The sequence below is a fragment of the Pygocentrus nattereri genome, chromosome 28, assembly GCF_015220715.1.
Source record: "Pygocentrus nattereri isolate fPygNat1 chromosome 28, fPygNat1.pri, whole genome shotgun sequence".
Lineage (NCBI taxonomy): Eukaryota > Metazoa > Chordata > Actinopteri > Characiformes > Serrasalmidae > Pygocentrus > Pygocentrus nattereri.
In genome coordinates, this window is record NC_051238.1 from 18,940,555 (window position 1) to 19,084,733 (window position 144,179).

At 38.0% G+C, this 144,179-nt stretch overlaps 7 protein-coding genes across 11 annotated transcripts in view; 5 read left to right on the plus strand and 2 right to left on the minus strand.

Moving 5' to 3' along the window:
• The first annotated feature begins 12,973 nt into the window (after positions 1-12,973).
• Positions 12,974-23,477, plus strand: alx3 (ALX homeobox 3). Its single transcript, XM_017722036.1, has 4 exons — positions 12,974-13,297; positions 20,286-20,560; positions 21,428-21,553; positions 22,632-23,477. Exons 1-4 carry the CDS (start codon positions 13,009-13,011, stop codon positions 22,992-22,994), a joined length of 1,053 nt encoding a protein of 350 aa, XP_017577525.1. The 5' UTR covers positions 12,974-13,008; the 3' UTR covers positions 22,995-23,477.
• A 4,109-nt stretch (positions 23,478-27,586) lies between these two features.
• Positions 27,587-32,750, plus strand: rbm15 (RNA binding motif protein 15). The gene has a single exon (XM_017722028.2). The coding sequence runs from the start codon at positions 27,732-27,734 to the stop codon at positions 30,306-30,308; it is 2,577 nt and encodes an 858-aa protein (XP_017577517.2). The 5' UTR covers positions 27,587-27,731; the 3' UTR covers positions 30,309-32,750.
• A 4,026-nt stretch (positions 32,751-36,776) lies between these two features.
• slc16a4 (solute carrier family 16 member 4) lies at positions 36,777-64,175 on the minus strand. 3 transcript variants are annotated; one of them, XM_017722030.2, is made up of 11 exons: positions 63,884-64,175; positions 63,022-63,096; positions 60,141-60,266; positions 54,008-54,140; positions 52,788-52,920; positions 52,475-52,618; positions 52,090-52,251; positions 51,136-51,720; positions 44,758-44,969; positions 40,893-40,986; positions 36,777-38,915 (listed from the first exon to the last, which is right to left on the minus strand). In XM_017722030.2, the coding sequence occupies exons 3-11, from the start codon at positions 60,161-60,163 to the stop codon at positions 38,710-38,712; spliced, it is 1,692 nt and encodes a 563-aa protein (XP_017577519.1). In that variant the 5' UTR covers positions 60,164-60,266; positions 63,022-63,096; positions 63,884-64,175; the 3' UTR covers positions 36,777-38,709. The 3 variants fall into 3 exon arrangements, with proteins under 3 accessions (XP_017577519.1, XP_017577518.1, XP_017577520.1); XM_017722029.2 differs by having other exon boundaries at positions 63,879-64,175; XM_017722031.1 differs by lacking the exons at positions 63,022-63,096; positions 63,884-64,175 and adding an exon at positions 60,732-61,022.
• Positions 64,176-69,611: 5,436 nt separating this feature from the next.
• Positions 69,612-72,120, minus strand: lamtor5 (late endosomal/lysosomal adaptor, MAPK and MTOR activator 5). The gene is made up of 4 exons (XM_017722037.2): positions 71,968-72,120; positions 71,578-71,639; positions 70,198-70,315; positions 69,612-69,898 (listed from the first exon to the last, which is right to left on the minus strand). The coding sequence occupies exons 1-4, from the start codon at positions 72,000-72,002 to the stop codon at positions 69,838-69,840; spliced, it is 276 nt and encodes a 91-aa protein (XP_017577526.1). The 5' UTR covers positions 72,003-72,120; the 3' UTR covers positions 69,612-69,837.
• A 7,820-nt stretch (positions 72,121-79,940) lies between these two features.
• prok1 (prokineticin 1) lies at positions 79,941-83,549 on the plus strand. The gene is made up of 3 exons (XM_017722038.2): positions 79,941-80,245; positions 81,319-81,444; positions 83,111-83,549. The coding sequence occupies exons 1-3, from the start codon at positions 80,174-80,176 to the stop codon at positions 83,228-83,230; spliced, it is 318 nt and encodes a 105-aa protein (XP_017577527.1). The 5' UTR covers positions 79,941-80,173; the 3' UTR covers positions 83,231-83,549.
• A 3,062-nt stretch (positions 83,550-86,611) lies between these two features.
• On the plus strand, positions 86,612-92,319 carry LOC108442134 (pepsin A-like). The gene is made up of 9 exons (XM_017722033.2): positions 86,612-86,732; positions 87,164-87,305; positions 88,448-88,565; positions 88,814-88,932; positions 90,445-90,644; positions 90,989-91,102; positions 91,616-91,760; positions 91,898-91,996; positions 92,129-92,319. The coding sequence occupies exons 1-9, from the start codon at positions 86,680-86,682 to the stop codon at positions 92,261-92,263; spliced, it is 1,125 nt and encodes a 374-aa protein (XP_017577522.1). The 5' UTR covers positions 86,612-86,679; the 3' UTR covers positions 92,264-92,319.
• A 45,351-nt stretch (positions 92,320-137,670) lies between these two features.
• The window catches only part of lrrtm4l2 (leucine rich repeat transmembrane neuronal 4 like 2), a 22,976-nt gene continuing 16,467 nt past the window's right edge, over positions 137,671-144,179 (plus strand). The window contains exons 1-2 of one of the 3 annotated variants that reach the window (XM_037535907.1): positions 137,671-138,133; positions 142,198-143,819. In XM_037535907.1, the coding sequence (XP_037391804.1) occupies positions 138,109-138,133; positions 142,198-143,819 (1,647 nt within the window). In that variant the 5' untranslated portion in view covers positions 137,671-138,108. Of the gene's footprint in view, positions 138,134-142,194; positions 143,869-144,179 lie in introns of all 3 variants that reach the window. The other 2 variants (XM_037535906.1, XM_017719085.2) reach the window with 2 other exon arrangements.

Below are 144,179 nucleotides of genomic sequence, written 5' to 3' on the forward strand. Positions count from 1 at the left end.
ACATTCTCTGAGTTGACACAGAGATAAACATATATTTAAGTTAAGTACAATTCCACTGGAAACTCTACACTTCCAGAGTGTGGCTTGGATCCGACACGAGTTGTTTTCTTTTTCTGTGAATGTGTAGTTAATGTCTGCTGTGTCTCACACCATAAAACTTTTAACTTTGCTTTCAGCAGCAATGGAGACCACAATGGAGCCCAAATTCCCAGCTCTTAGTTTTGTATTGTTGTTCTCAATCTACCCGGTTTTGCCAGGAGAATGAGCTGAACCATCAGAAGATCCGTTTATGATAAAAACACACCCTGTGTTGGTTTTATAAGAACAAAAAAACGCTGCATAACTCTTTTGTAGCCAAATAGCCACATGTTTTTTTCAACCACTGTACCAAAAAAGTGGCCTGTGTCCTGTTACCCAAGACCATTGTAGATTCCTAAGCACCACTTATTCTTATTAGATTTCTATTTGTAGGCCATCATTGTGTTATCCAAAACGTATGGTAAGTGAAAGCAGGCTGTTCTGCACGATTCTCAATCGTGTTCCTTTAATATCCCTCAGACGCGAAAGAAACTCAAATTTGTAGAATATAAAAACTAACCCCTGTTCTCTCCCTCTGATACGGATAATTCTTTACAATAGTCCCCTGCTGTCTGGAGGTTTACTCGGCTATTCTTTAACAGCTCATATATCAGACTACTAGACTACATTATGCCCATTTAGTGCTGAACAATTTAATGCAACCCTCAAAAGATTGCATCCAGGGCTAAAACAGGAAACATTGATTTCTTTAAAAAAATCCAATCATCCACTCTGGAGTTGTTTGAAATATGCTTGGGTGTTAGGCCTATTAAGGAAATAAGAGTTAAATAGGTAATTCGTTCAAATTTTCAGCAATTGCTAAATACCATGAATGACCAGAACATGTAGTGCAGATCATGTGCATGTTGTTGGGTTTCCTACATTGATGTCAGAATGAATGCAATTTGTTCTGTATAGACTATTTGGGTTCCTTTGTAGTGTTATAAATGAGTAAAAAAGCCTGTTGAATTATTTTAACAAGACTTTGGACTACTGTGGAGAACACGGCCATTGAGAGTTTCATTTTGTGAGAATAAAAAAGACATAGTGTACATCATACTTAATAAACCTATACTAAAGTTTGCGTTTTTAATGTTGCATCTTTTTTGAATATCACATCACAAACTATGCAGGATTCTGACCGAATGTTCCCACCATCAGGCTGCTGCCCAAACGAGTCTATGTGTGAACAAACATGATTTCCAGTGCAGGCTATTATTAGACTATGAGGCAGATGAATCAATGATGACTCTGCAGGGTCCACAACAACTGGCCTCTTTTCCACAGAGGCACAAAGCTGGCACGGACTTAACGATGTGCTTTGAAGAGTTTTAGAGACAGTAAAAGAGTCTCTGTAGACTCCACATGACGTACAGTACAAGCCACTGAAAAGGCTTTATAACAGTAACAGAGGCTATTTTGCTCAGTTTGGGAAATGTATATAGAGCACAATGATGTATGTCTAATACAGTTATGTCTAATATACTTTATTTGTGTACAGTACTGTGAAAAAGTCGGCCTTAAGTGATTTAATTTCCAGTCAAAACAACCATTAAGTACAAGTTATTTCTGTTTCAGTGTCAAACCAGAAAACATATTTGTCTGTATTTAATGTGTCACAATACAGCTGCTATATATGGTTGGAGGAAGGGAAAGATATATATCGCTGTTGTCTGAAGAAAATTTCCAAAACGGTAACTTTACAGCAGAAGGAAAAAACCTACTTTACTTTTAATGAAAGTCAGTGGAACCAGACTTTCTTCCGAGTCATTTTGGCCTGTTTCTTTTGGTCCATTCTTCATGAAATTGACGCACAATGTCAAAGGGCAACAGGTATTTTCAAATTATGTCAACATCTGAAAAAATGACCAATATGGAGATATGAAGTTTTCTTCCGACAGCGGCAGTGTACAGAATATAGCTGAATTTTAGCTTAAATCATTTCAGGCTTTCTTATTTTTAAGGTGCATTAATGTACTGAATGTTAGTTAGACATCTATTGGTCCAGCCATCATGAAGTGATGAAATGTGCACACATAAAGGAAATCTGGTGTTTAAAATGATGCAAAAAAAGCTAAAATGAGGAACTATGACATTTGATTTGACAGGGGTGGGCACAGCTGCTATCTACTGGTACAATAAACCAAACATAAATAAATAAATGCTAGTATGAAATAAGTAGAGTAATAAATATAAAATAAGCTCTAATTTAAAATGTTTATATTTACTTTGTAAGCATCCCTCTTTTGTTTTTTTTTTTCTCCATTTTTTCTTTCATGATTTATGGCAACCAGGGCTTCTGGTACTGCGTAAGCGGTTAGTAGCGGGATGTGTGGAGTTTTTCTAGCAAGAGGATGCTAATAGTGTAGGTGTTTGGGAAGCTGCTGGCTCCTCAGAGTGGAAGTCCCAAATGGGAAAAGATGTAAACTGGGGGTCTGAGCCAGCTCTCCAGAGGTTTAGCTCTGTCTGTGGAGAGGTTCCCAGCCTCAGGCACCAGCTAATGAAAATCCCATGGCTGAGCATCCGTGCTCCAGAAACCTCTTCATGGTCATTGTGCGACCACCTCTAATTTAATCAGAGCCATAGGTCAGAGGGACGCTTCGCCACTGGTTCCCCATCCACTATAAACACATTTAGGGATTATTTATTTTTAGCAATGGCGTGCGTCCACAGCAGCCAGGTCAACTGATACCCAGATGGTTTTGCTGAGGCGCCTGTTTACGGATTCCTGCAGATTGGGAGGAGGTAAGTGAGGGTCCTTCGGTCTGTCACTGATTAGAGTGAGTCAGTTTTGCATATAAGAATACACGATAGCTATATGCTTAGCTGTGGTAGCCTTTAGTTTACATTTGCATTGCCAAGTATGTGGCAATTGCCTTTATTCCATGTTGAAGGATGGGCGGTTGGAGGAATCATTAGACAGAAGGATGGTTGGATGGATAGTGGGTTGAATGGAAGGATGAATATAAAAAAGGATGGATGGATGGATGCATGGATACCAATTGCCATTATTCCATGCTAATGGTTGACAGAGCCTTCTCTCCACGCTGATGAACTATGTGAACCAATGGAGTTCCATTTGTATTGCCATTGTTCCATGCTGATGGGTGATGGGTGGTTATATACATGGATGTTTGAATGGATACATGGAAATATGTATGTATGTAGGTAGGGATAGATAGATAGATAGATAGATAGATAGATAGATAGATAGATAGATAGATAGATAGATAGATAGATAGATAGATAGATAGATAGATAGATAGATAGATAGAAACAAATATTTTTACACAAGCCATATAGGCCTAGGAATGAATCTGCTAAACTTTGCAGACAACTTCCAAAAGATTTACTTATGTTCTGTTAGATCATATCATATTATGTGACTACATCTCGCTGCCTTTTGTGGCCGAGTGTGGGGTCACAGAGAGGGCAGTCACCCTTGCTTTCACCCAACACCCCCCCTACATAGGCACAGAAACACACACACATACACACTGCTTCCTACGGTTCTCAGAAACAAACTTGGGATAAAGCTGATTCCCAGACTGCTTCTGTCCTGTCTTATGACCCAGGGGTGGTCAGCTGTCAGTCAAAGCCTCAGCTGGTCATCATGCCGGACAGAGAGAAAGAGAAAGAGAAAAGCCTTCAGAGGAAGAGCAGTCCCCTTTTGCCTGGGATCATGTCTCTACATTCAGGGCATGTAATCTAATTACTGCCCTTCCCTTTCCTCCTGCACAGTTTAATGCAAACCTCAGGTTGACTGTAGCGTTTGGATGTACTGATGGAACAAAGACCTCCACATATGTTCAGAGTGTGCACTAACCAGTTTGTTGAAAGCACACAGTGCTTTCACTGTTCACACAAAACTGGTTAAAACTGTGTGTGTTTTTAAGCAGCTGAGACTCCAGGCCACTGAACATCTCAGCAAAGCAGTTTAGGTTGTTTATCATGATTACATCTGTCTTTATGTCTTACCAAGCAGCAGGCAAAAGATTATGGATTGGAATGACACGATACAACTGGGCTATCCATCCAAAATTGATATATATATAGCAACAAAAAAGGTTTATCTTTGGTTGCAAGCTTGACATTGTAACAATAAAAGGACCTTTTAGTGCTACATACAACTATTTTCAAAAAGATTCAATATGGAACCATATATAATACATTTCCAGCCATCTGGAGAACAATTACACCATTCAAAGAACCATTTAGGCATGAAATGGTCCCATACTCATACACACTCACACTTCTAAAGAGAACCATTGCCTTTACTAAAGAACCCTCTATTTCAAGTGTGTGGCAATTAGAAGTGCTGAGCAATTAGATTGGCTGAGAAACAAACCGTAGCGCACAAATGTAGTACGCACATGTTTAAATGAGTCATACATACTGTTAGTTTAAATGGGATTAGTGTCACTGTTAAATAACACATTTGCGGGTGGAGCATCCCCAGTAAAATGCCATTATTAAATAAGCTTTATACTGTAGACCTGAATAGAAATAATACATTTAAAAATTAATAAACATAATATAACACATATCAAAAACCCTTATGAAGACTTTACTCAGTGCTTCTCTCTCTACCTCACACTACCTGTTTTTTATTTGTTTCCATTTTAGAAAAAGGCCTCAGATGAAAAACCTTTTATTTACTTATTTTTCTGCCTGTCACTGACTGAGCAGAATGATTATATGCATAACTGCAGCGGTGTATGGAGCCTCAGGCCTTGTTTGAAATGAGCCTTTAAGACATTCTGTACCAATTAACGCTAATAAAAGAGACACAGCTTTTGCACAAGTCATGGTGCTTTAATAACCAGCTGGTTTTGGCCACAGCTAAGCAGAGTTTTCTCTGTTTGCTCTAAGTCTAGGCTATGCATACAGCCGTCTGCTCTTGACTGACTCTCAGTCCTTACTTCCATTACGGCGTCAATAAACTACCCATTAAATTATCAGCCTTCCACAGACAAGCTTTGTTAAGCTGTTTATTCATTTACAAACCTAATTTTTCAACTTATCACTCTTTACTTTGGAGCTACAAGTACATTATCTGCAAGGGAAGATCACTGTTCTCTCATTTGCAGTTTAATACTAACAATCTGTTGATTCACCTGTTACTTGATGATAATCATCATGTTATTATCTACTCCAAGTTTTGCAACAAATTTGGGATTGCTTATTTGAATATTCACTCTTTATTTAAAGGTCGTTATAAGGTTAAAGGTTTTTCTTTACAAAGCTGTATGATTTCTGTTAATGGGCGTAATATAGTAGATATGGAATTATTGCAATATTGCAGGTACTATCCCATAAATCCATTCCATCAGTGAGCTTTCAGTAGTCAGCTCAACAAAGGCAAAACAGCCGTTCATTGTGGATTACTACATATTACATAAGTATATACTAATGCCCACTATAAGGATGTTACTTATAATAAAATGGAAAGGCTGCTTTATAAAATATTGCATAGACGCTACCCTGTTAATCATGCTTTGCGCAAATTATTTGATATGAGTGATGCTTGTGTTTTCTGTAAAGAGGCTGCAGAATCTGCTGAACACTCATTTTTCTATTGTGTATTTTTGTAATCTTTTTGGGTTGATCTCTTTTTAGATGTCAAAAGAATCATTGTTTTATTGCTTTTTGATGAACTTTTATTTAACCTTGATAAGCATTTTATAACTAACTTGATCACAATAATAGCTCCACCAAATGACTGCTGGGATAGGCCCCAGCTGTCCCCATGACCCAAAAGAATAAGTGGTTCAGGAAATGTGTGTGAGTGTGTGTGTGTGTGTGTGTGTGTGTGTCTATATATATATATATATATATATATATATATATATATATGGATCAATGACAATAATGGCTACATTTTCAGTATGTAAGATGAAATGTTCCAGAAAAAATGTGTTCACATATGAACTTTGAACGCACAGATCTGAGTCCTTATTTCTACATCAATGAATTTGTCCCTGCAGCAAAACAAGGAATTTTGTAAGTCCATTACTGCGTTAAAGCTTTCAGTTTTATCTGAATCCCCTTCAGAGCCCTGCTGATGACACCCTGCATAATATAAAATAATGTGTGGCTGCAATTTAGTAACGCATTGGAACAAGATCATTATGACTTGACCACAGCTTAATAAGCCATGGTCTTGTTGCCACATATTACTAATACTATATCACTAATACATATAATTAAGTCGTGGCCACAACTTAATTATCTTGTTTGCATGCTTTACTTAGCTGGGGCCATGCATTAGGATCTCGTTTCCATGCGTTAATACTTTGTGGCCACGCATTACTTTTATTTATACCAGATGATACCAGCAGGGCTCCCAGTGGTTTCTGTTTTTGTTTCTTCTTTTGCTTTGTTTGTCGTTTTGCTTTTCATCTCTTGATATTTCACAAATAAATTCAGTTTGATTTGTGAATGTTGAGCTTCTATATGTCCTTGTCCTTCTATATGTCCTTCTTGTGCAAACAACAGAAAACACAATTCTCTCTGAGCCCCGCCTTCACAATACAAGTCCTCATAAGAAAACAAACCCTAAATAAATGCTGATGCACCAATCACCTAACATTTCAAAAACCTTAAACACGTTACAATGGAGAGGAGAGGGAAGTGAAAGGATGCAGAAGGACTGACCCGGGGTTACAAAGTGAGAGTTAAAGGGTTTAAGGGGGCTGACCTTTAACTCTGATTTTGTACTCTGAATCATGCTGGACTGTCAGGCCTTGTCTGGAGAGAGAGAGAGAGAGAGAGAGACTCTGAGCCTGTGGACCACAGACTGGACTGATTTCCTGCACAGGGTCATGCCAGGGACAGGTTCAGCAGCCTCGGGATCAGGAAACAAGAGCAGCGCAGGAGAGCGAGGGTCAGCCGTTTGATCACTTACTGGAAATCTAAAGCTGCTGGAAGTTTATGGCTCAAGAGAAAGTGTTCTCTCTTTTAATTCTCGGTCTGCAGTCTTTCGTTTTCAGGTGATTGAGTTATGACTTACGGTATTCATGTGAATCACAGAAATTTGCACTTCTCTGATCAACATTATGATGCTGGAAAGAATGAATTTTATAGAACATTTTGGTGCACAAAAAAGTGTTGCATTGAATTTTCTGCATTTCATTTTGTACATCTTTTACACAGAAATTAAAATATATAATGCTGTACTGAAGACCACCCTTCATCAGTTTAATTTCCAGTCACAAAGGTTATTCAGCATCAAGGGAAAAAATAGACGAAACAGGGCGTTATATCAAATCTTCAACAGGCAAATAATGTGACTGTTCCGTATTTTACTATGTCCACGCTTTGCCTGTATTACGGCTTCTATTTGTTTCAGGAGACTCACTTTCAGTTTTTCAAAGAAATCTGCAGGGATATTCGTTCAGACCTCCAAAGTTCAGTCTTAGGAGTTGCTCGCATTTTCTGCTTCTCACAATCAATAATCCCAAACACATTCAGTGATGCTGAGGTCTGGACTCTGGGCTGGACACTTCGTTGCTCTGAGAACACCAGCAGCTCTTTATTCAGGTTTTTTTTTTCTGAAATCCTGCTCACTTACTTTCCATTGACTTTCCCTTTGAATACAAGTGGATTATGTTCTAATCCTCAGAAAAATGAATTTACTGAATAACTTAATATATACACACACGTATCATTTACATATACATCGGAAAATATATTCATGCTTGCACTTTTTTTACATGTTCCATAACTGACTGGGGATCAGTCATATGAGGAGCCGCAGCTCTTCTGGAGATGCTGAAATGTTGAACGCATCCCTCGCTGGGAAGTAAAGGCCTTGCTCTCCTCCACTCGTTCCTCTAGCCGCTCGGCAGCGGTGAAGCCTGCAGACAAATGGCAGCTGCTCAGCTCTCTTCCCTCCACCTTTGATGTCAATGATATGGCTGTTTTATATACAGTTGTGTGCCGGCCAGTTCTGTCAGTGTGGAGCTGAAACGCTGCTCTGCGGGCTTCCCGCGGAACTCGGTGACATTTGTTCGCCGTCCTCTGGAGCGCATTCTCTCCACTGGGGTTTAGATTTCAAGAGCGCTCCATCACCTCAGGCTACAGTGGAAACGCGCTTTATGTGATCTGAGTCACTGCGAGCCCGGCCAAGATCGCGCAGATGCTTCTGCGTCTTGGGAGAACGCGGCGCCTGTTCCTCTTTTCTTTTATTTTAATGCCTGCCATCCCGTCGTTTTCCTCCCGACTATCATTTTTACACGGCTTTATAAATAACTCAAGCTCTTTAAAACTGCAGGCTTGTCCGCGTGCTGCCGCTGCTCTGTCCCTTAGCTGAACGTAGTCGAATTAAGCTGTGCTCACGTATTTCAGATAACAGTTTACACTGTTAGATTCTGTTAGATTTCATTTGAGCGCCTGGGCTGCTCTGCTGCTGCTCACTCCTCTCGCTGTCCAGCTTTAGCTGTGTCTCAGCCCAAACACGTCACACAAACAGAGGAATCGCGCTATCAACCTTCAGCACTGCAGTTCTTCAGGTAACTCGGTGCTGATTTGGGGTTTTTGATCCTTTTGAACTGTCTGGCTGACCTAAAACTGCTGTTTTAGAATGGCTTTAGGAGAAACTCTTTCAGTGGCACACTCCTAAAAAAGATGGCTCTTCATGGGTTCTTCGGTTATGACGATGGTTCTATCTAGAATCAAGAACACCCAAATGGTTTCGTGCATCGTGAAACGGTTCTTCAGTCTGATGGAGAATGTGTTTTACATGGTTCTATGTAAAAAACCTTTTTGACGATGGTTCTATAGCACCAAAAGGTGCTCTGCTGTTGTTTGTACCAATAGAAGAACCATATTCAGTGCTGTATACAACCGTTTTCAAAAATATATAAAACGATATAAGACACATTCTCCATCAAACTGAAGATCCAAAGAACCAGGCATGGAACGGTTCCGTACAGCACTCATGGTTCTAGTTCTGAAGAGTGGGGAAAATGTACAATATGTGGAGTTTCTCTAAACATTTAAACATCTCTGAACCAAAACAATGTTCCATAGGTGCCTTTATTTTTACCAGTGAAGATGAGGCACAGACCCACAGCCTCGCTCATGCTGTCATTAAGGAGTCAGTAAAGAGCACTAAAGAGGAGGAGGAGGAGGAGGAGGAGGAGGAGGTAAGCAGGTCAGTTTGGAGGTAAACAGGTCAGTTTGTGTGGTGTGCTGAGCTGACAGTGGTACAGAGATCTGTGTGTTCACCTCTACTGTTACGTCCTAATGGAAGTCATGTTACTCATTAATTGGGTTCTCTGGTCCGCAGAGCTGCTGCTTCTTTCTGGGTCACTCTAATGAACGACAGCGCTCAGAAAATCTGCTCCGGCCCTTTTACGCGTCTGTAAGCGAGTTGCTGTGTTTTTTCCTTTTCTCTTGTGTTCTTGCTTCTATGACATCCTGATTTCCAGCATTTTCCACACGTACACACACATATATATGCAGCTCAAAGTGGGAGGCAAACTCCATATGTACCGCTGTGGAAAGTTGACAAGAACTTTGAATAGAGTATATATATATATATATATATATATATATATATATATATATATATATATATATATATATACATATGTGTGTGTGTGTGTGTGTGTGTGTGTGTGTGTGTGTGGGTGGGTGGGTGTGTGAGTGTGTGTGTAAACGTTTTATAGATGTTTCGTTTAAAAACTAATAAATGATTTACATTACATTATTTATTAATATAGTTTACAGTGAGCAACCATATTCATGCTCTTTATACGCATCTAATAGTGTCAAATTTTCTTATTTTATTTAAATATAATACATATAATAAGAATTTATTCTTTGTGTTTTCACATTTTTGGAATTAAGCATTATTTTCTGTTGTAAATAAAAATGTATATTGCTTTGTTAATTATAGAAGCGTTTTTATTTATTTATCTATTGATGTTCAGATATTAGTATGAAGTGTATTTATTCACTTGCTTGCTTTATTTATTGCAGTGAACTCGTGGCTGACTGCGGTGTGAAGGCTCGCGCTCAGAGCTCTGTAGGCGTCTCTGATCATTTCCAGCTTTTTCTCATTTTTCATTTGAATATTTTTGCGTTTCAATTTCTTTTAAAACCTCGAATCCAAAATGTAAAAGCTGCAGATCAGCGCTAACAGGTCTGTCCGCTGCAGCGGGCTGTATGAGCTGGTCTCAGAGCGAGGGTCTGCTCGAGGGCCGCTGCTGCGCTGATGCTGTGCTGGTGCGGTCAGTCTCGCTCCATCAGTGAAGCAGTGACTGAGCGGAGCCGCAGAGCGGTGGGCTGTCAGGGGGTGACGCGCCGTTCTGGAGCGGTTTTAGGGCTCAGTTCTGTATGAAATGGCTCTTATGTGTGCTGAGTGTACCAAATGGACCTGCTGTTTACACACTTGTCCATCAGCCCGGCTCCGTGTGGCCTTACGGGCATCCAGAGAGATTCTGAGAGAGTCTTCAAACCCAGTGAAAGCTCCGTAAGTGCCCCGTGTTTACAGATCGCTCGCGCAGATTGGCGCAGCCACGTCAGGATCAACAGTTTTGAGTTTCCTAGGAACAGAAGGAGCTGTGAGCTCGCGCGCGCGCGCGTGCGGGAGTGTGTGTATGTGTGAAGTTAGGGAAGGTGAGTGTGTGAGCGGCGCTGAGCGGGTTCTTCATCCTGCAGGCAGATGAAAAGAGAAAAGCAGACGGTTTGTTTGTTTCTTCGGTGAATTTCAGTCTCATTTACAGTGTTAATGAAGCTGAAGTTGGCCGCTGATTCTCCAGCTTCTTATTCTAAATTTTCCGCCCCACCTTAAATGAGGCAGCGGTTACAGTCTGGCTCAGTATGACTGCTGCCCCATTTAAGGTGGAACGGAAAATCAGAACAAGATTTAGGTGAATCAGTTTAAGTGTTCCGAGCGTGTTGTGTGTTTGGTTCATACCGAGCAGTCAGAGCTGGTGGAGCTGCTCCATGGCTCATATTTATGTGACCAACAATATTGAACTCGCTGACAGATTGTTATTAGCCTCCTCCTGAGAACTTTACGGTGTAAGTAAGGAAACAGTCAAGCCTGTACATCTGAGAGTTAAACTCTTTATTCTGTATTATTCCTTTGTGCTGTGTTTAATATGACAGCTCAGGGGTGCTGGGTGATGGACCTGTGCAGACCGGATTGATGAGCTGGTCTTCGGTTCTCTACAGTGAGACACACCCGTTCTGTGCTCTTCTACACTGGAGACTTTCCATTTGTTTGGACAGATTAAGGAGCTCAGAGATCAGAACAGAACTCAGTTATTGGTCACCATTATTTTATTGATCCATAATCTTGTACTTATCGCTTACTTTGGCAATTAAAATGATTGTGGCGAACTTCACCGCGCACAAGTTTACTTATTGCAGAACAAACTCGTACAAATTCATATTTCACTCAAACAACAGAAGATTTCAGAGGTTTTTACACTTGAAATTTATTTATTAACTTAGTAAAAGTAAGATGCCCTTTTAAAGTAACCACAGCGTGCAGCTTACAGTAACTTATATTACATTTATTTTTATCAAACTAAATTATATATATATATATATACACACACACACAAGTACATATGCGTGTGTGTATTATTTACATGTATTAGAGGATTGTTATTACTTATTATTAGTATTAGAGAAGTACTACTACTACTACTAATAATAATAATAATAATATTTGGATTATTCTTATTGTAACATCATATTACTAATAGCAACTATTAGTAATAACACAATTACTAATAATCTTTATTAGTACTAAGAGAGGAATACTTATTGTTGCAATATTTATATTATTGTAACAACAACAAAAACAAAACAACAATAATAATCTTAATAATAATAACAACAATAATAATAATACATATTATTATTATTATTATTACTATTCTTCTTCTTTTTATTATTATTATTATCATTATTGTTATTATTATTATTATTATTATTATTACCACATCGAAAACGTACTCGCCCGTCACTACCAATAATGTGCCCAACTGTCCCTTTAATACGTCTACTTTAAGATGATGCCGGTGAACAGTGGTGTAAGGACACAGATGTAATGGAGTGTAACAGCGCTGTGAGAGATTGTGGTGGTGCCAGTAAAGGTTACTGAATTAATAATGACTGTACCGCTGGATCCCCTGCAGTCCCGCCACTCGGGAGCTTCCTTCAGATCTTCACTGATGAACGTATTTTACCTTTTCGCCTCGGACAGTCGTTTCATTTTGTTTGAATTCGTCTGAAAGCTGAGCTCTGCTGTTCTGCACTGCAGCATAAACCCCTTCAGCAGCTTTCAGTGCTTTAGGTTTAATTGCACTCCACTGTGTTTAATAGAGCTCAGATGAATGATAATGAACTGCAGTCTGTCATGTTTCACCTTCAATATCTACAGCATAATAACACTAATACGCAGTAGGAGCAGCGGTGATGCAGCGCGCTGACGAGGTTTCTCTGCTGGTGATTCAGTAGCAGTTCGGTCACTGTTTTACATAAGCTTTTCAGATTAGAAGTGAAGTGAGGGGCTCTTTAAAAGCTCGCCCGTGTTCAAGGTCTTCAGCGCAGGTTCGCTCTGAAATAACTGGCAGCTCTTTCCGCGCAGTTAACCCCCCGGTTCAGCCTCCTGGTACCCCGTGTCTGCTTGAATATGGTGGAGAAATTAAACAGCTAACGGACAGACAGGATCTACACGTGATTGGATTCTTGGCGGATTTGATCAGGACCCGCTCTATCCCCCCCCCTGTTTCACGGCTCTTTGTTTCTGATCTCCTAAATCCCACCCACTCGAAATGGAGAAGTGGAGAGAGAGCGAAAAAAAGCAAATGATCTTCTTTCTCTCTCTCTCCCCCTCTCTCTCTCTCTCTCTCTCTGCGCGCTCCCTCCATCTATCTCCCCGCGCGCTGCTCCTCCGTCTGCGCCATGGACTCGGACACTAGCTGTCTGCCTTTCTCTTCTCCTCATCACCGCAGCACTCCAGAGCCCGCCTCGGCCGTGGAGCCTTCCTCCTCTTCCTCTTCTTCCTCCTCGGGCTCGGGCTCCTTCTTCCCCTGTGAGGGTCTCCCTCAGCGGTCTGGATTCATGCCGGACTTCCCCCTGAGCCGCTCCTCTCCAGCCAAACACAGCAAGTACGCGCCGAGCGCTCAGGAGGAGCGAATAAGGAGCTTAACAGCCAACAGCAAGAGCCCCTTTTACCACGACAGCTCGGAGGGTGAGTGGAGAAAAAGCAAACTAGACAGACGACAAGACGAGAAGAACTGCCAAAAACCAACCAGGCACTGCACATAACAACTATAACGCTAAACAGACTTATTTAAGTACACAATACAAAACTAGGCTACCAGCATCATCATAATCATCATCATCATCATTAGAAGCAGCAGCCACAATAACTACAATAACAGTAATTACTATAAAAATAAAAGTATTATTACTATTACTAGTATTATTACTAATATATCTACATAATAAACAATAAATGTAATGATAATAATAAGTAGTAATAATATACCCATATAATAATATTAAGCAGTAACATTCTGATATTACCTCTTACTACTACTACTACTGCTAATAATAATAATAATAATAATAATAATAATAATAATAATAATAATAACAATAAAGATTGACATTAAACCTACAGTTTCATTTCGTCTAAATTTGAACTGTCACTGGGGCAGGACACTGGGAAAACTTATTTAAGGTTCACAAATGGACCTGTTGTACCGCTGACGGTACGTTTCCATCCTTGATGAACGAGAAACGCGCAGTTCCTTTAATTCACCGTCGGCTTTTTATACGAGGTGTAACAGCTTCACAATGCAATGCAATCAGAGCCAAAGGCTTTCTTCATGCTTCACCCTCTCTAATGTTATTGCAGTTTTTACGAGCGCGCTATAAAGTACGAACGAAACACGCTGTAAAACATACAGTAAAACTGATTCGTTTATTTTCCTCCAAGAACAAAGAAGCCTATAACGTCTTATCATGTTAACTTCACTGACACTCCAACATTAAACACGCTGTAAATTCCAGATGTGCATCGTCTCAGCAGCTTAACGTCGTCACTCTAAAAGGACTAGACCAAAGAAAAACCTTCCTGACGAGGAAGAGTCTTTTTTACAGTGTACCGCGCGAAACGAGGCTCCACTCCGCAGCACTGAAGATTAAATCCCTATAAAAACGCCTGTGAACTGGGTTTAGATTTGACGGAGCGCGTCCATTCATTTGCACGAAGTTCCTGTCAGTGTTGCTGTGTGAACCTGCTAGGAGGCTGAAGTTGTGACGGTGCTCGTGCTAATCTGAGAGTTTCGCTCTTTTAGACCTCCCACTGCCCGTTTATACTTTATAATGTAATAATCCATTAATAACTTTAATAACAGCTCAGCGACCAAATCCCCTTTAACACCGGAGGCCGTTTAATCTTAAATCATCTTCCCCATGATGCTCATTGCCGTCAGCTGGTCAACAAAGTTTAAACGCCTGCTAGAAAGCCATTTTGAGGCGACCCCGCCAACAAACGGAGGCTTTGAAAATGAACTAAACGTGAATTTATTGAGCTTTTGTCGGTGTGGAAATGTGGTTAAAGGCCTGCTGTGAGTTTACGAGACCTGAATTTGCTTCCTGGGTGATGAGCCCCTTTCTGAGGTGAATTAGCTACAAACATTAGCTAGCGGCGTTAAAAACGTCAAATAAAACAAAATATCGACGTTTTTGGAATTACTAATGAATAATTTTTGGTAAATACCTCATCAGTATGAGGTAGGTCTGCTTTTATTATGCAGGGAGATATATCATTCATAGCGTGCATAGATATTTCTAATCTTTAACAATTTCTCAAATATATATGTTGACTTTTTTACTTTTGCTCATGTTTACAAGTAAACCGCGTCACGGTTAAAAAAAATACCCCGTTTAGTTAAACTGAAAAATACCCCGTTTAGTTAAACTGAAAAATAACCCCGTTCAGTTAAACTGAAGAGCTTTACAGCTGCGAGCTATAGCGCTAGCTCAGTTTAGTGCCGCTGTAATACATGGGCCATGTGCTTAAGCCATTGTTTTAACAGGCTGTGCTCCCTGCATCAGGAGGTCGTTGAATGAAAACAGGCCCATCATGATATGAAATGTCATGGAATTTAATTTTGTCCTCAAAACACTCCATATGCTTCAGGGACCTTAAATGGAGCAGTTACAGACCAATCTGAACCATTTGAACTGAGACTGAGTGAAAGTCAGGCTAAAATGGGTCACTCCGTAGGCCTCAAATGGTCTGATTTATTTTCATTTTCTCTCTTTTTTTCTCCCTTTTTCTAGATGGCAAATTAAAAGTCTTATCAGATTCTAAGCTGGATCGAAGCCTTTATCATTTGGAACAATATTGTTCTTTTTTTCTTCCGTGTCTTTGCCAATAACAGCCGCAGTATTTGGCGGATGACCCTCAGCTCTTCAGGCCTGAAAGTGTCACCCTGTGTGGACTGCACTGTGACAGGCTCCTAACACAAACAGTCACTTCCTCTGGTTTTAAATTACAATCTCTAGGAATCTGTCAAAGGAAGGTCGCTCAGCTCTAATAGCAGAGGTTTAGTTTATCTGAAGTAAACCATTGAGGAAAAAACAAATGAATAAATCTGGCTGCCTAGATCGTTGGTTCTCAGATCTGGTCCTGGAGTACCACCGTCCTGCACATTTCACCGTTTTCCCTCCTTTAACCTGGCCGATTCAGCTCATCATATGATTTACAAATACTTTCCGTGTTCAGTTGGGCAAGTTATAGCAAACTGTTCATTTCCCTAAAGAACTTGTAAATGAGATGTGCGAGTGTGAGTTTAAATAACCTGCACATAGTAGAAAGGTTCTGTCCCAAATTTTGAGTTGCTAAAACTTCACCTCCAAGCAAAGTACCCATAAAGAAGTGTAAGCCTACTAAGTGACATTGTACCTAAATTTCAAGTTGCAAAAACTATTTAACAATATGCTATTCATAAATATGTTATTCATATAATCTAAATTTAATTCAGATTTATTCAATTTATAGAAAATAACTGCATTTAATCACAGATGCAGTACTAGTTGAAAAATGAGATATTTTTCCCCAAATCGTTCAGGCCTAACTGTACCACACACTAGTCTAAAGACTGTAGCACATTTGCTCAGTGTGGTCCATCTGAGGGAGTAAGAGTCCAGTCATTTCGGGGCGTGTCTTACAGTATGGCCTAATTTTTCTGTTTTTTATTGGGCAATAGAGTGAAAAGGCCAAGATGAACATGACACTGGCTTTGTAAAAAACTGAGAGGCCTCCACAGGCTCTCTGGCTTTAGGAGGACTCTTGTTCTTCCTGTTTTGTCTTTTGGCTAAAGTTTCTGGAGGTTGGGGTCGAAAAGCTGCAAAGCAATTGAGCTTTTCTGACTAATCAGTGAACTTCAGCTGAAAAAATATGACCATAATTCATTAACTACAAATTATGACCATAATTCTCAAGCTTATTTAATAAAGCTAACAGCCACAGCTGGAAAAAAAAGAAACAATCTGGACAGATTATCGCGCAATCTGTAGTGCGCTGCATGCAGCTTTCGTTTTCCCCCAAAACTGTATTCAGTATTTTTAGCTCGTGAGAAGTGAAAAGCTCTTTCAGCCTGAACTCTCTCAGAGGGTCAAGTCTAAATGGTCTTGACAGATAACTCAGTGTAGTGAATGCATCCCTCTGTTTACCAGAAGATTGACTTAAAAAGATATTCATTCATCCATTTCTGCTACTTGTCTGTTCTATGGAGGCCATGGGACTTGAAAGCGCACAGCCCAGTGACAAGTCAGCCTTCAAGGTCATATGTTACTAATATCAACAGAAACATCCTAATTTCACTCTAATTCATATGAATTACAAGCAGATGATGCTGGCACATGGACTCTACATCATACGGCTGTCGATTACAGTGTAGCTGTTCTCAGAGTTTAAGGTACATAGAGGCCTGGCGTGAGTAGTAACTAGTCACATTCACTCAGTTTCATTTATCATGCCTGGTTACATATTACAGTATTTTTAAAATGTTAGTTTTACTTTTGTTAAAGTATATTTTTGAAGAAAAATATCTTGTACATGTACATTTTAGTCATTGACCTATAGTTCATTATTCATTTTTTTGTATCTAATTTTATTCAGATTTGTTGGTTCAGCACCTGGACTGTTTGGTAATTGTCTTTTAAATGATATTTCATTTTAAACTAAAAGGATGCCAAAAACGAGAAGAACTAAACCTAACAAACCTCAGTCGGGGAGTTTTGACCTGATAGACTCTTAGAAAGAAAAGGTTCCTAAACTGTTGCTGGGGCAGTACACTTAAGAGTGCGTCTTCAGTAACTTTACTTATGGAACATAATTGTTCCATGTTCCACTGCAGTTCAATTATTTTTTTAAGTTTCACTGACATTTTCACTTCATTTCATTTTTCTCTTTTAAAACATTATGTTCTTTAATGATCCAAACATGGTTCCTCAAAAGCATCACAAAAGGAAAATTTTGGCACCCTTATTTTTAAGTGTGCAATTCTTTGCTTCTGTTAAAGCTGGATTTTAGTAGACGATTCCTGCATCTAGTCATTATTTCCCTGATGTAACGGCATACTACTACTAAAAGGGCCCTACGTAGGACCAAACAAGTTTCTCCATCTTCGAGAAAAAAAAAAAAAATCTAAATTGGCAAATAACCTTTCAAACATTTGAATGGTTCTTTGAGTTGTCGTTGTTCTGTAAATAACGAAGCCTTGAAGAATCTCTTTTTTTGTTTTAAGAGTGAACATTTGGTTTAGGCTGTGCTCTTAAAAGGTGAGCCATGATTAAATACAGAATCCTGACAACAGCTGTTTGAATCCCTAAATGATTCCTTACACAGTTAAATAGATCTTCTGTATGATGGAGAAGCTGTAAATTATTCTTCAAAGAACCTTTCAAAATAGTTCTATCTTACACAAAAAAGGCTTCTACTATTGTTCCAAGTCATAGAATCTATTTTGGTACAATTTATAGAACCCTTTTTGCTGTACTACGCTAACAATAACTTGTAAATGAATTCAAGTTAATGAACCTTCACATACCGCACATCACTTTAAATCCTCCATGTAGTGTTTCATGACTTATATATTGTGAAATCGTAGGACATTCAGAGTAGTAGAAACCATTAAATGTTAGCCACTGTTCTTGTGTAAATTGCAATACAGTGGTGTTGGCCTGTATATACCAAAGATCTAGGTGGGGGGATTTTCTCCACAGACCACTAAATGTTGGCTCGGTGCAAAAAAGTGTTGTGTGTTAGACAAACATGTTCTTTTTTTCTGAAGCGAGATTTTTGGTCTAAGGCCTGTGCATGTGGATAGGAGGTTTTGTGCCAAAATGCATTATAGAATGCTTTCAAGAGTTTTCTTTTTTCCATGATATATTTAGTTGGGAGTGAGCTTTAAATATGCACTAACTATCTTTGCTACATTATAATTAATGCCATTTTTATTTGAGAAGTAAAAATGAGAAATAATCCTTTATTCATCAGCTGTTATGTTCAAAAGCTCATATCTAAAACTGTAGCAAATGGATATGTAGTATTTTGGAACGAAGCTCTTCATGTTGTGTTCGGCATTATGAGGCAGTTTCCCTCGCAAAAATTTGTAGTAAATATCTAGTATAGACTTAATATATATCTAAATGCGTTCATTTTCTAATTTCAATGTATGCAAAGACATCTTTGCTTTGATAAAATGCATCATATTAGAAGTGTTTGTTTTAATGTGAGCCAAGAACCAAAAGTTACTTGGTTCATTATTGAAAGTCACTTGGTCTCAATTCTTCTAATTCTTCAAATCTGCTAAGTGCTTGGGCCAAAGGAGAATAAAGGAAAGTCTGCTGCATCTCAAGGCTGCTTCCTCTCTAGCATCTCCTGACTAAAGTCTATTGGCATCCTGTTTATAACTCGCCATGTTAAACTGTTTTTAACAATAAGGAAAACACTGTCTGCAGCTATCCACACTTCTAACAACATCTTCTTTTCCCTTTCCCTCATTTCTCTCTTTCTATAGTGTAGTGCATTGAGTTATTCACTTTTCTGTAAAGTTAAAGATAATATTACTTTTCTATCAAATCTGATACACGCTATCTGTCCAAAGTTTATATTTACCTGTCATAATTATAATTGTTGTTATTTTATTTATGTACAAATTGTAGATTTAATAGGATTTTTTATAAGCTAAGCACCAGAAGATGTTTTAATGTTTTATTAAAAACTTTAAGAATTTACATAAATAATGTACTGTTATGATTTAGTATTAATCATTATTTTTACAGTAATTCCTTGATAAGTTATCCACCTTGCGATATGATTAACATTTTTCAAATTGGTGTTCTTGATGTTCATTTTAGTATAACTTCAGTCTCAATGTTAAACAGCATTTTTAGGTGTTATAGAATCATCTATAGCGCTGTTCGTCATTCTAGAGACTGGACACATCTAAAATGTCCTACCAATTAGCTGAAACGTTACAAATTGCAAAGTATTATCATCATTATAGAAACATTTTATGCATGCATCTCCAGAAGTTCGTTTAATGTTATAGACAGTATGTATAACAATTATATATAACAGTGACACGCTTTAAATAACAATAGCACTAAGTCACTTAAGTCACTTTAAAATGTATATATGTTCTTCACAGATTATCTCTTGTGTAATATAAATATATTTGGATATAGCAGAGAGGTCTTTTCCCCCCTTACATAGGTCCCTTCTATATTTTGTGTACATTTAATATATTTCAGTTTCAGTATTGAATTTTTATTTTTATTTTTACTTTGTTTATTTTCTGTAGCGTGATAACCTGAGCCTCACCACAAGCATTTCAATGCATGAATATCCTGACATGTTGTGTAAATGACAAATAAACTTGAAACTTGAAACTTGATGCCATACTATTCTGATGTTGCCTTCACACAAGAGCTGACATTCAAGTGATGTCAACTGTTGCTTGGGGTCAGTTTACCTTAGTAGTTGTTTTAAGTGTGTTAACTTAGTAAATAGCAGCCTTATCACTAGGCAACCATCTCAAGACTTATTGTTCAATACCTATTAGACTCATGGACCCACATTTAGGCACTTTCAATTTAAGAACCAAGTCTTATACAGATCAGTATGATGAGTCCGTATTGTTTATTGTCTGTAGGGGAGAAGTCTTTGTCCAAGCCTTTGGGTTATCCAGTCCTGGATACAGAATGCTGTGGCAAACTGAAAGAGCCATCAAGCGGGTTAAACCAGGGAGACTCCATCGTGGACTCGATCGACCTTTCAGGCAAAAACAAGAAGCGAAGGAACCGCACCACATTCAGCACCTTTCAGCTGGAGGAGCTTGAGAAAGTCTTTCAGAAGACGCATTATCCAGATGTCTATGCGCGTGAGCAGCTGGCCCTGAGGACTGAGCTTACTGAAGCACGTGTGCAGGTATTATGCTATCTATTACAACAGTTCTTCTCTAACCTGGTCCTGGAGTATCCCTGCTCATTGTAGGGTTTTTCCTGCTCTAACACAACCACTTCAGCTCACAAAGGGCTTGACTAGGTGTGCTCCAGCAAGAAAAACACCCAAATGATACTTTAGAAAACATTAAAAGAAAAAAAATCTAGGCTAAGTGCTGTATTAAATTAGATGTTTATGGCTTTTCGTAAGAGTGAAATTGCCTTATACAGCTGGATAGAATGTCCTCTTATGAATACACACAGGGACCTTAGCCCAAAAAGCTTTCTTCATAAAAGGAGAATAAACATCTCCGTATTTGTCTAACACGAAGCACTTTTACATATGTCCAGCTTTTAGTGGTCTGTTGAGAAAATTCCCGGATCCTTGGTGTGTACAGGCCAACACCACTGTAATGGATTTTTAGCATGAATAGTGACAACAGTGTTTTTGTTTTTTCGCTGTTCTTACTGTTACACTGTAATTGCTATATTTCACAAACAATAATTCTCCAGGACCAAGATTGGGAACCAGTGTATTTAAGTTACTGCAGTATACCACAATATTTAGTTTAGCAGGCTCACAGAAGATGGAAAAGGATCATTTCTCTTTGTTGCTGTTCTCTGAACAATGTCAGAAAAAATGTACTGTACAGGTATTTTTTCAAGTCCTGTAGTGTATAAACAGTGTAAATCTGCTCTCAAATGCAGAGCATTGCCTTCAACTCTGTGCCGTAAGTAAGTTTTAAAATGCACTCCTTTCACTTTCCCAGGGGAACGGTGAATATTTGTCCATTTTTATAGCCATAGTCATATGAAAGTATCTGCATGATCCTCTGCCTTTTGACTCTGACAGGTTTGGTTCCAGAACAGACGGGCAAAATGGAGGAAGCGGGAACGCTATGGAAAGATGCAGGAAGTGCGAAACCATTTTGCTGCTACATATGATATCTCCCTCCTCCCTCGCACCGATACATACCAGGTACAACATGCACACAATATTGTATATGCATCGCAGAGTTTAGAATGGCTTTACATGCAGTACAATTGTTTTATATGATGTATCATAAAAGAAGACCTTGAAAGTTAGGTGAGCTTAAAACTAAACTTCTAAAACTAAATAAGAATATAGTTAAATATATAGTTAAAAAGTTAGTTATATAGTTAAAAATGACCAACAAAGCGTATTCATGTGTACGGTCTTATGTGTGGTCACCAGCAGGCACATCTATATATGTTAGCTGGCACTTTTTAAAGATTGAATTAAATATATTTGTTGTTTTGTTATTAAAAATAACAACAACAATAATAATACATTTTTACTTATATAGCACAAGACACATAGCACTATGCTGTAAATGAAAATAACAGTACAAATACAAAATACCTATCAAGTTTGCTTCCTTCATATTCTCTGAATGCCGTTTGTGTTTAGGAGATGAATAAGAACATGAACTTGCACTATCTGAGCTGATCTTAGGAGGAAGCAGTAACCCTGCATCAGCTGAGCAAAGGGTCTAGACAGGCAATAATGCCTAAAATGAGGTGCACCACAGCTTCATGTGCGGAATCATTATCTCATATTATGATGTAAATGTTGAAATAATTTTCCTTTTCGTCAAATGTAACTAATCAATCAAGACATGTTTGGTATCTGACGTTTGCTTCACAACTCAGGGACATGGTTGATAAATAAAGTCAATTAGACTTGCTTGTGTGGTTTCTGGCACTGTATGACATAATATTATCTATATGATTGGGAACAGTTATGAACACAAGGCTTGAAAATGACTGCTAGTACTGTTACAACTACTCCACATATTTTTTACATATGACAGTATGTCAAACATTGTTAGAAAATACATAAGGAAGTCTGAGGTTGCTTGAGGCAGGTGAAATAGGCATGCAGTTTGCACGCTGATAAAAGAGTATAAAGTTGCTTTACATTTTAAAATTAAGAAGCATGTTTCAAACACCAAACACATCTTGGCTGATTGACTACATTTGGGTAAAAATCTTATACATTTTTCTTTTAAACATCTCTTTCTGTTACTTCACAGATGCAGAGTAACCTGTGGTCAGCAGGATCAGGAGGTGGAGGCACTGCCAGTGGAGGTTGCGTCCTGGGCACAGAAAGCATGTCCTCCTCGTGCATGTCCCCTTACCCCCACCATCCCCACTCCCACCCCCACGGCAACCTTCCTGGCCTAATGAGCATGTCCACATCCCCTACTCATCCTCCTCACCATCCTCACCCACACCACCCCGGCATCAACGGCCTCTACTCCCTGCACAGTTTTCAGGGGGGCCTGGGGGCCCACTCCTTCGAGCCAGGCCCCGAGTCTGACTACAAGCCTTCAGGTCTAGTGGCCCTACGCATGAAGACCAAAGACCCTGGCAGCCTCTTATCCTGGCCAACGTGACCATGTGGCTGGGCCTTCAGCTAGGAAATGACTGAGCCAACAAGTGATCGTTGGATACACACTGGCGTGTTTGTGCGTCATAGAAATTCAAACATTGGAGACCCAGAGCTCACCGTCCATCCTGTGTGAGGAACAGATTTGCTTATACCTTTTTTCCTACGTTTGCAGTTGTTATATGAATGAAAAGTGCCTCATGCTCTGTATATGCTGTTTTAATAGTATGTTTCCATACGGAAGCATGTAATTGGTTGCTGTTAGTGTTTTATAAATATGTGCTCCAGAAATCCTGCCTTAATGTCAAAGACTGTTTAGGAATGTATTCTTTGATATTGAGCATAATTGTATAAACATTATAAGAACTGATGAAAAAGATGACTAATCTCATGTGTTCAGTGTATGCTGAATTTTTACAGTAGTAAGACAATTAATGAATGGCTTTTATATCTTTTTTATACTTCATTAATTTGTTAATTTGGAGGAAGAGGAAACAGTGTACTTTCATTAAAGTGCGTTTGTCAGCGCAAAAATCTGTTTATTTGCTTCCCTCTATCTATTACCCACAGATACACATAATACACCATAACCATGTTTTGGTATTTTTCCAGTAGACTACCAGTTGCCAAATCGTCAACATTCAGCATATGGTATTCCTGCACGCACCACATAATTTGTACAATTTCTGGATATTTTTAGTGGTTTTAGCCTTTACTGTACTTTACTGTATGCGACAGGTGTACTCCATAGCGATATTGTGACTGTATTATTTTACAGTGGTTCAGCAGTGTAAAACGCAGAAGTGTGCACCTGCTGTAATTTAAGTAGCCTTTAGAAATCTGCTAATGTATCATCAGTAAGTGACAGCACTGCTAATGCAAACTCAACTGAACAAGCACAACCCCTCACACTTAATACTGATGATGCATTCTAGGGTCACTTTCCACACATCCCATTAACCACAAAACAAAGCCTATCACAATTATTGATCAACAACCTGATCTCAGTTATTTTTCACATTTGATCCCCCTCTCAACCATATGTTTACATCATAGCAAAGACATTTCAGCAGTTGGGTTGAGACAAATGCATGCAGATAAAAAAAGCAGAAATTGAGACATTAGATGGCAGCGTTTCTGCACTAGTTGGGAGCTACTAAGTATGGACAGCTAAGAATTAAGAATGATACTTAGCCAATCTGGTCACTTTGGGCTTTTACCTTATCAGTTATATACAATAAACAGTTATTTACATGGTAATCAGTCATCAGCTAAAATGTCATGATCGTGGCAGGCCAACACAAGACTGCTTTCTCTTAGCAGGGAGGAACTGTAGGCCTGATGGATGCTGACATGTCCTACTCTACAATAAGAATGGATTCATGGGTGCTTTATTGGAAGGTGCAAAGTACAACCCATACTGAAGGAAATATGCATGATGCTATCACATCCAAATTTGGAAAATATGAGCAACATTTTATATTTAGTGCATCCTGGCTTACATAAGAATTATTGCTTGATTCCATACTGCTGTTTTTGTAAATAATACCTAAAAAGGGATATGCACAGAAGAAAAGTAAAGCATTAAAATGTGTATATTTCCAGATTCATTAAATATATTACATGCACACATTTTTGTATTTCAGCATATTGGCTTTTGGCAATGTTTGGGTTGATGTAATAAAGGACTGTGCAAAAGTCAGAGACCACCCTTCATTTATTTAATATCCATTAAAATTAAGTTATACATTTTTTGAGAATGTTTTTTGAGGAGATTAGATATGCTAATCCACTTGTCCAAAAAATGCAAGATATGGAGAAAATTAACAGCACTCAAAGCTTTCATCGTTGAGAAAGAGGAGAAAATCAAGCACCACTCTTGCTTCAGATCTGAAAAAAATGTTTCTGTCCATCCTTCCACTGTGAGAAGACAACTCAATGCTTGAAGTCTGAAGGGATGTATAGCTGTCAAAAAGCTGTTACTAAGAAAAGGACAGATGAAAAGGGACAAAGAAGCTCCTGGTGTTCTCAGAACAATGGACTGCCCACCCCAGAGTCCAGATCTCAACATCACTGAATGTACTGGGGACTACTTGGACTGTGAGAGGGAGAAAATGCAACCAACTTCTAAAACTGAACTTTGGAGGTGTGAAAAAAATGGCCTCCCGAAAAGAAAGCAAGCTATAATAAATGTAGGGCTGGACACACTAATGAAAAATGTGATATTATATTTTGCTTTTGAGACTTCTGTATAGTTTTCTTTTAGATCAATTCTTGTTTTTTACTCTCAAAAATTAATAACTTTTTACTTAATGGCTGTTTTGGAAATAAATGAAAGGTGGTCTCTGACTTTTGCACTGTACTGTATATCACTGTTGTCAGAAGAAAACCTTGTATCTCCAAAATGGTAACTTTACAGGAGAAGGAAAAAACATACTTTACTTTTAATGTAAGTCAATCAGACATCTTTCCCATTCATTTTGGGTTGGTTCTTTTGGTCCATTCACTATGAAATTTACACAGTATTTAAAGGACAACAGGCATTTTCAGATTACATCAAAAACTGAAAAACGAACAAAAATGGAGATACAAAGTTTTCTTCCGACAGCAGCGATATTTTGTTAATCTAAAAATAGCATACATACTTGAATCAAGGCAATCCAATTATCACTTTTTCAGTGTAGAAAATAACTATGTTAACAGTCATGGCAGCCTCATCCAGACCAGCTAATAGTTGCAGAGGTAGCACGCAGCAGATGTGACAAGGCCTAATATGTGGTGCTGCATGGGACAGCTCCATCTGGATCTAATGACTGCATGCCAGCCCTGTCAGCCACTTTTTCAGGACAGTCAGCCTAATTCAGATAATGCCTGAGATGTAGCTCTCGCCTCAATGAAAAAAACTAAACAGCTGCAGTTATAACCTGTTCAAAGCCATTTTCGTTTCACCCGACTCTCCAAGTGAGGAGCGATGGAGGATTGCTTTGGGGCAAGCATTTGTTACTGCTTCTTTCCATTGTATGTTCAGCATGACAGCAGCACTGGACTACATTAAGTGCCAGTCTAGCATACCATGTTGTGTTTTTGTGAGAGCTGACATGTGTTTCCAATAGAGCAGAGAGAGCGAGGCTGTCAGAAACACTCTCCACACCCACAGCTTAGAATTCCAGCCTGGTCCGTCGAGACAGTGAGGCCTGCTCCAGCCACACAGGCAAACTGATTCGGTCTCAGATTAAGTGAGTGAGATAAGCAGATAAAGTAGGGAAGAAAAAAAAAACCCATAAGAATCACTAAACAGACAAGCCAAGCAAAGGAAGTATAGGACAAGCTGGAGCTAACAGGATGCATGCAGCCCCATACAAACATGACCTAGGCTGAGAATATATTCAAATATGTTCTGTTTATATTCGGGAATATATTGACATCGTATTCCATTTCCCTACTGGGAGAAAGTTCACTAAGTGAAGGCTGTAGTGTAGACATACACTTTCTGGACTGTAGCTGATCAGAATAGACAAGAAGTATCAATATGTGATGCTTTTTGTTGGAAATCCTTCAAGGTTAGGACCAGATTAGGACCTTGGCCAAGCTGGTTTCTATGAATCTATAGGTCAGTGTGGTTTAATGGCCTTCATTTTTGCTTGACAGTTAAGGAACACTACTGTAAAAAAAATCCTACATACTAAACAAAACTCTCGGGTATGCCTAACTCCAAATGACCAATTTACAGGCTATCTGAAATATAAAAAAATATATACAGGCATATCAGTAGACCTTGGATAAGCCGGTTTCTATGAATCTATTAATATAGGTCAAAATGGCCTTCAATTTTGCTTGAGAAATAAAGAACACTGCACTGTAAAAATACTGCCTACTGAATACGATGGTCAAGCATGTTTAATTTGAAAAAGCCAGTTTACAGGCTATCTGAAATAATACATCCAGGCATTTACCTCTTGCACTGTGCTAGATATACAAATACTACAAGCCAAAACACAGAGAAGGTATTTCTTAAGCAGTTTAACCTGTAAAAATAGGCCAACATATATAACCTCTTGCTGACTATGGAAGCATTGCTAATCGTAATTCGTTAGAGGTTAACTAAATTTACAAATGAAGGTGAGTTTAGTATGGGGTTATGATCTATCATTTTAAAGATTTTTGTATTATTAAAAACGTCTCTTTACGCCTCTGGACCTGTACGAAATACAGACAGCGACATCTATTGAACACGACGTGAACTACACCCACTTTCATGAACGCTGCATCGCCTCTTGCAAAGGTCAAATGGTTTGCATGTGAAATACAGCCACGCTTATATGTTTTATGAAGCCTATGTGAGATTTATATGGAAAATAATCGATTTTAATCGCTAGGCGTTTCTATAGTTGCGCAGAGGAAATAAACAACGTGGTTAAAGGAGCAAATGCCCTTTCTCGGTGCTTATTTCCGCATGCCACGAGGGCTGGTCTTGTGAATACGAGCCGAAGGCAGCTGGGCGTTGTACTGTGTCCTTGACTGACATATGCAACAGCCAATAGAAACGGAGGCTTTCAGAAATTCAGACCAATCAAATTCTTCGGGCGAGGTACGCCCGAGTCTAGACAAGATGGCGTATGCGGTTGTTTTGCTGCAATGTTAGTTTACGAAATACAGTGTTTTTTCGTCTGAATTTACTTGATTTCAGTAGCGCGTTAGCTTTGTAAGTGTTTGTTAGACGACGCGAAGTCACAGAGTGTCCGACATGAAAGGAAAAGAGCGGTCGCCCGTGAAAAAGCGTCCAAGGGCCTTGGATGATATACGAGACAGAGGAGGAAGCCACCCGACCAGCAAGAAAATGGGGGTCATTTCCATTTCTGGTGGAAGCAACAATGGCAACAGTTCCTCCAAAAGTGAAGGAGGCTCGGCAAGAAGGAGCTTGCTTGGCGACAAAAGAGACAGTCGGGACTTTGACGGACACGTTTCTAGTCGCACTGGAAACAGCCACAGCTACGCCAGCCCCGTTGCTAGCAGCGCTAGCAGCAAGAACCACAACTCGAGTCTGTCCCTCGAAGCCGCCGCCAGGAGCAATTCTCGCGCCGAGCAAAGAACACAGCTTCCTGCGAACGAAAGTGAGTACAAAACGCTGAAAATAAGTGAACTGGGCTCGCAGTTGAGCGACGAGGAAATTGAAGACGGTCTCTTCCATGAGTTCAAAAAATTCGGTGACGTGAGTGTTAAAATTAGCCGTGTGAACGACGAGAGAATCGCTTTTGTGAACTTCAGGAGGCCTGACGATGCCAGAGCCGCGAAACATGCTCGAGGCCGGCTGGTGCTGTATGACCGGCCTTTGAAAATAGAGGCAGTGTACATGAACAGGAGGAGAAGTCGCTCTCCCGTGGAGAAAGACCACTTTTCTGCCGTGGCTGGCCACAGACATTTGCACACCCAGAGGCCCCTGTCCCCGACTGGACTGGGTTATAGAGACTACAGGTTACAGCAGTTAGCCCTCGGTCGACTCCCTCCACCCCCTCCTCCTCCTTTACCCAGAGAGCTGGAAAGAGAAAGAGAGTTTGCTTTTTACGAAGCAAGAGCAAGGCCTGCTTACATTGCCGAGCGGGCCGCCGCGTTCCGTGAGGAGGATTTTATCTCTCCAGAAGACGACCAAAGAGCCAACCGAACTTTGTTTTTGGGTAACTTGGACATCACGGTCACAGAGAGCGATCTGAGGAGGGCTTTTGACAGGTTCGGGACCATCACAGAGGTGGACATCAAGAGGCCCACCCGCGGTCAGAACAGTACATATGGCTTTCTTAAGTTTGAAAACTTGGACATGGCTCACAGAGCAAAGATCAGCATGTCTGGAAAAGTAGTTGGCCGAAATGCTATTAAAATTGGCTATGGAAAAGCAACTCCAACAACACGACTCTGGGTTGGGGGCCTCGGACCTTGGGTTCCTCTTGCTGCATTAGCAAGGGAATTTGACCGCTTTGGCACTATTAGGACTATAGACTACAGGAAAGGGGACACGTGGGCTTACATTCAGTATGAAAGCTTGGATGCAGCTCAGGCAGCGTGCACCCACATGCGCGGCTTTCCTCTGGGTGGACCAGACAGACGGCTGAGGGTGGACTTCGCTGACACAGAGCATCGCTACCAGCAGCAGTTCTTACAGCCACTGCCACTGCCACACTATGATCTTGTGACTGAGTCCTTCGTCCACCGTGCCACTCCTGAAGCGATCAGGGTCAGAGAAAGGACTCCCCCGCCTCTGCACTTTAGAGAGAGAGAGCTCTATGCTGGAGCTGAGTGGCCAGCTCCTGCCATTCGTGAACGAGTAAGGACTCCTGCATTTGAACCCCTGGAGCACTTAGAACGTGAGCGGCGGCCAAGAGAGCCCTGGTCCCTGGAGCGTGAGCTGCCTAGCAGGGATGCTGCACGCAAACGACGCCTCCTGGAGGATGGGCGCCACCTGGAGTGTTCACCTGACAGCAGCAGTGAGTGGGCAGCCCGGCGCCGCAAACCCCCTTCTCTGGAGGGAAGCCCTGGAGGCAGCAGCCGTGATGGCCGTTTAAGTGACTCGGAGCGTCCGCTTAGGACAGAGCGGCCTTCCCCGGCACGAGAGAGCCGCAGCAGCTTGGACAGAGGGCCTGGGGAAAAGCGCCTCAAAAGCAGCAGCAGCTTGTCAGAGTCCAGCATCGGAACAAGCCCATCTGAGAGAAAGCGCAAAGCAGGGGAAGCAAATAAAGGCCCCTCAAAGAGAGAGCGAGCTGAGGGGGGTTCCAAGAGCAGCCAATCGTCCAAGCAAGACTCTGGCGGAAAGCTGAGCATGGCCTGGAATGGCATGCTGCTGCTCAAGAACAGTAACTTCCCAGCCAGCATGCACATCCTGGAGGGCGACCTGAATGTAGCCAGCAGCCTCCTTGTCGATGGCACCACTGGAGGCAAGGTCACCCAGCTCCGCATCACGCAGCGCCTCCGACTTGACCAGCCCAAGATGGATGAAGTGTCTCGTCGCATCAAAGTCGCAGGCCCGGGCGGGTATGCGATCCTTCTAGCGGTTCCTGGCAGCTCCGAGGACACATCATCCTCATCTTCAGCAGATCCAGCAGCATCAACACAGCGGCCCCTGCGCAACCTAGTGTCATACCTGAAGCAAAAGCAGGCAGCTGGGGTCATCAGCCTGCCTGTCGGGGGCAGTCGCGATAAAGACAACACGGGGGTGCTTCACGCCTTTCCGCCCTGTGATTTCTCTCAGCAGTTCTTAGATTCCTCTGCAAAAGCTCTTGCCAAAACAGAAGAGGACTACCTGGTCATGATCATCGTCCGCGGAGCATCTTAACAACCAGAACACACCAAAAAAAGCATTGTTTAAAAAAAAAAAAAATGTCTCATTTGCATGCTCTGTTAAGCCTGGTGCAGCAAACTATAATTTAAAGGGTTAAAGGGGTGTGTGTCATCTGTTCTGCAAATGCAGTGCCTGGAAAAGAAAAATGTCTGACAGCAGAATTGGGTTTCATATTGATATTACAATAATTGAGTACTATTACAACTTGAGTGTTTTGTCCAAACCAATTCATATTTGTGCAAAGCTGTATGAAACAGTGGATGATAAAAGGCAGACATAGAATTAGAAAATTTAATATTTGCCAGAATCCACTGTTCTGTTCAGAATCCTATAATTTTTTGCTTCACTGTTAGATTGCAAGCAGTTGCCAACACGTGTTGATCGATTCATGTAGGTATATTAATTTTTCTGATTTAAAAGGGTAATTGAGTTGTTGTGACTTAATGCTTGGAACAATCAGTTTAATGATAGCCAGTGATAGTGTAACATAGGCCTAGGTGTGTAGTGTAGGCACCTGCAGCAGTCAAGATATTTCTCACATAGAACTGCATGTTGACTCCAGTGTCCTGTTTTGAAACTGTTGTACAGATATTTCACATTCAAATTTTTGCGTAATACAGGCTAATGTATACAATGACAGACACAAACTGTACCTTAGTATTGAAGTGTTCATCAGTGTGGAACGGGGCAAGCAGTTAGTGAGGCTGCAAATTATTGTTTTGTGTAAAGATTTTATTATATCCAAGACCTCTTATAACATGAATCACTGATTATTTTTGGCTTAATTCTTTTAGTTTTAAAATGTTTAAAAGTCAGACCAATGCACAGAGCTCATAATGTGCTTCAAAAGGTAAAATATACAATTCCTGTTGTGCTCTTTGTACCGTAATGTCATAGTAACAGTGAAGCATTCGGTCATGTGAAATTTGGTTTACTTTCTTATCTTCAGGTTACATGTTTTTTCAAGGTCATTTAAATTCTAAAAGTAGCAATGTGGCGATATTGGCAGTTTTCTCATTTGCTTTTTCCTTTTCATACCCGGAGTACCTAATAACTTCTGATAAAGATTGGTAATTTGGTCAGCCACTAGGTTCTATTTTTCACTGCTTTTATCATTATTGTTATCTTTGTTTAAGTAATCACAGCCTTGGGACACTTACAAAAAAAAGGAAAAAATGTGAACATTTGACAGGAAAAGCAATATTTCATGCATGTGGCCTTCATTTTCTTTGTCAACATTGGCCACAGTTTTATTATTCATGCCACATTATTGGCATTGAGGAAACTGATACTGTTAAATTGACATGTAGGTACATGTGAGTTGAAACAGTTCATTGAATTATGATGTAATTAATGCTGTAATCTAACCATAATATACCTTACATATATTAACTTGGATGTAAGTGTAGATCATACTTAAAGCAGGGCTGCACAATTTAAAGAGAGATTAAAGTGATTAGCATCTTCCAGTAATCTAAATTAAAAGTGCTGTGCAGAAACAGTTATGCTTAGTTATTTTTCAAAAAAGATTGGGAAGCTCTGTAATGGGTCAGTGTTGTAGCATGTGCTTGGGAGTAACTGGTAAATATAGTACCACTAAATGGCATAAGTGAGTTCCATTAATTGTAAACCTGAAAATTAGGATTTTGCATTTGCTTCATCTCTTACTTGTGCAGCCCTACATTTAAGTGTGTTTCAGGTTGAATGATTGGGTATTTTAGGAAGTCACCATCTTATGATGCTCAGTGTGTTTCATATTTCATAATGGTAGCGTATAGCATTTTTTTCCTAAACCCCAGAACATACATTTTCCATCTTCCTTTTCTTTAAATGTTAAACTGATTTGAAGTGTAAGGGGTCTGATCTGATTATTAACCAATGTCTAGGTGTCTTCTGTATTATACTTCTATCATTTTAAGATCACACTAAATTTCATTTTTTTAATTGATTGGTTTGTGAATTAAGAATTTCAAAACTATATGTATGGATGATGTACTGTACCCTCAGTAGATATCTCACAGGATGAGATAAGGACCATTACGCCAGAGGACTTCCCATGGCTGGAATCATAAAAGATTGTTTTGAATTGATGCAGGAGCCCTTTGGATGCAGAGCAAGAGCTTTCCGTTTAGTGTTTGTGTATTCTCGCTGAGAGAGCAGCTTCACACTTGTGTAATTGTTTTTGTGCTTACAGTTCCCATATTTAAACGGAAAAATGACCCACATGCTTTGTGCTGTGTTTACCTGATTTCTTGAAGGAGAGAGAAAAAAAGAGGAATCGGTCATTCACACCTTGCACAGCTATGAAGTAGCTGTCCATATACACACAAAGTGCAGTGGCACTTATTTGATTTTGTCTTGCTGTCAATAAATTGTTTCATTTGAGGGAGAAATATTAATTCATTGGAAATGAATTGAAGAACATCTCCCACTGCATTCGGTTGTGTTTCGAAGGAATTGTTGCTGATTGATTGTTTTCTGCTCAGCAAAGAGAAATTACCCATGTTTGCACCACGGGATCAGGCATGACAGTAGGAGCCGATGGCAAAAGCACTTTTGTTGCTCTGGGTTGTTGATGATCAGTGTTTTCCAACCTTGTGGCCTGGAGTTGCCCGGCTTGCTAATTAACAGCCCTATTTGTGCAAGCTCCTGCTCCAACCGCCCCCAACCCCAAGGGAAAAGCGAGAGCTGAGACGTTGCCACCGTGTGTTGTACAAGTAGCAGGTTCTTCTCTGCTGGCGACCAAAGTCAGAGGGGAAGTGTTGATTTTGCAGACCTTCAACTAAGCAGAGATTTTTCATTTCAGTGCTGTCACTCGTGCCCTGAAACTCCAAGGCGCGGCCTACCACCAGCCACCCACACACATACATCAGCCGGAAGCATCCAGGCCTGCAGTAACCTGGCTGGCCGCGCTGCTGCTGCCTGCTTTGCATTGCCAGCGCTGCCACCTGCAAGTTAAAGGCCGAATTTGAATGATTTCCAATTCAGAGGAGCAGGCGTTTGTTTGTCCCAACCTTTTATACCTACAGAATTGATTTTATTTTTCACCACATTGAGAAAGCAGTGAAGGAAGAGGATTTCCATGATCAGAAAAAAGGAGAGCGAAATAGAAAGTAAAAGCACTTGTAGGCCTTCAGTGTTGTATTCACCTTGAAGGGAGTCTGATAGTTTTGTCCTACACTATTTGTGAAAAAATGTAAACGTTCAGTTTTAAATTGACCATCCATCAGTGAAGAAACCAGGAAAGAAATTCAAGTGTTGCTAACTAGACTGCCAGTTTCCTCAAACTGCACCAAAGTTAACATGTGGAGGAGTTTGCTTGCATGGAGCCTCAGCTGGAAAGAGAAAGACACCCCTCCTTCCCTCATTAGTCAGGGGTCTGTTCACCTTCAGCAGCTCACCAGCAGATGATCCAGAAAAAAGGACCTTGGTCTCACCTTGGGGTAGAGTGAGTGACAGCCAGGTGGTGGTGAGTAGGGATAGTTTGTTTCATGCCAGGGCCTTTTCTCAAAGTCTGCCTGGTAAAGGTAAGTATCAACTTAGGGAAGCATCACTGTGACCAATGAAGGATTGATTAATGTTCAGTTTTGTCTCTAAGTAACAGCAAGTTCCAACATAACAGCGCTTCATTCTATTTTGAGGGAATGCCGTGCCACGAATTAGGCATAGGTGTTTTGTCTAAGATGCCCCAGGTTTGGGTTATTGTTTGGTTAATTTTATGTCCCAGATTGTCCCAGGCTTAGTCAGTGTCTGGGAACAAACTTTCTAATGTTAGCATCTTAGAGTCTCTCAAAGAGCCCCTGAAAGCATCCTCTGCACAGTGTTTAGTTTTTTCTGAGTTTCAATAAGTTGTAACTAATAAAAAAGGCATCAGTGAGGTCACATTAAAAAAAAGCTTATTAGGAGTGAGTTCACATGAATAGAACTGAAAGTGCTGTTTTTGTGATGAAATGTGATTTGGTCATGATTCTTTAAGTACTAACAGTCTGCAGTATGCTCAAAAAACCCATATTCTGGTATAATTTGATTTAATTAATCACAATCATAAATGTTGTCCAACCCAGTAGAAACAGGCGATCCTGATATGTATATGTTCTTTTTAATGTGAATATAGAGTTAATTGAGTTGAGTATCACCAAGGTATAAAGAGGAAAAAGTAACTAAACATTAACATGGCTCATTGTGTAGTCTGGCCTGGAAGAGCTACGCTTCACTAATAACTAATATCCCAATTAAGATGCAGCAACAATCAGTCCATAAAATCTCATCAGGCAGCCGAGGTCTATATGTTTGTGTCACAGTAGCATCAGTAATTAAGCAAGTGAAAATGAGAAATTGTTGCATGGAACACAAACTATTTAATGTGAAATATATTTTAAAAATCATAGATATAAGGACACCAAGTTAAGTCAATAGGAAGCCCAAATACAGTAACGTACTTCTGTGATGTTGCTCATATGAATGACGCACTGTTGTTACTTAGTTACACAATTATGTGTGACCCTAATCTCTGCTGCATCAACCACAGAAGTATTTATTCATAGAAATGGGTCACTTCTTTGGTGTATTATTTCTAGACCAGTTATTTCTCTAAACTAGACAAACTCCTGATGAGCACTTTTGCAGTTATCAGGATTTATTCTTGTATGTTGAGTGAAAATTGTAGCGTTTACTGGAAACTTTACCTATATGGTGTACTGAATAAAATCAATTTAGTGTCAAAGCTGACAGGTTGCTTGTGAGTGTTAGGGAGAACAAAGTTATAGATCAGTGTTTGCTTGATATTTAGGACTAAATTGTGAGACTGTGCTGGCATCTTTGTTCATCTCCAGAATGCTTAGTTTGTTTCCAATCTCATTGATCTTTGAAACTAATAAATGCAGCTAATATATAGTTGTAATATCATAGAGAATGTTTCTATGCATTAGGTAATTTTATTTGCCGTATTGCATATGAAAGTCTTATTTCCAGAATTAATACGCTAGTTAGAAATGATATAATCCAATAATTAATGGTGTAAATGAACAGTACACATACTTTTTCACTTAAACTGTGGATAGAAAGGGGAAAATCTTTAAGTCCTAGTTGATACAGTTAAGTCTGGGCCAAATTAAGGCTTTGGAGTGTCAAAAAAGGCACAGAGTCTGCAAATTCCTGAGTATATAATTTAACATGGTGTATCGTTCTATTTACAGTTCCTAGAACATGTAGATTAATTAGAATATTAATTGAATGGAAAATAACAGTCCACTTGGTACTGCTATATTGGGTAGGACAGAAAGAAAAGACAGGACAGTTAACTTCTGGACATTTACAAACTAAAAATGAAAGCTGTCATTATTAATTGGGAATCAAATAGTCGAACAGTGAAGTGATCCGTTTTGAAAGTGGCTTTAACTGAACAGTAACAAGCAGTGCATAGCCTTTCATAGATATAAAAAAACTTTATTAGAAAAAAGTTAACTAGACAGCCTTTTAAAAAAGTAAATTAACTTTTGTCATTTTGGACCATTTCTGTTGGTGCATTCATCATTAAATGTTCACACAAAGCAAAGGGCACTGGCATCTTCAAATGATGGAGAAACAAAGTATAGATACAATTTTTTTCCCCAGCAGTAGCAACATAGTGCGTTCATCAGACACTTTCAGTTGTAGCGACAGCAAGAACGCTTTAAGAATAGAGGAGAATAAATCTTACCTTAAATGACCTCATGCATTAATCGCATTATTAAATTTCCTCCCTAGAGCGCCACACTGAATCCACTCCAGGATGATGGAGGAGCTTCACCATGGCTGGAAGGATGCAGTGGTGACCAGTTTTCTGTCTGTGTGCACACTATATGATCCTTATTGTAAATCTCCTTCAAACTTTGTTGCCTATTAGTATTTTCCCCCCAATCAGATGTTGGATCATGAACATCACATCGTCCACATTTACAGTACAGTTATCTGTACTGTAAAGTACCACAGACTGTCATCATTGCCTCAGAATCGTAAGTACTGGACCTTTTTATGTCGATTTTAAAACAAATGTAAACTATAAAACTTCTATATTATCACTGTCAGAACAAAACCTTATCTTCAAAATGGAAAAGGTACTTACTGTAAAAAGATGTTTTCCCCAAGTTATTTTGGACCAAGTCTCTTGGTCCTTTCGTCATAAAATTGAACACAATGCAACTGGATTTTTCAAATTATGCAAAAAGGAAAAAACAACAGAAATTGAGAAGGTTTTGCAATAACAGCGATGATATTCTTTCTAGGAAGGCATTTCCTATTATTATAGTAAAACTTGTCTAAGGGAGGGTAAAATGTTTACTGTGGGGGAAAATGACTACCTCTGTGATGTCTGTACATTTATCATAAACGTGAATAAACAATGTTTTTCGTATTGGTTTGTGTATTTCTTGAACACTGCATGCAACAAGTAATAAGACTACATGCAATATCGACAGAGAATACTTTAGGGAAAACCTGGTTTAATTTTTGAACAGCAAGAGCCGTATCAAGTTACATGGAATTTAGACTGTGTTGCCACATTCACCATTGGCTTTTATTTCAGTTAAGAAACTTGACAAAAATGAGATTGACATCAACTTTTTTTAACCAGTTCCAGAATTTACACTGTAACATTTATCAATATAAAAAATCGGACCATATGTCCTCACAGATAGTTGGTGGCGAATTACCACTGAGATGGCAAATCTGCCACTGTGCTTTGTAATTATTTTATCCATAAACTACATCATGTGGCCCCTGGATGCTACATGATTGTGGCCCCTTAAGACGAAGTCTTTGGAGGCTTTCTTTTTATACAGTTTACTCCTTCTGAATGATGATATTTAAGCATTATGTTACCTGTCCAAGGTCGCTGAAAGCCCTGCCTTCAAAGATAATAAAAGTGATACAAAAATGCTTTAAAGCATCAAAAGTATGTTACATTTAACTGAAGTAAAAAGACATTCAGAGAACACAAAGCCAGCCTTTCAACAGGAGTGTTTTTAAGGGTGAGCTCAGTAAGAATTTGTCCCATTGGCCCTTTGCCAAGCTGAAACATATGCAATTATTTAGGCCTGATAAAAAATAGTTTGGTAAAAAAAAATATGGGGCCTAAACAATGAATCTTGCTAAGCACTTAAGCAAGAGGAGGATTTAAGAAGGATTATACACAAAATGAATGCTCCCCTTCAGTGGGACTATGTTGTGCCACTAGAGGGCACTACCTGATAGAGGATGCCATATGAGGTACTTGACCATCTGTCAAGTAAACTTTTGCTAACATAAAGTGAAATTCTATACATGTCTGAGGGTAATATGCATAGGTTCTAATCTCAGTTGCATCTTTGGCTCATATTACAGAACAGTTAGTACAGTTAGGCGGTACATAAAAGACAAATATTGGTGATAAACAACACTACAGGTAATTCAGTACCATTACAGTTTGTGGAAAAAGAAGGCAATATGAACTTATATCTCAGACTAGGTAAATCTACACACAGTGCCCCAAATCTCTTAGACTCAGCCCTTAGCTAATTAGTGTCACAGGGATTCTTACTCATAGCATGAATAAAGCAGCTTGTTTTGGACATTCTCTGGAATATTATCAGTGGTCAATGGCATGACCATAATTTGACACCACCAGCTGAAAAAAAAATGCATGTCTAAAATGTAGAAACAGGGCTGCGACCCAATAGGAACAACCTATCTTTGAAACAATGAATCTAAACGACTCGTAGATGAGCTCATTTTAGAGTAAGAATGTGGCTGATTGACACTACTGGATCTTGTGTTTGTGGGTATCAACAGCAAAAATAAACTGATGTGGATTGCTGGCTGCTTATTACCTCAAACCAGCAGACAAGTTGCATAGAGAATAATCAGCATTTAGTAAAGTGCATGGTTTTGTATGCAAAACTTTAAAGGGGTTTTTATTTATTTACTTACTCATTCATTGAATATAGTGTAACCCTCATACCCTCTAATGCACTGATGCCCATGGAAGCACCAGTGAAAGCACAGTTTTCCGGTGATATTGAACTAAACGTTGGCAATACACATAAAGTGAAGATGTAGACATTAAAGTAAAACAATAAAAAAAATAATAATAATTTTTTGTTTCTCCCACCAGGCAAAAAAAACTAGAAATGCCAGTTTTTCACAGGGAAGGTTATTACTTTACTGTAACATGAAATCAATTTGGCTTTATTGGAAGTTACAGAACGGACCTGACCTTCTGCTCTCTGGAACTAAAAGCAGTACCCAGTATGGTGTCTTCAAGCATTTTAAGACTGTGTTGGTCATAATATCTGTGCCATTCAAATGAACGTCCTTCCCTCAAAAAGGCTAGTATTGTAGTCCACCACAAAGCTGGCCATGGTGTGCTGCTCTACTTCATCTACACCACCCCATTCCTCTGAGGCACTGGACAGAAGCAGCCGTTGCTCCATATCAGCTCTTTATTGAGCAGCTCCTGTCGTTTCTTTCTTGCCTGCCAGCACCGGGCCAGCGGCTCCAGGAAGAGAGAGACTGATGACAGCAGGTAACACACACCAGCCAGGTAGAAGGAGCAGTCGTACGTTTGAGTGTAGTCGTACAGAAAACCTGGAGGATACAGATGAGGAGACAGACCTTTAATCTGATTGAAATGGAGCCCACCTCAAATCAACTGGCTTCTGTTCACTGTTATCTATAAAAGCTTGACAAAATGATGCTGCATAGCTAAGAACTATGAAGCGCTATGTCACACAATTGTGATTAAAAAAAATGTTTTTTTACCAATTCCTTTATGAAAAATTTACTTCTTTTTAAAGTCCCTGTATCAAGAAATGCCATTAAAGAACATATATTCAAAAACATTGGAATAATTAAATGGTTAAACGTGTCATTCAGGATGGTTTGATGTGAAATAGCTAGAATTATTCTCAGTGATGTTGGTAGGAGGTAGACGTCCAAATCATTTCTGCCTGACAGCTAAAAGCACAATACATACAGTAAAGTTTTCTGTGTCGGTACATTTTTTGTTCATAAAGGTACAAACAATGTTAATGTGCCCTCAAAGATACAACAGTGGTTTTAAGATCCAATTGTGTACCTTAAATAAGTTTTACCCATGTGAAAAGTTGTACCTTTTCATAACGTTCTTCATGTTTTAAAACAGAACAAATGGGCTGTGTGGAATCAGTACAACTTAGAAAATATGATTTCAGTGGATTATGGTACAATTATGTTCCCTGGCTACCCTTGAGGGAATCACCCAAGTGACAAGAGGGGTAACTGCCCCAGTGACAGTTTCATACCTTTATTTCTGAGAGGAAATATAATATAATGTGTATAAGGCAAAATAGTCCCCAAGGGTTTTTCTATCATTTGGATCTTAAATAACATGGCTGCATTTAAGACATTGCATCCCTTTGTTATTATCACCACTGTAAAAAATGAGTCGGTAAGTTTATAATGAACCACATGTCACATCAAACTTTGTTTACATCTCACTGATTAATCAATTCAGAAATTTAGAAATATTGGTGGAACTCCCCTTCAAGAACAGAACAGTTTTCCATTATGGAAAACTGCAGAACTATTAGATCTCGTGGAACAATAGCGAAAAGTGCTTTACAGATTCTACGCTTGTTTGGCTAATTGCCCTTACTATAGAACACACAGCCGAAGCTGAGGAAGGCTGAACCATGTTTCTGGTTTCTATGTAGCAGAGGTCAGTATGCATTGTGGTGCGCTCCAGCCGTGACCAGCAGGGCCAGTCAACAGCAGAAGGTTGTGTCCGGAAAAGCCCACGTGGGGGTTAACTAATCACATTTTGCTTCCCCAGCTGGGGCTCAAGTTTGGGGGGTTCCTGACAAAATGTTTTGGGTTAGAGTGACTATGTGGGGCTAAGTTCAAGGTCTACACACCCTTCTTCCCAAGGGGAGCGTACAAAGCCCCCCACCCAAAGAGGGTCTACATACCCTCCGTCCAAATAGGGCCTACACAGCCCCCTCCCACACAGAGCCCCTCTAAGTGAGAGAGAGAGCCTCTTGCTTTTCCAAGAATTGCAGCTCTGTCAGCAGATTGCTTGTACAGACATCTACCAGTGCTTTACTGTGTAATGCACCCATATTTTTCATGTGAACAGAATGGCAACTGGATCAAAGTGCTGAATCTTAAGTTACTTCTGTTGGTGCAGCTAATGTTAACATTTCTGCTAAATTTAGAGACATTGTCTATTCACTTAGGCTAAGTTCTATAGAAATAAAAGGTCAATGGTAAAAACATCCATGATCTAACCAAAGACATTAACCTGCTGCTAAATAAAGAGAGGTGATATGATCCTAACAGTGTCAAAAGCAGACAGATCTGTTCTTGGAAGATTTCCTCCCTTAAGAAAGTTGACACTGTTCACACATGTGTCCTCACACATACACACAGTAGGTCAACAAGTACACCGGCTTACCACCCCTGCAGGCACCTCAGGAATTGGCTTTTTAGAAATACTCTCAATTCCATGATGTCACATGTGGCATTTAGCTAATATTTATTACTGACGACATTCAGCATGGATTTCACAAAGAAAAAAACACCTACCTGCTAAAGGAGGACCTGTTAGACATCCAAGTCCCACAAAGAACATCGAAAATCCCATGGAGTTGTTCAGCTTATCAGGTCCTACCAAGTCAACCTGGGAAAAAAACAAACAGTTGGCATAGTGGTATATGTTACTTCGTCAGCTTGTGCATCAGTGTTGTGTAACAATGGATTAAAATGATGCAGACGGTGCATGATGTAACATTGTGAAGCCTTTGCTCAATTGTAAAGTAAAAAAATCCTTTAAAACCAAGTAAAAACATAAAAATAATCAAGTCATTTTCAATGGGCTTCTAACAACAACTATGAAGTGAGCATAAAATATTACAGTTTGATTACCTTAATAACCAAAACTACAAAAATCCTTTACAATAAAAATGGAAATGGAAAAAACTAAACTGTAACTGCATTGTTTGTAAAGAGGCCACACAAATGAACTTTGCTACTGGCTACACGCATTACACTGTCGCACAATTTAGCTTGTAGGCGACATATATGGACCATTCTATTGTTCTGCATACCTGTCCTGCATGGCCACAAGTTAAGCAGTTAAACCCCATTGTTTTGACATATATGTGTCCCAAACCCAGGATATTTGTGTATAACCTGAAGTCTAGTAAACTTAGAAAAAGTAAACATAATTAAGGTGTGGGGTCCAAGTACAAGTTAAAAGCCCATAATGTGTTTTCATGTCTGACTTTGAACCAATTTGGTAGAACGATCCATATATTTAAGTAGTTTCGCATAACATAAAAACCACTTATATGATAGCGAATGCTAAATAATGAACTTCACAATCAAAAACAGATGAAAAATCATTATTCTGAGGGAAGTCTAGTGCACAAACTTTTACAAGCTGCACCATGCCAGAAACAGATATAAAAGTGCCTACCAAGAGATCCAGTGACCATGTACAAGCTTTTTATGAGTCTCTTCATTATTAAGCTTTTTAATATCATTAAATGTGTATCATGTCACTGTAAAGTGTGGAAAACGGGTTTACTACCCACAGGCAACATCTTGAAATAGAGTTGCTATAGGATAATCTATAGCCCCGTGGGGCACACCAGGTCCGTGGCACAATCTTACCTGGCCCACAAAATTATTATTCTATTGATATAAGCCCATTTCACACTGTGCTGCACTACAATTCCCAGCATGCAGTGCTGTGCGCTCCCACTCCCCTCCTCCAACAACAATCTATGGGACAGTGGTTACACCACAACTCTAGGCAATTCTACATAATTCCACAGCAGTCATATCACCAAACACAATAGACGCATTTCAGCTACAGGTCAAGCAATATAAACACTCAGCTCAACAGCTCAGAAATTGTTATTTAAAAATGTAACTTATTTTAAAATGATATAAAACGTTCTCTAGCACACAGATTTGCTGGGATTTTTTCATATGGCCCTTTCAGTGATTGAGCTTAACACCCCTGATCTATAGAACGATCATGCCTGTTTATCTACTGGGTAAAGTGTTCTATTCAACGATACATTCCAAATATAAGGTTAGACCCAATTCTGAAAGTCAAAGGTCCTTTTGAAGTGCCAATTTGGAAAGTATTCACTATGTGCACACTACCAAGATAACATGGCTTCCACCAATATTCTGAGAGTGGACAGCAAACTAGGGCTACTGCAACAACCCCACAGATAATAATTACCAAGAAAAAGAAATAATATTAAACCTGTATCAGCACTGTGAGTTATGTCCTTCTCTTCAGCTTGGCTATGAAACTCACCGCTTTTCAAACGTCTCACTGGCTTTATCTTCTGTATATTTTTCTGAACACTTTTTGCCAGCTCCCTTTTACTCTGATACGTGTGTGCAATATACCCGAGGTTTCAGGTTCATAATTCTCACCTGTCTTGGGGCAACCTAAAATCTTCCATTTTTCACTCTGACAGCTACAACTGAGGATCTGTCAGCAGAAATGATTGCTTTTCCAATAAAAAATAAAACCTAGATAAGATCTCCCAGAATTCTTTAACTTTCACAATATTGTAATATGCTATATTTCTCTCTACTTTCACTCCTCACCGAGGCCAGGACAAGGGATTTAAAGCCTTTAAGAAATAAGAGTGCTCAAAGACATCTGTAATTTAAGATAACAGAGTTATGAAATGAAACATCATTATCTTTAATTACAGGCTTTTCTGCACCTAGGTGCACAGTTTTTTCTTAAGACTTGTGTAACATCAAAGACTGACTGACGTTTATCACGTAGACCCCATCCTCAAAGTGCCCAGGCTGCCTTACACTGTGGGAATTGGTTTGAAGTGGTTGTAAAAATACTTGAAAGGCAAAATACGACCCATCCAGAGGAGCGAGCAAACGGCAGCCAACTGCTACCACAGCTGCCCTGAGAGCTGGGCTCTCGCAAGATAGCCCTCTCAATTTTCACCACATTTAAACCCTGGACACAGGAGCTGAAAACAACACCTCAACCTAACACTAATAGCAAAAGCACATGCACAGTTCTTTCAAAACTATGCGCCATTTAATGAGATGTGGGGCTTTGCTAAGCATCATCTTCATCAATACTGGAGCAGACTGAAAAAGCTGCATTCCCCTAAACAGTACACTGCAGTGCATTCTGCTCTGCTGGAGCCTTAAAGGCAACACACTACAAATAACATCCATTTTAAAACAACAAATATTTGCCAGTTGATTACTGATATTCCTAGGAGTGTTTTATTTGGAGTTTTCCAAAAACAATACATTTATATATACAAATGAGACACTGCCTATTTAAACATGCATACATTTGCATTTTTCAAAACATCTACCCTTTGAATGATGGTCCAATTAAAACGTTGATTTCAAGACATAGTTAAGAGAAAGGATTTTATAGAACATATTCTCTGGGCATATTGAGATTATTGTCAGTACTTATAAACACTGGCCAATGGCGTTTTTGTTACAGAAATTGTATCCACAGTTTTTAGATTGTTAATTTAAATGTGGCATTGCAAGTGCATTGTGTCTATGCATCAAAACATTGTATATACAGTGTACTGCAAAAATGTCTTTAGTTATTGTGATGTGGTTTTTCTTCATTGTTTCATTGCTTAACAAAAAAACACTTCACTGTGTAAAAATGTTTTGCATAAATTTGGCTGACAGCAATATAGTAGGAAATGTTTCTGTAAGTTCCTTCAGAACATAGTCAGATATGTAAAATGTAATGAATGCAGATAGTCTGGAAGCTGAAATTCTTGGTTGCTAATGTAAAGAGAAGCTGATTTTGATGAAAATGAGAATTTTGAGAATCATCCTTAACTGCATTACCAGTGAGTTCTCAGACAACATGCACCATTTCTTGAAATATTGTCATTAGTACAAAGGACACACATTTGTCTATTCTAGTTCATTCTAAGTGATTCATTTGTATTCACTGAAGTTGCTAACTCTGGAGAAAAGGTTTAGACAGAAGTGCATGCAAACCGAAAAAAGATGCTGAAAAAAACATTCTGACATTTTTTATGATTGCAGTTTAAGAGAAGACACATGCAATTGTCAAAAAAATCTGAAAATTATTGATGGAACCTCGAAAGGAATGACAAGAATGATTGCAGTGCCTTGCCTTAATGGTACTTTTGGATGGTCCTTGTCCACTCATCAAAGCAAAACTGTCCCGTCACCAAATCGTAACTTCCATTGTTTGCATTTGGGTGGTCAGCACCGGCTGCTCTTTACATTTACCACTTGTATTTACAACTTTGTCAGCCTTTCTCGTGCAATTTCCCTTCGGTAAACTCAGAAATTCATTTACGACCCCTGAATGTACCATTATGACAGATGCTAAATTCTGACAGTACTGTTTGTGTGCTCTCTGCATCAGTCTTGTACTCACCAGGACGGGCAGCAGCAGGGCCATGTAGCCTCCGCAAAAGATGGCAAAAAAGACTGCATAGACCATCAGCAAGATGTAGGAGGTGGCAAGGGGGGAGAGCAGATTCACTACACCACATAGGATCAGATAGGCCTTGTGATAGTGGTATTTATGCACCAGGTTCCTGTCTGCCACCCAGCCAGATGCCAGCTGAGCCATGGTTTCTGTTATACCTGCAGGAGAAAGAGGTCAGCCGTTACACACTGACACAGTTTACATCTGTCCAAAGGGCCATCTAATCAGCAGCATGTAGGAGCTTGAGAACTGTGCCAATAACTTTATCTGGTTTAAATATGCTGAGTCAGAGATGGCCAGGGATATAAAAATGTGTCAAAGCACTGAGATCTGGAGTAGTGTTGCACAATATTTTGTTAGTTGCTATTGCAATATTAGCCAGAAGGTTGGAATACACAAATAAACCTTAGAACCAGTGACAAATTGGCTTATTGTGTTTAATAACCTACAACATTTCTTGACAGGATTTGATAAATAAAGGCATTCATGTTATCCAAAAATATCATTCATTTTTGGGCTGAACAAGAACTTGCCAATGTGTTTTTAAAATAAGGAGCAATATGACAGAAATATAATATCACAATATGTCTCAATACAGAATAAGGTATCACAGTATTTTATTTTTCTGAAGTTTGATAAAAAAACAGACAACAGGTCAAAAAGCACCACTATCAAAAAAGAAGTATAATGACTTTTCGCATCATTGCATGTACTGCACTGTACTAAATCCAATTAAACAGGCCTAATTATGATCTTTTTTAAAGAAAACAGTTCAGTCCTGACAATATCAACAATATGCCATCCTGACGATATCTACAATATGCTGTCCTGATAATATCTACAATATCCTGTCCTAATGATATCTACCATGTGCTCAGAAAAGCATGTTGTGATGTAATTTATCACAATAATGATAAATATCATCATATTGCCCACCTCTCTTTTAAGGTATATTACATATAATTGCAGATTGGTATTGTAAAAATTAGCCAAATGAAAGTCTGATCAACTCCTGCCATCAAACTGAGTTAACTCCAAAAAAGTTGTGACCTAAGTTGCCTTATGATTTTAAATAAACCTTTTTTTGCTTGTAATTTTTTTACAGTGTGTTGTTCAGCCATAGTCCAAAATTGGTAATTCAACCACGTGAAATGTTTGAATCAATTCTAATCAATTACAATAAAGTCTCTGATGATTTGTGGACAAAAGAAGATCATCAGGCTATTTTAAAACATAAAAGTCCCCATATTTAATGCCTTCATTCTACTTTGTATGCAGTCCCTCCAGCCCTATGTGTGAAATAAATGCATTTTTAAAAACATCAATAGCCTAACAAATAAACTGAATTAAATTTGTGGTGAAATTGGAGATTTTTGAATTGAATAATTGAAGAGGTCAGATATTTACATTAGTATGCACCGTTGGAGCCCACCCCTCATTTATTTAATTTCTAGTTAAAGCCACCATTAAGTATAAGGTATTAATTTTTCAGCAAGACAGAAAACATAGACATTTAATTTTTCTAAGAAATCTACAGGGTTACCTTTCCATATATACAAAGTTCAGTCTTAAAAGTTTCTGTTTTTCGTCCTATTTTTTCACTTATTTCCTTTATTATGCAAATAGATTATCTTATATCTAATCTGCTCTAAAATGACTCCTGAAAACAGAATAACTAACACATAATGGCCATATTGACTGGAAATTGAACAAATGAAGGGTGATTACACAGTGCTTTACAGCCTTAGTGTAAAAGTCACTCAGGCCATCAATCAATTGCGCTCAGTGGTGAGTGACCTCTGTGTCACTGTTAAAGTATGCCACTCTGTGTACAGTGTGTAGAAGAATGAGTTGCTGCTGAAGGCCAACAGTGGGTGTAAGAGGCTTAACATCTGCATGGGCTCTCCACTTGGATCACCAGCTCCATGACTCTGCAGGCTATCAATCAGCCAAGCACCCAGCACTAAAGAGAACAGGCCCCAGTCTCAAGAGCCTTAAAACCAGCCAATCATCCTGCACAGCAATGTGTTTCACATGTGCATGCAAAGATGCTTTTAAACAGACCTGCAGGCATAACAAACTGTTTTTTTTTCTTTTGCAGAACATGCGGAAAAGATCCAATTCAGGAATAATACTAATATGAACCTCCAGCAGTTTCTAAGAGAGTTAATTCCTTGCTCTTTAATGTCAGTGGCTGGGGGGTGGGGTGATTGCCTGTGCAAATGCTAACTGTAGGCCTGCGCCGCAGTGGGCTATTGATCGGTTCAGGAAAGGGTTTGAGGCAGCACGGCTGCAGGGATCAATGGAACAAAACAACAGCGAAAACGTTCATGGCTCAGTGGCAGTAGTCGCAGGCACAACAGCGCACTTGCTAATACAACATGATGATAAGTACTTTTAGCACTTGGCTCTGTAGTATTCTGCTAGGTTTATAATGCTTGACGAAATGCCAACAACTTATTAACCACTTAAAACTGGCAGATTTATTATTTCAGAAATTATCTTTAGACCTATTATTCAGTACTTTTTCAACAGATGGCTTTTTAGGAAATGACTTTTATAAACAAGATGTAAGCATGAAAAACATTTCCAAAGTTCTTTGGAAAACTTATTACAGCTGTACAGTCTGATATGTCAAATGTTACTACAGCACAGTGTTCAAATCTTTCCACTGAAAACACAGACTTTCTCAGTATATCTGAAAAATGGGACTCAATATAGTAGTATAGTAGATATGTCACAAATGCCAGTTTTGAATGTCACTTTAACCGATCACAGTCCACTATCAGCGACCAGCACCTAAGCCCTAAGCGCTGACAAATAAATGTATTAATCTGCATTGCCCCTCGTAGTCTCGGCCACCAGACAAATTGTCCTACCTTGTTGTAATGTCCTAAGTAGATCCCTACATAAAAGGTAGGACAATTGCATAGCCTGACTGAACTTATCTGAAAATGCTACATGCATTAAAACAACAGGCAGAAGATTTTGATAGTCTAAATCACTTTTTCAAGGGTAACAGTATTAATAGGCTAAATCTGTATAATACACTTGATGTAATGCCAAATTAACATTAAAAACAATAAAATGTACAAATGGCAAGTTACTATATTAAACTCATGATGTGCACATATGAGCTGGGACAAACTGATGGGTCTGGCTCACTGAAGCCTCACTGAAAAAGAGAAGGAAAACTGTTAGCTTAAGCTGTTTTTAATTCATATCCTCACTAGCACCAGAAGCTACTGTTAGCTTATCAAGAAGGCTAAACCACCAGCAATTCTGGCTCACCAATGCTGCACTGAGGCAAGTTTACATGATAAATACTCAAAAGTGAGTGAGTAAAATCGACTGGTGCCAGAGTGACAGAATTTTTGGCAAAGCTACAGGGGGCAGGGTAGTGAGGAGAAGGGACAGTTTAGAAAGGTAGAGGCAAGGGGGCATTTACAATGGGCGTTTACAATTTGCATAACTCTGCATATTCATTGGTCTTTGCATTCTTAATGAGTGTTGAGGTTTTGAAGTTAAGGACACTTTTGAGCCATTCTTAGTAGCTTCATTGCCAAAGCAATTATACAATAATACATTTGTTTTTTAATTTATGTCTTTAGAGGTACTTTAAGATTTAAAGATCCTACACACAATGTGGGGCTTTGCATTTGAGTATACTCAATCATTTTGAAGTACTATGAAATAACTATGTAAGTTATGTAACTGATGCATTTTGTAGACTAAGAAATTGGAAGTTGAGCATGCGCTACATTACTGACGAGGCAAGTCAATGAGGTCAACTCTGAAACGTTTGTGCGACTCTTAATGCAGTGGCAGTATTACAGCACACCCTGTGAGGTGTGCATGTGGTCAAACATGAAGCGAAACAGCTGGTCAATGTTTATGTGTCCTTGGCGCATCACCAGAGGCAGTCTCCCGGTGTGTTCCCACTTGAGTACAGAGACGTTTGGCGAGTTGTTTATGTGTTTAAATTGCAGTGGGTCTAGTGAGGTTCACAGCTGTCTTTGTCAAGCTCCACACAATAGACTTCAATAGCGAAGCTTAGAAAAAAGACCCCTTTTTCCAGACTGCCATCCAGTCTTCTTAACTGATATGAAAATGTTGTCGCCAATCTGACTTCGGTTTTAAGGAGCTAAAAATTCTGATCAATAAAAAGCCACAAATCTGAGGTAATAACTTTGTACTGTTATGGTTTTAGAAAATGGTGCTTCACTGACTATGATTGTCAATTTCTGTCATCAAAATTCTTAAACTCAAACAAACACAGGGGTAGAGTTTAAAAGCATTTTTAGCAGATTGTTGGTTTCTGCTAATTCATGTTTAGCACACAATGCTGTATATACATAAAGCAATATTGATGCTTATTGACTTTTTTTTTAATTACGTACCAATACATTCATCGAACATTATATTGGTCGGGCCCTACTGTGCACTGTCTCAGTCCCAGTGATCAGGCATGTGACAGGTGTTTGTACGCCTTTTATGAAGTTCCCTGAATGGCCACAAAAAGCAATGTTCCCCACTACATCAAAGTGAGACAAAGAGCAAACACTGGGGAACAGCGGGCCCGAATGCATGTCCAATTTCCCGGCCCACTCATTAAAAACACAAACGTGTTTGGCTCCTCTCGTCCCCCTGCTATTGTGCACTGCTGCTGCCTCAGTGCGCCCCAGCACAATGTCAGCCACTCTAGAGCTGGCCGCTGCATTGGGAAGCCCTGCTGTCGCCACGGCAGCCACTTGGCCCGTTGCTTAGCGACTCCCCCCTGGTTCAGCGACAGTGAGCGGCCCACCATCAGGAGCCGCTTTTAGAGGCCTGAGCTGTACTCGCCTGGTCTGATTCAGGCTGTCCTGTTTGAAAAGAGGTCTGAATTGAAAAGGGAGGGGCAGCACTGGACTGCATTTCTGTAAAAGCACAATGCACACTGTCTATGTGAGAAGACTGCCACTAGACCACTTATAATTATTAAAACAGCATGTTACAGTAGTGTTATGCTAGTGTTGTATTCTACACTAAACGCTATGCAGTAACAGATTCAATGCTACTTATCTCTTATTTTATATGCTAGCCTTAGATTATATGTTTACCTCTTAGGCCACTTCATATATTATGAAGACAATGATTGATATCTTTTCATAAGTTTTTGTTTAAACCTGGCCCAGTCTGCCATAGATCCTGTCCAGTCCACTTCTCATATTTATGACTCAGTGTATTCTGCCAGCTTTCATGAAAGGCAAAAGCTGCAGCTTGTGTTCTAGGTACTGAATCTGACAATTTTACTGGGTATGGCACATGTTTGACCATAACGTGAAATTCTTGCCAGCACATTACAATAACATAGCATATATTCTGAGCAATACTTGTGTTTACGATTACACCAAATAAAACAGATGTTTTAAATAAGCAGTTTGCAATTTATCCATAAAATGAGGAGAAAAAACATGATCAAACCCAAACAATAGTTCAACTTGCCCAGTTCAAGAAAAGATGGCTATTACTATTACTCTTTGTAAAAGTCTTATTTTTTTGTGTAGTGTGGCCTCATCAATAGGATACTTCTGAACTCAACAGCTCTGGCCACTGGGGTAAAGTTCAGCTTTTATGTAAGAACATTCATTACATAAGCCTGCAGATTCTGAGCAGCTCACAAATAATTAATGTGCAGAAGTTGACAGAGTTGTTTTTTTTCCATCTAATTTTAACCAGCCTTTAGAATATGTCACAGCAAAGTCTGGTGGTCCTTGTACACCATGCCATGTACTCTGTGTAGAGCTCTATGGTATGTGCCTGGAACTCAAAAGACAAGCATGTGCAAGCCCAAAATTCACTGTGGCCCCTCTGGTTACTTTCTGCTAGAAATGTCACTGCACAAACTAACCCTTGCTTAGGCTAGCACACATGTATAAAAAGCTTCTTAGCTCTCTTAGACCAGTGCAATATATGACTATTGGTTATTATTTCTATTCAGAAGTCTAGCTGTTCAGAAGTCTATACACACACACACACCCACACCCACACACATACATATATACATTAATACATCCTCTACAGAGACATTTTTACAACTTTACCTATTTTAGTGCACAATACCTGTTTAACAAGTTGGAAAAAAATAAAACACATGCTCTAAAATGTGCCAGAATTTTTGCACAAGCCACATTTTATTGCAGAGGTGTTTTCTCTGTAGGTTTATTTCCTTTTTCCACTTAGAAAATCAGTGAAACAGTGATCAATCAAATTATTACTAGTGCAAAATATATTAGGAAACAAAAAAATCAAATACAGGGCAGAATTCCAACCCCTGATACTCACCTGCTACAGATATAATGAAGGATGCATCCATGGGGTCAATTCCCAAATTCCTAGCTCTCGCTGATAGGTGGAAGTACGGGATGAAGTAGGCTAGCTGGCTGAAGACCAGCGACCAGGTGTAGATGCAAAAGAAAGGATTCTTTAAGAGTGAGAAGTCCAAGGCTTTGGCTTTTTTGGGGGGAGTCTTCTCATGCAGTAATGAATCCACAACTGTCTTGCCATTACTTTCTGGGTAAACTTTTACTGGGCCACTGTCCAGTCCATTTACACCATTCTGGACCAGGCTAGTTAATTCCGCAACTTGAAGATTTTTCTGCCCAAGGGATGGGTTCTCTATGATCAGTGTATCAGCATGAAAAGAAGGAGAGGGTTCTGTTTTTGCAATGCCGTTAGACATAACCATAGTCACGTTCACGCCATTCTGAAGAGGTTCCTTCTTAGTTCCTTTCAGAGAACCTGTCAGACTTTTGCGGAGGCTGGACGAGGATGGGGGAGAGGAGGCAGCAGGTCGCACATGGATTGGTCGCAGCAGCATTCCAGAGGCCACCAGGTTCAACATCAGACCACCCAAAATCAACAGAGCTCCTGGACAAAGACAGTCAGACAGATTCAATGTGACTAGAATAAATGAACATTTGCTGCACTTGTCCTTAGTACCCAGTTGCATGTACAAAAAAACTGAACATCATATTTTTTAGAAGACTATCCAACCTAGAAACAAATTTAATCTTGATTTTAATGTTAAAGAATTTTTATATACATGACATCGACCAGTAAGAATGTCAAAAACACTTTGATTCTCATGACCAGAAAGAAAAAGGACTGAAAACAATACTTACACAAACTTCTATCGATGTGTATATGTAAATGTGATACACCAACCAATATAACAATGCACAAAATCACCACACAGCATATTAGTCAAAAGCTCCTGGGCCAGGGAATTATATTTACCTTGCCATGCATACTGATCCAGGAGCAGCTGGGTAAAGGGGGCGAGGGCAAAGGTCAAACCCATGCCAGAGCGGCCAATGGAGTATGCTGTTGCTAACCTCTTTCGGAAATAAGTTGCAGTAACTACAGACGTGGCTTGATATAACAGTGCGAAGCCAAGACCTGGGAGGAGTTATCAAAACAGATTGAATCAATTTTATGACTCAATAGCACATACAATTAAACACAAAACTGTTATATACAATGATAATTATACAGTAGCACATCAAAGTATCAGACCTTCATGCTCATTTACCAAGCTTCATTTGTTCAGACCTCAACATACTCATCATATACTCATCACTTCTTTGTAGGTCTCTAAAGGTGCTACAACCATGATACTTACCTACCACCAGCCCCATGCTGATGTACAAGTAGACCACGCTGGTTGCAAAGATGCTGGTAAGAAAGCCTGCACTGACAAGTGCAGCTCCCATGATGGAGGTAATTCTGTTCCCCAGCTTAGCACAGGCCACAGACGCCAGAGGACCTGAGGGAAAACACAGTTTAAGTGGCTATAATCAGGATGTCGGGAGTAAAGAACTACATAAAACTGTTCCATTTAGTAAGCCATTTCAGGAGTTAGTATTACCTTCATACACAGACAAAGAACTGTAAATTGGAATGATTTCTGAGCTTAATTAGAAGAGAGGGAGCACCTCCTGAGAGCCTGAGGCTGGACATGATGGAGCCAATCCAGCTGATACTCTCGGCTGAGCCGCCAAACTCATCTTGCAGTGCCACAAAGAAAATCCCAAAACTCTTCAAGGTCCCCATGACCAACACGTTCACCTAATAGGGAGCAAACAGCACAAAGCTAAATAACAGCATTACTACAGTCAGTATTACATACATTAGTTTAGTTATAATCCTGGAATAATTTTACTCTTTACTGTACTACAATCATTTGCTTACTTTTGTCATAACAGTTATTAATGGTCCCTCCTTTTTGTTCTTAATTATCAATATTTATCATTAGTGGGGTATTTTGCTAAAATCTTTATAATGCAGACTAAGAATTTTGTGGACACATTGGAAAGGAAAAATCTCTTGTAATTGGCAACAAAATTACTGAATGTTAATTATATTAGTATTTTTCGTTTTTTTTTTTTTTTTTGTATTTTTTTATATTGAAATATAAAGCATGAGATATCAGTGTAAGTTTATATGTCAGTGTAAAAGCTAGCTACAGCTTCCTGATGTTGACCCCCTGAACCCCCAGTCTTTTGTGAAATCACCCCTGCCTAAAGAAGTCTATTGGCCCCTTAGGAAACAACTGTGTGCAGGGAGTAGAATATATTATCCACTTCGGTGACCAGACATTCCCTGTTTTTGTTGGTCTGTTTCTGGCTAGAGCTATTCCCAAAAATGTCCCAGTTTTACCAAACATTTACCATAGCTTCACTCAGCATGGAGGGACAGTTTTAAAAAATTACTTAGTTACTTAGTTAGTACTCAAATGTATTAGTCAGCCTTCACTATAATTTATTACAGTACAAAAGTTACCATGGTTAAAATACACAAAACTAGAAGTGTCCTGCTTTTTAATGTCATAGAAAAAAAAGATATTTTAATGATATATTGACTGCCAAACTGGAAATGTCCCTGGTTTTCATTTCTGAAATCTGGTCACTTTATCACAGACTAAACTGACATATTGGTGAAAAATCAAATGTACAAATTGTCCTCTTACTCCAATCTAGTCAGATCAACCTGGTCAACCAGGACATTATTGTTTTGTAATGGACTATGAAGCTGTTCTAGCTAACAACTAATTGGAGTTTACATGTGATCTTGGCTGATGAACTACATTTGTGGTAAAGGGAAAACTGTAAACACCATTTTTCAGTACTATTCAGTACTATTTCTGAGCACGTACCAGAAAGCAGTGAAGAACCACCATCCAGCCCCATCCTCCATCTGGTGGACTCACGTAACGTAACTCCTTCTCCTCTTTCTTGACAGCTTTGACCTTCTGCTCATACTGGCTGAGTTTGGCTGCTTTGCCCTCGCTAAAAACACACAGTGATTGACACTCATTTAACAGCAACAACAACCAGTGATATTGGACATAAGGAATCAATATCTGTACCACCTTACTTTTCACCTCCTTCACCACCTCTTTTTTTATAGTATCTTGAGTTGCTTTAACTGGATTCAGTGATCATAGTAGAGGTGGGCAATATGATAAAATGTAATATCATGATACTTCAGGAAGTTTTTAGAACAGACAAAGCATTTTAAAAATACTAACTAAAATGATGATGTACTTGTTTTCAACATTTCATACAATGTGCTGCACTAAATCCATTCTACTCTCTTTTTAAGTTCAAACATGCAGTTGGGAAGTGATTTTTGAGTCCTGATAATGTCCACAATGTACTCAAAGCCATATCTCACAAAGCCATATCTCACAATAATGATAAATACTGTCATATTGTCCAGCTCTAGAACATAGCTAGCTTTAGTGGCAAATGGCTTTATCATGTAACAGCTGCCAATATCAGCCACAGGAAAAGTGTGAAATACAAACTGGGACAACACCTTCCACAGCCATCCTGTTTTCTCACATTCAGAGTTCAGATCAATTCGGACCAGACCAGTTAACTCACTCACAAATGCTTTGTGGCAACAACAGATTCTTGAGGGCAACATACAAAGGGAAAACAAGTCTAATCAGGGCACATTGTGTAAGACATTGTGTCCTCACTGTTTAACAAGAACTGTTTGAATGTATTCTAGGTTACTGAAAGTGTACGAAGGTCCAGGCATCTATCAGAGCTTGCAGGGTCACATCTACTGCAGTCATTGTAAATCTTTAATCATCTTCCTTCTCAGATGGCAGCAGACTGTCACTGTCAGAATTACACATTTTTCTGGTGGTTACAATTTGAGTGGAGATGAGAATTATTTGCAGTAATGTGAACACAAAATATTTAAATAAGCATTTACCTGGGTTTGCTCAAGAGCTTATGACTCAACAAAATATCTTTAGTTGTTTATGTTTTTATGCACAGAAGGTGAAATATCTAAAATCTTTGCACTTGGTTACAAGGAACGTTTTTCTTCTGCATTTTTTGCCGATGTATTTTTGACAAAGTGGCAAGCCTGGACTTATCTTTGCCCATATAGAACAAGGACTTTCCTGGATGTTTCCTTTTCTACCCAAGAATGATTGCAACACATTTAAGATGTTTTCTTAACATTCATAGTCTTAAATTAATCCATGTAAACGTGTTTTTGGAACGCGCTACAGGCATTGATTTTAGAATGAGTATATGTTTAGAAAACAAACATTTTCTATGTACTGTTTTCCTTGAAATACATGTCAAGTGGATTTATAAATCACTTAATTTGCATTTTACGTACTGACTCAACTTCACTGAAATTGAGATATGCATTAACCATTATATAGCAGTTTGAAAAGCATACTATTATCACAATAACAGCCCTTTTTTTCACAAAAACTTTAGCATTTCCATCCTTTCTATGCTGCAGCTAATCATTGCAAAGTTTCTATTCTAGCCATTACAAAATCTGAAAGGAAATATATTAGATCATTTTGAACTGAAGCCCATTCTGAAGAAGAGTGTGAAAGCAGGCAGACAATCTGGACCTGTCATTGCCCATTAGCAAACAGATCAACTACACAACTACAACAACTAATCTGAGAAATTCTGATAAAGCTGGACTGAAACTGATACTGCAACAGTTTCAACATTTGAGACTGTATCATGCTTCACCTTCCACTCAACCCCACCATTACTGGATGAAAACACTACTAGAAAATATATTACAGTATGGAAAGAAAACAAGTTTAGATTCTGATACTGATACTGATACTGATTTACATTCACTTTAACTAACAGCTTTGCATGTGTCCTGGTATTCATGCAGAGGTGTATGTACGTTTACGGGTTGTGATACCAGAAACATGTAGCTTTGCAATGCAAGTCTAGTGATCAAGTCTAGTGATCAAGTCTAGTGATCAAGGCTTGGACAAGAATTGAATATATACAGACCTAAAAATTCCATCAGTCAAAAACAGTAGAGCATTAGGATAAGAATGTACATAAGAATGTAAAAGGAGTGTATAAAGATGAACACAAGCCAGTTTTTTGTCCCTGGCTGTGTTTGCCCTGAAGGCGTTGAGTGGAACCCAGCTGATCTGGTGTAAACCAGTTCCCCCCTCAAACAGGAAGGCAGCTGAAAACCTGCCTATTGCCTCAGCCAACAGGTTCATCTCGACAGGGTTCATAAGCTTTAGACTGTGTTCAATGTAGGTTCTAAAATTGATGTCTCATCCAGTTACATAGCAACACACTCTGAAACCCAGATGCAACAACAGCCAGACATCAGACAGGGATGTTTCTGACATTGTTTGACCTAGAGTATTAAAAAATTGCCTGTTCATATTGTTAAGAGTTTCTGAATGTTAAATCAAGCAGAAGCAGACATGTTGAGAGGCCTAGTCCAAATCAGGCAGAAACTGCTTAGCGGATTAGAAAGCAATGAATTGCGCCTGTGTGTTGCAGGCAAAAGCATTTCTTTACATGTGCTTTTCACAAGAGTGTGTGCGTGTGTGTGTGTGTGTGTGTGTGTGTGTGTGTGTGTGTGTGTGTGTGTGTGTGTGTGTGTGCGTAGTTGTGGCTGAGTGCTGTACTACTGTAGTCCTCTCTAAACTGGCCAGTCTTTTACGTCATATTACTGTTCTTAACATACTGCAAGGCACAACACAGGAACTCAACCTAATTGCAATACTAGTATTTTGTCCATACAATGCAGCCCGAGTCTACAGGTCCTAATCTTTCTTGTAGCCATCTTTAAAATTTCAGCAGAACATTCTGCCACAAAGGGTTCCAAAGGGTGCAATGCCATATAAGAACCACTTTTAGTTCCCTAAAGAACCATGTTTATATATATATATATATATATATATACATACATTCATACACACACACGTGTTGCATCTCTCCTCTACATCTACTAAGACTTTAAGTTTCACAATATGACACATATTGTGCTTCTTGCAGCTGGGAATTGACGCACATATCCGATATTTTTCATATGCATACCTGCCAATGCTGGTGTATAACCATTTGCAAAATGTGGAAACTGGGACTAGATCCAATTGAATTTGTAGTACAATAAATATGAGTACAATAAGAGTACAATATGAGTACAATAAATACGTCATGAAATGTCAGTTTAAAATATTGGTCTGATACCACAACTTTTAAAAGCAAATATCTGCTGATACCAATATGATTCCAATGTCATTATATCTGTAAATAATATGTACATTGTCTGCATATTACTTGTCCATATATAATCTGCATATTGCTTGTTTACTGTGTACACTGTTTATATTGCATATTATGTACTGTCTGTGAACTACTTGTACATTGCTTGTATATTGCATTTTATTCAAGAGAGACACCAATGGCTGGAACCAAATTCCTTATGTATGTCAACTTAAAAAACTAAATTATTTTGCTCAAAATAAATTTCTTACCATGTCACACCACAGTTATTAGTTATTTGTGCAGTTATTAATGTACTGCAATCTCCACTACACTACAATCTCTGAATAATAACTGCAATTATAGTATTTTATTCATACCCTGTAGTTCAGGTCTACAAGATGTGTAAAGTAAGCAAATACTCCACAAACTGGTCACCCGAAAGTAAGGAGAACACAATCTCTGCATTCTCCTTTACCCTGATTAACCACAGGTCTTCTGAATAGCTTGCATTTTTCTGTGATTAGATTTGAAGTTAAGGGGTCATATAAAAAAAAAAAATTAGTAATCCACGAAGTCAAGTTTGCAGCCTGCAAAGGCAGCAGGGAAAGAACTATCTCAACATTGTCCAAGAACAGGAAGACTCTCCACAAGAAGCTCAAAAAGATGCCCAAAGTGCTGCTGTAATGAAAAAGCAGAAGACAGACAGTAGACCAAAAGGCAAATAGTTGAATAGAGCAATAGTGGAAAGGACTGAGAAGTACTGAGTACTGAGAAGGTTCTGACAGAGGTTCAGTTACTGACAGAATCAACACTGGAAATATTTGACAAAAATTGAGTTAGCATGTGTACTGGGAGCAAGAAATCTGTAAAAGAATGACCTCACTATGAACAGTTGTTAGTTACACTACAACTACCTTGAAGTAGGACATTAGTTAAATTCTAGTTCTAGTTTACTGACAGTGGCAAATGCTGAACACAGACTAATGGGCACTTCTCAGGGTTCACTCAGCAAGATGGAAGGTGGTCGCTGCTAAAACTTAATAGCCTAATAATGTTTGTAAGCAGTACCAAAACTGAGAATGAAGAAACAAAGAAAACAGCTTTGATGAATTTCCTTTGACAGATCTAACAGCAATATGAACGCATTTTTTACGTTGTTATAAAGGGTCAAGCAGCGTGTGCTTCTGACCACATTACCACATTTCCTATTTCTAGAGCGAATCATCAATGTTCTAAAGAGATCAGTGCCAAAGAGTGTTGTCGGACATGTGATTAATTTGTATCAACAGATTTTTTTTCGGTTACTGAGCTGTTTTGAGTCAATCACAAAATCCAATCTTATATTACTTTATCACCACCTTGTTGCCTGCAATGTAAAACGGTGCAATGTAGCACCATTTTGAAGCATGTGACAAGCTTACAGAAAGTACTAGTTAAGCCTAAGTACAGCCTCCGTACTGCGGGTTAGTTGTTACACAGCGCTACAACTAAGCCCCCTTTAGCAAACCACGACAAATAAATTTTAGTTTTATATGCTCACACAGATTTTAAAATAAGAAAGAGAAAAAGAAGGATAACAAGGATCGTCTCATTGTGAGTGTCTATCAGATGAAAGTATTTTGGTTTTAAATAAGTATATGAATTAACAGTTGGTAAAGCTGTCATTCAGAAACAATGTTCCATATTTCACTGGACAAACATAAATTTGTCATCGTTTTACAAACAGCCTCATGTGAGTTTTCATATATAATTTGATGTGTATGTATCAACTGATCTGTTTGTCTGTCCTATAGTTAGATAATATATAATACAGTATGGTTGGAATATATATTTGTTTCTGAAAACATAGAATCATATTAAATTAACTTTACACTAATTCATGACACTTTTCCATTAAGTGACCCTCTGTCTGTTACAATCAAGTCCACTCAAGGGGTAAATTGTAAATTAACAGTAGCTGCTAGAAACTAATTTCAAGTGTATGTTTGAAGCAGAGATGTATATACTGGTTATAAAGAACATGATTATTCCAACTTAAATATTTGTCTAATTATTTCTCAAAAACACAAAAAAAGTGTTAGTTTGTGCCCCACTCTCCGTTACACCATGCAATAGCATTCCTAACCTGGCAGAGTTACTGGATTTCCCACCAACTAATAGCTGACCATACCTGAAATCTAGAAAGTGTACCATCAAAAAGGAGCATATCTTCACTGTCATAATAAAATCCTGCATCTCCAAAACTTTTCAGGCGAAGGAAAAATGCTTTAACTTCTAATGCATGACAATGCAATTTTTTATAGTCATTTTGGATTATTTGTTCAGGGTCTTTCTTTTTCATGCAAATCATAGGTTTTTGAACAATACAAGCAAAAAGCAAAAAGAAAGGAAAAGGACAGTGATGATAAATATATGCAAAGGTTTGGACAAATGTTTGAACACAAGTTTTTGGTTTTGTTGATTTTCTAACTTAAAGTCAAAATGATTGCAACCTCTACTGGGATCAAATAAATCTAGTATTTTTCTGCTAATTTTATTTTACAGTTTAGGAACAAAAAACATAAAATGTGCTGAGGTGTGTTCTCTATAAAGGATATGTTAGCTTATCTTCCCTTAGAAAATCAACAAACTATCTAATTACACTGGGGTTCCCAGACTTTCACATACAAGTGTATACTATCCTTTCAGCAGGAACAATAAAATCAATGAATTAAAGCCTCATGACCTCACCAAGCAGCGCTAGCAGAGTACAATTTCTAATCTTACCTGTTGTGCTCTTTGGGTAGCATATTTGATGCAATGTGGAAGAAATGAAGAAACTGTACAGAGTCTATTTTCGTAGTGCCATCCTCTGACCTGTGAACTTAGCTTGAAGGCCTCGGAACACAAAACCTACAACACAAGAATAATTCAGTAACAATTAAAATAAGTAAAGAGCAACACAGCTTTAGCCATCAGTACCTCACCCTGGGATCTAAGTAAAAGGTCCAACGCGATCTATATGTTTGCAAGGGAACTTTTGCACTCTGGCCAAACATGTTTCAGCAGAAATTCACAGAAAGATCTATAGAGGTGTCATTCCCAGACATGCTGATTGTGATGAATATGTCTTTCCTCTGAGGGGTTCAGTGTCCACAGTTTGAAGTAAGAAACTAAATCACTGATCTATGTCTGGGTATTTGGTGCTCTTCAACTGTTATCATCTTCGTCAATGTAAACACAGCTCATGAGCAGGCAAAGAAGTGCTGCAGCAAGTGCCTAAGAAGGCTGTGAAAAAACAAGTGTGAAGCAAAGTGAAATCCATCCCTTGTCCTTGAGACACGCCAAGGAGGGTGCAAAACAAAAAGCTTGGCTTACCTATTTCTATGCCATCCAGTTGGTGCACAGCTCTCTTAGCTAGCTTTAGTTGAGTGACACTTTTGTCCCCTTTTTTGCCTACTGCTTCTTAAAATTCAGGTTCATAAATTCTAATAATTCTGATATAATTCTCATATTCATATGCCTTGACCTCCCTAAAGTCCTTGATGCTACTGCTTTTGTTCTGACATCTGTTAAATGGAGTGCAAAGCCATTGTTAAATTGCAAGGCAAGTTATAACCAGACTACTCTAACATGCACTCCTTCTCGAGGTATTACCACGTTTTCTGTCATCTCAGTGCTGCAATGAAATGCAGACAGTATGTCCATGCTGCAGTGAAGCAAGGCTTTTCCAGAGGGAGGGAGGGAGGGTGGGAGGAGGGTGCTGTTTGTCTGTTGGGGAGGAGGTGGAGCAGGAAGCTTTGCTACAGTATCAGTGGACATGCCCTGCTCTTATCTCCACCCCACTGCACCTATGGCCTGTGTGGTGCTGGAGTGCAGAGGGAACAGTGCACAGACATTTTAAAGGAATCTTCTACATCAAAAACATCATTTAATAAGTAATTCTGTACTGTGATGTCAGTTTTAGCCAGAAGGCACACTCTCAGGGTAACAGAGAAATTAATGCTCACACTAAGTTATTAATGCAGTTTTGATTAATAAGTCAGAGGCCCAAAAGAAACCCAAAAGAAAGGGTGCCAGGTTTAGTCAAGTGGCTAATTTTCAGCTGTTGTCCCTGAAGCCTGTTATAAGCCAATTGACTCAGACACTAAAAAGCTACCATTACACCAAAAATGCCAATTGCCATTATTTTCTGCTTGTTCATGTGGAATTCAGCACTTATGTGAAATTCACTCTAACACTAAACTAACATTTTTATCATCCATGTTATTTCTGTGTTTGGTTATAAATTGGTCTCAATTAAAGTGAGTGTTCATAGACTATACAAACCAGCTTAACTGATTATCTAGCCTTGTATCTCGTTGTCACTTTTCAATAACCGAGAGACTGAGGATCCTCAGCTTCGTCACACTGAGTGTAGTTCAGCAGTCGCAACAAGAGCTGGAATTTTCTTTTGTGTAAAATGCTGGTTATGTTTACTTTCTACATAATATCTCTCACTTCAGTCTTCAGTTCAGTTCAGTTTAGTTCAAAGAAACAGGATTGCTTTGTGAAATTGTAGCTGGTCAGAGTTCTTAAGCTATTATGTAGCCTTTAGCTGTATGGGAATGAAGTGGGAAACATACCACCCGTCTATTATACTGTATAGTGGTTAATTACAACATTACAGTGGCGTTTAAATGTTTCATTTCAGATGACCTCACAGGACCATCTAAAATATTGTTAAAAGCATGTTTGATGCATTTTTAGTCATCATACAAAGGATGACTAGCTCCCTTTGTGAGAAAACGACTGTATGCAGAAAGTTCATGGTCAAACTTGTATAACAAAGAAAGTACCACTTTCTGTAATGACTCTGGTCTCTTTCGAACAGAAGTATATCTACGTTCAGAGTGAACAAGATTGGTGATTTAAGTAATGTTAGGAATGCAGGTGTCTTTTAGGTGTCTCCAAACTAACGAGCAGGTTTTTCCTGCTTTAATCTGATCTTTTCGTCACTGATGTACACTTATGACATTTGAATGGGTTTATGTACCAAAAACAGTGACCATTTTTAAGCGACCATTTTCCATCTTCATTCCAAAGGAACAGCCTCTCTTTGTATCTGCCCCCTTTTTAAGACTGTTATATGCAAATAAGCTAAACGTCAACTCTCATTTGCTGCTCTGTGCTGTGGTTAATTCAAAACGGACCCTGAAACACTTCTTAGAACTTCGGCGCTAATGGCAGAGCTGTTGCAGAGATGTGTTAGACTCTGACATCACGAAAATGTTGAACTCAAACAGCTTAGTTAGAGGAATGAAAGGCATGTTATGCAACTTCGACCATGATTACATCAAAAAAGTGAGGAAAACTGCTTTTGCATGATGTAGGTTGTTTAACACACTTCGGGGATTTCATAAAAAAACATTACTTGGTATGCTAAAGCCCATGTGGAAACTGCCCAATAGGAGTGTCCCTGACCTCTCGTCCTATTGGACAGCCTTGACTCTGGGTTCAAGTTATAGGCTATCAGAGAAACCTTGCTTTGTTAAATAATTGAAAAGAAGAAAAAAGAACAACACATGGTTTGTATATGTTACCTTCTCCAACATATTAGAAAAGAGGTTGGGGTGGGGGGTGGGGGGGTAGAGATTGGGGATAAAAGGAACAAGAGCACTGCACTGACCAGCTGTCCGGGCGCTGTTGTCCACAGTGTTTGTAGAGGAGCGCACCATCCGGCCAGTGGACGTTCAATTCAGACCTGAGAGCAAAAGACAATCTTTCAGCATTATTCTATTAGGAATTACACCAGCGACTGGACATCTGACAGTCCGTAACAGAGAGATCTCTCTTTATGTACAGAAGTAGAGCAGATCAGTTCTTTAGATTGTTAGCCGCTCCAACAACTCCTGAGCGGTCACGTGATCAGGTGAGCCCCAGTCAGGGCTCGATTCTCCCTTAAGCGCCTCAGTCTCAGCATTGCGATACACGCACTTCCCCGCAAAGTACGAAGAGGTGGCAGGGGGGCGTACAGCCTCCCCCAGTCACAGAACAAGTAGGCTGTACCTGTTTTATTAAATAACGATACGAGGAAAACATTTTGCCCAGCCGGCTTCTCAGGTACTGGAGTTCCCAACAGAACTGCGGTGGAACTTCACAGAAGATGTAGCATCTTTTAGCGAGACCAAGTTAAACTTTGTAATTCTTCTCGTCTCGTGAACCTTTTGGACTGAAATAGAAGCTTAAAGCCCGAAAGTGAGTGGGTTAAACAACAGCAGCCAACAGAATAGCATGAGATTCAAAAAGAGAATTACTGAGCAAATGTTAAGAAACCGAGTAAAAAGTCGATTTTTAGTAGAAGCACTTAAGAATAATTAAAACCCTGGTTTAAATATGTTCAGAAAAATACAAAGAAGAATTCTCAATACTGAAAAAGACCTACCCGGCTCTGATACACCCGCACTGTAGCTTTAACGCGAGGCCACATTTTGTCAATAAAATACAGACCAGTTTGTAACGAGTTTAAAAAGGGAGGAATATCACCTTACTGTGCGGAAAAGGTCATCGATATATCCCTCCTTGTGGTCACTCGTGCAGCAGGCAGCTCGGGAGTCTTCTGCTCTTCTGGGCATCTACACTTGCACTCTGCTCCCCATCCACACAGCCTCTCAGCACAGCTACCGCTCTAAAACCACATGCCTTACTAATGTCATGCTTCACCATGGCTGCTTGTCTCTGCTGGTTTTTCCGGCTCGTTTGGCCTGTCCTGCTGTCTGAGCTGTGTGAGGTGTGGTTCTCAGTTTGTGCTACATGGCTCCTGCGCTCGCTGCAGCCCCGGACTGGGGCACTGCAGCCCTAGGGAGAATTTCACCACCACGTGACTGCAATCTCCACCATAAGACTGGACGTGAGACCTACTGCGGAGGCCAAGAGCTCCAGAGCAGCCTCAACACTTTCACCCTTTACAAGAGGGGCAATGGCTCTCCTGGAACATGGTTGTGTCATTAGCCTTGATTTAGTGTAGAGGTCATGTCTACCTTGGAGATGCAGCAGACATGAGGAGATGCTGAGGCTACATTCTTAAAATAAAGGTTCCTGAATTGTTCTTGGCTTTTATGTAACTAGAGTATGCTTAGTATGTAAGTAGAGATGCCTCCGTTCTGATACCGGGTATCAGAAAATGCAGGAGTGCATACTGAAGAAAAAAAAAGGGATTCTCATTTTATTTCAAACTTAGATTGTAATACAACATGTTCACATTAAGTAATGTAGCAGAGTGATTAAGTAGCTGGATCATGATAATGCTTTGATTAAAAACAGTTCATTTTAAAGCTTAGACATTTCTAAAGAAAACATCAGATCACTCCCAGTTTCAGCTAATGCCTTAAATAACCATCCCATCAAAGGTTATGTAGGGAACCAAGAACTGTTCTATGGCAGGGGTGCCCAAACTTTTTGTATCAGGGGCCAAATGGCCAAAGTGCAATGTTTGACACCACCATGTCAGTGTTACTGAAGTGCTGAGAATGATCCACCACCCAAATAATACCTGCTCTGTGGGGGTCCTGACCATTAAAGAACCAGGTGAAAGTGAGGCTAACACAGCATGCATAGAAACACATACGGACTGCCTTTAGAAGTATAACTACAAAGTGCTCCTGTCCGATAAGTGAAGCTGATTAAATGGACAATGAACATGGAAACAAGGTGGGTATTCATAATACAGTACTCAGAGAGTGTATGTACATTGAATTAGCGTTCAACATATAATTAACACAATTCAGAACAGGCGACTTAGTTATCATTTACTGTATGGTACAGTGTTTAAAAAACTGAAAAAATCAGTTTTCCACTGGCCCTTTTTAATGGTTTCAAATCAGTTTTTTGCTCTGATCACATGGTTTGCTCAAGCTAACTAAACACCTAGTGATTTGATCATGTTCAGTCCTAAGTAAAATGCTTCTACAAAGTCTGAGTCTAAATTTACAGTTCAGTGCAGCATGTTGTACGACTACAATGGCTACAGATACATCTGTAAAACACACACCCACAAAAAAAAATGCTTTGCCAACTGAAGTTATTTAGAGGTGGCATCTAGTTGGTGCAAGTTTCACCTGATCAGACATTTGTGTTTGTGGTGGGCTGAGAGCCAAAAAGAAAAAAACAATGCATTACATTTGAGCTTTCAAACTCATGTATGTATTTTATAACACTGTGTTATATTTTTGTTACTAAAATGCTTCCAAAGTACAATTTAAAGATATATATAGTGTTAAAAATATGTTTGTTCCCTCATTAGGTGAGGAGGTTTTCTGGTGGGGTAAATCAAATGTCCTCACAGGCTAACTTTGGCCAGCAGGCTCCACCTTTGGCAGGCCTATTCTATGTCATCGCTCCAAAGAACTCGTTGGCACCTTTATCTTTGAGGTAGGCATAACCTTTATTATTATAATCCAAAATTCTGAATGTAGATGGATTATAATATACTCTGGATCTTTAGCCAATGACAAAAATTAGACCTTAGACCAAGCAAATGTAACAGTCTTGACTGATAATTGGTGCCATATAAATATAGCTGTGGTCCTCTGCTTCTGTATCAGGTTCTTCCTCTTGTGTATGCATGAGTTTTAGTGGTTTCTACCACTCCCATTGAAGACACGTCAGTTTGAGTGGTAGAATGCAATGGCTTATTACATTAACCACTGGTAACTATTTAAGTAATTTTCTGAATTCATTTTTTTCTTACTTAAGTAGTTACCAGTGGTTAATGTAATAAGCCATTGCATTCTACCACTCAAACTGACGTGCCTTCAATGGGAGTGGTAGAAACCACTAAAACTCATGGAAGAACCTGATACAGAAGCAGAGGACCACAGCTATATTTATATGGCACCAATTATCAGTCAATACTGTCACTTTTGCTTGGTCTAAGGTCTAATTTTTGTCATTGGCTAGATCGTCATTATTGTTTTTGAGCTATACACCCTTAAGAAGGGGTGGGGGTTCTTCAAGGGTTCTTGAGTAAAGGCAATGGTTATATATACCAACAAGACTATTCAAAGAACAACTTAAATGGTTCTTTGCATGGCTCCTCCCTTTGATGGAAAACCTGTTAAGTATGGTTCTTTAATTAAACTTTTACATATGGTTTTGAAACTGCATCAAAAAGCGTTGCACTATTGTTACAGAGCCAGAGAATATTTTGGGTACTATCTAGAACCCTTTTGCTAAGAGTATAATTTCTACATTCTTTGCATGCAGGCACTGTCCACACTGGCTGTAAAATTCCAGTAGAACAATGAATGAAAAACCGAAATGTCCCAAGTTCTATTAAGCAGAACCTTTTAATCAATGCAGTATGCATCCCTGATGAAAGATTTTGCCCCATGTAAAAACCCACAAACCTATGTCATGATCCAACATGGTGTGGATGTGGCCAAGGTCACCTTCTTTCATGGGTAATAAATCCCCCAACAAAAACTAAAAAGGTCAGATTAATCATCTTGATTCCTGTTAAAGGTTATCCAGAGTATGTACTGTTCCAGCCTACATGTGCGCAGAACTGGAACACGAATGGTAGAGCTGATCGTTCACATTTCAGCAATGATTATTTCAAATCCAAGAAATGCTTGTTACAGTTCTGCATGAGAGTGGAAATGTGAATGCAATGAGGATTAATACTAAACCGCAATAGAGTTAATAATTCAGTGCTCATCCATGTATCATGTCCACGCATCTGTACAATGATATGGATCTTGATACGGTTCTCTCAATATTCCTGAATGTGCTTTAAGGGTACTTTGTTCAGGCACCTTATTTGTAATGCATTGCTGAGATAGTTACAATATACTACAACTGCTGCCACCTTGAGAGAAACTAGTGGTACTGCAACTAAGCAATCTAAAAGGTGCACACCATTCTTGTTTAGTGTTGTATTTAAAATGTTTCTCCCGCTGAGGTCATTTGTGTGGCTTTCTGTCAAAGACCGTTATAATTCACTGTCACATGACCTTTTTCCAACCCCTCTTTACCCCTTAGAATTAAACAGGTTGTTTCTGTCATTGTGCTTTAAAAATATGGAATGTAAATCCTGTTCTGATTGGCTGCCGTGTATTGTTTCTTATTCCAAAGCAGTCCAGGCTGATTCGCTTCTTATAACTTCAATGTGTATGGGAGGACTAGTCATAGGCCATAGCCGTAATTAGCTAGATCTAGACTTACTGAGCGCTTTATTTCTACTCTCGGTCCATTTTATCAGCTCCACTTCCTTTTACAAGAGCACTTTTTAGTTCTACAACTACAGACTGTAGTCCATCTGTTTCTCTGCAAATTTTGTTAGCCCCCTTTCCCCCTCTTCTTCAGTGGTTAGGAGCCCGACAGAACCACCACAGAGCAGGTACTATTTGGGTGGTGGATCATTCTCAGCACCGCAGTGACACTGACGTGGTGGTGGTGTGTTTTAAACACCTCAGTGTCACTGCTGGACTGAAAATTGTCTCCCAACCAAAAACATCTAGGCAACAGAGTCCTATGACTACTGTTGAAGGACAAGAAGATGATCCAAACAAACTGCCCAGCTGTAGATGAGCTGTCGTCTCTGACTTTACATCTACAAGGTGGACTAACAAGTTAGGAGTGTCTAATAGTGTGGACAGTGAGTGGACACAGTGTTTAAAAAGTCCAACAGCACTGCTGTGTCTGATCCACTTATGTCAACACAACACACACTAACACACCACCATGTCAGTGTTACTGAAGTGCTGAGAATGATCCACCAACCAAATAATACCTGCTCTGTGGGGGTCCTGACCATTAAAGAACCAGGTGAAAGTGAGGCTAACACAGCATGCATAGAAACACATACGGACTGCCTTTAGAATTATAACTACAAAGTGCTCCTGTCCGATAAGTGAAGCTGATTAAATGGACAATGAACATGGAAACAAGGTGGGTATTCATAATACAGTACTCAGAGAGTGTATGTACATTGAATTAGCGTTCAACATATAATTAACACAATTCAGAACAGGCGACTTAGTTATCATTTACTGTATGGTACAGTGTTAAAAAAAAGTTTTCCACTGGCCCTTTTTAATGGTTTCAAATCAGTTTTTTGCTCTGATCACATGGTTTGCTCAAGCTAACTAAACACCTAGTGATTTGATCATGTTCAGTCCTAAGTAAAATGCTTCTACAAAGTCTGAGTCTAAATTTACAGTTCAGTGCAGCATGTTGTACGACTACAATGGCTACAGATACATCTGTAAAACACACACCCACAAAAAAAAATGCTTTGCCAACTGAAGTTATTTAGAGGTGGCATCTAGTTGGTGCAAGTTTCACCAGCTTTCATCAGCTTTGGCAGGCCTGTTCTATGTCATTGCTCCAAAGAACTCGTTGGCACCTTTATCTTTGAGGTAGGCATAACCTTTATTATTATAATCCAAAATCCTGAATGTAGATGGATTATAATATACTTGGGATCTTCTCTTGTAAAAGTAAGAAAAAAATGAAGTCAGAAAATTAAGTAGTTACCAGTGGTTAATGTAATAAGCCATTGCATTCTACCACTCAAACTGACGTGCCTTCAATGGGAGTGGTAGAAACCACCAAAACTCATGCATACACAAGAGGAAGAACCTGATACAGAAGCAGAGGACCACAGCTATATTTATATGGCACCAATTATCAGTCAATACTGTCACTTTTGCTTGGTCTAAGGTCTAATTTTTGTCATTGCTAGATCGTCATTATTGTTTTTGAGCTATACACCCTTAAGAAGGGGTGGGGGTTCTTCAAGGGTTCTTGAGTAAAGGCAATGGTTATATATACCAACAAGACTATTCAAAGAACAACTTAAATGGTTCTTTGCATGGCTCCTCCCTTTGACTACAATGGCTACAGATACATCTGTAAAACACACACCCACAAAAAAAAAATGCTTTGCCAACTGAGGTGGCGTCTAGTTGGTGCAAGTTTCACTTGATCAGACACCTGTTTGTGCTTGACCAATTAACCTGGCTCACACACACACTTTTGTCTCTTTTTCCTCAGGTTTTCCCCATAGAGTACCCGACTCAAACAACATTTAAAAGTTTCTTTTTCAATATACAGCACATCTAAAACCATTCTTCTAAAACAGTATCCTTTGTGTTAGGAATTTTACTACATTAAGCACTTCAGATACCTAACAGTAAATAATGTGTTAACAGTCAGGCCAAAGATATGGTACTAAAATAATCAATTGTTTTAAGTTGTTATTGTTTTTTTTATTTATTGAATGAAGAAAAACTGAAAAGGCTGAGTAACCAAACCATTAGAAAATAAATATACAATAAGTATTGACAAATTTCTCAAAGTCCCCACCCCCCAAAAAAGTTAACAGTAGAGCCAAACATGTCACAATTAGCAGCCACGTATATAGGCTTCTTGCAAAGAAAAACAATGATCATGAGTATGTGTACATGCAGAGTTACAGATCAGTGGCAAAAAACAGAAGACTTCATGACACGATCTTGTGCACTGCTACTGTGATGGTTCCATGTGTTCTCACCAACACATTCCTGCAACAGTAAAGGGCATTATTCAAATACATAATATATGGTACTATATAATAATTATTGTATGTATTATATTATACTACATTACAGACTACATTTGCAAGGTCAACTCTTACAAACACGAGTTCGTAAAACACTTAGGAACCACTACCACAATAAAAGTTTACCGCGATAAAGTGTGTAGCAACAGATGGACTGCAGTCAGTAACTGCAAGCCTACAAAGTGGGGATTACAGTGAACAGTGTGCCTAATGAACTAGAAAATCTATAAAGTACTAAATAAGCCGGTACACATATCTTACCCAGAGTCAGACTCAAGACACACAGTAGGGGAGTCCGTTAGGTCTTTAGTTAAAGAGGCAGCCTGTTTAGCCAAAACAGACACAACTCCTCCATGCTCATCAGACAGGGAGCCACGGCCTGCAGACACACACAAGTGAAATACACTGTTGTTATCCTGTTAGAAATCAATACACTGGTTTGAATCAACTTGAATAGTTTTTCTGTTGTACTCAATTAGTTGCTTTCATTGACTGTGTTTATTAAAACATCCAACCAAATTCACATCAGTATACAATGAAACTGCTGAGAACTCTGCTGACTAGTCTGTGCAAAGACCAGTACTAATAATTAGTCACCACACCAAACACCAAAGAAAACTTTTAATTTATTCATTACATCCACCTTTTACTTTCAGATATTTTATCGGATACATTTATTGCTTCAACCCATGTACATTTTTTGTCTCTATAATTCCACTTTTCTGAGAACCCACACTTTCACTTAAGTCTAGTTTTTGACAGAGCATCAAAATGAACTGTGCCTCTATTCTGCTTTAGCCCTAAAAAGTTGAGTAATAACAGTCTACTGTTTCTACTTCCTCCCATCACTGATGTACAACTTGCCTTGCACCGTGGAAATATCCAAACGAAACATTTAAACACCTTCGAAACATTCAAACTCGCTCTACTAGCAACACAACCGAAGCAACATGTTTCCTGACTAATTACAAACACGGTTGAGATAGCTGATGGATACCTGGTGGAATTTTAGAGAAGTATTTTAGCAACATTTTCCAGATATGACAGAACTCATGTGATAAGATTTTAGATGTTAGGCAGGGCTATATGCCATTTCTGAATAAAAAGAGTGATGTCATGTGTTGTTTGCCAGACCCAAGACAAGGGGGGAAAACAACACTCATTATTTGTCAATGGTTGCTTTTCGTGCGATTTCAGCAAACAGGCTGCCCATGTTCCAGCACAAAACTTTCATTTTGCTTTTATTTGTCAGCTGTAGATTTTCTCTGTCTTGCTTGCTTTTATTCTCATTAACAACAATACATGGAATGCTTACACTTAAAAGTTTGTTGTATCTGCACATGCCAGTAATGACAGTTCTGGTAAAGTAGGACAAACCTCCACATTTCTTAGAAAAATTTATAGTGAAACATTACTTTACTAAGACACTCATACTGTGCCGGTCAAATGAAGGGGGGCGTTCACACATGGTCATTTAAGCCAGGATAAAAATGCAAGTTAAAGTCCCCTTAAAAACCCAGGCTTCTTACACACTATGGCTTATTATTGAGTAACGACAGGGACCTCAATGCAAAACTACTATTAAGTTATAGAATTATGTAATAAAACTTTTAAGAGTGTTAAAGAAGAACCAATACTTACATCCAAGATTGTGACCCTGGGCATCCGTACACAAAACCCCAACGATAGCAGGATTTTTCATTCTAAAGTAAAGAAACACATTTGTAGAAGGTACAGGCTTCAGGAACACAGTGAACACAGCGATACAGCAAACCAAGCAGACCTGCTCTGCAAACAACACAGAACCAGTGAGGCTGAACTCGGCTTCTTACTGGAATTATCCGTTCCACCTTAAATAGTGCAGCAGTTCCACTCAAAAACAACACGAACCCGACGAAGCCTAAGCCTTAAGCACCATAATGTAACTGCTGAACCATTTAAGGAGGAAGCTACAATTCCAGTGAGAAGGTAAACTCAGCTTCCTACACAGTTCAGAACAACGACGGAGCAATAACTGAAATGAACACGTACGTGTCGTCGAGGTGTTGCTCTAGAGTTGCCTCCATAATACCGAATAAAATATTTGTAAACTAATTTGAGAAAGTGGAAAAGCTGCACATTTATCCAAGCTGCTATATGGGTAACTTCAGCAATCAGGTGACAGTGTAACATGTGATCGGTTTGCTACGGAAGCCTATGAGGATTAAACGCTGCCAAATGCAAGCGTTAATAGAGCGGCGACATCTAGCGGCTAAAAGTGCAAAGACAGGCGGGTGCGACAGAAGACAAAACGTGGTGTTTGCCGATAGGGAGTGCCAGAAAACGCCTGCATTTCAAGATCAATATCAAGTGACTCTTATTAGTCCCACAATGGGGAAATTCCACCTCCGCATTCCCATCCGTGAAGTGAAACACAACATACTCACTAGTGAGCACGCACGCACACGCGCGCGCGCACACACACACACACACACACACACACACAGCGGTGGGCAGCAGGTTAGGTGTCTTGCTCAAGGACACCTCAGTCATGTGCTGTCGGCTCTGGGGATCAAACCAGCCACCTTCCAGTCACAAGGCTGGTTCCCAAACCTCCAGCCCATGACTGCCCTAGTCATTGGGCATGGGGCATTTTTCCTAATTCTCTGTTTGTGGCAGCAACATTTGAACTAAGCACCTCTGATACAATTTCTCGAAATTTTGACGTGCTGTCTCGAATAACGAGGTGTTGTGTGTTATGGAAGTACCATTGCTGAATAAGTCATTATTTCAAGACATTAAGACAAAGGTTTGAGAAAATAAATAATTTTGACATACTAAGTCAAAATGTTGACATACAGCTGCCAGATACAGAGAAGGAGGAGAAAACAAAGGCTTTTTTTCTCCTCTACCTGACTGGATTGGGGTTGTATTGATCCACATGAGATTCAATAGGAGACAAACTCTTTTGGGAAGTTTTTAAAATATTATACATAAAATAAGTATTGATAAGAGTTGATGCATTGTATGGCATATGGTCTGAGCACTGACAGGCTGACCTTTCACTTCTTCAACCTCTGCAGCAATGCTGGCAGCACTCATGCATGTATTTTTTAAAGCTAACCTCTGGCTATGATCCTGAACACGTGGACTCAACTTCTTTGGTCAACCCTGGCGAGGCCTCTTCCATGTGGAACCTCTCCTGAAAAGCCGCTGTATGACCTTGGTCACCATGCTATAGCTCAGTTTCAGGGTGTTAGCAGTCTTCTTATGGCCTAGGGCATCTCTGAGGAGAGCAACAATTCTGTTTCACACATCCTCAGAGAGTTCTTTGCCATGAGGTACCATGTTGAATATCCAGTGGCCAGTATGAGTGAACTGTACCCAAAACACCAAATTTAACAGCCCTGCTCCACATTCACGCCTGGAACCTTGTAATTCCATCAAGTCACATGACACCAGACATGGACAATGACACAATTAGGCACAATTTGGACATGTTCACTGTGAGGTGTATTCACTTGTGTTGCCAGCTATTTAGACATTAATGACTGTATGTTGAGTTATTTTCAGAGGACAGTATATCTATACTGCAGTACAAGCTGTACACTGACTACTTTAAGTTATATCCAAGTTTAATTTCTATAGTGTTGTCCCATGAAAAGATATAATAAAATATTTGCAGAAATATGATGGGTGTACCCACTTTTGTGAGATATTGTATATAAAACCTTACTGAGATGAGCCATAGCTTTGTGCATAATGTTATGGACTTGCTTTGACCTAAACAGAAACACATTTGTCCAACACAGCTCAGTTTTACCTCTAAAATAAGCAGACTATCACTGTATGTCAACCTTTCTTTGCTAGAGCTCACAGAAACCATCCAGCAAGCAGATGTTAAGCTCACATTTAGCTGCTATTGTCAGTGAGGTCTTTAGGGGATGGTAGTGCCCACTGTGAATGTGGATATCAGATGAACCCTCTTCACTGACTGTAACACCATGAAAAGACCAATTCTTCCCCTTACCAACTCTTAAAAGGGTATATGTTCTTATCAGAAATCTGTATTGCTTTCTCCATCCAGTGACAATGATACTGCAAAACTTTGTCTTTTGTGTTTGCTGACATCTTTTTTTTTTCCAAGAACTGATTCTGACAAGGAGACTCTAGCTCAAAAGACATGAATGACTTTTCTTTTTGAAGACCCTGCAGGAGTTTCTTATCAAATTCTTCCATTTTTTATTATTTTGAAAAGACCACTGCTGGGGATTTAGGCTTCCTGACTGACGCTATATCCTCCTGAGCATTTTACACATTGATCACAGCTTGGCAGAGTAGTCAGAGAGATTAGTGTAAGGACAGGTTTTAGATCTTCCATATCAGATCAATAAGAAATGCCAGTTCTCATCTCACATGCCTCTATTTCCTCTGATTGCTCCTAGGCAAGTAAGCCAGCGGTCAATCGTATTTAAATCAAGTTATTTATGAACTCAATATTTATGCAAATAGCAAATGTAAGCAGAGCACTTAACTACTATTTTAAGGCATCAAAATCAAATCAGCCTAACTTGAATATTCTGTCTTCTGAACAGCTTAAACAGGATGCTTTCTACATAGATACATTTCTTCATTTTGTGTTCTTGATGAATATGTTTAACATAATATGCCCTGTATAATATGATGTGTATTTTACCACTGTTATGACCCGGTCTAGGTCAGGCAGTAACAATATGAAAAGAGTGAGAAGTGGTGAGGTGAGCAGGGAATTAAACACCAAATGCAACTATTAAGTTCAAGTCTGTATTATGTAACTAACAAAACAACAGTAGATTTACATCCCGGCAACAACCTCAGGAATGGCCCAGGCCAAAACCACAAATAAACCCACACTAACTGTACAACACAAACTACCTTCCCTACAGTCAAACAAACAGAAACAAAAGACAGTGTTCAACCTACCTCCCTCACTAATCAAACACACAGACAAAACCTGTTCCCAAACAAAACGACAGCCACTCCCTACAGCCGGTTCACATTGACTATATACACTGCTCAAAAAAATAAAGGGAACACTCAAATAACACATCCTAGATCTGAATGAATGAAATATTGAATTGAATATTTTGTTCTGTACAAACTTGAATGTGCTGAAAACAAAATCACACAAAAATCATCAATGGAAATCAAATTTATTAACCAATGGAGGCCTGGATTTGGAGTCACACACAAAATTAAAGTGGAAAAACACACTACAGGCTGATCCAACTTTGATGTAATGTCCTTAAAACAAGTCAAAATGAGGCTCAGTATTGTGTGTGGCCTCCACGTGCCTGTATGACCTCCTTACAACACCTGGGCAGGCTCCTGATGAGGTGGTGGATGGTCTCCTGAGGGATCTCCTCCCAGACCTGGACTAAAGCATCCGCCAACTCCTGGACAGTCTGTGGTGCAACGTGGCGTTGGTGGATGGAGCGAGACATGATGTCCCAGATGTGCTCAATCGGATTCATGTCTGGGGAATGGGCGGGCCGGTCCATAGCTTCAATGTCTTCATCTTGCAGGAACTGCTGACACACTCCAGCCACATGAGGTCTAGCATTGTCCTGCATTAGGAGGAACCCAGGGCCAAACGCAGCAGCATATGGTCTCACAAGGGGTCTGTGGATCTCATCTCGGTACCTAATGGCAGTCAGGCTACCTCTGGTGAGCACATGGAGGGCTGTGCGGCCCTCCAAAGAAATACCACCTCACACCATTACTGACCCACTCCAAATCAGTAATGCTGAAGGATGTTACAGGCAGCAGATCGCTCTCCACAGCACCTCCAGACTCTGTCACGTCTGTCACATGTGCTCAGTGTGAACCTGCTTTCATCTGTGAAGAGCACAGGGCGCCAGTGGCGAATTTGCCAATCCTGGTGTTCTCTGGCAAATGCCAAGCGTCCTGCACGGTGTTGGGCTGTGAGCACAACTCCCATCTGTGGATGTCGGGCCCTCATACCATCCTCATGGAGTCGGTTTCTAACCGTTTGTGTAGACACATGCACATTTGTGGCCTGCTGGAGGTCATTTTGCAGGGCTCTGGCAGTGTTCCTCCTTGCAGAAAGGCAGAGGAAGCAGTCCTGCTACTGGGTTGTTGCCCTCCTACGGCATCCTCCACGTCTCCTGCTGAACTGGCCTGTCTCCAGCCTCTGGACACTACGCTGACAGACACAGCAAACCTTTTTGCCACAGCTCGCATTGATGTGCCATCCTGGATGAGCTGCACTACCTGAGCCACTTGTGTGGGTTGTAGAGTCCGTCTCATGCTACCACGAGTGTGAAAGCACCACCAACATTCAAAAGTGACCAAAACATCAGCCAGAAAGCAGAAAGGTACTGAGAAGTGGTCTGTGGTCCCCACCTGCAGAACCACTCCTTTATTGTCACGAACTGACAAGGTAGGAGTGTCTAATAGAGTAGACGGTGATCCACTTGTACCAGCACAACACACTAACACAATCCACCACCCAAATAATACAATTTTCTGCTTCTCACTGTCCTAAGGAATTCCAAACACATTAAATGATGTTCAGGTCTGGACTCTGGAAGGGTCAATTCATTGTTCTGGGAACACCAGCAGCTTCTTTGATTTATTTGACAATTTTGTAAATTTTCTGATCTGAGCAAGAGTGGAGCATGATTGTCTCTTATCTTTCAAAGATTTACCTTTAATTACTCTTTATCTGATAGTTAACATTTGGTTGTCTACCAGGTCTTGAAAGTTATTAGGAGTTTTTTTTCTTTCAATCTTTTAATCTTTTAGGGGTTAATTTGTAAGATTTTTATCCAAGTGACTAGACATTTCTGGTGGTTAATTTGCTATGAAATGTGACATTATGAAATCAAATAAATCAAATAAATACGTTTGACCACCTAACTAAAACTATTCAGTCTCACACTATTTCTTTATTTGTTATACATTATTGTATATTATCGTTCTTCACTCCCTTATTCATTATACTCATACCTTGGTCTTGGGGAGTTTACTTATTAGGTGTTTCGACTGAATCACTTGGACTGGAATATATGAATATTCCATCACACGTTCACACACTGAATTAAAATGGTGGCAAAAATTCCATATAACTTACTTTATGCAAGTGGCCACTTCTCTATTGCCTAATTGGAACTCTACAGTGGTTTGATATTACAGCCAAAGGGTGCTCTCAGCCTGCTCAGACTCTCTCCCCATGGATGATTTCTACCCTTTCTTGCAAGACATAGGCCAGACGGCTGTGCTGACAGAGCAAAAAGGTGCAATATAATTATTTGGCCTGTGAGTCAGAGGCATACATCTTCTCCACTGCAGCCCAGTGATGCCCTGCTGACTAACCTATGGCACTTTATGTTCCAACTCGCTCTAAATCAGAATCTAACAGGCACACGCAACACCTTCCAGGCTGTCATACCTCATGCACGTCGCCACTTCGGATAATTTATTCACCTCTAATTCAAAATGCCGGGGAGATACATGAAATACAACTGCCATGAATAGCACCACTCCACCCTCGCATTTTGACCCCTGGAGCCTTTAATGTGGCTTTTCCCTCAGTGCAGTTAGTTAAATGCTATATTTGAAATTCGACAGCACAGCTTAAAGGGATACTCCAGCTTTTCTACACGGAATATCTGTCTACTGCATTTGTGACGTACGGTTGATTATGACAGACATTTCAGCTTATTTTCCTGTACTCAATAAAAGAACAGTAAACTCATTCAAAACATATTTAGAGTAGTAACTAATGGGCAAGCTGCACTCTCCAAAGGTTTGTAGACACTTGCTTATTCAACCTTTCTTCTGAGAATTTTAATAAGAGGTTTGCTGCAGTAACAGCCTCTAGTCTTCTGGGAAGGCTTTACACTAGATGTTGGAACATTGCTGTAAGGATTTGATTGGATTCAGTCATAAGAGCATCAGTTAACTAGTGTATTCAACTCAGAGAGCACAGTTCCACTGCTTCACAGCCCATTGCTGGGGAGTTTCAAACCCCTCCAGCCTGGCACTGGGCATGGTGAACTTAGGCTTGTGTGTGGCTGCTCCATTCTATAGGCAATGCCATTTCTATGGAGTTTTTATAAGCTGTATGTGTAAAATTGAACACCTGTGTCAGCAATGGGTGCATCTTAAGGTGGCTGAAGTCATTAATTAGAAAGAGTGTCATTTGGTAGCAGTGACAAAAGTCAGAGATCACCCTTCATTTATATATTTTCCACTCAAATCCAGCATTAATTACAAGTTATTCATTTGCCAGCGTAAGCATCAGTCTTTTGGGGGCCTTCAGTTTTATAAAGAAGTCGGCAGGGATATTTTTCCACACCTCCAAGGTTGGTTGCACTTTTTGCCTTTTCCAATCCCAGTAATCCCAAATACATTCAGTGAGATCCAGGCTCTGTGGCAAACCCATTGTTCTGTAAACAACAGCAGCTTCTTGACAGAAGTAGATTTTCTCTTCTCTCTCAAAGATGAAAGCTTTAAGTACTGTTTTTCTGATAGTGATAGTTTTGGTGGTCTACCAGGGTTGTCAGAAGTCCCAGTTTCTCTGAATCTTTTTATAGGTCTTTGATCTCCAATTTTAGAAGCTCATGTTTTTGCACTCCCACCCTTTGACTCTCCCCTTCCCTATGTTTGATCTTTTCAAAAAGATCTCATGTAGAATGATTAACTTGTACTTAATGGCTGTTTTGATGTGAAATTAAATAAACAAAGGTGAGTCTCTGAACTTTGCACAGTATTGTATAGTGTACGGTAAGGAGTTTGAACAGTTCTGCAGCGTGTTATTCAGGAGTCAAAATGTCATCTTGTGTCATGATTGATTTGAGCTGAAATGTACACACTGAACATGGCTTTTGCCACACTTCAAGGCCATGAACCTAGCAGCTTGATCTATGACATAGTGGCAGGGAGGAGCTTAACAAAGAAAACCTGTGCTTTCCCACAGGCTGAATCCCTGAGATTCAGCTTTCCTTAAATCCATGTTCTGTTTTACATTCTGTACAGTGAGCATATGAGGCCACAGTGGTAAAATATCATCGGTTAAGGAATTATCAAGGCCTAAGTGTAACGTCACATGCGCCTAACCACCTCAGCCTGAGTGGCATTCTTAGACGTGCAAATTGAGGATGTCAGTGAACGACAGGGTGAATTATATCACTGCGTGACTGTAGGCTGCTATTTCTCAAGAGCAGTGACAAGTGCTTAATTTGTTGTGATCTACCTGCAAGCTGAATGCTTTCATAGGGTTACATGTAAACGGAAATAAAAACGTATTCTGGCCAACTCTGTTCACCGATGACTCATCTTCGGAGAACTAATGTTCACTGATATTCTTAAACTCAAAAAACTCGACCACAGACATCAGGGTCATATAAAGGTGGAAGAGTAGCATGATGGAAATAACAAGGTCATGGTCATAGGGCATGGTGTTCTCTCAGATGGAGATGGTCATCTAATAGAATAGGATGGTAAATGAATTTATTTCTGTTAGCTGCACCTGGGCCTTGCATGCAGGACATTTGTTATTGCAGATTAGCTGAATTCTTTCCGACAAGAAAAATCCATTCTGTATGTAATTGAAAAAAAAACATGTTTAGATTGGAGAAAAAAGCTCTTCTGATCAGCTCAAAAGAAGAGAAATTGTTACTCTGTGTATCATAATATTTTCCTCTTATGGTATCGGGTAATGTAGATTTCCATCTCTATGATTTCTTTGATGTTGACCATTTACATTTAATAACATTGATGTCAGCTTCGTAATGTAACTTCTGAGTACTGCCACAAATTACATTTCACTCAAAGGAACATTTAACGGGAAGCGTTTTGAGATACACCGAATGGCGTAGCTTTATCGACCTGTCCAGCGTCATATAGAGTGGGATGACGAGGACCCTGCGGAGATGGAGGTGGGGGGAGGGGGTGGTGAGGAGTGAGGGGAGATAAAGAGTGAGAAAGCCTGGAGTCTGATTTTAGAAGTTACCAGAGCATCTGTGACCCAGGACACCGGCGAGAAGAAGAAAAAGAAGAAGAAGAAAGGACATAGAGTAGGACAGGATTCCACCATCTCATTTCCTTCAAACTAAGACAAACGAGGTCATCTGAAAGCCTTCTTCCAGAAGAGAGAGAAAATTAAAGAGACAAATAGAAAGATAGGGTTACAGGGGGGGCAAGGAAACAGAAAGAAAGTGATAGCCTAATTATCTGGTGTGGAGTTGCTACTATGAGCCTGGTGGTCTTATTCTCAGTACTCTTGGTGTCTCTGAGTGGCTGCAGATGTGCTGTCATCACTGGGGTAAGTCCTTCTAACATCACTACTACTGACAAGTACTGCTTAAAAGAGATTAACAGCATTGATCTGTTTTAAAAAGAACCAAGTGCAGGTTTTAATTTAATTTGATTTCATTCAAAACAACTCCCTGAATTCAATAGATGTCAGGCTGAGCATATTTGACGAATCCATTAAAAAATGATATAACAAAATTCTAATAGCTTGAAAAAGACTAGACAGATGATTAAACAGGGGAATTGCAGTAAAGGGACTAATATGAAATTTCTTCACTGAAATTCAGTAAATCTATGCATTAATATGATTTTTTTTTTTATCGTTTAAAAGTTGTAGTTTATTAAATCTAATTCAAAGCAACTCAAAATGAAACACTAGTAAAACCTTAAAAATGTGTTTTACATAAAAGAATTTATGTAAAAGGACTCTGTGGGTTGGAAACAAACAAACAAACAAATAAATAACATATCACATGTGAGTCTAGTATATTTGATATAATCAGCACCTGACATTTTTGACCTTTTACACTGTCTGTACTGGAGCTAATTTCTTCTTTACAGTTAAGCCCATTATTGCCTTTTTTTGCCATTTTGATTGCTTGTTAGTTAAGCTTAACTGTTAGTTAATACAAAGTATAATACACTGTACAATGTATTGAGCACAGTGCAGTTTTTTTTCAAGTTACAAATAATGTAAATGTACACACAAAAGTACAATGATGGTCTTTAGGTTCAATTAAGTATTTTTCTCAAAGTGTGCATATTTGTAGCTTGTATTAAAATACAAAAATGAAATAAGGACCCAGGGGTCAAGACATGGTGCAGAGCAACTTAAAATATAATTGCAACAAAATATAGTATAATTATGTTCCCTGACTAAGGTTACTGAAGACATACTCCTGAGGGTTCCACCCCAGTGACAGTGTAGTATGTTTTTGTTGTGAGTGCAATGGCTATAATTTTTCATGTAATTTATATATGATGGAGTGTCTGTATGACAGTGTGGCGCACTGCGTGACACGATTGTGTTTGTGTGTGTATGTGTGAGAATTAACACATGCTTAATGTGTGTGTGTGTGTTAGGCATGTGACAGAGACATCCAGTGTGGCATGGGGCTGTGCTGCGCAGTCAGCCTGTGGCTGAGAGGCCTGCGGATGTGCACGCCACAAGGTCTAGAGGGAGACGAGTGCCATCCTTTCAGCCACAAGGTACATATATTCATAAAGTTGGCACAAAATAGTTCTTTGGTGTGGTTCTTTGGTTCCCTTAAGAAAAAACTTCTGCAGAGTGTATGTTTTTATAGAACCATGCATTTAAGCGAAGAACAGTTTAGAAATATTTATTTTTTAACCCCTTAAAATCCCAGGTATGTAGTATTACATACTAATGTTTATTATTCAGTAACTCCAGGGACTTTAATGCAAACTGGTAGAGCTATTCTCAGTTTATGTAAGTGTGTAATAAAACATTGTGCCCGCTACCAGGCCCTGGCCGTGTAAGGGATTAAGAGTGAACTGCAGCATACACATATTTCGAGAATGGAGGAGAGGGTTGGAAGAAGGAATGATTACTGACAGATCTTATGTACAGGCAGGCATGGGTGGACAGCGCCTCCGATACCCAGCAATGGAGCTTTTATACATCTGCGTGAGGGAACATGCAATTATATTAAATTCAATTATGGAGTTAGTGTTCTGGATTCTGATATTAAAACAGAGGATGTTATGAATACAATATATGAGCATTATATGTTATGACTCTATATATTCTACCTTCCAAAAGACTGGAATCAGTTGTCATATTAATTTTTGTTGTTGTGAATAAAATAATAATTTATATAACACAGATTTAAATGTTATTTCATCCTAGTCTTTATTTTCAATGTTTTGGAAATAAACATATGACTGATAAATTTTTTTATTGCTAAATTCTTGATCTGAACTATTTACAGCTCCTTTCATCATTATAGATACATTATATTAGAATTTTTTGTGCACAGTTTCTGTTTCTTTGCTAAGGTTAACATATCGGAAAAGCAAAAATATAAAAGGTGCTCTAACCTTTGCACAGGCCACACTTCATGCTGTGAGGCAGTGTTGGTTCATAGGGCTGCTGCAATGCTGCTGACAAGTGTATCTGATACTGATATCAGGTTCTTGACCATTTGAGAGAGAGATCTAAGATCAGTGTTATCAGTGTTATATATATCTCTCTCCTTGTCCACCTCACTGATGCTGAGATACTGAAACCATGCAGATGCTGAGGTGGGAGAGCCAAAGAGACAGTGAATGAAGATTCTTTCAACTAAAGAACAGAAAAGACAAATAATAGTTAGACGAGTACTGGCCTCCTTTCACATGTTGTTGCCATGCATTTTTGTTGATTTTATTACTTCTAGCTCATTTGAGAACCACAGCTGAAGCTTACATTGTCCAAAAAATTTGAAAAGCTCCAAAATCACTCACCTCTTTACAGTGACTTACATTAGAAGTTAAGAACATTTTTGCCTTCTCGTGTAAAATTACTATTTCATATACATTTCTTTCTGTAGACAGTGATGATACACTGTATATCAATTGAATTGCAACTTTGAATTGAAATGAACTGCACTGAATTGGTTGTCAAGCATCCCTAAGCATAGAAAATGCACTATGTAAATAAAAGTGATGATGACGACAATTATGATGATGATGAATTGCATTATATTGTGTTTAGTATTCTATGATCTATATATCTTTATCTATGGCATTGGGACTTTCTGTTTTCTTAAGATATTGTTTCTGATCATGGATATTGGTGTTGTTAATAAACAAATTACATTTAGGAGTAATATTAATAACATATGAGGTGTATTTCTCCTAATTCTCTTTACAGGTACCTTTCCCTGGGAAGAGACAGCATCACACCTGCCCCTGCCTGCCTCATTTGGTGTGCACCAGATCTGCAGATAACAGATACCGATGTACCAATGACTTCAAAAACATTGACTTTTAAATGCATATAAGGGAGAAAGGGAGAAAAAGAGAGAGCGAGAGAGAGAGAGAGAGAGAATGGAGGACTGCAAGTTAGTGGAAAAGAATACTTGAAGGAGAAATGAAGATAGCACAAGAACAAGGTGCCACTGTTCCTGACTTGGATTTCACATTCATGCACTTTGCACTATCTTGTTTTCTCTGAAATGCTGTCATACTCTCACCCACAAATCACAGTGTTTGGTTCAGAAACTCAAAGTCACAGTTGGTTTACTTTGGCTCTCAATATAGGCCTATTTATACTTCGGTCATGTGCACTCAAATGTGTGCTCACAGCAGATAAGAACATATAAAACATTACATTTCCGAATAAATCTAATGCTCCATTTTCAGTGTCTCCATGTTTTTTAATGCTTGGTAATATAAGATATGCTGCTGTTATAACCCTATATTTGTCTACTGTATGAATTATGCAATCTTATGCGCTTTTCAGAGGGGGAAAATTACTTTTTGTGTCACACCTATATTCTATGTTATTATTCATAAGGGTTATTCCAGGTAATATTTAAGAGGGTGTGAACAGGTTAAGGCAGGCAAACAAAAGATTAAGTTTTAAAGAAATTAACTGATAAAAGCAACACTCCTTTAAGTATGTGTATCTTTACTTCACTGGCATAAACCCATAAATTACACTATAAATAAATATATACATAAAGAACTTCAATTCAGCCCCTCAGTAAGTTCATTAATATATTATTTTTGCAGCTTTATTATGAGCTGCTAAAAATAAATAAGTAAAAAGAGATAATTAATGTCCTGCATAAGACATATTTCATGTTATTATTTTGGGCTTAGAGCCCAAAATACAATTTATGTTTGAAAGCCAGAAAATACTTTGATTAATTTATGAAATATTGTTGATGCTGTTCTTATATTTCCATATCATCAGATATGGAAAAATCACAGGTAACTGGAAAGTCAGGTGCTGCCTGACCTTGCACAAATCTTTCCTTCCGGAGGAACAGCTAACAATAAAAATCCCTGACACACACAGAAATGTTTCCAGTAGATAAAGTACACAAACAGTATATTCATCACAGATTAGTTAAGTTTCGTGAAAGGACAGAATGTTTACCATAGCTTAACTGTGTGATATGTCCAGTGCATAAATGTACATTTCTTTGAATCTAATGATAAGTTATATTTATTAATTATGCACTGACTAAAAATTCAATTGGGGTGTAGAAGAATACAAGCATTCAGAATGCATGTCTACAATACAGAAATGACTTGTATTCAGTCTGTGCTAAACATTTTAAAATGGTTGTATTCAGAATACACTTACTTTTTATATTTTAGGGGAATATACTTATAATACTTATACAACAATTAGTGTTTGTTTATGCTATCAATTAATGCTTGTTTCAAAATTGGTGCACGAACTCTAAAAAGGAACAAACAGCTTCTTTGCAATTGAAGTTCCTGCTAAATCCTCAGTAGTCTGATCAATCAGTGTGACGATCCAGGTACTCACCATTACTAAGCTGTTTTTAAGGATGATTAAACTGTCTACACCAGATTAAACAATCTTTTGTGGGGATTTTCATGAGTGATAAGCTTAGCATGTTGAAATAAGCACAGATAGAAAGTAGCAGTGGTGTAAAGCACAGCACCACTGGACTCTGGCACAGTGCAAATGTGTTCTCTGGAGTGATGAATCACGCAGTCTGATGGACAAATCTGGGTTTGGCTGGTGCTAATAAACGCTACCTATCAGAATAAGTAGTGCCAACACTAAAAATTGGAGGAGGAGGGATAATGGTCTGGGGCTGTTTTTCAGCGTTTGGGTTCAGTTCCGTAGTTCTAGTGAAAGTTAATACTACAAGGCACAAAGACATTTTAGATAATTATCTGCTTCTAACTTTGAAACAAAGGTTTGAGGAAAGCCCTTTCCTGTTCCAGCATTTAAAGTGAGCTCCATAAACACATGGTGTTGAGGAATTCCACCAGCCTGCTAGGAGCTCTGACCCTAACCCCACTGAACAGGATGAATTGGAACTGACAGACAGAATCTGGCTTTTGTCTGACACAATTGGACAAAATCTGACTTTTGTCCTTTATGCTAGTAACAATCTAGAAACAACCTTTTCTTCTTTTGCTCAAAGAACATGATGTTCATCATCTCCATAAACAAGTTAAAAAGTTGACTTTCCAGACTACTGCACACACTTCCACTGTGTATCAGACCGTTTTAGATGAGCTTTAGCCCAGAGAAGTTGGTGGCATTTCACAATGTTGTTGACTCATGGCTTCCGCTATACAAAGTACAAATTCAACTTTCATTTTTGGGGCCAGAGAATGGTGTTTCATAACAACAGCTTGTCAAAGTATTACGCATATAGCTGCGGTTTTTGGTCTTGATTTTTATCCACAGAGATGGCTCCAGATTCCCAAAATATCTTTTGAAGATATTATGCAGAAAAAAGGGTGAAATACCTACAAATGTTGCAGCTGCTCAAATCCTTGCTTGTGAAGGATACGGCCTTTCCTGGATTCCCATTTTTATCCCTCAGAATGATTTATAAATGTGAATGAATACATATTTACAAAAAGACAAAGGAGTTGATTAGGTAAAACATTAACAAACACCTGTTTAAATACAGATGAGGGTGAATTTCTAAATCAACATTTTTCTATTTTTATTTGCATTCTACATACTGTCTTAACCGATGTTTAGAATTAATGTTTGTATTTTTCCTATAGATGCTCCTCTTTTGTCTCCTTCACAAACATCCACATCCTAAAATGTATTATTTAGTAACTACATCGAAAAACAATCAAAACGGAATGAGTCATTAGTAAGTTAACTGAGGAATAGAAAACTGGATCTGCCAGCGAGCAAGAACTAATTTCACTCAGCAGATGTTTATGAATAATTGTTATAATCTGATTTGAATCCACAGTAACAGACCACCCTTCTCTAATAACTGCAGCTGTCCCATATGTACTTGCAGCATGCACACAATCTCATTTACATACATTTTCTGAAGCTTAAAGAAATCTGTACCTGATACTCTTTCATAGGTCAATACATTTAATGTAAATTCTAAACAGGTCATAGAATAATTAAGTGTTCGTTTGCATTAGTTTCATTCATTTGTTAAGCTTGTCGAAGTTAAATATGACATAAGCTACAGTTTACCTTGCAATGATCAAGAAGATCAACCTTGAGGGAAGGGGAGAAAAAAATCTCTCTCACACACACAATGTGCATCTGATGTGTCAAAATATCAATTTAACATTGAGAAAATCATGTGAATGCAAGTTATGTAAAGGGTCATGTCTTAGTATCTCTGGCTTAATGTGTTCTGGCCGATAAGGAAAACTAAAGATAGGAGACGTGAGCTGACCATATATAAAGGCTGAGCTCTTTGGGTGTGTAGTCACTCTTTGAGCCCAACAGTAAAGACAATGAAGCTGATCCTGACCTTGTGTGCCTTAGTGGCACTCTCTGAGTGCCTCAGGTAAGCGCTGGATAATTTTTTCTTTTTTAATTGTTTCTTTTGATTAGGGCAACATGGGGGGCACATTGACTGGTGTTACTTATTTTAAACTGCTTCTTAAATTCTTTCCTATTCTATTTTTCTGGATTCCCATTCAGAGACTTTGGGGTTACATATTTCTCATATCTAGAGCATCTTATAAAAATGTCTTCAAAATGTTATGGAGGACACAGAAGTGTGGCCGGCACAGCTCTCCTCATGATTATACAGCAGTTTTGACAGGTCCATAAATATGGGCATTAGTCCTGCATGAGTCCTGACCTTCTGGTGCTTTTGTCATCACAGTTCCTTCTCTCTGGGGTTCATGATGCTATTCAGTCTGTTTTATTCTACACTTGATTTGAGGGTAAGTTTTAAAACCTGTAGAACTGACACTGTAACCTGTGCTTCAGGGTTCCTCTGATCAAAGGCAAGACGGTGCGTGAGAAGATGATGGAGCAAGGCCTTTGGGAGAAGTTTAGGAAGGAAAATCCCTACAACCCCACGATCAAGTTTGTGCAGAACGGGCAGGAGTCCATGACTAATGATGCTGATGTAAGTTACCAAAATGTCTAAGCCAAAGTAATTCTATCAGCTTAGGATAGAAACCAGAATTTAGGGGATAGCTAGGAAACACTATGTCCAAAAGACATTGCTGTAGCGAGGCTGACAACCAACTAACCCATTTAATTGTAGCTTTGTCATTAGAAAGGTATGCCATTATTACCATAACCATAAAAATGAAAATTAAACTATATATACATGCTCATTTAACTGCCTGGTTACCAACTCACTAACTAGGTCAGTAGTAGCTTAGCAGTGTAACGCAATATTTCTGTGTTAGAATTTGTGTTATATTTACGTGGTGTATATCTTCAATAGTAAACGACCAATCACGGAATGCAGCCGTGAAAATGTTGCCATGGTGACAGTGGCTGGCAAAAACTGATAATGATCAGAAGTGATCTTTGGTGGCCTCTTTTATTTATTTAAAGTGTAAAAAAAAGTGCAAAGTATCTGAAGTCATTATTTCATGCAACAATTTGCAATAGAGCCTGAAGAATCACTGAGTGAGATTACATGCACTTAATAGTCTGATGACTGTAGGAAATCAGATTTTGTCAGAAATCCATTCAATATATTTACATGCACTTACAATCAAATTAATCAGATAATGGAAAACTGACATGAATCAGGCAATAATTGTATTTCTGCATTGGAACCAGCCAATAAACACACAGAATAAGGTCTGACAACATAATGTATAACATATTGTATTTAAAAAAAAAAAAAACACTCACTGTAGCAGGAAATAATGTACATCATCTAGAAGATGAAGAATATTAACATTTTTCATTTTGTCAAGTATGAAGATAGTTTCAGCGTCACTCCGAAAGTGTTTTGTCACCCTCTTGTGGGTCCTGTGTTAAATGCTGTGTGCTGTTTTAGTACTGAGAAAACTGAAAGAAATCAGAGTAAGAGTATCAGATTTCTCATGCAGATTTCCAAGCCTTAATCCAATCTGAAAAACTGGAGCATGCTGTTTACATGACCACTTGAATAATCAGATAACTACAAAAGTGCATATAAACACACTCACTGATTAAATAAAAAAAAGGTAAACATCAACATTTCTGTGAGAGCAATAACAATAAAAGTGCTGTTGATATTTACAAATATGTCATTGTTCCTCTCAGCTCTCCTACTATGGTGCAATCTCCATTGGCACCCCACCACAGTCCTTCCAAGTGATTTTCGATAGTGGCTCCTCTAACCTGTGGGTGCCTTCTGTGTACTGCTCAAGTGAAGCCTGCCGTAAGTAAAAAAATATATAATAATAATAAAAAATTACTCTGTAAAATTATAATAATTTACTGGAACTTGCTGTAAGCACATGGAACATAAACATTAGCTCTACAAGTTGAAGTTACTTAATGGTTAAATATAATCTCATCTGGTGTTCCCTCATGGTTAGCTAACTTCTTGAAGGTTTCGGTTTAGAGATACTACAAACTCAGAACTAATTTAGAACTTTCATAACTAAATGTATTTCTTTTCTTTAGAGAACCACAACAAGTTCAACCCCTCTGATTCCAGCACTTTCCAGAATGCCAATCAGGCTCTCTCAATTCAGTACGGCACCGGCAGCATGACTGGATACCTGGGATACGACACTGTGACGGTACTTTTTGTGTTTCAGAATCCTAACTTTGAAAATTAGGTCACTAGAAAATTAAATCATTAATAGAGATCAAAAGGAGTTTCAGTATAAGCCTAAATAGCGTTGAAATTTTATCTTCAAACATAAAGCAATAATGTAGTTTCGAGATTATGCCACAGATAAAGTTAATGCTGCTAATGTAAATTGAAAGCTGGTGGCTCCAGTTGTTGCTGCAAAGTGTGTACATACATTTGCTTGAAGCTGCACTATGTAGATAGATAGATAAATCCACAAGGTTTAGGAGTGTGTTTATGGGAATTTTTGACCATCCTTCTAGAAGTGCATTTGTGAGGTCAGATACTGATGTTGGACAAGAAGGCCTGGCTCGCAGTCTCTGCTCTAATTCATCCCCCAAAGGTTATCTATTGGGTTGAGGTCAGGCCAGTCAAGTTGTTTCACACCAAACTCACTCATCCATGTCTTTATGGACCTTGCTTTGTGCACTAGTGCACAGTCAGGTTAGAACAGAAAGGGGCCGTCCCCAAACTGTTCTCACAAAGTTGGGAGCTGAAGCATTAAAAGTTCCTTTCACTGGAAATAAGGGGACGAGCCCAATTCCTGAAAAATAACTCAAAACCATAATCCCTCCTCCACCAAAATTTATACTTGGCACAATGCAGTCAGACAAGTACCGTTCTCCTGTCAACTGCCAAACCCAGACTCGTCTATCGGATTGTCAGATGGAGAACCGTGATTCGTAACTCCAGAGAACACGTCTCCACTGCTCTAGAGTCCAGTGGCAGCGCTTTACGCCACTGCTTTCAACTCTTTGCATTGCACTTGGTAATGTGAGGTTTGGATGCAGCTGCTCGGCCATGAAAACCCATTAGATGGAGGCCACATGAAGTTTGGAGGTATATAGTGATTGACTGCATAAAATTGCATAAACATTTTACGTGGCTTACCACTTCATGGCTGAGATGTCGCTGTTCCCAGTCCCTTCCACTTTGTTATAATACCACTGAAAGTTGGAATTTTTAGTAGTGAGGAAATTTCACAACTGTACTTGTTGCACAGGTGGCCACCCTGGAAGTCACTGAGCTCCTGAGAGCGACTCATTCTTTCACAAATGTTTGTAGAAGCAGTCTGCATGCCTAGGTACTTGGTTTTATACACCTGTGGCCATGGAAGTGCTTGAAACACCTGAATTCAATGATTTGGATGGGTATATAGTGCATATATGAATATAGTCTATGAACATCACACACACAGACTCACAAGGAAGGTCCAGCTTTGTCTCAAATGCAGCAAACCTTCAATAGTGGAGATTTCATTTATAATATTATTTAGCAAAAAAACATTTGTACTGGCTTTCACCTTTAACATTTCACTTGGGACCTCAGCCTGCAAAAAACTAGGTAAAAACAATTAACTTCTTTATGCTTCCCAAAGCTAATCAAGTGGACTGAAAGTAATGAGAGGAGAGCTGAATAATGCAAATGACTGGGTTAAAACTAAATTCATGTGTTGTAGGTTGGTGGAATCTCAATTCAGAATCAGATCTTTGGACTGAGTGAGACTGAGGCTACCTTCATGGCTAGCATGGCTGCAGATGGCATCCTGGGTCTGGCCTACCAGTCTATTGCCTCTGACAGTGCCACCCCTGTCTTTGACAACATGATGAGCCAGGGCCTGGTCTCCCAGGACGTCTTCTCAGTCTACCTGAGCAGCAAGTAAGAGGACACCTGAAACACTTTGCTTATAACTAGTTCTTACTAGTTAATAACTAGTTCTTACTACTTAAGCTGCTTAGGTGTCCAACAGCATCACCTAATCCTAAAAAAAGTTTTTAACCATGCCTTTAAAGTCTCAGCAGCAACATGCTTTAGTTGAACATTATAGCTTCACTTCAATGCAACTAAATTACTGCTGTTTCTTCATTATTTATTATTATTATCATCTCTAGTCTGACTAAATTCAAATAATTTGGGAGGAATTTTAGCTTTAGCTGTTCTAATTTAAGTCTGAAAAACTTCAGTGGGGTTTATCTCATCTTGACTCCTTTTGAAACCTGCAGTGAGGAGCAGGGCAGTGTGGTGCTCTTTGGTGAGATTGACACCTCCTATTACACTGGCAACATCTACTGGATTCCTCTGTCTTCCGAGACCTACTACCAGATTACTATGGACAGGTGAGCTATGCACACCTGTCTGATCATGCAGATGTTATTTGAAGTCATCTACCTACATCAGTACTCCATAACACATGCATAAGCACTGATTAACAGGTTTATGTATTCCAAACTGAAGCGATGGCTTTTTTTTTATTAACACATTATAATGCTTGATTCCCAAGTAATGGAACTTATAAGGCAGAGGCTTATTTAACACATATCAGTTGTATATATTTCTACTTGAGTCACACATTCGAAAGCAAAAATACTTTGTGCAAAATATTACCTGACAAATACATAATTCAAAACTTATGCATGTATTATGATGTCCCTGTGTAGGTTTTCAAATACTCTTAGAGCTATACATACACTGAACTTTTACATGACACACTGAGACATATGCCTCTAAAAGTGATTACCAAAATGCAGCTTTCAAGCCCCCAATCCTCAGTTTTCATCCTGTCCTTACCTCTTCACTCACCAAAATATACACTGATGTCAACTACAAATTGTCTCTATTGATGTTTGCAGTGTTACCATCAATGGGCAGACAGTTGCTTGCTCTGGTGGGTGTCAGGCTATTATTGATACTGGAACTTCCATGATTGTGGGGCCAACCAGTGATATCAGCAACATTAACTCCTGGGTGGGCGCCACCACAGACCAGTATGGAGATGTAAGTTGATGTACTTATTGACGCTTGGTAAAGCTGTTTTGAGTCAGGTTACAAAGTCTAAACTCTGCTCTTCTTCTGATCAGGCACAAAATTTCACTGAAAACTAAAAATAATATGTTCTCATGCTTGTCCTGCAGGCTACTGTGAGCTGCAGCAGCATCCAGAGCATGCCTTCAGTTACCTTCACCCTTAACGGCTACCCTTTCACCATCCCTGCTTCATCCTACGTCTCTCAGGTCAGTTCTTTCATATCTGTTAGTGACAAACAGCATGTTTTGAAAGTTTATTCAATCTTTTTAATGAACAAATGAATTTCAAAGAATATATTTTGCATAAATCAAAATTAAAGCTCACTGATTTTATTTCAGAACTCCTATGGCTGCATGACTGGTTTTAGTGGCAGCAGTGACTCACTGTGGATCTTGGGTGATGTTTTCATCAGAAACTACTACACCATCTTTAACAGGGAGAACAACAGTGTGGGCCTGGCTCAGCCTGCATAAACAGTTGGTACCTTTTGTAAGCAATAAAATATATACTATAGCATCAAAACTCTGGTCTTTGTGCGTTTTTCATTGTATTTCGGATATAAACAGTTACTAATGATTCTTCATAAAGTGATTATTTAATTTTGAGATGTTGACACATCTAACAATGAAAAAGGTTCTTTTCACTAGAAATACTGCAGCATGAGAGCAAGTTAAATAATTACTCCAGTACACTTTCCCTACAGATGACTTTATTTAGAATATATAATATAAAACAGTTGAAGTTTTTTTTTATGACATGAGAATTAGCTAAAGACAAACTGTTCAGTCTACATTTTACATTCTCCCGACCTCTTTTTAAAATAACATGTTGTAATGTTAAAATAACATTCAAAGTAAATCTATTGAATTATATTTTACATGCTTTACTACTTTGCTACTCTGACATTACTAACAAGTACAAAGAATGCACTTTTAGAAAATTCTGAATAATTCAGTCTTTGAGACGTAAACTTGTTCATTCAGAGTGGTTTGATGTGAAATGGTTTATTGTAGAGAAACTTACAGACTCTGATTTCCTTGCAATAGTGGTGACAGGAACCAAGGGTCAGTAGGTCTACAACATAAATAAAGCCATTTTATTTGCTATCCAAGGCCACCAGTAAACCTACATGTGCCCAGTGAGGTTTTATAAGTAATGTTGATGAGTAGTACTAAAAGTTATAAACCTGAAGTTTTCTTTGGGGACTAGTTTGCCTTATAACTTCCTGCATTTATCCCTCTGCAATGGATGGATTAAAACAGACCTTAAGCTGAAACTTTATCACAAAACTAATTTAAAGCAATGTCTCAGACATCAGGCAGTACACATCTAGCCATTTCATGTAATAAATTCTTCAGATGTCTGGTTCCAATCACCACCACTATGAACAATTCTCATGAGCAAGTTTCTCTAGAACGGAGCATTTCACACCAAACCACTCTGAATGACTGTTTACACTTTAACCATTCAATAATGTAGAATTTTTGAAACTCAGATTAATGACAGGAACGTACATCCTTTTAACGGTGGCAGACGGAACAAGACGCTCACAGCAGAGGCTTGAATTAAGATCTTCAGTAACAATACATACACGGGTAAGCAATCAGATACACAAGAGAACTGCTCAGGTATGGCTGGGTCCATTTCAGTTAACTTAGCCAACATAACTAGACTTTCCATAAATACTCAGTTACTAAATTAATGTCTTTTTACAAACATCAAATGAATGATGAAGGCTTCATATGTTTCCAACAATATTATACAGTATTTTGTTGGACTTGCATCAGAATAGAGGGAGTAATAGATGATGGTAGAATGAAGAAAAGTCTGTGATTGCCCCCTGTTGTCTGGACAAGGTATAGCCAACTAATAGAAGATCACTATAATGAGATGTGACTACTGGTAGACTTCCTATTAAAGAGAACAGTTAAGAATTATGCCTGTTACTTCTCTGTTCATACTCTTTACCATGAATTAACCATCATTTCGATTTTTTTCACTTCCTGTACATGGATACTCAAATACTTCCACAATTATGATTTTACCAGTTATTTTCTTTTTTGTAAAATCTTTTTTGTATAATCTAATCTCTTCATCCATCAACATGGCCATCGAATGTAGTGCTCACTCCTAAAAACTGTTTTCAACCAGTTTTTACCAGTCTACCTCACCATTCAGGGCCAACTATTATATTAAAATAAAGATCATTTCTGCAGCACACATTCTCTTTACATTAATGAAAAAGAAAAACAAACCAACTATGTCATACCACTTTGATGACAGAATATTGATATAAATGCACTAGACACTAAAACTAAAACAGTGATATTGGCATCAGCAAAAAAAATACTAATAATACTTACGAGTCAGTGTGGATGATCATCTGCAGATCTCACTGGTAATTTCAGTGCTGGATCACTCAGACATATTAAGGCAGAGAAAGACAAATATAGAAATATGTGACTATAAAAACTGCTACTGTCTGATTGGTGAATAAAATAAATAAAAATTAAAAATAAAATCTTTAACATTTTCAGATGTATCACTCCTCACACTGTGGACCCAGACGAGAAGGGAGGCAAATAAGTGATATTAGGGTCATTAAGAAATACAAGTAAAAGTGTAGATGATCATGTGCAGATCTCACTGTTACCTGTAGTGCTGGAGCTCCATCGCTCAGATATATTGAGGTAGACAGAGAAATATAGAGAAATATGTGATTATACAAACTGCTACTGTCGGATTGGTGAATTAGACAAATGAAAATTAAAAAAACTCTTTAACCTTTACAGTCGTATCACTCCTCACAGTGTGGACCCAGATGAGAAGGGAGGAAAATCAGTGATATTAAGGTCATTAACAAATACAAGTAAATAGATAAAAAAAACCATTCATAACTGGAACATAAGTCGTCAGAAAAAATATAGAAGATCTGTAAAAATACAGATAATTTCTGCAGCACACATTTTATATTAATGATAAAGGAAAAAAAAAAAACAACCATGTCATACCACTTTGATGACAAAATATTATCTTAAAGTCACTACACAACAAAACTCACATAGTGATATTGGCTTCAGCCAAAAAATGCTAATAACACTTATCAGTCAGTGTGGATGATCATCTGCAGATCTCACTGTTAACTGCAGTGCTGGAGCTCCATCACTCAGACATATGCAGGTAGACAGAGAAAGATAGAGAAATATGTGATTATACAAACTGCTACTGTTTGTTTGGTGAATTAAAGAAATAAAAATAAAAATAAAATCTTTAACCTTTTCCAGGTGTATCACTCCTCTCACTGTGAACCCAGAGGAGAAGGGAGGAAAATAAGTGATATTAAGGTCATTTAGAAACACTAGTAAAAGGAAAAAAAAAAAAAAAAAAAAAACACATTCATAACTGGAACATTAGTTGTCAGAAAAAATATAGAAAATTAGTAGAAATATAGATCATTTCTGTAGCAAACACTGTCTTTATATTAATGAAAAAACAAACAAACCATACCACTTTGATGACAGAACACTGTCTGAAAGTCACAGGACACCAAAACTGCCACAGTGATATTGGATTCAGCCAAAAATCCTAACAACGCTTACCAGTCAATGTGGATGATCATCTGCAGATCTCACTGCTACCTGTAGTGCTGGAGCTCCATCGTTCAGATATATTGAGGTAGACAGAGAAATATAGAGAAATATGTGATTATACAAACTGCTACTGTTTGTTTGGTGAATTAAAGAAATAAAAATAAAATCTTTAACCTTTTCCAGTGTATCACTCCTCTCAGTGTGGACCCACATGAGAAGGGAGGAAAATAATTGACATGAGGGTCATTAAAAAATACAAGTAAAAGGAAAAAAAAAACACATTCATCAGTGGAACATTAGTGGTCAGAATAGTGAGAATCTAGAAGATATGTCAAAATACAGATACATTCTGTAGCACACATTGTCTGTATATGGATGAAAGAGAAATACAAACCAACCATGTCATACCACTTTGATGACAGAATATTGTTTTAAAGTCACTAGACACTAAAACTGACTACAGTGATATTGGCTTCAGCCAAAAGAAATGCTAATAACACTTACCAGTGTAGATGATCAACTGCAGATCTCACTGTTAACTGCAGTGCTGGAGCTCCATTAATCAGACAAATTCAGGAAGACAGAGAAAGATAGAGAAATATTTGATTATCCAAACTACCACGGTCTAATTGGTGAACTAGACAAATAAAAATGAAAAAAAATCTTCAACCTTTTCAGTGTATCACTCCTCTCAGTGTGGACCCAGATGAGAAGGGAGGAAAATAAGTGATATTAAGGTCATTAACAAATACAAGTAAAAGGAAAAAAAAACAAAAAAAAAAACCACATTCATAACTGGAACATTAGTTGTCAGAAAAAATATAGAACATCAGTAGAAATACAGGTGATTTCTGTAGCAAACACTCTCTTAATATTAATGAAAAAAAAACAAACCATACCACTTTGATGACAGAATATTGTCTTAAAGTCACAGGACACCAAGACTGACACAGTGATATTGGCTTCAGCCAAAAAATGCTAATAACACTTATCAGTCAGTGTGGATGATCATCTGCAGATCTCACTGTTAACTGCAGTGCTGGAGCTCCATCACTCAGACATATGCAGGTAGACAGAGAAAGATAGAGAAATATGTGATTATACAAACTGCTACTGTTTGTTTGGTGTATTAAAGAAATAAAAATAAAAATAAAATCTTTAACCTTTTCCAGTGTATCACTCCTCTCACTGTGAACCCAGAGGAGAAGGGAGGAAAATAAGTGATATTAAGGTCATTTAGAAACACTAGTAAAAGGAAAAAAAAAAAAAAAAAAAAAAAAAACACATTCATAACTGGAACATTAGTTGTCAGAAAAAATATAGAAAATTAGTAGAAATATAGATCATTTCTGTAGCAAACACTGTCTTTATATTAATGAAAAAACGAACAAACCATACCACTTTGATGACAGAACACTGTCTGAAAGTCACAGGACACCAAAACTGCCACAGTGATATTGGATTCAGCCAAAAATCCTAACAACGCTTACCAGTCAATGTGGATGATCATCTGCAGATCTCACTGCTACCTGTAGTGCTGGAGCTCCATCGTTCAGATATATTGAGGTAGACAGAGAAATATAGAGAAATATGTGATTATACAAACTGCTACTGTTTGTTTGGTGAATTAAAGAAATAAAAATAAAAATAAAATCTTTAACCTTTTCCAGTGTATCACTCCTCTCAGTGTGGACCCACATGAGAAGGGAGGAAAATAATTGACATGAGGGTCATTAAAAAATACAAGTAAAAGAAAAAAAAAACAAAAAAAAAAAAACACATTCATAACTGGAACATTAGTTGTCAGAAAAAATATAGAACATCAGTAGAAATACAGGCGATTTCTGTAGCAAACACTCTCTTAATATTAATGAAAAAAACAAACCATACCACTTTGAGGACAGAATATTGTCTTAAAGTCACAGGACACCAAGACTGACACAGTGATATTGGCTTCAGCCAAAAAATGCTAATAACACTTATCAGTCAGTGTGGAATATCATCTGCAGATCTCACTGTTAACTGCAGTGCTGGAGCTCCATCACTCAGACATATGCAGGTAGACAGAGAAAGATAGAGAAATATGTGATTATACAAACTGCTACTGTTTGTTTGGTGTATTAAAGAAATAAAAATAAAAATAAAATCTTTAACCTTTTCCAGTGTATCACTCCTCTCACTGTGAACCCAGAGGAGAAGGGAGGAAAATAAGTGATATTAAGGTCATTTAGAAACACTAGTAAAAGGAAAAAAAAAAACACATTCATAACTGGAACATTAGTTGTCAGAAAAAATATAGAAAATTAGTAGAAATATAGATCATTTCTGTAGCAAACACTGTCTTTATATTAATGAAAAAACGAACAAACCATACCACTTTGATGACAGAACACTGTCTGAAAGTCACAGGACACCAAAACTGCCACAGTGATATTGGATTCAGCCAAAAATCCTAACAACGCTTACCAGTCAATGTGGATGATCATCTGCAGATCTCACTGCTACCTGTAGTGCTGGAGCTCCATCGTTCAGATATATTGAGGTAGACAGAGAAATATAGAGAAATATGTGATTATACAAACTGCTACTGTTTGTTTGGTGAATTAAAGAAATAAAAATAAAATCTTTAACCTTTTCCAGTGTATCACTCCTCTCAGTGTGGACCCACATGAGAAGGGAGGAAAATAATTGACATGAGGGTCATTAAAAAATACAAGTAAAAGGAAAAAAAAAACACATTCATCAGTGGAACATTAGTGGTCAGAATAGTGAGAATCTAGAAGATATGTCAAAATACAGATAATTCTGTAGCACACATTGTCTGTATATGGATGAAAGAGAAATACAAACCAACCATGTCATACCACTTTGATGACAGAATATTGTTTTAAAGTCACTAGACACTAAAACTGATACAGTGATATTGGCATCAGCAAAAAGAAAATGCAAATAACACTTACCAGTGTAGATGATCAACTGCAGATCTCACTGTTAACTGCAGTGCTGGAGCTCCATTAATCAGACAAATTCAGGAAGACAGAGAAAGATAGAGAAATATTTGATTATCCAAACTACCACGGTCTAATTGGTGAACTAGACAAATAAAAATGAAAAAAAATCTTCAACCTTTTCCAGTGTATCACTCCTCTCAGTGTGGACCCAGATGAGAAGGGAGGAAAATCAGTGATATTAAGGTCATTAACAAATACAAGTAAAAGGAAAAAAAAACAAAAAAAAAAAACCACATTCATAACTGGAACATTAGTTGTCAGAAAAAATATAGAACATCAGTAGAAATACAGGTGATTTCTGTAGCAAACACTCTCTTAATATTAATGAAAAAAAAACAAACCATACCACTTTGATGACAGAATATTGTCTTAAAGTCACAGGACACCAAGACTGACACAGTGATATTGGCTTCAGCCAAAAAATGCTAATAACACTTATCAGTCAGTGTGGATGATCATCTGCAGATCTCACTGTTAACTGCAGTGCTGGAGCTCCATCACTCAGACATATGCAGGTAGACAGAGAAAGATAGAGAAATATGTGATTATACAAACTGCTACTGTTTGTTTGGTGTATTAAAGAAATAAAAATAAAAATAAAATCTTTAACCTTTTCCAGTGTATCACTCCTCTCACTGTGAACCCAGAGGAGAAGGGAGGAAAATAAGTGATATTAAGGTCATTTAGAAACACTAGTAAAAGGAAAAAAAAAAAAAAAAAAAACACATTCATAACTGGAACATTAGTTGTCAGAAAAAATATAGAAAATTAGTAGAAATATAGATCATTTCTGTAGCAAACACTGTCTTTATATTAATGAAAAAACGAACAAACCATACCACTTTGATGACAGAACACTGTCTGAAAGTCACAGGACACCAAAACTGCCACAGTGATATTGGATTCAGCCAAAAATCCTAACAACGCTTACCAGTCAATGTGGATGATCATCTGCAGATCTCACTGCTACCTGTAGTGCTGGAGCTCCATCGTTCAGATATATTGAGGTAGACAGAGAAATATAGAGAAATATGTGATTATACAAACTGCTACTGTTTGTTTGGTGAATTAAAGAAATAAAAATAAAATCTTTAACCTTTTCCAGTGTATCACTCCTCTCAGTGTGGACCCACATGAGAAGGGAGGAAAATAATTGACATGAGGGTCATTAAAAAATACAAGTAAAAGGAAAAAAAAACACATTCATCAGTGGAACATTAGTGGTCAGAATAGTGAGAATCTAGAAGATATGTCAAAATACAGATACATTCTGTAGCACACATTGTCTGTATATGGATGAAAGAGAAATACAAACCAACCATGTCATACCACTTTGATGACAGAATATTGTTTTAAAGTCACTAGACACTAAAACTGACACAGTGATATTGGCTTCAGCCAAAAAATGCTAATAACACTTACCAGTGTAGATGATCAACTGCAGATCTCACTGTTAACTGCAGTGCTGGAGCTCCATTAATCAGACAAATTCAGGAAGACAGAGAAAGATAGAGAAATATGTGATTATCCAAACTACCACGGTCTAATTGGTGAACTAGACAAATAAAAATGAAAAAAAATCTTCAACCTTTTCAATTGTATCACTCCTCACACTGTGAACCCAGAGGAGAAGGGAGGAAAATAAGTGATATTAAGGTCATTTAGAAACACTAGTTAAAGGAAAAAAAAACACATTCATAACTGGAACATTAGTTGTCAGAAAAAATATAGAAAATTAGTAGAAATATAGATCATTTCTGTAGCAAACACTGTCTTTATATTAATGAAAAAACGAACAAACCATACCACTTTGATGACAGAACACTGTCTGAAAGTCACAGGACACCAAGACTGACACAGTGATATTGGCTTCAGCCAAAAAATGCTAATAACACTTATCAGTCAGTGTGGATGATCATCTGCAGATCTCACTGTTAACTGCAGTGCTGGAGCTCCATCACTCAGACATATGCAGGTAGACAGAGAAAGATAGAGAAATATGTGATTATACAAACTGCTACTGTTTGTTTGGTGAATTAAAGAAATAAAAATAAAAATAAAATCTTTAACCTTTTCCAGTGTATCACTCCTCTCACTGTGAACCCAGAGGAGAAGGGAGGAAAATAAGTGATATTAAGGTCATTTAGAAACACTAGTAAAAGGAAAAAAAAAAACACATTCATAACTGGAACATTAGTTGTCAGAAAAAATATAGAAAATTAGTAGAAATATAGATCATTTCTGTAGCAAACACTGTCTTTATATTAATGAAAAAACGAACAAACCATACCACTTTGATGACAGAACACTGTCTGAAAGTCACAGGACACCAAAACTGCCACAGTGATATTGGATTCAGCCAAAAATCCTAACAACGCTTACCAGTCAATGTGGATGATCATCTGCAGATCTCACTGCTACCTGTAGTGCTGGAGCTCCATCGTTCAGATATATTGAGGTAGACAGAGAAATATAGAGAAATATGTGATTATACAAACTGCTACTGTTTGTTTGGTGAATTAAAGAAATAAAAATAAAATCTTTAACCTTTTCCAGTGTATCACTCCTCTCAGTGTGGACCCACATGAGAAGGGAGGAAAATAATTGACATGAGGGTCATTAAAAAATATAAGTAAAAGGAAAAAAAAAACACATTCATCAGTGGAACATTAGTGGTCAGAATAGTGAGAATCTAGAAGATATGTCAAAATACAGATACATTCTGTAGCACACATTGTCTGTATATGGATGAAAGAGAAATACAAACCAACCATGTCATACCACTTTGATGACAGAATATTGTTTTAAAGTCACTAGACACTAAAACTGATACAGTGATATTGGCATCAGCAAAAAGAAAATGCAAATAACACTTACCAGTGTAGATGATCAACTGCAGATCTCACTGTTAACTGCAGTGCTGGAGCTCCATTAATCAGACAAATTCAGGAAGACAGAGAAAGATAGAGAAATATTTGATTATCCAAACTACCACGGTCTAATTGGTGAACTAGACAAATAAAAATGAAAAAAAATCTTCAACCTTTTCCAGTGTATCACTCCTCTCAGTGTGGACCCAGATGAGAAGGGAGGAAAATCAGTGATATTAAGGTCATTAACAAATACAAGTAAAAGGAAAAAAAAACAAAAAAAAAAACCACATTCATAACTGGAACATTAGTTGTCAGAAAAAATATAGAACATCAGTAGAAATACAGGTGATTTCTGTAGCAAACACTCTCTTAATATTAATGAAAAAAAAACAAACCATACCACTTTGATGACAGAATATTGTCTTAAAGTCACAGGACACCAAGACTGACACAGTGATATTGGCTTCAGCCAAAAAATGCTAATAACACTTATCAGTCAGTGTGGATGATCATCTGCAGATCTCACTGTTAACTGCAGTGCTGGAGCTCCATCACTCAGACATATGCAGGTAGACAGAGAAAGATAGAGAAATATGTGATTATACAAACTGCTACTGTTTGTTTGGTGTATTAAAGAAATAAAAATAAAAATAAAATCTTTAACCTTTTCCAGTGTATCACTCCTCTCACTGTGAACCCAGAGGAGAAGGGAGGAAAATAAGTGATATTAAGGTCATTTAGAAACACTAGTAAAAGGAAAAAAAAAAAAAAAAACACATTCATAACTGGAACATTAGTTGTCAGAAAAAATATAGAAAATTAGTAGAAATATAGATCATTTCTGTAGCAAACACTGTCTTTATATTAATGAAAAAACAAACAAACCATACCACTTTGATGACAGAACACTGTCTGAAAGTCACAGGACACCAAAACTGCCACAGTGATATTGGATTCAGCCAAAAATCCTAACAACGCTTACCAGTCAATGTGGATGATCATCTGCAGATCTCACTGCTACCTGTAGTGCTGGAGCTCCATCGTTCAGATATATTGAGGTAGACAGAGAAATATAGAGAAATATGTGATTATACAAACTGCTACTGTTTGTTTGGTGAATTAAAGAAATAAAAATAAAATCTTTAACCTTTTCCAGTGTATCACTCCTCTCAGTGTGGACCCACATGAGAAGGGAGGAAAATAATTGACATGAGGGTCATTAAAAAATACAAGTAAAAGGAAAAAAAAAACACATTCATCAGTGGAACATTAGTGGTCAGAATAGTGAGAATCTAGAAGATATGTCAAAATACAGATACATTCTGTAGCACACATTGTCTGTATATGGATGAAAGAGAAATACAAACCAACCATGTCATACCACTTTGATGACAGAATATTGTTTTAAAGTCACTAGACACTAAAACTGACACAGTGATATTGGCTTCAGCCAAAAAATGCTAATAACACTTACCAGTGTAGATGATCAACTGCAGATCTCACTGTTAACTGCAGTGCTGGAGCTCCATTAATCAGACAAATTCAGGAAGACAGAGAAAGATAGAGAAATATTTGATTATCCAAACTACCACGGTCTAATTGGTGAACTAGACAAATAAAAATGAAAAAAAATCTTCAACCTTTTCAGTTGTATCACTCCTCACACTGTGAACCCAGAGGAGAACGGAGGAAAATAAGTGATATTAAGGTCATTTAGAAACACTAGTTAAAGGAAAAAAAAAACACATTCATAACTGGAACATTAGTTGTCAGAAAAAATATAGAAAATTAGTAGAAATATAGATCATTTCTGTAGCAAACACTGTCTTTATATTAATGAAAAAACGAACAAACCATACCACTTTGATGACAGAACACTGTCTGAAAGTCACAGGACACCAAGACTGACACAGTGATATTGGCTTCAGCCAAAAAATGCTAATAACACTTATCAGTCAGTGTGGATGATCATCTGCAGATCTCACTGTTAACTGCAGTGCTGGAGCTCCATCACTCAGACATATGCAGGTAGACAGAGAAAGATAGAGAAATATGTGATTATACAAACTGCTACTGTTTGTTTGGTGAATTAAAGAAATAAAAATAAAAATAAAATCTTTAACCTTTTCCAGTGTATCACTCCTCTCAGTGTGGACCCACATGAGAAGGGAGGAAAATAATTGACATGAGGGTCATTAAAAAATACAAGTAAAAGGAAAAAAAAAACACATTCATCAGTGGAACATTAGTGGTCAGAATAGTGAGAATCTAGAAGATATGTCAAAATACAGATAATTTCTGTAGCACACATTGTCTGTATATGGATGAAAGAGAAATACAAACCAACCATGTCATACCACTTTGATGACAGAATATTGTTTTAAAGTCACTAGACACTAAAACTGATACAGTGATATTGGCATCAGCAAAAAGAAAATGCAAATAACACTTACCAGTGTAGATGATCAACTGCAGATCTCACTGTTAACTGCAGTGCTGGAGCTCCATTAATCAGACAAATTCAGGAAGACAGAGAAAGATAGAGAAATATTTGATTATCCAAACTACCACGGTCTAATTGGTGAACTAGACAAATAAAAATGAAAAAAAATCTTCAACCTTTTCCAGTGTATCACTCCTCTCAGTGTGGACCCAGATGAGAAGGGAGGAAAATCAGTGATATTAAGGTCATTAACAAATACAAGTAAAAGGAAAAAAAAACAAAAAAAAAAAACCACATTCATAACTGGAACATTAGTTGTCAGAAAAAATATAGAACATCAGTAGAAATACAGGTGATTTCTGTAGCAAACACTCTCTTAATATTAATGAAAAAAAAACAAACCATACCACTTTGATGACAGAATATTGTCTTAAAGTCACAGGACACCAAGACTGACACAGTGATATTGGCTTCAGCCAAAAAATGCTAATAACACTTATCAGTCAGTGTGGATGATCATCTGCAGATCTCACTGTTAACTGCAGTGCTGGAGCTCCATCACTCAGACATATGCAGGTAGACAGAGAAAGATAGAGAAATATGTGATTATACAAACTGCTACTGTTTGTTTGGTGTATTAAAGAAATAAAAATAAAAATAAAATCTTTAACCTTTTCCAGTGTATCACTCCTCTCACTGTGAACCCAGAGGAGAAGGGAGGAAAATAAGTGATATTAAGGTCATTTAGAAACACTAGTAAAAAAAAAAAAAAAAAAAAAAAAAAAACACATTCATAACTGGAACATTAGTTGTCAGAAAAAATATAGAAAATTAGTAGAAATATAGATCATTTCTGTAGCAAACACTGTCTTTATATTAATGAAAAAACGAACAAACCATACCACTTTGATGACAGAACACTGTCTGAAAGTCACAGGACACCAAGACTGACACAGTGATATTGGCTTCAGCCAAAAAATGCTAATAACACTTATCAGTCAGTGTGGATGATCATCTGTAGATCTCACTGTTAACTGCAGTGCTGGAGCTCCATCACTCAGACATATGCAGGTAGACAGAGAAAGATAGAGAAATATGTGATTATACAAACTGCTACTGTTTGTTTGGTGAATTAAAGAAATAAAAATAAAAATAAAATCTTTAACCTTTTCCAGTGTATCACTCCTCTCACTGTGAACCCAGAGGAGAAGGGAGGAAAATAAGTGATATTAAGGTCATTTAGAAACACTAGTAAAAGGAAAAAAAAAAACACATTCATAACTGGAACATTAGTTGTCAGAAAAAATATAGAAAATTAGTAGAAATATAGATCATTTCTGTAGCAAAAACTGTCTTTATATTAATGAAAAAAACGAACAAACCATACCACGTTGATGACAGAACACTGTCTGAAAGTCACAGGACACCAAAACTGCCACAGTGATATTGGATTCAGCCAAAAATCCTAACAACGCTTACCAGTCAATGTGGATGATCATCTGCAGATCTCACTGCTACCTGTACCAACCATGTCATAACACTTTGATGACAGAATATTGTTTTAAAGTCACTAGACACTAAAACTGACACAGTGATATTGGCATCAGCAAAAAGAAAATGCAAATAACACTTACCAGTGTAGATGATCAACTGCAGATCTCACTGTTAACTGCAGTGCTGGAGCTCCATTAATCAGACAAATTCAGGAAGACAGAGAAAGATAGAGAAATATTTGATTATCCAAACTACCACGGTCTAATTGGTGAACTAGACAAATAAAAATGAAAAAAAATCTTCAACCTTTTCAGTTGTATCACTCCTCACAGTGTGGACCCAGATGAGAAGGGAGGAAAATCAGTGATATTAAGGTCATTAACAAATACAAGTAAAAGGAAAAAAAAACAAAAAAAAAAACCACATTCATAACTGGAACATTAGTTGTCAGAAAAAATATAGAAAATTAGTAGAAATATAGATCATTTCTGTAGCAAACACTGTCTTTATATTAATGAAAAAACAAACAAACCATACCACTTTGATGACAGAACACTGTCTGAAAGTCACAGGACACCAAGACTGACACAGTGATATTGGCTTCAGCCAAAAAATGCTAATAACACTTATCAGTCAGTGTGGAATATCATCTGCAGATCTCACTGTTAACTGCAGTGCTGGAGCTCCATCACTCAGACATATGCAGGTAGACAGAGAAAGATAGAGAAATATGTGATTATACAAACTGCTACTGTTTGTTTGGTGAATTAAAGAAATAAAAATAAAAATAAAATCTTTAACCTTTTCCAGTGTATCACTCCTCTCACTGTGAACCCAGAGGAGAAGGGAGGAAAATAAGTGATATTAAGGTCATTTAGAAACACTAGTAAAAGGAAAAAAAAAAAACACATTCATAACTGGAACATTAGTTGTCAGAAAAAATATAGAAAATTAGTAGAAATATAGATCATTTCTGTAGCAAACACTGTCTTTATATTAATGAAAAAACGAACAAACCATACCACGTTGATGACAGAACACTGTCTGAAAGTCACAGGACACCAAAACTGCCACAGTGATATTGGATTCAGCCAAAAATCCTAACAACGCTTACCAGTCAATGTGGATGATCATCTGCAGATCTCACTGCTACCTGTAGTGCTGGAGCTCCATCGTTCAGATATATTGAGGTAGACAGAGAAATATAGAGAAATATGTGATTATACAAACTGCTACTGTTTGTTTGGTGAATTAAAGAAATAAAAATAAAATCTTTAACCTTTTCCAGTGTATCACTCCTCTCAGTGTGGACCCACATGAGAAGGGAGGAAAATAATTGACATGAGGGTCATTAAAAAATACAAGTAAAAGGAAAAAAAAAACACATTCATCAGTGGAACATTAGTGGTCAGAATAGTGAGAATCTAGAAGATATGTCAAAATACAGATAAATTCTGTAGCACACATTGTCTGTATATGGATGAAAGAGAAATACAAACCAACCATGTCATACCACTTTGATGACAGAATATTGTTTTAAAGTCACTAGACACTAAAACTGACACAGTGATATTGGCTTCAGCCAAAAAATGCTAATAACACTTACCAGTGTAGATGATCAACTGCAGATCTCACTGTTAACTGCAGTGCTGGAGCTCCATTAATCAGACAAATTCAGGAAGACAGAGAAAGATAGAGAAATATGTGATTATCCAAACTACCACGGTCTAATTGGTGAACTAGACAAATAAAAATGAAAAAAAATCTTCAACCTTTTCAGTTGTATCACTCCTCACACTGTGAACCCAGAGGAGAACGGAGGAAAATAAGTGATATTAAGGTCATTTAGAAACACTAGTTAAAGGAAAAAAAAACACATTCATAACTGGAACATTAGTTGTCAGAAAAAATATAGAAAATTAGTAGAAATATAGATCATTTCTGTAGCAAACACTGTCTTTATATTAATGAAAAAACGAACAAACCATACCACTTTGATGACAGAACACTGTCTGAAAGTCACAGGACACCAAGACTGACACAGTGATATTGGCTTCAGCCAAAAAATGCTAATAACACTTATCAGTCAGTGTGGATGATCATCTGTAGATCTCACTGTTAACTGCAGTGCTGGAGCTCCATCACTCAGACATATGCAGGTAGACAGAGAAAGATAGAGAAATATGTGATTATACAAACTGCTACTGTTTGGTGAATTAAAGAAATAAAAATAAAAATAAAATCTTTAACCTTTTCCAGTGTATCACTCCTCTCACTGTGAACCCAGAGGAGAAGGGAGGAAAATAAGTGATATTAAGGTCATTTAGAAACACTAGTAAAAGGAAAAAAAAAAAACACATTCATAACTGGAACATTAGTTGTCAGAAAAAATATAGAAAATTTGTAGAAATATAGATCATTTCTGTAGCAAACACTGTCTTTATATTAATGAAAAAACGAGCAAACCATACCACTTTGATGACAGAACACTGTCTGAAAGTCACAGGACACCAAAACTGCCACAGTGATATTGGATTCAGCCAAAAATCCTAACAATGCTTACCAGTCAATGTGGATGATCATCTGCAGATCTCACTGCTACCTGTAGTGCTGGAGCTCCATCGTTCAGATATATTGAGGTAGACAGAGAAATATAGAGAAATATGAGATTATACAAACTGCTACTGTTTGTTTGGTGAATTAAAGAAATAAAAATAAAATCTTTAACCTTTTCCAGTGTATCACTCCTCACACTGTGAACCCAGAGGAGAAGGGAGGAAAATAAGTGATATTAAGGTCATTTAGAAACACTAGTAAAAGGAAAAAAAAAAAAAACAAAACACATTCATAACTGGAACATTAGTTGTCAGAAAAAATATAGAAAATTAGTAGAAATATAGGTCATTTCTGTAGCAAACACTGTCTTTATATTAATGAAAAAACGAACAAACCATACCACTTTGATGACAGAACACTGTCTGAAAGTCACAGGACACCAAAACTGCCACAGTGATATTGGATTCAGCCAAAAATCCTAACAACGCTTACCAGTCAATGTGGATGATCATCTGCAGATCTCACTGCTACCTGTAAGTGCTGGAGCTCTATCGCTCAGATATATTGAGGTAGACAGAGAAATATAGAGAAATATGTGATTATACAAACTGCTACTGTTTGTTTGGTGAATTAAAGAAATAAAAATAAAATCTTTAACCTTTTCCAGTGTATCACTCCTCTCAGTGTGGACCCACATGAGAAGGGAGGAAAATAATTGACATGAGGGTCATTAAAAAATACAAGTAAAAGGAAAAAAAAAACACATTCATCAGTGGAACATTAGTGGTCAGAATAGTGAGAATCTAGAAGATATGTCAAAATACAGATAAATTCTGTAGCACACATTGTCTGTATATGGATGAAAGAGAAATACAAACCAACCATGTCATACCACTTTGATGACAGAATATTGTTTTAAAGTCACTAGACACTAAAACTGACACAGTGATATTGGCTTCAGCCAAAAAATGCTAATAACACTTACCAGTGTAGATGATCAACTGCAGATCTCACTGTTAACTGCAGTGCTGGAGCTCCATTAATCAGACAAATTCAGGAAGACAGAGAAAGATAGAGAAATATTTGATTATCCAAACTACCACGGTCTAATTGGTGAACTAGACAAATAAAAATGAAAAAAAAATCTTCAACCTTTTCAGTTGTATCACTCCTCACACTGTGAACCCAGAGGAGAAGGGAGGAAAATAAGTGATATTAAGGTCATTTAGAAACACTAGTAAAAGGAAAAAAAAAACACATTCATAACTGGAACATTAGTTGTCAGAAAAAATATAGAACATCAGTAGAAATACAGGCGATTTCTGTAGCAAACACTCTCTTAATATTAATGAAAAAAAACAAACCATACCACTTTGATGACAGAATATTGTCTTAAAGTCACAGGACACCAAGACTGACACAGTGATATTGGCTTCAGCCAAAAAATGCTAATAACACTTATCAGTCAGTGTGGATGATCATCTGCAGATCTCACTGCTACCTGTAGTGCTGGAGCTCCATCGCTCAGATATATTGAGGTAGACAGAGAAATATAGAGAAATATGTGATTATACAAACTGCTACTGTCGGATTGATGAATTAGAAAAATAAAAAATAAAAACTCTTTAACCTTTACAGTCGTATCTCTCCTCACAGTGTGGAACCAGATGAGAAGGGAGGAAAATAAGTGATTTTAAGGTCATTTAGAAATACAAGCAAGAGGAAAAATAACACATTCATAACTGGAACATTAGTTGTCAGAAAAAATATAGAAAATTAGTAGAAATATAGATCATTTCTGTAGCAAACACTGTCTTTATATTAATGAAAAAACGAACAAACCATACCACTTTGATGACAGAACACTGTCTGAAAGTCACAGGACACCAAGACTGACACAGTGATATTGGCTTCAGCCAAAAAATGCTAATAACACTTATCAGTCAGTGTGGATGATCATCTGTAGATCTCACTGTTAACTGCAGTGCTGGAGCTCCATCACTCAGACATATGCAGGTAGACAGAGAAAGATAGAGATATATGTGATTATACAAACTGCTACTGTTTGTTTGGTGAATTAAAGAAATAAAAATAAAAATAAAATCTTTAACCTTTTCCAGTGTATCACTCCTCTCACTGTGAACCCAGAGGAGAAGGGAGGAAAATAAGTGATATTAAGGTCATTTAGAAACACTAGTAAAAGGAAAAAAAAAAAAAAAAAAAAACACATTCATAACTGGAACATTAGTTGTCAGAAAAAATATAGAAAATTAGTAGAAATATAGATCATTTCTGTAGCAAACACTGTCTTTATATTAATGAAAAAACAAACAAACCATACCACTTTGATGACAGAACACTGTCTGAAAGTCACAGGACACCAAAACTGCCACAGTGATATTGGATTCAGCCAAAAATCCTAACAACGCTTACCAGTCAATGTGGATGATCATCTGCAGATCTCACTGCTACCTGTAGTGCTGGAGCTCCATCGTTCAGATATATTGAGGTAGACAGAGAAATATAGAGAAATATGTGATTATACAAACTGCTACTGTTTGTTTGGTGAATTAAAGAAATAAAAATAAAATCTTTAACCTTTTCCAGTGTATCACTCCTCACACTGTGAACCCAGAGGAGAACGGAGGAAAATAAGTGATATTAAGGTCATTTAGAAACACTAGTAAAAGAAAAAAAAACACATTCATAACTGGAACATTAGTTGTCAGAAAAAATATAGAACATCAGTAGAAATACAGGCGATTTCTGTAGCAAACACTCTCTTAATATTAATGAAAAAAAACAAACCATACCACTTTGATGACAGAATATTGTCTTAAAGTCACAGGACACCAAGACTGACACAGTGATATTGGCTTCAGCCAAAAAATGCTAATAACACTTATCAGTCAGTGTGGATGATCATCTGCAGATCTCACTGTTAACTGCAGTGCTGGAGCTCCATCACTCAGACATATGCAGGTAGACAGAGAAATATAGAGAAATATGTGATTATACAAACTGCTACTGTTTGTTTGGTGTATTAAAGAAATAAAAATAAAAATAAAATCTTTAACCTTTTCCAGTGTATCACTCCTCTCAGTGTGGACCCACATGAGAAGGGAGGAAAATAATTGACATGAGGGTCATTAAAAAATACAAGTAAAAGGAAAAAAAAACACATTCATCAGTGGAACATTAGTGGTCAGAATAGTGAGAATCTAGAAGATATGTCAAAATACAGATAAATTCTGTAGCACACATTGTCTGTATATGGATGAAAGAGAAATACAAACCAACCATGTCATACCACTTTGATGACAGAATATTGTTTTAAAGTCACTAGACACTAAAACTGACACAGTGATATTGGCTTCAGCCAAAAAATGCTAATAACACTTACCAGTGTAGATGATCAACTGCAGATCTCACTGTTAACTGCAGTGCTGGAGCTCCATTAATCAGACAAATTCAGGAAGACAGAGAAAGATAGAGAAATATTTGATTATCCAAACTACCACGGTCTAATTGGTGAACTAGACAAATAAAAATGAAAAAAAAATCTTCAACCTTTTCAGTTGTATCACTCCTCACACTGTGAACCCAGAGGAGAAGGGAGGAAAATAAGTGATATTAAGGTCATTTAGAAACACTAGTAAAAGAAAAAAAAAAAAACACATTCATAACTGGAACATTAGTTGTCAGAAAAAATATAGAAAATTAGTAGAAATATAGATCATTTCTGTAGCAAACACTGTCTTTATATTAATGAAAAAACGAACAAACCATACCACGTTGATGACAGAACACTGTCTGAAAGTCACAGGACACCAAAACTGCCACAGTGATATTGGATTCAGCCAAAAATCCTAACAACGCTTACCAGTCAATGTGGATGATCATCTGCAGATCTCACTGCTACCTGTACCAACCATGTCATAACACTTTGATGACAGAATATTGTTTTAAAGTCACTAGACACTAAAACTGACACAGTGATATTGGCATCAGCAAAAAGAAAATGCAAATAACACTTACCAGTGTAGATGATCAACTGCAGATCTCACTGTTAACTGCAGTGCTGGAGCTCCATTAATCAGACAAATTCAGGAAGACAGAGAAAGATAGAGAAATATTTGATTATCCAAACTACCACGGTCTAATTGGTGAACTAGACAAATAAAAATGAAAAAAAATCTTCAACCTTTTCAGTTGTATCACTCCTCACAGTGTGGACCCAGATGAGAAGGGAGGAAAATCAGTGATATTAAGGTCATTAACAAATACAAGTAAAAGGAAAAAAAACAAAAAAAAAAACACATTCATAACTGGAACATTAGTTGTCAGAAAAAATATAGAAAATTAGTAGAAATATAGATCATTTCTGTAGCAAACACTGTCTTTATATTAATGAAAAAATGAACAAACCATACCACTTTGATGACAGAACACTGTCTGAAAGTCACAGGACACCAAGACTGACACAGTGATATTGGCTTCAGCCAAAAAATGCTAATAACACTTATCAGTCAGTGTGGAATATCATCTGCAGATCTCACTGTTAACTGCAGTGCTGGAGCTCCATCACTCAGACATATGCAGGTAGACAGAGAAAGATAGAGAAATATGTGATTATACAAACTGCTACTGTTTGTTTGGTGAATTAAAGAAATAAAAATAAAAATAAAATCTTTAACCTTTTCCAGTGTATCACTCCTCTCACTGTGAACCCAGAGGAGAAGGGAGGAAAATAAGTGATATTAAGGTCATTTAGAAACACTAGTAAAAGGAAAAAAAAAAAACACATTCATAACTGGAACATTAGTTGTCAGAAAAAATATAGAAAATTAGTAGAAATATAGATCATTTCTGTAGCAAACACTGTCTTTATATTAATGAAAAAACGAACAAACCATACCACTTTGATGACAGAACACTGTCTGAAAGTCACAGGACACCAAAACTGCCACAGTGATATTGGATTCAGCCAAAAATCCTAACAACGCTTACCAGTCAATGTGGATGATCATCTGCAGATCTCACTGCTACCTGTAGTGCTGGAGCTCCATCGTTCAGATATATTGAGGTAGACAGAGAAATATAGAGAAATATGTGATTATACAAACTGCTACTGTTTGTTTGGTGAATTAAAGAAATAAAAATAAAATCTTTAACCTTTTCCAGTGTATCACTCCTCTCAGTGTGGACCCACATGAGAAGGGAGGAAAATAATTGACATGAGGGTCATTAAAAAATACAAGTAAAAGGAAAAAAAAAAACACATTCATCAGTGGAACATTAGTGGTCAGAATAGTGAGAATCTAGAAGATATGTCAAAATACAGATAATTTCTGTAGCGCACATTGTCTGTATATGGATGAAAGAGAAATACAAACCAACCATGTCATACCACTTTGATGACAGAATATTGTTTTAAAGTCACTAGACACTAAAACTGATACAGTGATATTGGCTTCAGCCAAAAAATGCTAATAACACTTACCAGTGTAGATGATCAACTGCAGATCTCACTGTTAACTGCAGTGCTGGAGCTCCATTAATCAGACAAATTCAGGAAGACAGAGAAAGATAGAGAAATATTTGATTATCCAAACTACCACGGTCTAATTGGTGAACCAGACAAATAAAAATGAAAAAAAATCTTCAACCTTTTCAGTTGTATCACTCCTCACACTGTGAACCCAGAGGAGAAGGGAGGAAAATAAGTGATATTAAGGTCATTTAGAAACACTAGTAAAAGGAAAAAAAAACACATTCATAACTGGAACATTAGTTGTCAGAAAAAATATAGAACATCAGTAGAAATACAGGTGATTTCTGTAGCAAACACTCTCTTAATATTAATGAAAAAAAACAAACCATACCACTTTGATGACAGAATATTGTCTTAAAGTCACAGGACACCAAGACTGACACAGTGATATTGGCTTCAGCCAAAAAATGCTAATAACACTTATCAGTCAGTGTGGATGATCATCTGCAGATCTCACTGTTAACTGCAGTGCTGGAGCTCCATCACTACAGACATATGCAGGTAGACAGAGAAAGATAGAGAAATATGTGATTATACAAACTGCTACTGTTTGTTTGGTGAATTAAAGAAATAAAAATAAAAATAAAATCTTTAACCTTTTCCAGTGTATCACTCCTCTCACTGTGAACCCAGAGGAGAAGGGAGGAAAATAAGTGATATTAAGGTCATTTAGAAACACTAGTAAAAGGAAAAAAAAAAACACATTCATAACTGGAACATTAGTTGTCAGAAAAAATATAGAAAATTTGTAGAAATATAGATCATTTCTGTAGCAAACACTGTCTTTATATTAATGAAAAAACGAACAAACCATACCACTTTGATGACAGAACACTGTCTGAAAGTCACAGGACACCAAAACTGCCACAGTGATATTGGATTCAGCCAAAAATCCTAACAACGCTTACCAGTCAATGTGGATGATCATCTGCAGATCTCACTGCTACCTGTAAGTGCTGGAGCTCTATCGCTCAGATATATTGAGGTAGACAGAGAAATATAGAGAAATATGTGATTATACAAACTGCTACTGTTTGTTTGGTGAATTAAAGAAATAAAAATAAAATCTTTAACCTTTTCCAGTGTATCACTCCTCTCAGTGTGGACCCACATGAGAAGGGAGGAAAATAATTGACATGAGGGTCATTAAAAAATACAAGTAAAAGGAAAAAAAAACACATTCATCAGTGGAACATTAGTGGTCAGAATAGTGAGAATCTAGAAGATATGTCAAAATACAGATAAATTCTGTAGCACACATTGTCTGTATATGGATGAAAGAGAAATACAAACCAACCATGTCATACCACTTTGATGACAGAATATTGTTTTAAAGTCACTAGACACTAAAACTGACACAGTGATATTGGCTTCAGCCAAAAAATGCTAATAACACTTACCAGTGTAGATGATCAACTGCAGATCTCACTGTTAACTGCAGTGCTGGAGCTCCATTAATCAGACAAATTCAGGAAGACAGAGAAAGATAGAGAAATATTTGATTATCCAAACTACCACGGTCTAATTGGTGAACTAGACAAATAAAAATGAAAAAAAAATCTTCAACCTTTTCAGTTGTATCACTCCTCACACTGTGAACCCAGAGGAGAAGGGAGGAAAATAAGTGATATTAAGGTCATTTAGAAACACTAGTAAAAGAAAAAAAAAAACACATTCATAACTGGAACATTAGTTGTCAGAAAAAATATAGAACATCAGTAGAAATACAGGTGATTTCTGTAGCAAACACTCTCTTAATATTAATGAAAAAAAACAAACCATACCACTTTGATGACAGAATATTGTCTTAAAGTCACAGGACACCAAGACTGACACAGTGATATTGGCTTCAGCCAAAAAATGCTAATAACACTTATCAGTCAGTGTGGATGATCATCTGCAGATCTCACTGCTACCTGTAGTGCTGGAGCTCCATCGCTCAGATATATTGAGGTAGACAGAGAAATATAGAGAAATATGTGATTATACAAACTGCTACTGTCGGATTGATGAATTAGAAAAATAAAAAATAAAAACTCTTTAACCTTTACAGTCGTATCTCTCCTCACAGTGTGGAACCAGATGAGAAGGGAGGAAAATAAGTGATTTTAAGGTCATTTAGAAATACAAGCAAGAGGAAAAATAACACATTCATAACTGGAACATTAGTTGTCAGAAAAAATATAGAAAATTAGTAGAAATATAGATCATTTCTGTAGCAAACACTGTCTTTATATTAATGAAAAAACGAACAAACCATACCACTTTGATGACAGAACACTGTCTGAAAGTCACAGGACACCAAGACTGACACAGTGATATTGGCTTCAGCCAAAAAATGCTAATAACACTTATCAGTCAGTGTGGATGATCATCTGTAGATCTCACTGTTAACTGCAGTGCTGGAGCTCCATCACTCAGACATATGCAGGTAGACAGAGAAAGATAGAGATATATGTGATTATACAAACTGCTACTGTTTGTTTGGTGAATTAAAGAAATAAAAATAAAAATAAAATTTTTAACCTTTTCCAGTGTATCACTCCTCTCACTGTGAACCCAGAGGAGAAGGGAGGAAAATAAGTGATATTAAGGTCATTTAGAAACACTAGTAAAAGGAAAAAAAAAAAAAAAAAAAACACATTCATAACTGGAACATTAGTTGTCAGAAAAAATATAGAAAATTAGTAGAAATATAGATCATTTCTGTAGCAAACACTGTCTTTATATTAATGAAAAAACAAACAAACCATACCACTTTGATGACAGAACACTGTCTGAAAGTCACAGGACACCAAAACTGCCACAGTGATATTGGATTCAGCCAAAAATCCTAACAACGCTTACCAGTCAATGTGGATGATCATCTGCAGATCTCACTGCTACCTGTAGTGCTGGAGCTCCATCGTTCAGATATATTGAGGTAGACAGAGAAATATAGAGAAATATGTGATTATACAAACTGCTACTGTTTGTTTGGTGAATTAAAGAAATAAAAATAAAATCTTTAACCTTTTCCAGTGTATCACTCCTCACACTGTGAACCCAGAGGAGAACGGAGGAAAATAAGTGATATTAAGGTCATTTAGAAACACTAGTAAAAGGGAAAAAAAACACATTCATAACTGGAACATTAGTTGTCAGAAAAAATATAGAACATCAGTAGAAATACAGGCGATTTCTGTAGCAAACACTCTCTTAATATTAATGAAAAAAAACAAACCATACCACTTTGATGACAGAATATTGTCTTAAAGTCACAGGACACCAAGACTGACACAGTGATATTGGCTTCAGCCAAAAAATGCTAATAACACTTATCAGTCAGTGTGGATGATCATCTGCAGATCTCACTGTTAACTGCAGTGCTGGAGCTCCATCACTCAGATATATGCAGGTAGACAGAGAAATATAGAGAAATATGTGATTATACAAACTGCTACTGTTTGTTTGGTGAATTAAAGAAATAAAAATAAAAATAAAATCTTTAACCTTTTCCAGTGTATCACTCCTCTCAGTGTGGACCCACATGAGAAGGGAGGAAAATAATTGACATGAGGGTCATTAAAAAATACAAGTAAAAGGAAAAAAAAACACATTCATCAGTGGAACATTAGTGGTCAGAATAGTGAGAATCTAGAAGATATGTCAAAATACAGATAAATTCTGTAGCACACATTGTCTGTATATGGATGAAAGAGAAATACAAACCAACCATGTCATACCACTTTGATGACAGAATATTGTTTTAAAGTCACTAGACACTAAAACTGACACAGTGATATTGGCTTCAGCCAAAAAATGCTAATAACACTTACCAGTGTAGATGATCAACTGCAGATCTCACTGTTAACTGCAGTGCTGGAGCTCCATTAATCAGACAAATTCAGGAAGACAGAGAAAGATAGAGAAATATTTGATTATCCAAACTACCACGGTCTAATTGGTGAACTAGACAAATAAAAATGAAAAAAAATCTTCAACCTTTTCAGTTGTATCACTCCTCACAGTGTGGACCCAGATGAGAAGGGAGGAAAATCAGTGATATTAAGGTCATTAACAAATACAAGTAAAAGGAAAAAAAACACATTCATAACTGGAACATTAGTTGTCAGAAAAAATATAGAAAATTAGTAGAAATATAGATCATTTCTGTAGCAAACACTGTCTTTATATTAATGAAAAAACGAACAAACCATACCACTTTGATGACAGAACACTGTCTGAAAGTCACAGGACACCAAGACTGACACAGTGATATTGGCTTCAGCCAAAAAATGCTAATAACACTTATCAGTCAGTGTGGATGATCATCTGCAGATCTCACTGTTAACTGCAGTGCTGGAGCTCCATCACTCAGACATATGCAGGTAGACAGAGAAAGATAGAGAAATATGTGATTATACAAACTGCTACTGTTTGTTTGGTGAATTAAAGAAATAAAAATAAAAATAAAATCTTTAACCTTTTCCAGTGTATCACTCCTCTCACTGTGAACCCAGAGGAGAAGGGAGGAAAATAAGTGATATTAAGGTCATTTAGAAACACTAGTAAAAGAAAAAAAAAAAACACATTCATAACTGGAACATTAGTTGTCAGAAAAAATATAGAACATCAGTAGAAATACAGGTGATTTCTGTAGCAAACACTCTCTTAATATTAATGAAAAAAAACAAACCATACCACTTTGATGACAGAATATTTTCTTAAAGTCACAGGACACCAAGACTGACACAGTGATATTGGCTTCAGCCAAAAAATGCTAATAACACTTATCAGTCAGTGTGGATGATCATCTGCAGATCTCACTGTTAACTGCAGTGCTGGAGCTCCATCACTCAGACATATGCAGGTAGACAGAGAAAGATAGAGAAATATGTGATTATACAAACTGCTACTGTTTGTTTGGTGAATTAAAGAAATAAAAATAAAATCTTTAACCTTTTCCAGTGTATCACTCCTCTCAGTGTGGACCCACATGAGAAGGGAGGAAAATAATTGACATGAGGGTCATTAAAAAATACAAGTAAAAGGAAAAAAAAAAAAACACATTCATCAGTGGAACATTAGTGGTCAGAATAGTGAGAATCTAGAAGATATGTCAAAATACAGATAATTTCTGTAGCGCACATTGTCTGTATATGGATGAAAGAGAAATACAAACCAACCATGTCATACCACTTTGATGACAGAATATTGTTTTAAAGTCACTAGACACTAAAACTGATACAGTGATATTGGCTTCAGCCAAAAAATGCTAATAACACTTACCAGTGTAGATGATCAACTGCAGATCTCACTGTTAACTGCAGTGCTGGAGCTCCATTAATCAGACAAATTCAGGAAGACAGAGAAAGATAGAGAAATACTTGATTATCCAAACTACCACGGTCTAATTGGTGAACTAGACAAATAAAAATGAAAAAAAATCTTCAACCTTTTCAGTTGTATCACTCCTCACACTGTGAACCCAGAGAAGAAGGGAGGAAAATAAGTGATACTAAGGTCATTTAGAAACACTAGTAAAAGGAAAAAAAAAACACATTCATAACTGGAACATTAGTTGTCAGAAAAAATATAGAACATCAGTAGAAATACAGGTGATTTCTGTAGCAAACACTCTCTTAATATTAATGAAAAAAAACAAACCATACCACTTTGATGACAGAATATTGTCTTAAAGTCACAGGACACCAAGACTGACACAGTGATATTGGCTTCAGCCAAAAAATGCTAATAACACTTATCAGTCAGTGTGGATGATCATCTGCAGATCTCACTGTTAACTGCAGTGCTGGAGCTCCATCACTCAGACATATGCAGGTAGACAGAGAAAGATAGAGAAATATGTGATTATACAAACTGCTACTGTTTGTTTGGTGAATTAAAGAAATAAAAATAAAAATAAAATCTTTAACCTTTTCCAGTGTATCACTCCTCTCACTGTGAACCCAGAGGAGAAGGGAGGAAAATAAGTGATATTAAGGTCATTTAGAAACACTAGTAAAAGGAAAAAAAAAAACACATTCATAACTGGAACATTAGTTGTCAGAAAAAATATAGAAAATTTGTAGAAATATAGATCATTTCTGTAGCAAACACTGTCTTTATATTAATGAAAAAACGAGCAAACCATACCACTTTGATGACAGAACACTGTCTGAAAGTCACAGGACACCAAAACTGCCACAGTGATATTGGATTCAGCCAAAAATCCTAACAATGCTTACCAGTCAATGTGGATGATCATCTGCAGATCTCACTGCTACCTGTAGTGCTGGAGCTCCATCGTTCAGATATATTGAGGTAGACAGAGAAATATAGAGAAATATGTGATTATACAAACTGCTACTGTTTGTTTGGTGAATTAAAGAAATAAAAATAAAATCTTTAACCTTTTCCAGTGTATCACTCCTCACACTGTGAACCCAGAGGAGAAGGGAGGAAAATAAGTGATATTAAGGTCATTTAGAAACACTAGTAAAAGGAAAAAAAAAAAAAAACAAAACACATTCATAACTGGAACATTAGTTGTCAGAAAAAATATAGAAAATTAGTAGAAATATAGATCATTTCTGTAGCAAACACTGTCTTTATATTAATGAAAAAACGAACAAACCATACCACTTTGATGACAGAACACTGTCTGAAAGTCACAGGACACCAAAACTGCCACAGTGATATTGGATTCAGCCAAAAATCCTAACAACGCTTACCAGTCAATGTGGATGATCATCTGCAGATCTCACTGCTACCTGTAAGTGCTGGAGCTCCATCGCTCAGATATATTGAGGTAGACAGAGAAATATAGAGAAATATGTGATTATACAAACTGCTACTGTTTGTTTGGTGAATTAAAGAAATAAAAATAAAATCTTTAACCTTTTCCAGTGTATCACTCCTCTCAGTGTGGACCCACATGAGAAGGGAGGAAAATAATTGACATGAGGGTCATTAAAAAATACAAGTAAAAGGAAAAAAAAAACACATTCATCAGTGGAACATTAGTGGTCAGAACAGTGAGAATCTAGAAGATATGTCAAAATACAGATAAATTCTGTAGCACACATTGTCTGTATATGGATGAAAGAGAAATACAAACCAACCATGTCATACCACTTTGATGACAGAATATTGTTTTAAAGTCACTAGACACTAAAACTGACACAGTGATATTGGCTTCAGCCAAAAAATGCAAATAACACTTACCAGTGTAGATGATCAACTGCAGATCTCACTGTTAACTGCAGTGCTGGAGCTCCATTAATCAGACAAATTCAGGAAGACAGAGAAAGATAGAGAAATATTTGATTATCCAAACTACCACGGTCTAATTGGTGAACTAGACAAATAAAAATGAAAAAAAAATCTTCAACCTTTTCAGTTGTATCACTCCTCACACTGTGAACCCAGATGAGAAGGGAGGAAAATAAGTGATATTAAGGTAATTTAGAAACACTAGTAAAAGGAAAAAAAAAAAAAAAAAAAACACATTCATAACTGGAACATTAGTTGTCAGAAAAAATATAGAAAATTTGTAGAAATATAGATCATTTCTGTAGCAAACACTGTCTTTATATTAATGAAAAAACAAACAAACCATACCACTTTGATGACAGAACACTGTCTGAAAGTCACAGGACACCAAAACTGCCACAGTGATATTGGATTCAGCCAAAAATCCTAACAACGCTTACCAGTCAATGTGGATGATCATCTGCAGATCTCACTGCTACCTGTAGTGCTGGAGCTCCATCGCTCAGATATATTGAGGTAGACAGAGAAATATAGAGAAATATGTGATTATACAAACTGCTACTGTCGGATTGATGAATTAGAGAAATAAAAAATAAAAACTCTTTAACCTTTACAGTCGTATCTCTCCTCACAGTGTGGAACCAGATGAGAAGGGAGGAAAATAAGTGATTTTAAGGTCATTTAGAAATACAAGCAAGAGGAAAAATAACACATTCATAACTGGAACATTAGTTCGCAGAAAAGAGAGAATCAAGAAGATATGTCAAAATACAGATCATATCTATAGCACACATTGTCTTTATATTAATGAAAAACAACAACAACCCAACCATGTCATACCATTTTGATGACAGAATATTGTCTTAAAGTCACAAAACACCAAAACTGACACAGTTATATTAGATTCAGCAAAAAATGCTAATAACTCTTACCAGTCAGTCTGAATCATCATCTGCAGATCTCACTGTTCACTGCAGTGCTGGAGCTCCGTCACTCAGACATATTCAGGTAGACAGAGAAAGATAAATAGAAAAATACACAACAAAGCATACATTTATATTACGGTTGAACTTTAAATCACAAAATTTCTATTTGCCATTCCATACACAAAAATGTCTATATGGATATATAATTTGCCTAATTTTTTACATGTTGTTAAAATCCTGTGGCAAGTATTTCCACACATTTTGATATCATGAGACAAACTGTTGTCATTTTCCATGTGATTTAATTACTAACAAGTCAAAATCACCAGTGAACCCAAGCTTGTCTTCAGAGCTTTCACATGTAATGATGGTTGTGAAACGGTAAAATACAGACTATTTAATTCCCTGCATGTAAATTTCAGAATTTGTAATTCTGCAATGAATGGGTGAAAGAATATATACTTTTTAGCCTGAACATTGGCAAAACAATGTAAGAGGCATCAAAATTATATGACCGTAGCCTTGGTTTTAAACATATTGACATCTAGGCCACCAAAAGACACCAAATTATCTTAAACTACTCAATTATGTAACATTACTGTTTCTTAGGTTTAAGGTTAGAAGTAATTCCAACCTGTCTCATGTCATATCCACAGCCACATTAAATACGTTTGTTACTTATCAAGCGTTGCTTTAAATTCTCACACAGAAGGCCATCAAGTTTGAAAGAGCTTGTAATGCTGAGGCAGCAATATTAAATTTCAGCGTTATATCAGCCAGTCTGGGCTGACCAGTTGTCTTTAAAGTAAATGGCTGGCTGACAGTGAGCTGCATTAGCTCTCTAAAGTTTGAAGGTGTAAGTGGGTAGTGCTGTCGCCTCTCAGCGAGGAGGGCCTGGGTTCGCTTCCCCGGCCGGGCGACTGGGGTTCTCTCTGTGTGGAGTTTGCATGTTCTCCCCGTGTCTGCGTGGGTTTCCTCCAGGTTCTCCGGTTTTCTCCCACAGTCAAAAGACATGCAGTCAGGCCAATGGGACATGCTACATTGCCCCTAGGTGTGATTGTGTCTGTCTGTCTGACCAGGTATCATAGCTACTACTCGAGGAAATGATGGCTAAACTTGGGCATTTTTATTTGACAAAGTGTTAACTAACTTATCCATAACGTTAGTGTGTACTAATGAGGTAACGTTAACACTAAAAAATATCACTAGCTAGCTTTAATCTAAAAACACTAAAAAAAATTCGGCTATTAACTTTAATTAGCTAATAAGCTGGCGTTAGGTATCGTTAGCTAGCTAGGTTAACATATTTTCAAATAGGCTGCAACAGCTAGCTAATTTTGCTACGTCCTCTCAGTTGTCCTTCTGTATATAAATATTATAAATAAATAACATTTAATCGTATCTTTGAATAAAATTACACGCATTACTCACCAAAGACGACTGTAAACCGTCAGGAGTGGCGGCGGTTAAACCGAAGTTCAAATTTCGGTCGGAACGTTCTCCTCTGTGGAAGACGCGGCTGTGAATCAGTGCTGATGAAACAGAGAACCGACTCGCGAATCGAATCCGGAGATTGTTACGGGGATCTGCCGTAATAAAAGCGGCTCTGGAACGGAGTCCAGTGACAGTGTCACGTTGCTCAGAATACATGAAGCGGATTAGACTTCGTGCTTAATCTGAACATAAATGGATGCGCAGATAATATTTGAGGGTCAGATCACTCTCAGCACAGAAGTGACGTTGACATTGCAATGGCATGGCAGTATGTGTTGTGCTGGTGCGAGTGTATCAGACACACTCACTGGCCGCTTTATTGTTACAGTTAGTAATTATAACTGATCTCATTTGCATTTTGTTTTGGCCATACGCATTTAAAAATATGGCTCTTCTATTATTCTTTGGTAAAGGCAATAGTTTTATTTAGAACCATGAATTTTATACAGAACCATTTCATGATTAACTGGTTGTTTGCCTGGTGAGATTGATGGAGATTGTGTTGTACATGGTTTTATATAGAACCTTTTTAAAAAATGGCTCTTTATAGCAGCAAAAAGTGTTCTTTTATTGTTACAAGCTTCATCGTAACTATAGTAGAACCCTTTTTGGACCCTGGACTGTTCTGACTACAACCCTGGACCAAGCTCAGAACAAAGTGACCACTGTGCCCTGATTGGTGCTCTTGCTTTGCACTTCTTTTGTTTTGACATGTTACATACGCCCAAAATGGAAATACTTAAGTACAGATACACAAAAAACTACTTAAGTACAGAAACTAATTACATTTACTTAGTTAATGTCCACCACTGGATTTGGCCAAAATAAAACTTGCTTATCTCAGCACGTGCGTCCACCTCATCGGTCCACGCCACACAACCCATTCTCCGTCAATCTGAAGAACAATTTAATCAATCAAAGAACCACTTAATCTTGAAATGGTTGAAATTTAGTCCTAAATAGATCCATTCAATTCGTTAAAGAGTCATTGAAGAACGATCTTTTAAAGGGTTTCACTGCTGTCAGAAAAAAAAACTTGTTTCTCCATTTTTCTTCAGTTTTTAACCTCATTTGAAAATGCCTGTTACTCTTTACATTGTGTGTTAAGTTCAGGATGAATGGACCAAAACAAACAACCCAAAATGTAGGCTGGGGGGATTCTGGAAAAAAAATATTAGTGAGTTTAGATCATGCCTTCCACATGGTGGTAATATGAGGTTAGACTCTTATACAACTATTTTGTAATACAGCCTTGTTTTTTTTGCTGAGTTTATGAGGGAAAATATTAAATATCTTGTATTTGTAGTGTTTTCTTTAAATAAAGGTGAATTTGTAAATAGTTTTTTCTGTTTTTATTTGCACTTCAGATGTTTTCTTAAACAATGTTTAGAATTAATGTTACTATTTTTCCTCCAGATGCTCCCCTTTTGTCTCCTTCACAAACATCCACATCCTAAAATGTATTATTTAGTTACTACATGGAAAAACAATGGAAACTGAAAGAGTCATTGGTAAGATAATTGAAGAATGGAAATCTGGATCTGCCAGGTGGTGTGTGAATTTTAAGAGAACTAACTTCACTCAACAGACGTTTATGAATAATTGTTATAATCTGATTTGAATCTACAGACCACCCTTCTCTAATAACTGCAGCTGTCCCATATGTACTTGCAGCATGCACACAATCTCATTTACATACATTTTCTGAAGCTTAAAGAAATCTGTACCTGATACTCTTTCATAGGTCAATACATGTAATGTAAATTCTAAACAGGGCATAGAATATTTAAGTGTTTCGTTTGCATTAGTTTCATTCATTTGTTAAGCTTGTCGAAGTTAAATATGATGTAAGCTACATTTTACCTAGACCACTGACTCTCATACACAATGTGTATCTGATGTTTCAAGTTCAAAAGATCAATTTAACATTGAGAAAATCGTGTGAATGCAGTTATGTACAAGGTCATGTTTTAGTATCATTGGCTTACTCTATCTTAAAATCTGGCCAATAAGGAAAACTAAAGATAGGAGACGTGACCTGACTATATATAAAGGCTGAGCTCTCTGGGTGTGTACTCACTCTTTAAGCCCAACAGTAAAGATGATGAAGCTGATCCTGGCCTCGTGTGCCTTAGTGGCACAGGTAAGCGATGAATGTATTCATTTTCTTATATTAAGGCAACATGATGGACACACCGACAGAACGTGATGTTTCTTGGTATTTGCTTTTTTTCAAATGCTTCTAAAATTATTTTCAATTCTCAAATTCTTTTTTTCTGGATTCCCATTCAGAGACTTTGGGGTTACAATGTTACTCACATCGAGAGCATGTTATGAGAATATAAAAATGTGACCAAAATATGATATGGCAGTGTGGCTGGCATATAATATAAATATAAATATGGGCATTAGTCCTGCATGAGTCCTGACCTTCTTGTGCTTTTGTCATCACAGTTTCTTCTCTCTGGGGTTCATGATGCTATTCAGTCTGTTTTATTCTACACTTGACTTGTGGGTGTTTTAGAACCTGTAGAACTGACACTGTAACCTGTGCTTCATGGTTCCACTGATCAAAGGCAAGACTGCATGAGAAGATGATGGAGAAAGGCCTTTGGGAGAAGTTCAGGAAGGAACATCCCTACAACCCCATGGTCAAGTTTGTGCAGGATGGCACTGAGTCCATGACTAATGATGCTGATGTAAGTTCCCAAATAGTGAAAGTCAGGTCAAAGCGTTCTACCAGCTTAATGGCATAGATTATTTTATATTTCACAGTATTGAACCTCACCACAGTCAACATTACTATTTTCCTGAATCACTACCTAGGTAAATAGCAGTCTAGCATGGTAATGCACTGTTTGTGTTACTGTTGGGAAAAAATGATTTAGTTGGCAACTGATCATTGCATTTAGTTGCCATGGTGATAATGGCCACTAAAAATCATAACCAAAGTGATCTTTGGTGGCCTCTGTTATTAATTTAAAAACATTAAAAACCCAAAGTACACCTACAAATATGTTATTGCTCTTCTCAGCTGTCCTACTATGGTGAGATCTCCATTGGCACCCCTGGTCAGACCTTCACAGTGATTTTTGATTCTGGCTCCTCGAACCTGTGGGTGCCCTCTGTTTCCTGCACAGACTACGCCTGCCGTAAGTACCAATGTGAACACAAAGGACATAAACATCAGCTGAATGAGCTGAGGTTAGGTCCACAAACCTGAGTGACTGCGTGCGAGCAGCGGGACGACAGCACCAGCGTCTCAGTTTACTATAATTCCCTATGTCCATGGACCCCTGAATCTGCTGCCTTTATCTAAGTTGGAACATTACCTACCAAAAGCTAAACTAAACAAGTGAGTTTTCAGCCTAACTTTAAAGATTGAGACTGTGTCTGAGTCCCGAACATTTTCTGGAAGATCATCATGGAAGTTTAGGGGCTTTATAAGAAAAAGCTCTTCCCCCAGCTGCATGTTTATGAATTCTAGGAACTAATAATAAGCCTGCACTATGCGATCTGAGTAGTCATGATGGCTCGTAATAGGAAATAAGGTCTTGCAGGTACTCAGGAGTGAGCCCGTGTAGGGCTTTATACATCAATAAAAGAATTTTATAATCAATACGGAATTTAATAGGCAGCCAATGAAGTGATGATAGCACTGGACTGATATGATCAAATTTTCTAGTTTTAGTGAGGACCCTGGCTGTGGCGTTTTGGACTAGTTGAAGTTGATCTGTATTTGTCATCAGGCTTGGCTGATATGTACAGTTGCGTATCGTCTGCGTAACAATGAAAGTTAATGCCATGGTTACTTATAACTGTGCCTAACGGTAACATGTATAGTGTAAATAGTAATGGTCCTAAAATAGAGCCTTACGGAATTCCAAATCTCACTTTTGAATAATTGGAAGATAAATTGTTTACACTGACAAACTGATAACGTTCTGTTAGGTAAGATTTGAACCATGATAGGGCTGTCCCTGTGATTCCAACCATGTTTTCTAACCTTTCTAGGAGAATACTTTTGTGGTCTATTGTATCGAAAGCTGCGCTGAGGTCAAGTAGCATTAACAGGGATACGTAGCCTTGATTAGAGTCAAGAAGAAGATCATTAGTTATCTTAACTAGAGCCGTCTTAGTGCTGTGATGTGGCCTGAATCCAGATTGAAATTTTTCATATATATGGCTCTTATGTAGATATGAACTAAGTTGTTGGGCCACAGCTTTTTCTAAGATCTTCGATATAAATGGTAAGTTAGAAATAGGCCTGTAATTAGACAATATGCTAGCATCAAGATTTGGTTTCTTGATCAGAGGTTTGATAACTGCTAGTTTAAAAGCTTTGGGAACGTAGCCCAGGCTAAAGGACGAGTTTACTATAGTTAAAAGAGAGTGTATAATGACTGGCAGTACTTCTTTGAGTAATTTTAAGGGGAATTGCATCGAGTATGCAGGTTGTGCAATTTGCAGAGGAGATAATCTTCTCTAGCTCTAGCTGTGGGAGTGGGTAAAAAGTTTACAGGCTTTTTTCTACAACTGTGTTTTGTTTTATATCAGCCAAGTCAGATGACAGCCAAGTTGGATTCAATACTGTGAGTTGAGTTTGTTGTCTAATATTTTCAATTTTATTATTAAAGAAGTCATAAAAGCTTCATTGGTGAGAGTTGCCAGAATTTGTGGTTCAGTACCTGCCAGATTTTTTGTGATTCGGGAAATCACACTAAACAGAACTCTAGGATTATATTTATTATTCTCGATCAGCGAGGCCAGATATGCTGAGTGAGCTTTAGTGAGAGCATTTCTATACTCTATAACTCAGTCCTTCCAGGCAGACACTTATGTATAAATGTACCTGAAAAAAATCTTACAACTTTCCCAAAGCAACTGCTGTGTTGTTCCCCATCCACACAGCACATTGTCAAAAGGCAGAAGTTTTGAAATCAACATCCCAAAGTTTTCAGAGATTTCAAAAGGTTCTTCAGATCAACAAAATGTGTGACACTTGTAGTATTATGAGTCTTGTATGAGGATTTTTATTGGTAGAAAACTGAACCCTAGCCTGCCACATGTTCTATTAAATCTGGAAACTTTTGTGTAGTTAATAAATAGTAGTCAGCTAAACAAGAACTGTAAACAAGCCAAGCCTGTCTATGGCTTCATGTTATTAATATGACTACAAGTTATTATGTAAATATAGAATTTATGTAAATTTCATTTGGTGTTAAAGAGCAATAAACATGTTGTCTGTTTGTAATTGTTGTATATAATGGATGTACCAACATTTCCTTTACGGAAATTCCTTTTACTTATATTAATAAAAGGGGCAGTTGTATGGATGTATGGATTTAATCAGGTGGAGGTATGTAGATAGAGTCAGTTTGGTCAGAGTCCTTAATATATCTGGATATCTCAAATCTTTCTGGGAGGAGTGACTGAAAAAAAACTGAAGGAAACAAATTGAAGGAAATGTCACTGTTTAGTTTGCTTCACCCACAATTGGCAAGTCTTTCTGTCTTTGATATTCTTATTGAGAGATGCAGCACTTGTCTGCTTCAGGATGGCATAGAAACTGTAACAGTGACCGGTATACCTCTGGACAACTTATCTGTAAATGAAAACTTTCCCAAGGGTTTGGTGTAAAGAATGAATTGTTACTGTTTTCTCAAACTGAAGACAAAAGAGAATATGTATAAGACCTCAATGATTGTGTGGAAGACTGTATTTCCAATCTATAAAAGCCAACCACTAATGAATCTCCCGAATACCAGGTGATGTTTGGCATGCTGCAAATGGGCACAGTTTGCTAAGTCAGGAGCAGTCGTGTAACTGGACTGTTTTTCCAGGGGCAGTTGTGTGAGTGGAGTCAGCTTAAACAAAGAGGCAATTGTGTGTGTAGGGAAATCAGATTTGTTTCTCAAATCCGATCTTCTGAGAGGACTGTCCGCACTGCATATAATCTGAACAGATTTCTGTGTCTAGACATCACCAACCTATCTGCATGGGTTGCTGTGGTAACAACATAGTCATCAGTAAGTATATGGCTACGCTGATGATGCAGATAATAATGCGGATGCATGAGAAATGGAGGCTCTCATCTTGACCTTCCAAACTCTTCAAAACTGTCTTGCATAAGCCTGAATCTTGTAGGTCGCTCTGGATAAGAGCATCTGCTAAATGCTGTAAATGTAAATGTAAATCTGTGGCACTCTTCTTGATTCTTAGCATTTCTAACACTCTGGATTTGATCATTTTTCACTAATTGCACATTCTTATGTCTTGTGTGTACATTTTGTTTTCCATCCCATGACTTCATCCGTCCTGATCATGTTATGTTCCACTCTGTGGTACTGTCTGCTCCCTCCTGCTTAAAAAGTGCCCTGATGGTCTGGTCGATTCCTTGCCTAATTCACTTGTTACTGACCGCTCTTGCTTTTGACTTTGATTTTGCCTGTCCACTAATAACTATATATATTTGTAAATAGCCCATGTGTACCGGCTGTAGGGAGTAGCTGTTTTTGTTTGTGAATGGAGTAGCCTTTTTGTTTGCGAATGGAGTTTGTCTAATTCTATGGCCAGTCAGGGAGGTAGATTAGATTAGTATACTGTCTTTTTTAAATTTTGTTTATGTGTGGGGGAGGTAGAGTGTGCCCTAGAGCTAGTGTCGGTTTCTTTGTTGTCTAGGCCATTCCTGAAGTCTGTTGTCATTGTGAGAATACACTACTTCTATCCACATCAGTCACAAATAACACAGTCTTTGAACTTGATAGTAACGTCTGGTGTTTCATTCTTCACACTTTTCATATTGTTACGACCTGACCCAGTCCGGGTAATAATTAGTTAATCACTAATCATGCTAATGTTGATGTCTTGCCACTAGTCTGGCCAACATTCAACACAGGCTCTGAAATCAGTGACTGGGTGGTCAACAGCTAGTAAACAAGTCAGGCAAGAGTGCTAGCCAAGCCCATACACGGCAAAATTTGACTGGCTTCTAGCTACATTTGGCACTCTACTAATAGCGCAAACAGTAAAAGTGTATACTGGGCCAGATGGTTTTACTAGGTTACACATTGGCACAAATTTCCCAGAAATACAACAGTATTTCTTAGGCATATGGTAGACATGCTCTGACAATATTACTTTAACAATGTTTTTTGCCATTTTCTTCAGTTCCAGATTATTCATAATGGTAAGACAGCAACAATCTATACAAAAACAAAAATTACTAACATATTTGCCATGTTTTACCATTCAAACTGCGCTATACCTGTGTGCATTCTTTCATTTGCTTCTTTGTTCATATCCTCACCCTCCCCCACCCCACCCTCTCTCTATGCCTGCCAGGGACTAAAAGCTTTTTCATTTTATTTTCGTTCCAGACTCGTGGCTTTCTTTTCCTTTCACTCTCCACAGCAGCCCCAGCAGCAGCCGAGCAGCCTGCGTGCCTGACTCCTGGACCATTTATTAAGTATATTCAGATGAGACAGAGACAGAGAGAGCTATCTGTGATTAACTGGATCCTATAAATGGTCATTCCATGAACAGAATGTATAAAGAAGATGAGGGAAATTTTTAATCACATGATTTCATGTTCTTGTTCTATTCCTGTTCCATTATTGTTCATAAACAGTAAAGGAAATATCAAAGCTGAAATCTGCTGTTCTGATGTGTTTGATCAAAACAAAATACTCCAATTGCTGTGGATGCCTTTGGAGAAAGGTACAACGTCAAGTATATCATTGCTTGGGGTATACAGTTCATTCCTATTTTTGGCACACTTTGCAAAAAAAATGCTGTGAAAAATGTCTTTGTTTTTAATCAGTTTTATCTTTGGCTGAAGATACAAGAAATCTTGTCACAGGGTTATGGGTGCCCTCAAATGCAAAATGCATTAACAACAAAAAGGCAACAGGAATTCAAAAAGCACAAGAGCAAATTCAAAACATTTATTAATATGCTTTGTACTCAGAGGCTTCTGTACATTCTCCTTGTTCAATATACATAATTCATCCTTGCTCTGATGCACCCTGACTCTTCCTTGTCATTTTCCCACTCTGTAGCCCAGTCCTGAGTGGCCTAAGCCCTGCAGTCCTCTTCAGAGCAGAGTCCACTCTTTTATGACGTCAACAATACACAGACCTACAGGACAAGACATTTTGAGAGTGCTCGGTTTAAATGTGTGCATTTGGAAAGTCCTATGCATCATGCAGCTCATACTGGTGCTGCACCTTGCATATCAGTAATACTTTCCTTTTTTTAATAATTTCATAATTTGCTTATCTACAGCAGCGGATAATTGGAATTAATTGGGTTTAAGCTAATAAATAAATGCCTTTTTAAGTAGAATTCACATTACATCTTACATTACATAAATTCTTCTGTGTTATATCGTATATTATAATATCTTCCTCTCCACCATGTTGGTCAGACAGTAAACAAAATCATTCACACTGACTGCTCCTTGCCTGTATTTTAGGTAAGAGGTCACTACAGAATCTACATCTTTTAGGTTGTCACTGATATATATGATATACTGATATATATATATATATATATATATATATATATATATATATATATATATATATATATATATATATATATATATATAGGCCACATTAATTGTCAAAATCACTTTTGGCTTGCAAGACATTGCATTTAGTTTCCCAGTGTTATTCTAAGCTATGTGTCCTGAGGTTCTCTCTTCTCCCTCTCTTAGCCTGTGTGTTTGCCATGTTTTCAGGATGTAGCAAGTCAACTTTTAGCAGTCACAAAGCAGCTTAGAAAAGCTCAAGAAACATGTCTACAAGCCAAGCCAGTCAACTTGCCATCTTGTGGTGTTTTTGGCTCTGCCCAGTGAATACAATGGTGAGGAATGGTGAGAGATTTATGGTACAGTCCACATTCCATCTATTCATCTTTTTCCACCACATGGTGGAGACAATTCCCTCAGAAAAGAAGAGTGCAGTGTTCTGTCTCACAGTGAAAGCACAGGAGAAGTATGAAGAAATCGTGCCACAGTAGAGGAAAGAAGAGACAGAAATGATGGAGTTTTTTGCATGTATTTGTTCATTCATTCTTTCATTCATTTGTTTGTTCATTTAATGCTACCGCTTATGGCCAGAGAAGTTGCACAGACCCTCATACTGTGCACTTATATGCTCCAACATTAAATTTTAAAAGTCATAGTTAATTTTAGAAGATTTGTAGCAGGCTGTTCAGGGTTATTGGATGTTTGTGTATTGCAATATTCCAGTGGTGCCAAAGATTTTAAGTGGGGCTGAAGTCAGGACATTGACTGCGCAACGGTCCAAATGTTTGTTCCTATCTAAGAAATTAGACTAAAGCAATATATTTGCAAGAACTCATTTAAAAATAGCTAATTTATAATCCCATACATATGCATGCCAGAACAATTTATAGTTTCACTTAAATTGTGACAGGGTTACTTTTAATTTAATAATAGTCTGCTTTTGTTCTGTACATTCTTTTTCAGTTTTAAATACAGGCCAATTTCCAAAAAAAACCTGGGATGATGCGCAAAATGTAAGTAAAAACTGAATGCAATAATATGCAAATCATGTGAACCCTATAATTAATTGAAAATAATACAAAGAGGCTGTGAAATTGTATATATATATATATATATATATATATATATATATATATATGTTTGTTGAAAAATTTGTTCACCAGCCAAATTATTAGGTGCACTCCTTGCTAGTATAAGGTTGGACCCCCTTTTACCTTCAGAACTGCCTTAATTCTTCATGGCACACTTTCTACAAGGTGTTGGAAACATTCCTCAGAGATTTTGGTTGGTTATTTGAGTTCCTGTTGTCTTTCTATGATCTGGAACCAGTCTGCCCATTCTCCTCTGACCTCTCACATCAACAAGGCATTTTTGTCCACACAACTGACCGCTCACTGGATATTTCCTCTTTTTTGGATTGTTCTCTGTAAACCCTAGAGATGATTGTGTGTGAAAATCCAAGTAGATCAGCAGTTTCTGAAATACTCAGACCAGCCCATCTGACACAGACAACTATGCCACGTTCAAAGTCCTTTAAATCACCTTTCTTCCCCATTCTGATGCTCAGTTTGCACTTCAGCAAGTTGTCTTGACCACCTCTACATGCCTAAATGCAGTGAGTTGTGGCCATGTGATTGACTGATTAGCTATTTGTGTTAACAAGCAACTGAACACCTAATAAAGTGGCCGATGAGTGTATGTGCCCATTTAGAATTTGATTTCAGCAGCTTGTTCCAAAATAGTTGAGATGGGGGCATGTTCACCAAAGTGTCGCATCACCCCTTCTTTTACCAACACATTGTAAGTATTTGGGCACTGTGAGACTTGAAAGTAAAATGTTTCATTCATATTTACACTATATTTACAAAAGTATTCAGTTGTCTGCCTTCACACACATAAGAACTTGAGTGACTTCCCATTTTTAATCCATAGGGTTTAATATGATGCTGGCCCACCCTTTGCAGCTATAACAGCTTCAACTCTTATATCATGTTGGAACAGGAAGGGGCCATCCCCGAACTGTTCCCATAAAGTTGGGAACATCAAATTGTCCACAATCTCTTCGTATGCTGATGCAATAAGAATTTCGTTTTATAAATTATACTAAATGCCAAATCATGCTTAATATGACCACAATAAATGAACTATCAAGGTATACAATCTATTTTGATCTCAGGCTGACTTTAGCAGGCCAGAACAAAACAAGAACATTTATAAGTTCACCAGACAAAAAAATAATAAAATCCATAATTTCTGTGCTATTTTAATCCAGTTGCCTTAATAACATTGCCAAGTAAGGTTTACATTAGTCTATTATGTTCTAGTCCATGATTTCACAAACTGGGTGCACATTTCAGCCAGAGTTTGCATGTGCCCATTTAAATGTTTTACCTGCTGCTCCAAACTGAGATTTGAGATTGAGGTCTGGGGTCTCATTTATAAACAGAGCTTACACACAAAAATAGGTCTGGAGTGTGTATATGCAATGTCTCACACAGAAACTGGGATTTATAAAGAAATACCTGGAGGGAGAAAGTGGGAGCTCTGATGAATCATGCATATAGCTATGCCAAATTAAGATTTATAAAAGGCCACTACATGAGTAGCAGCTTTTCAGCATGTCTGTCTGTATTTTGGTCAAGAGACTTAGTGGTATGTATAGTATAGTGCAGGGGTATTTGATTAAAATTCAGTAAGGTTCAATTAGAGAAAATTTCCTCAAGCAAAGGTCCGGAACATCATAATGTCTAACTTGCATCGGGATTCAGTTCCGATATACTGTATACTAAGGTAGCCTAGTAGTTATGTAAACATTGTATGCAGTCAACAACTGAATGTCAAATAAAATAAAGTACAATTCAGTAACATTTCAACACCATTTATTGTTAGCTTTCTCTTTTTAGAGCATGCCATGTGAAATAACGTATCTCTGACTCACTTTCTTCTCCGACTGCTGTCTCTCACCTCGTCCCTCCCCTATGTGTGCATCACTCACTTGAGTCTCAGTGCTCGTCGTAATGCACAGATCTGATTGGCTAAGTAGCATCATGTGTTCTCTAAAGGCTAGAAAAGTTATGCAGATTAAAATAGGACCACCCTGTTGAAATCCCATAGCTTTCGGGTTATAGGTCCTAGTCCGCATTGGACAGCGTCTGGGTCTGGATCTATTAGTGGGTAACACCTCTGCCTTCTATGCTGTAGACTGGGGTTTGATCCTCCACCTTGCCAAGCACCCTACACTATACCCATTAGAGTCCTTGGGCAAGACTCCTAACACCACCTTCGCCTACCTGTGTAAAATGATCAAATTGTAAGTTGCTTTGGATGAGAGTGTCTGCCAGATGCCGTAAATGTAGATGTGCCTGTGTAACTCTTAAAATACACCCAATTCCATGCCAGAGTGAAAGGCATTGTTTTCTATCCATCTGCAAAGCCACTAATAAACTTTTATAATGTTAGATTTGGACTGGTCCATGTGGTAAACCTGTGTGGTTTCCAAAATGATGTTTTCCTTCATTTGTGAGTCACTTGATTTTTCATAAACTCGCAGTTTGTAATATGAGTTAGTTTGACTGAATAATAAAGAGCGTGACTCCACACACAAGCCTGAAAAGCAGATGCTGAGCAGAGTTGCTGTTTTATTCACATGTAGACGGTTAACTTTTAGTAAGCAAGTAAGCAAACCTACCTCAAGACAAGCAGAGAGAGCTAGTGTGGCTTTACTGTGGCACTGAATGTAGCAGCATTTGGTCAGATTTCTTTCATTTTGCCATTTTTATTGTATAGAAGACAAGGTTGAATCCAGAAGCTATTAAAAATGTAGAATAAGTATAGAATATAAAATGAAATTCATGTGAGTTTGTCAGTGATTACATATTTCCCACTTTGCATTTCGGGATGCAGTATAGTACAGAGATCTGGCTTGCTCTAGCTGCGTACTGGAAAATTTCACCATAACAATAGGTCATACAGGTATTTTTGCTGTACTGAAGAAATTCATGTTGGTGACATCTGCATACTGCTTACTACTGCAGGGATTTATTGATAAATATATATCTTTGAGCTATCATTAATAAAAGGTTTGCAGCAATTATTAATTTAGAACCTATTAAACTAGAGTATAGAGTCATTGTAACTAAGGCCCAGGCTGCCTTAGGTAGGAAAGTTAGACCTAATGCTTCTAGGCAAGAGGCGTCCATGCCAGGCACTGCTTAGAAGGCCTTGAGAGAAGAGCAGATATGAGCTGTAAGAAATATAGCCTTTTTATTAAAAATAAGCTAGCTTTTGGTGAGAAGATAGATAAGCAGCAAGCAGGAAGGGGTTGTTACTCTTAAATAATTAAAAAAGCCATTATGGAGAAGTCGTAAAAATGGTCTTTGTCAGACAAAGCGTAGAGGTGTCAAAAAGTACATTTAACATAGTGAATATAATGATAGCCACTGGAAACCCAAGGATGGTCGGAGAGGAGGAGTGAAGTCAGCGCCCAGGGGAGGAGCACTGACTATATGCAAAAAACATTATGAAAACTGATGTGATGTGTTGAATCTTTGCATTTTTGGCTATCCGGAATCCAACTTGTCATCTGACACTTAATAAAAGCATTTCCTTCAAAAGAACCAACGGCTGGAATTTGGTTTTTCGTCTTCATTCTTGCAAGAAAATCTTTTTGGCGGTATTGCTTTTTATGCTTTGCAAGAACGTTTTTAATCTTTTGATTTAATAACCTTTTTATATTAGAAAACAGATTAAATTAAAAATAGAATATTCATTTTAAAATGAATTAGTTGTAACATAATACTACGTCTGAGACCCTGGGTGGAGGCTGGACTGCTCTGGATCCCAACACTACATTTGGGCAAAATGAGTATGTAATAGGCTATTTTGAATGGGCTGGTAATAGATGCAGATAATTACATGCCTGAACAGCTATAAAGTAAGTGCACACATTCACAAATTTCTTTCGTTTCACCACTGTCACCACAATCCTGCTCAATAAAGACTGGGACACCTAATTTTAAGCATGCCTGAGTTAATTTGCATAGACCATGAGGCTTGTTCACCTGCTCAGAAATAGGTGGTCAGATGTGCATACTCAAGGTTTTAAAAGCCTTATTTTCTTTTCTGGGGGGGGGGTCACATGCCATTTCCTGGTTTTTGTGTTTTTTTTATTTTATATATGAGGCCCCTGGTGATTTTGTTTGTGAATCCTGGAGTGTGGGAATGTCAGTGTCTGCTCACACATGAAGCAAAAAGGTATTGGAAGCATAGGCTGAAATGGAAAGGAGCTGTCTTAAAAGACTGCTGAAATCCTTAACTGAGGATTGGCAATGTCATTAAAAGGGAATTCAACTGATTTTCAAACATTCTGTATAATTCAGGCATTGAAATGTAAACAAATTCATTCAGATTAGCTTTACGTGAAATTGTATTGTAGTACAGTGGTGGTGATGGGGAGCAGAGGCTGCGATTTCTACACCCAAATTATAGCCATTTACTTTCCAGAATAATGAGTTGACACAAATCTTCTAAGAATTTACATATAATGTTGATAATGGTATAAAAAAAGTGGTAAATTCGAAAATATATATATTTTTTACCTTGGAACACTCGCCATATACCTCTCTGTGATGAATGCTTGTAAAAACTGTTTGAGGCCAAAACTTTGTCTCAAAACTACTGTAAAGCAACGTCTCAGCCAATATATCCATAATCCTTTTTTGTGTAATAGCGTCCAATGAGGCAGCCTTTACAGACATTAATACTCTTCAGATGTTTGGCTCCTATCACCACCAGTGAATGGTTCTGATGTGGCAAGGTTTTCTAGAACCAGCATTTCATCAAACCACTTTGAATGGTTTTGTTCGCATCTTAATAATTTATTTATGTAGAAATTTTTGCATAACTATAGAGCAACTAAATACCCCACAGGTAACCAAGAATTAGAGGGACAATGCACACGGCCACTTTTGTCTGGGGAGCTTATCTATTCTTACTTCTATTTAGTGAATTTTGTGTTTGAAAACCTTGAATTCGTGACTTTTGCAGGTAAAGTGAAATAGCATAATATGCCCTATAGGCACGTAGAGCTATTATAATGTTGTCCACCTACTAGAGGCTGTAAGCCGCGCACCAGCCATGAAGACTGCTTAGTAAAGCAGCCTACTTTAATGTCGAGCTAATGTGGACGGCTTGGTGAAAGCCGTGGGGGGAGGAGCATAAACTGAAACGATTCCTGCCGTTTACCAGCAACGCAAAGACTCTTCGCAGAGCAAATATAACAGCCTGTCATTCACTCGTCGCCTCTCAGCACTCCGGAGTAGCACCTCTTCTCATTAACGTTGCACAGATTTCGCGGATTGGAGATTCACACTCTCGTTAAGCCGCTATGGATACGAACTCCTACCATCTGCACATGAGAAAACTTCCCATTAATATATCGCTTTGCTGACAGCCATCCGAATTCCTTTCATGATCATTTGAATTCGTTGGAAGACGCAGAAACATCACATCGCATAGGATTGTTGATGGAGTTCCATTCCTCTCGCCACAGCGCCAAGGAAATGTTCAGTACTCGACGACAGGATTAGATGTGGGAAAGATCCCATGCCATGGGTAAGAGCGACGATCATCGAAACGTGAAATGTGTATTGTTTATTATTTGGCTTTATGTCATTACAAAGAGCCGTGGAGACACAGCTGATTCGTCACCAGACCACCCCGAAGCGAAGTAGTGACTCATTCCTGACATGTGTTTTTGAGGAAGGTTGTGAGTTGTTTGTGTGCTTAAAAGGTTCTGCTTATGTTCTGTTATCTGTCACTGTATCACACTGCTCTAAAGTTTTAATTGAACTGCTTAAATCAAATAGTGAAATACTGATGATTATTGTTTAAGTAACTGCAGCAATACAATACGAAATGCTAAGATTAGTGCTGTATAATACTTCTGTAATAACATTTTTCATCTCCTATAATGTTTGTGCAGTACTGTCTTAAGGTAATATGTAATATGCATATATAATGTGCATGTAGTAAACTGTACTTGCCCAAACATAGTATAAAATTCTTTGAATACTATTATTAATGGATATGAATTGTCATATATATATATATATATATATATATATATATATATATATATATATATATATATATATATGTGTGTGTGTATGTATATATATATATATATATATATATATATATATATATATATATATAATTACACACACACATCTTTACTGTAACTATGAGTTAAATGCAAATAACTGTTTCAGATCTGAATCATACTGACATCCTTTTTAGAGTACAGGATCTGGTGTCTTGTGGATAGTACCTTCCTGAAATATGCACCATTCCTCATTTCCTTACATAAGAAGTGTGCTGCAACATTAGCTGTTCTTCTTGTTCTTGCTACTTTGTAAGTGCCATACTCTGAGAGGTGTTAAGAAGGATTGGCCTTAGTATGGCTCATCAGGATTGCACCGATTCAAATCCACAATGAGCAAAAATATCTTTTAATGCTATAATGAATCAAGCACATGAATTAGGTGGGCCCTCTGTCCATCAACTTTTCTGATTCTGTGTGCATCATGTGAGGATGATGAGTGCTCAGGCTACTGCAGATCTCCTTTGTCTCACAGTGCTGGCATACAGTGTCCATGCATCAATGAATCATAGACACTTTAATTTAGTTTGTAAATTCTACATTTGCCAGATATTAATCTGTTTACAATACTATTGTAAACTCTTCATTAGTAATACTACTTAAAACTCCAGCTCACACCAGTAGGCTTTGACCATGTTTAATTTCTTCCTTCAGTTTTCTGATGACATTGGTAATGTTAACCTCTTTATTTGGAGATCTATTAAGTTGGATGGCAATAGAAAATCTTGGGCCTTGGATTCATGTTTGTTTGATTGAAAGGCTGCTCAGAGGAGAATTAGGTCCAGCAGTAGTTGGTTTTAACACTCCTTCAACATGGGCCATTCCTGATAAATCAAGTAAGCACATCAACTTAGTAAGTTAGTTTTTAGATAAATAACTAAAGCACATTTATTTAGTAAGTCTTCACCAATAAAGAATATCACGCTGATTCAGTGAATATAACCTACCTTGCACAAACTATAATTCATCCTCTAATATTTATTGTCATTAAAAAATGTATTAGCATGGTGCCAGTGCTTCACTGCATCTACTCAATGCTTAGCGAGCTAATAATGCTTGCTTCAGGAGCTGTGAGAGAATGACTATCATTAAAGATAGTGTACACTTTCCTCTGGCATACTAATCTAATACAATATTCCACAGAAGTCATTAAACTCCAGTTTCTTTACAGCTGTAGTAATAGGAAGCAGGGGTTGTGATGTCTTCAAGGCAATAGCTGTTTTATTTGCTATTATTTTATTTGCTTATACACAGGTCTTTTGAGTTTGAATATATAATGATAAAAATGATAAGATTTCAAAAAAGCCTTATAATGCCCTCAATAACAACTCTTCTATCAGTGTACAATTTAGGCCAAAACCTCTCAAAACTATCATCAAACAGTGTCTGTGTTTCTGTGAGGTAGGTTTTAGAAGCATTAAACACTTTGAATGTTGGTTTTTATCACTACCACTGAGAACAATTCTGACCACTGGCAAGTTTCTCTAGAATTTCACATCAATGATGGAGACTCTGCTGATAGATGACTGCTTACATCACAGCAATTTGGATTTTGAAAAATTGGTTGTGGATAATGTCATGTGCCCACTCATGTGCCCAGTGACTTCATTACAATTTATTGTTTCTATATGCATGAATTAGTAAGCATGAAATAACATGTTCTTTGACCTTGTGATTCTACCAAAAAGATATTTTAGAATTGCTTCAGTGAATCACATTGCCCAGCAATCTGCTTCTATTGCAGACTGTACTGAGCAAGGACATAAATGATCTGTTTCACACAAATAAGACATGGATATTTGCTCTGTCCGGTCTCTAAAAACCATTCAGGACACAATAAGGCTTTTCATGTTCACGTGGATGTGTTAGAGTTCCACAAGTTAGTGTGCTGTTAAGTGAATATTACATTATACACACTCTGCTGCCCCCTTTCCTTAGATAAGCATAACTATGACAGTTTTACTTGTACAGTAATAATGTCTGTCACTTGGTACATATTATTTTGGGGATAAATTAGAATAACTTTAATCTGCTAAGGTCCAAGAACAATCCACAAGTACATTACTACAGTAAATTTCAAAGCTATAACACAATCGAGCCTATGACATAGCATACACACAAAGACACACATATACATGTTCAAATGTGGGCACTGTCTTTAGGGGAGTATCTAAAAGGTTTTCACACATTTACTTTATTTCATTTGCCAGCTTGGAGATTTATTTCTTGCACCTTTGCCATGTTTCATCTTGTTCTTTAATCATCTTCTGTTGACTCCTGCTGGGGTAATAAGCTCTGTGACAGTATAATGAAACACTGCAGCATTCCTTTGAAATATCAGCTTGTCTTCCTGCCAAGAGAGATGGCAGCCACCCCTCTCTCCCTCTCTCAGTCTCTCTTTCCAGCACTCCTGCTGTCCAGCGCTCTTTCTCGAAAACCACAGGCATTTACAGATACCTATAGTGCTTACAGGTTGTGCGTAATCAGTAAAAGAAACAATAAACAAGTTTGTATTTGCATCTTTTGCCTCCCAGTAATATTTTAATGGCTTGCTCCAAAATGCTTGACTGAGCAGTGATCACACAATTACAATAAGAAATTTTACACTGGCTATAACAATGCATCTGATACAATTGCATTGTTGGAACACCACAGCTTGTAAATGAACAACACAGTGTAGCACTCCTCCTGCTTCCCAACTCTGGCTGATGTTAGTTGGTTGTGCAGGAACATGATTATAGTCATAATTTTTCATTTTTTTGTTCAAATTGGCGTAAACATACAGAATTGTGAACCAAGTATCAGCCAAAGCTTTATCACCCCTAGTATAGAATAAAATTGATCACCAATTAATTAGAATTCTTGTAAACTCTGCCATTTTGTACCTCCAGATTTGATAAAATCATCCACAGATTACAACCTAGAGAGGTTTCCATCTTTGCTGATTTGGTGTTTGTAATTTGTGCAAGGCTGTTTGCACATAAGCAGCAGTGCTCTAAGTCTTAATCAAAATATTACTAAGTAGACTATCAATGGCTCGTTCATTTACTCATAAAGTAGTCTAAAACAGCAGTTACCTGCAAAGGAACACAGGCTTTTGCTGTTGTCTCAATTTTCATATCTAAAGTATTCATTATGTGTCCCTTTTGCATTCGTATACATTAAGCATGCCTTGATAAGCTTCACTAATGCTGATCAGGGCCTGCACTGTGCTGCTGCTATTGTTCGGTCTGTATTGAAATATTTCTGCAGATAAAATGTTTTTTATTATAGCACACCACAAATGTATTATACCAATAGGATGCAGTTAGACACAACTGATGACTGTGTAAGTAGTTTGGCCTGCCTCATTGGATTTTGTATTGCTGTTCCACATCCCTGTTTAAAGACCGACAACATTAATACTTGCTCACCAACTCAGTTACTCGTGCACTTATGTGATGCTTCTCTTGAGTTGAAGCTTGCACTGACCCTAGAATGTTCTCTGTTTTTTCCTCTGTCTGTTTCTCAGCAGGCTCCATAGTTTGGGATGGGCGCCTGTCATGTTTCCTTTTCCATGCCTCTGTTCTCCTGCTGCTCAGCAAGGGAGAGAGGGTGTGCCCAGTGAGTTGTCGTTGTGAAGGAAAGATTGTTTACTGCGAGTCTGGTGCCTTGAAAGACATCCCAGAAAACATCTCCCTAGGGTGTCAAGGTCTATCCCTGCGGTATAATAGCCTTCTAGTGTTACAGCCCTACCAATTTGCCCACCTTAATCAACTGGTTTGGCTCTACATAGACCATAACTCCATTAGTAAGATAGACAGCCTTGCCTTCCAAGGGCTGCGCAGACTTAAAGAGTTGATTCTGAGTTCCAATAAGATAATGCAGTTGCCGAACAGCACTTTCTATGCTGTACCAAACCTGCGCAACCTTGATCTGTCAGACAATCAGCTTCAAGCTCTGAGGCCAGGGCATTTCCATGGACTGCGGAAGCTTCAGAACCTTTATCTCCGATCCAACAGCATTAAATCCATTCCTACAAGAACATTTCTGGAGTGTCGTAGCCTCGAATTCCTGGATTTGGGCTACAACCGGTTGCGTGCTCTAGGCCGCACAGCATTTCTGGGGCTGCTCAAGCTGACAGAGTTGCATCTGGAGCATAACCAGTTTTCCAAGATCAACTTTTTCCTTTTCCCACGCCTCTCAAATCTGCAGTCATTGTATCTACAATGGAACCGCATACGAACAGTGAATCAGGGATCACCATGGGATTGGCATACCTTGCAGAAACTGGATCTTTCAGGCAATGAGATTCAGGTCTTGGATCCTGATGTTTTTAGATGTTTGCCCAACTTGCAGACACTCAATCTGGAGTCTAACAAGCTTAGCAATGTCTCTCAGGAGGTTGTGTCACACTGGCTCTCTATCAGTACCATCAGTCTGGCAGGAAACATATGGGACTGCAGTTCTAGCATCTGCCCTTTAGTGGCCTGGCTAAAGAACTTCAGAGGCAGTAGAGATGCCACCATTATATGCAGTAGTCCCAAATCACTTCAAGGAGAGAGGGTAATGGGTGCTGTGCAGAACAGTATGATATGTGAAGAGCTGTTCACTGTAGAGCCAACTACAGAACTTCCTACACTCCTGACCACAACTACCACAACTTCATATACCACAAAACCGTCCACAATCTCAGCCACTACTGCAACCACAGCCCCGAGTACAACCAGACAATCTCCCCATGTTACCATAATACAAAGACTTACCCCAAAGGCTTTATTTCCTGTTCTCTCAGATAACAGTGCTTTGCCTTTACCTTCTTTGATGCCCAGCAGCTTACCCTTTGCCCCAGAGGCAGAATTTGAGCACATGACCTTTCACAAGATAATTGCTGGTAGTGTGGCACTCTGTCTGTCTGTGTCACTTATCCTTTTAGTGATCTATGTGTCATGGCGACGGTATCCCAACAGTATGAGACAATTCCAACAGCATTCGATCAGACGTAAACGGAGGAAAAAAGCACGGCAGGCTGAGCATAGCATCAATTCTCAACTTCAGGAGTATTATCTGAGTTACAACCATGCCAGTGCAGAGACCATGGGTACACTGGACAACGGGGTGTGCACATGCACCATCTCAGGCTCCAGAGAGTGCGAGGTATGAACCATCCCTAAAACACGCATTCTCTGCAACGAGGGAGTCAGAGGTAAAGATTTTTTAAGAGCATAAGAGCCTGTACAGCCATTTCCCCCTTCCCCCCTAATATTAGCAAATTGTGTATATCCTTATGTTTATCAGTGACAGTAGTGATTAACTCTCTTTGGGTGGCATAAAAATTGTTATAACTTTTTAGTACCTGTAGCTATGAAAGGAAGCTTGTTGATCTTTGTAGTTCATTTGATCCATGGATTACATTCCAAAAACTTAGGGTCTTTTCAACTAGTTTGCCATTTCTATTGATGTAATGCATGCTTCATGGTTAGATCATCTGCTCTTTATAATTTGTGTTTGCTATAA

What these genes read in the sequence shown, in the direction of transcription:
- rbm15 (XM_017722028.2), top strand. Translation starts at nt 27,732, where the DNA reads ATGAAAGGAAAAGAGCGGTCGCCCGTGAAAAAGCGTCCAAGGGCCTTG.
- prok1 (XM_017722038.2), top strand. Translation starts at nt 80,174, where the DNA reads ATGAGCCTGGTGGTCTTATTCTCAGTACTCTTGGTGTCTCTGAGTGGC. An exon ending in GATGTGCTGTCATCACTGGG is followed by an intron (nt 80,246 to 81,318) that starts GTAAGTCCTTCT and finishes TGTGTGTGTTAG; the next exon opens with GCATGTGACAGAGACATCCA. An exon ending in GCCATCCTTTCAGCCACAAG is followed by an intron (nt 81,445 to 83,110) that starts GTACATATATTC and finishes TTCTCTTTACAG; the next exon opens with GTACCTTTCCCTGGGAAGAG.
- slc16a4 (XM_017722030.2), bottom strand. Translation starts at nt 60,163, where the DNA reads ATGCTACCCAAAGAGCACAACAG. An exon ending in TGGTTCTTCACTGCTTTCTG is followed by an intron (nt 52,921 to 54,007) that starts GTACGTGCTCAG and finishes GCTCCCTATTAG; the next exon opens with GTGAACGTGTTGGTCATGGG. An exon ending in AACAGGTCCTCCTTTAGCAG is followed by an intron (nt 38,916 to 40,892) that starts GTAGGTGTTTTT and finishes TGTATCCTCCAG; the next exon opens with GTTTTCTGTACGACTACACT.
- alx3 (XM_017722036.1), top strand. Translation starts at nt 13,009, where the DNA reads ATGGACTCGGACACTAGCTGTCTGCCTTTCTCTTCTCCTCATCACCGC. An exon ending in TTACTGAAGCACGTGTGCAG is followed by an intron (nt 20,561 to 21,427) that starts GTATTATGCTAT and finishes TGACTCTGACAG; the next exon opens with GTTTGGTTCCAGAACAGACG. An exon ending in CTCGCACCGATACATACCAG is followed by an intron (nt 21,554 to 22,631) that starts GTACAACATGCA and finishes GTTACTTCACAG; the next exon opens with ATGCAGAGTAACCTGTGGTC.
- lamtor5 (XM_017722037.2), bottom strand. Translation starts at nt 72,002, where the DNA reads ATGGAGGCAACTCTAGAGCAACACCTCGACGACAC. An exon ending in GAGCAACACCTCGACGACAC is followed by an intron (nt 71,640 to 71,967) that starts GTACGTGTTCAT and finishes TCTTTACTTTAG; the next exon opens with AATGAAAAATCCTGCTATCG. An exon ending in TGTCTTGAGTCTGACTCTGG is followed by an intron (nt 69,899 to 70,197) that starts GTAAGATATGTG and finishes TTACTGTTGCAG; the next exon opens with GAATGTGTTGGTGAGAACAC.
- LOC108442134 (XM_017722033.2), top strand. Translation starts at nt 86,680, where the DNA reads ATGAAGCTGATCCTGACCTTGTGTGCCTTAGTGGCACTCTCTGAGTGC. An exon ending in TCAGTCTACCTGAGCAGCAA is followed by an intron (nt 90,645 to 90,988) that starts GTAAGAGGACAC and finishes TGAAACCTGCAG; the next exon opens with TGAGGAGCAGGGCAGTGTGG. An exon ending in CTTCATCCTACGTCTCTCAG is followed by an intron (nt 91,997 to 92,128) that starts GTCAGTTCTTTC and finishes ATTTTATTTCAG; the next exon opens with AACTCCTATGGCTGCATGAC.